The sequence below is a fragment of the Anser anser genome (genome assembly GCF_964211835.1).
Source record: "Anser anser genome assembly, chromosome: 9".
Lineage (NCBI taxonomy): Eukaryota > Metazoa > Chordata > Aves > Anseriformes > Anatidae > Anser > Anser anser.
In genome coordinates, this window is record NC_139729.1 from 13,520,241 (window position 1) to 13,659,176 (window position 138,936).

The 138,936-nt window shown below is 49.5% G+C and overlaps 8 protein-coding genes across 12 annotated transcripts; 2 read left to right on the top strand and 6 right to left on the bottom strand.

The window, feature by feature from the left end:
* Positions 1-7,813: 7,813 nt before the first annotated feature.
* Positions 7,814-15,565, bottom strand: SRPRB (SRP receptor subunit beta). Its single transcript, XM_083848110.1, has 7 exons — positions 15,417-15,565; positions 15,213-15,307; positions 15,017-15,094; positions 13,344-13,426; positions 12,789-12,925; positions 12,117-12,171; positions 7,814-10,264 (listed from the first exon to the last, which is right to left on the bottom strand). Exons 1-7 carry the CDS (start codon positions 15,526-15,528, stop codon positions 10,048-10,050), a joined length of 777 nt encoding a protein of 258 aa, XP_083704236.1. The 5' UTR covers positions 15,529-15,565; the 3' UTR covers positions 7,814-10,047.
* A 2,651-nt stretch (positions 15,566-18,216) lies between these two features.
* Positions 18,217-32,573, bottom strand: TF (transferrin). Of its 2 annotated transcripts, none has more exons than XM_083848109.1 (17): positions 32,414-32,573; positions 30,123-30,286; positions 29,813-29,921; positions 28,445-28,636; positions 28,097-28,232; positions 27,639-27,694; positions 26,140-26,309; positions 25,829-26,015; positions 25,013-25,167; positions 23,745-23,838; positions 23,300-23,329; positions 22,405-22,563; positions 21,267-21,411; positions 20,256-20,320; positions 19,806-19,990; positions 18,904-19,090; positions 18,217-18,457 (listed from the first exon to the last, which is right to left on the bottom strand). In XM_083848109.1, the coding sequence occupies exons 1-17, from the start codon at positions 32,454-32,456 to the stop codon at positions 18,420-18,422; spliced, it is 2,115 nt and encodes a 704-aa protein (XP_083704235.1). In that variant the 5' UTR covers positions 32,457-32,573; the 3' UTR covers positions 18,217-18,419. The 2 variants fall into 2 exon arrangements, with proteins under 2 accessions (XP_083704235.1, XP_083704234.1); XM_083848108.1 differs by having other exon boundaries at positions 23,300-23,332; positions 32,414-32,572.
* Positions 32,574-51,475: 18,902 nt separating this feature from the next.
* Positions 51,476-59,425, top strand: LOC310903980 (uncharacterized protein). The gene is made up of 4 exons (XM_083848097.1): positions 51,476-52,858; positions 55,384-55,494; positions 56,330-57,338; positions 57,465-59,425. Exons 1-4 carry the CDS (start codon positions 52,830-52,832, stop codon positions 58,755-58,757), a joined length of 2,442 nt encoding a protein of 813 aa, XP_083704223.1. The 5' UTR covers positions 51,476-52,829; the 3' UTR covers positions 58,758-59,425.
* Positions 59,426-60,491: 1,066 nt separating this feature from the next.
* Positions 60,492-66,793, bottom strand: LOC310904048 (aquaporin-12-like). Its single transcript, XM_083848207.1, has 3 exons — positions 62,210-66,793; positions 61,709-61,825; positions 60,492-61,328 (listed from the first exon to the last, which is right to left on the bottom strand). Exons 1-3 carry the CDS (start codon positions 63,009-63,011, stop codon positions 61,150-61,152), a joined length of 1,098 nt encoding a protein of 365 aa, XP_083704333.1. The 5' UTR covers positions 63,012-66,793; the 3' UTR covers positions 60,492-61,149.
* A 153-nt stretch (positions 66,794-66,946) lies between these two features.
* PAK2 (p21 (RAC1) activated kinase 2) lies at positions 66,947-113,353 on the bottom strand. 2 transcript variants are annotated; one of them, XM_083848205.1, is made up of 15 exons: positions 113,170-113,353; positions 91,608-91,818; positions 85,916-86,016; positions 85,173-85,323; positions 84,317-84,348; positions 83,867-83,974; positions 82,424-82,556; positions 81,554-81,617; positions 80,725-80,773; positions 78,250-78,362; positions 77,587-77,704; positions 75,992-76,091; positions 73,107-73,303; positions 72,383-72,520; positions 66,947-71,856 (listed from the first exon to the last, which is right to left on the bottom strand). In XM_083848205.1, the coding sequence occupies exons 2-15, from the start codon at positions 91,792-91,794 to the stop codon at positions 71,770-71,772; spliced, it is 1,578 nt and encodes a 525-aa protein (XP_083704331.1). In that variant the 5' UTR covers positions 91,795-91,818; positions 113,170-113,353; the 3' UTR covers positions 66,947-71,769. The 2 variants fall into 2 exon arrangements, with proteins under 2 accessions (XP_083704331.1, XP_083704332.1); XM_083848206.1 differs by lacking the exon at positions 113,170-113,353 and adding an exon at positions 112,518-112,915.
* A 3,777-nt stretch (positions 113,354-117,130) lies between these two features.
* On the bottom strand, positions 117,131-121,754 carry PIGX (phosphatidylinositol glycan anchor biosynthesis class X). The gene is made up of 6 exons (XM_083848208.1): positions 121,662-121,754; positions 121,507-121,570; positions 121,123-121,264; positions 119,580-119,793; positions 118,396-118,496; positions 117,131-117,328 (listed from the first exon to the last, which is right to left on the bottom strand). The coding sequence occupies exons 1-6, from the start codon at positions 121,705-121,707 to the stop codon at positions 117,167-117,169; spliced, it is 729 nt and encodes a 242-aa protein (XP_083704334.1). The 5' UTR covers positions 121,708-121,754; the 3' UTR covers positions 117,131-117,166.
* A 78-nt stretch (positions 121,755-121,832) lies between these two features.
* On the top strand, positions 121,833-125,555 carry CEP19 (centrosomal protein 19). Of its 2 annotated transcripts, XM_083848209.1 has the most exons (4): positions 121,833-122,356; positions 122,445-122,520; positions 123,735-123,933; positions 124,233-125,555. In XM_083848209.1, exons 3-4 carry the CDS (start codon positions 123,804-123,806, stop codon positions 124,592-124,594), a joined length of 492 nt encoding a protein of 163 aa, XP_083704335.1. In that variant the 5' UTR covers positions 121,833-122,356; positions 122,445-122,520; positions 123,735-123,803; the 3' UTR covers positions 124,595-125,555. The 2 variants fall into 2 exon arrangements, with proteins under 2 accessions (XP_083704335.1, XP_083704336.1); XM_083848210.1 differs by having other exon boundaries at positions 121,833-122,520.
* A 132-nt stretch (positions 125,556-125,687) lies between these two features.
* On the bottom strand, positions 125,688-134,838 carry NRROS (negative regulator of reactive oxygen species). Of its 2 annotated transcripts, none has more exons than XM_083848204.1 (3): positions 133,971-134,838; positions 131,585-131,708; positions 125,688-131,333 (listed from the first exon to the last, which is right to left on the bottom strand). In XM_083848204.1, exons 2-3 carry the CDS (start codon positions 131,690-131,692, stop codon positions 129,372-129,374), a joined length of 2,070 nt encoding a protein of 689 aa, XP_083704330.1. In that variant the 5' UTR covers positions 131,693-131,708; positions 133,971-134,838; the 3' UTR covers positions 125,688-129,371. The 2 variants fall into 2 exon arrangements, with proteins under 2 accessions (XP_083704330.1, XP_083704329.1); XM_083848203.1 differs by lacking the exon at positions 133,971-134,838 and adding an exon at positions 132,690-133,927.
* Between the last annotated feature and the right edge of the window lie 4,098 nt (positions 134,839-138,936).

Here is a 138,936-nt window from a genome sequence, read left to right on the forward strand (position 1 = left end):
TGCATAAAGATCTACTGGTTTGAGATGAAGGGAAGACATGGGTTGGGAAGGAAATCTTCCCAAACTGCTCTCCAGGCACGACAGGGTGGTTCCTGCTGCTCCCAACATGGTGGAGGCATGAGGGATGGCTTTGACTTTGGAACTCTCCTGCCTTGGGGACAGCTGCAGCTGGGGAAGATACCCCCAAACTTGCTGGCTGTCTCTGGATCCTGTGAGCCAGCAAAGCTGTTGCTTGATCCAACGTATAGGGCTGAGCGCTCGTTCTGCTGCAGTGGGTCACTTTGTTAGCACCGCTGGGAGAAGAATCGCTCCTTATTTCTGGAGGCTCCCACCCCGCTTTCACTAGGGTGGAAAAAACAATAGTAGTTCTTGTCTCCATTTTCTGAACGGGGCGTTTCAGTACCCTGATTGGAGATAGGCTTTCTAGCCTTCAGTTAAGCCAGGGGGAAGGTGGTGTGTTCCATAAAGCTTGAAGAAGAAAGATCTTGGCAGGTCAGAGGGCAGTGCTTTGTGTACCACCCTGCTGGTAGAGCACACAGTGCACAGTGCTTTCGGGGCGGTCACCTCCAACTCACAGAGATGCCGGGTGGTTTGGAGCCACACTTGCCCGTTCAGATGGGTCAGTGTAAAATCTCCTGCATCCCTGCCCCGGATCCCTCTCACCCCCTGTTTCCTCCGTACCCACAGAAGCAAAGACCCAGCAGGATGCTCAATGTAGAGCTGTGGGACCCCTTTTGACTCACGGAGCCGCAGGCGCTTGCAGTAATGGGGACGTTGCTGGGGCTGGGTCACCGCTGGAGGCCTGCTTGGGGTTGTTGGGGGGAGGACATCAAGGTTCCTGCTCGGCATTTCTGTGGTTCTTCCTGCAGATTCGGGACACAGCAGGGCAGGAGGGCTTCTGCAGAATCATCTCCAGCTGCATCTGCGACTCCACCATGGCCATGTACAATACCAGGAGTGAGTGGGGTAGGTCCACTGGCAGACTTGGCAGATTTCAGTGAACTATGGAGATAATAATCCATTGTTTCCAGCAGGTATCTCTTGGTCCTGTCATGGTAATTCACATTCCCAGGCTAGAAACTATGTAATTCCTCCTGCAGCCTGGTAGACAGGACATGGCATCATTCACACTCAGGCTTACAACCAGGGCTCTGGTAATCAGACATCTTAAATGACTGCTGATCCACTTAAACACTTCCACCGTTGACAGACAAGCAGAAAACATGGGTTCTCAATAACAGGACAGAGGCTTTGAGCACCTCCCGCAGAGAAATTGCCTGTTTGTTAGCATGGGCACATAGAGAGGGCCTCTCAGGCTGTTGATGGTAACACTCCCCTTGCTGCATGACGGAAGGAAAGGCAAGGTCCTAAACAGAGGCCACCACTGCCGGGGCACGTTGGGCAGCCAGGCCCAGTGACAGCTGGTAGGCAAGTCTTCCAGCTTGACCCTCCGCCTCCCTTCAGGCCAGTTGGTCCTCTTGGCAAGAGGAAGAGCCCTTGTGTCTCAGCCTCATCTCCCTGCCTCACATCACAAGCTCATGTCCCATTCCCATGCCACAACATCAAGTTCCAACCTCACCTCACAGCCTCAAATTCCAGCCTCGCGTAAGAGCATCATGTCAAAGCATAATGTTGCAGCTTCGAATCGTGGCCTCACTTCAAGGCATAACATCACAGACTCAAGTCCCAGCCTCACCTCACTGCCTCACATCCCAGGCCCGTGTCCCAGCCTCATGTTACAACCTCAAGTCCCACATTGTGACATCTCACAGCCGTATCTCTTCGTGTCCCAGAGTTCCCACAGCCGCTTCACTCCCACTCTCACAGCTCCCAGGCCATATTATATATATATTTATTTATTTATATTTATATACCCAGTACCTATCACAATAGTGATAAACACTCTTGGGAACCACCCTGATGACAGGGAGTTGGCCTGTCAGAACCTCAGCACTTCTGTTTCCAACCAACTTAAAAACAAACAAAAAAACCTGACTAACTAACATACAAAAAAACAAACAAACAAACAAAAAAAAAAACACCACAGGACTTTGCTGCCAGCCTGGCTGGCTGGCTGGTGTTTAGTACTGCTACTCTCTTAGGGTTAGAGGCGGGTCTACTGTGACTGGCAAGTTTGCACTGTGACTCCTCCAACTGTGACTCCTCCAACTGTGCTGCAGAACATATGCAGCTCTCATATCCCGGAGATCCAACAGCCACATCGCTCCATATCCCCCTGCCTTATCCCTCCCTCCCTGTGCTCCCAGTTCACCCAGTCCTATCACCCTCTCCTCCCCAGCTCCCAAAGAGCCCTGATTATTCCCAGGTCACAGGACCATATCCTTCCCGCTCCCCCTAGTGACCACAGCCATCTCAGATGATCTCCTTTCTCTGGAGGGGATGGACGACACCAGAGTGATGGCTCCCCTGCCCTGAATGTCGTCACTGCTCTTCTGCCTTCCTCAGACAGCTTAATTCAGGAGGAGCTCATCCCACCACTCGCCCCAGGGAGATTTGTGCCAGCCCTCCCTTGTCACTTCTGTCCTCCCACCGTTGATGCCCACCTGCAGCAGACTGTGGTTTCCCCCTACAGACAAGAGACTTTTCTCCAAGCTGGAGGTGCTCGCAGCATTTTCTAGAGCACATGGGTGGCCACAGGGTGCTGCTCCCCACCAGCCCCCTGGGGACTGGGGCTGGGGACTGGGACTGGGGCCAGCCCACTGCAACATCCTGCCCTGTACCTACAGGCTTGGCTGAGTCCCTGTCTAGGGACAAAACAGCCCGCACCAGAAACGCGCGGCGTCAGAAGAGAGATTTCGTGCAACGGATCTGTATGTGCCTGTCTGACTGCAAAGCAGCTCTGGCCACCACCGCTTCCCTGTGCCATGGGAACAGCTCCTGCCACCGCTCCCCGCATCTCCCGTGGGCGCCTGCCACCTGCAGCCGTTCCTGTCCATCCGTCCTCTCCCTTCCACAATGGGCATTCCCAAACAATTTGTGGGGTGGGCACATGAATTGAGAGCAGGCTGTGTTAAACCCCCCATTTGCTGCACGAATGACTGCAGGCAGTTGCCTTGTAACGGGAACACCAAACAGTTAATCACGTAATAATTGTGGCTGCCGCCACCAGTCCGTCCCCAGGAGAGGCCTGGCCGCACTGCCCAGCAGCGGTGCCTGGCACAGCAGCGTGCGTGGTCTGTACACCTGGGGACCCTGCCATCCCCCGGTGGCATGGTGACAGCAGCCAGGAGCTCGTCCAGCCTCAGACACAGACCACAGGCTGGCCAAGCCCATCTGGCAGCCTCCTTCACAGCTGCCCCGGTGCTCGGGCCTGGCCGAATGGCCGCGCTTTGGTTCAGGTCCCTGCAAAACCACCAGACACACAGTGGGCTTGGGGTTGGAAGGGACCTCTGCAGGTCACCTGCTCCAACCCCCCTGCTCAAGCAGGGCCACCTGCAGCCAGGTGGACACTGGGCACCACTGAGAAGAGCCTGGCTCCATCTCCTTTGCACCCTCTCTTCACATATTTATATACTTCAACGAGATCCCCACAGGCCTTTTCCACAATGAGTAGTCATGGCTCTCTCTAGCAGTCCTCAGAGGACAGATGCTCCAGTCCTTCCACAAGCTTGGCTGCCATTCACTACGCTCCCTCCGGTAGGCCCATGGCTGTCTTGTACTGGGGAAGCCCAGAACTGGACCCAGTTCTCCGGCTGTGGGAACTCCAGCAAGCCTTGGGGTCTCCAGGTTTCCTCCCCAGGGCCTCAGCTTCAAGCTTCCTTGTCTTGAACTCCGGGAGGTTCCTGTCAGGCCATGTCTCCGGCCTGCCCAGGGCCTTCTGGAGGGCAGCACCACCCTCTGGTGCATCCATATCGCCTCCCAGCTTGGGATCAGCAGCAGACTTGCTGAGGGCATGATCTGCTCCGTCATGCAGATCATTCATGAAGAGGCTGGGCAGGACTGGACCCGGGCTTGACATTGCTGCTAGTTTGTGTCCCAGCCTTACATCTGTAGCGGGTTTACATGGCAAGGTTTTGGTAGCAGGGGGCCATAGGGGTGGCTTCTGTGAGAAGAATCTAGAAGCTGCCCCATGTTAGATAAGGGCCCTGCTGCTGGCCAGAGCCAAGCCAATAAGCGATGTTTGTGCCTCTGTGAGAGCACATTTAAGAAAGGAAAAAATATAAAATAAAACAAAATAAAATAAAACAAAATAAAATAAAATAAATAAATAAAATAATAAAATAAAATAAAATAAAATAAAATAAAATAAAATAAAATAAAATATAAAATAAAATAAAATAAAATAAAATAAAATAAAATAAAATAAAATAAAATAAAATAAAATAAAATAAAAAATAGTGGTCACACAGCAGCTGGGAGAGTGAAAGAAGTGAGAAACAGCCTTGCAGGCACCAAGATCAGAGAAGAAGGAGGGGGAGAGGTGCTCCAGGCACGCAGCAGAAGTCCTCTGCGGCATGTGGTGAGGACCATGGTGAAGCAGGCTGTCCCCCTGCAGCCCATGGAGTACCACGGTGGAGCAGGGTTCCACACTGCAGCCCGTGGAGGAGACCATGGTGGAGCAGGTAGACCTGCACTGACGGAGGCTGCGGGCTGTGGAGGACCCCTGCTGGAGCAGATTCCGGGCCGGAGCTGCAGCCCGTGGAGAGGAGCCCACGCAGGAGCAGGGGGTCTGGCAGGAGCTGCTGCCCGTGGGGGACCCAGGCTGGAGCAGTGTGCTCCTGAGGGATGGACCCCGTGGTACGGACCCATACTGGAGCAGTTCTTGAAGAGCTGCTGCCTATGGAAAACCCACGCCGGATCAGTTTGGGAAGGATGGCATCCCGTGAGAGGGACCCCATGTGGAGCAGGGGACAAGAGTGACCGAGAAGGAGCGGTGGACACGAAGTGCTATAGACTGACCGCAGCCACCATTCCCCCGTTCCCCTGTGCCGCTCAGGGGGAGGAGGTGGAAGAGGATGGGTGGGGGGAAGGTGGTTTTTTTTGTTTTATTTTGTTTCTTTCCTTTGCTTCTCATTTCTCTAGCTTATTAGTAATAGGCAATAAATCTTACTGTCTCCCTATTCTGAGTCTGTTTTGCCTGTCACAATAATTGTTGAGCGATCTCCCCATCCTTATCTCAACCTTTGAGCCCTTTGCATTGTATTTTCTCCCCCTTTCCCTTTGAGGAGGGGGAGCGAGAGAGTGGCTGAGGTGGAACTCAGCTGCCCACCTGAGTAAAACCACCACAACATCTCATTCTCACAGCTGAGACTCACCTCCCAGCCTCATGTTCCAGCGGCACATCCCAGCAGCTTTACTGACTTTATGTGGTTACCAAGGCTTTGGTAGATGGGGTGAGGCTTCAGGGGTGGCCTCTGTGAGAAGAGTCCAGCTGCTGCCCCATGCGAAAGATGAACCAGTCCTCACCAGCTCCAAAGGGACTCACTGCTGGCCAGAGCTGAGCCACCAAGCACAAGTGGCTGCGCTTCTAGGAGAGCGAGTTTAAGAAAGGCTGAGAAAGTGCTGGGTGACAGAGCTGAGAGAGAGGGCTGAGATCATGGGGGAGAAACAACTCCCATTCCCCGATGCCCTGCAATGCACAGGGGAGGAGACCAAAGAATAGAGGTGGCGAAAAGGTGTTTTTAGGTTGCTTTTAATTCACACTGCTTTACACTCTGATCAATTGGAAGTCCATCAAATAAGTCTTCCCCAAACCAAGATGGTTTTGTCTTTGACAGCAGCCCGTGAGCCATCTCCCTGTGCCCTCATCACAACCCATGAGGGTTTCTCCCTTGTATTTTCTCTCCTCGTCACGCTGAGGAGGGAACAAGAGAGCAGCTGGGTGGGCACCTGGCAGCCAGCCTAGGCCAAACCACCACAGCCATTCACAGGGATGAAGAGGCTGCACCATGGGCTTGGAAGCCCAGGGCACTTCTATGAGGCTGGGGGAGCTCCTGGGCACTGCCACATCCACCATTTGATGGCATCATAGTGACAGGTCACTGAGGGGACACAATGACACCGGTGACAGAGGCGAGTCTGTGAGGGACTTTGGGTCTCTAGTGAGTGCCAGGCATGGAGGCAGCAGCTCCTGGCAGCTCAGCGAGACAAGAAGGTGTTGCTGCGCAGCATGGCTGCCATAGAGGAGAAGACCCCCGAGCCACAGGAGGACGGTGAGAGCAGATGCCCCAGCAGCTCCCTGGAGGTGGAGGGCCCTGAGGACCCCCTGGGGCTGTGCAGAGCTGCTATGGCTGGGGACACCCAGGGATGCCCTGCCAGGAGCCTCCGACCAGGCCCTTGCGGGCATCCCTCGGGGAGACCTGCCAGGTCCTCAGGAGGTGCTCAGTGGGGGGACGCTCGCACCCATGGCTGCCGCCCTGCCTCCCCCAGAGCGCATGCTGTGCCGCCGCTCGGACTCCCACATGGATGGCTGCGGGCCGATGGAGCAGGTGGATGGGGTCTGCGCCCATGTGTTCTGCCTGGTGAGCTCCCCGCAGCTGCCAGCGCCTTTCCCCGACCCCTTAACTGGCACCTGGAGCCCACAGGACTGTGTCATCCCCACCGCAGTGCTCGCTGGCTGTCACCTCCTCCTGCTGCGCTCCCAGCACAGCCTCCCCACCATGGTCCCTATCTCCTTGCCCTGAGCAGCTCCGGGGCTTTTCTGTCTTCCAGTATCCAGCCCAGGGGCTGTCCCAGCGAGACGCTGACAGGGCGGGACTCTGCAGATTCCTCCCCGCAGATATTAGGCGGGTGGCGAAGACCAGCTACGCCGTCATGTGTTTCAGGGCAAAACAGCGTTGGTAACACACCGAGGGCTCGGAGGGTGCTGAGCAGGGCTTGCTTGCAGCTCAGCTGCACCTCCCAGCCCCACAGCACCTGCCCATTGGCCGAGAGCACGCAGTCCTCTCAGCACAGAAGGCCATCGGGCTGGTGAATCATGTTTTTATATTAATAAAGGTCTTATTTCCAACTGCTGTGGTCTGTTCGTAGCCTTCACCCTGCCCAAAGCCATCCCCAAGGGCAGGTGAGGGATGGCACTGAGCTCCTGCCAAGATGAGGGGATGGAGCTGAGACAGGGCAAAGGAGCTGGGACTTGCTGAAGAGGAGGACTGATGGAGCCAGGATAGGAGATGGAGGTGAGACTAAGTATGGAACTGGATGGGGAGATGGAGCTGGGTCTTAGGGACAGAAATGGGCCTGGGTAACGGAGCCAGGACAGAGAGATGGAATTGGGATGGAGGGATAGAGTCATGCTGGTAGGGATAGAGCTTGGGCAGGAAATGATCCCTCCCGAGCTGGAAGGGACCCACCACTGTTCTCCTATGTTTGTAAACTGTCCCTACAGAGCAGAGGCAGGTGGTTGGCCTAACCCCCAGCCTGGGAACAATGTTTACTGGTAAGAACAAAAACACAGTGCACAAAGCTGACAAAAATGAGAAAACAACTCAGTTGTTTCCCATTCTGCTCTCTTCCTCAGCCACTCAGCACACAGTGTGCTGCAGCTGGCTTGCATTTTCCTGTACATTTGTACAAATAAAGTGTTTTTTTTGTCTACTTGATTATCGCTTCTTGAACACTCAGACTAAGAAATAAATACACAAAACACCCACCCACCAAAAAAAACAACAAACAAACAACTGTTATTTATCAAAACAGACCTGACCACCAAGCAGGAAGGCTGATCTCCAGTGCTGTGCTGAGCAGAAGCAAAGCCTCAGCACGTGTGCACTTGAACAACTCTGAGAAGAGTCAGGGCAGAGGCCAATACAGACCAACCAAATCAGGACTGGAGAACAAACATTTAGCCAAACACTTTTTATTTAAGGAATATATTTATTAAAGAATAACTTAAAACTAGTTGTGGCCTCGTACTACCTTATCCTTCCAGAAGCTGGTGCTCAGCCTCTGCTCTGGAAGAAGTGTCTATGCAGAGTTACCACCCAACGACAGCAATATTCTTGTTTCAGCATTATGGACTGAAATAACGTGTCCTGTGAAAGGGCTCCAGCAAAGAGAGTTCAAGCAAAACAAGTTGCAGCAATGGTCTAGCTGCAAATAGAAGCATATAAGGTACTTCATAAATATAACCCTCCCCACCTCCCATACGGACCCGACACCTCCTGGCTTGATCTGGAGATCAGCCTCACCTCAGCTCTCCCTTGCAGTCACCAGCCAGCCTGGAGGTTTCCCTACACAGAAGGGCACAGCCCCTTGCTCAGGGCCGCTCCCAAGCACTCCCAGCTGCAGAGGAAAGGGCCAGGTGCCCATGAAGACACACCGGGTTCACAAGACTAGAAATGCCAGGCCCAGCTCCATCGCAAGCACAGGTCTTCACAGAAAAGGCTGTTCTTGCTCTTCCCATCGCTACTAACACTTGATAATGCTACAGGGAGGCAAAGGATGCCCAGAAAGAAGGGAGAAGAACACAACAGATCAGTTGAGGAAGCATCAAACCAGAGATGTCTGCAGAGGCCAGAAAAGGTCTATCAGGAACCATTCAGTCCCTCCTTACCTAAAACAAAAGAGGAAACAAGAAAAATGGAGGAAAAGCTTCAGTGCTATAGGACCTTGCAAATCCAGTAGGGCATCCTGGAGAGCAATCATCCTCACAGAAGAGCCATGTTGAGCTAGCACCCCAACAGAGCACAAAGCTGCTGGGCAGGGTGACTGCCTGGGTTTTAAGGCTGTTGTTCAGGAAAGGGAAGCTGAATAGCCAGCGTGACACCAGGGTCTCATCTCCCACCTGGCCAGCACTAATGCTGCTGCAAAGTTTCCCTTTTGATAACCAACACTCCTGGCAAGAGCAAGGAAGAAGAGCAAAGGTCCTTTGGAAAGTTCAGGTCTAACACATGCTGAATTAAGATACCACCACCATCACTTCCAGCCTCCAAATAGCCAGCCGAGCCGCTGCAAGAGCCAGAGCAACAAGCGCTCTCTGAATGAGAGCACACATACAGCAGCACCTTTGGCATCAACCACAACAAGCACTGGAAAAAAATCACATTTCCTTCTGCACCAAGCATCTTTTTGCAGGGAGGAATCGCGCTCACACACGAGTGTGCTATCAGCCCAACGTTCTCTCTCACTTCGCTGCAACTGCTGATTACAAACACAAAAAAGTCTCTTTATTGCAGTCACTAGGGAGGAGACGGGCAGGGGATTGCACAACAAACAAGCTGGCATGACAGATCTCACCAACAATGTAGGCATCTATCTAAAAATGCATCTTCCTTATTGCTTGAAGCTAAGACCCTTCTGAAACTGTCATATGGAAAGCGTGCATACATGTCTGTCAGAGGAGAGTGAAACAAGCTTTCAGGACGTAGCCCTCATTTAAAAGAAAAACTCCCAAGAACCATCCAACAGAAGAAATCACCCAAAGACAAAGGCACCGCAGCCGGACACCAGCAGTGCACAGTGACAGAGGTAAATGAGCCAGCCTGCTTTTGGGATTTATTAAGTCGCTCCAGTGCCACAGAAACTGGACTGCACCAGTCTGGAAGAATGGGGAAGTAGTAGATAGAGGAAAACAGCTTTTTTTACTCGCCTCAGCAACTGCCCAACAGAGAGTCTGTGCACTTTGCCAGGGCAGCAGGTAAGTAAGCAGAAGTAACAGGGATGCGACGCTAAACCAAGACAGAAAAGGACAAGGATTCCAGTCTCTAGAAGACTCACCTGGCAGTGCTCTCGTCCCTAATTTGCCTGGCAGCTGCCAAATGAAAAGACCAAACATTTCAAGGAAACACAGAAGCCCATAGGGTAAGCATCCCAGAGAAAGATGAAGGAAGAAGGGAGAGGAAAAAAAGGTTGCAGTGTGATGGACACAGTCAGAGAAATCACACCAGATATTACGTTACTCCCAAGGCCATAAGCAGCAGAGGAAGACACCGCAATGCTCGTTTCCAGCTTTTTCTAGAAGAAACTTCCAGAATTATCTTCTACAAGATGAGATTTAAGTGCCTCAAACCATCTCTTTCCTTTCACTCTCCAAGTGTCCCACCCACCCAGCCTCCCCACATCTCTCCCTCCCGCCCTGCCCTTCTCTGTTCAAGCGATCTTGGCCAGCCACTTCTCAAGGCCCTCGAAGTCGGCATCCCCCTCCTCTCCCTTGCTGCCACGGGCGCTGCACTCCACAAACTCCACCCTCATTGGCAGCTGGGAGAAGTCAAAGTCCTTGCCCTTCTTCCCCAGCTGAGCGGGGCCCCCTACGGCGGAACCGTCCAGACTGGTGGGGGCTGCAGAGCGGGTCACTCGTAAGGTGTTGCTGCAGAGAAAGAAAGGACAGGATCAAGAACCATGAACCAGAACAGATTACCTATGTCACAGCTGCTGAGATGCTCGGGATTCAGCTGCCAGCAGGACACCAGGAACACCAAGGACAGAAGGTCCCAGAGGCACACCCATGACTCTGCCCCATGAGACACAGGAACTTCAGCCACTTGAAAACAGCTGCCGGAAGACACAACTGAGAGGCTCAAGAGATCAAGACAAACGACAGAAGGCCCCTCTACGAGAGGGTGCTTAAACTGGTTTTGTTCTACAATAAACAACAGCAACAGTTGGACATCAATGTCCTCGTCTGAATTTCCCCAATATCCCCATGGCAGACACCAGGAGTCATGCACGGCGGCAAGTGATGGATGCTGTTGTACAGAGTGGGAGGTCAGAAAACACTAAGTAACCTAGACATGCTTGCACGCACACTTCCTGGGAGTTTTATGCTTTCTCCTCCATGCTGTGAGCCAGTGCAGGCTCCCCAGAATCTCCTGTTGAGAGAGAAAGCAGCATTCCAACAGTCTCCCTCCTCCTTCCAACAGGAACAGAATCTCTTAACAGCCCCAACTCTTTCTCTGCACAAAGCGAATCTTACCCATCAATGTGATCAGCCTGCCAAGAGCACAGACTGATACAAACTAAGCACATTAGAGGGAGTAGGATTATTGAGCTGTGCATTAGTAAATTCATTCATTCCCAGGTCTGACCCCTCCTCAGCAAAAACATGCGAATCTGATGCAAACATGAACCTGGAGGCATTGCAGACTGTACTAGACTTAATTTAGGATGCTGAGGGGGAAAAAAAAAGTCAAAAACTCTTGAGTTGCAATGGGTGGGGGCATTGCAGGGACCCAAGACCACGCTCACACCAGGAGAAGAGACACCTCCCTGCACGACAACCCCATCAGAACGACATCCTGGAACTGGAGACTTGCCCTCAAAGGACAGATGCGGCTGGACACCAGCTACCACAGCCTGCACAGTCCTGGGGTTTTCCATTCTCTGCCCTCCAGGCTGGACAGCAGCTGTCACAGGGCACGCGTCCCCTGCAAAACAGTGCTCTTGGTGGGAAGGGCTAACGCATGGAAGTGCTGCTGCTCAATTCCTCAGCGAGGCATGACTTCCAACCACGAGCGTCAATTTGGAGAGGGAAGCAGAACTTCTGAAGAGGCAAAAACCTGTTCTCGTGCTAGGGAATGAAGCCGGACTGTGAGAGCTGCTTGTCTGACTGCAAGTGCCTGAAGTTAAAAGGCACACAGTGCTCAAGACCTTCACTAGTTCAACAGGTCATCTGGGCAGAGGGAGGCACCGTGATATCAGGGATCACGCACTGTGATTTGACTGCCTCTAAGTTCCCAAAAGCCAGGCTAGGGAAGTCAAGAGGCTGCATCAGGCACAGATACAAACAGCAATCTCTCCGCAGGATTTCAACTGCCTTACAGAAGGGAGGTTAGGCACTCAGCAGTGAAGAGGAAGCGGTACAAATCACCCTGCTGCCATCTACTGGCCAAAGAGGGGGGCAACGAGACAACTGCATTCCAGGAACATGCATTTGTTTGGAGACTTTTAGGTAAGGACTGGGATGTTCTCCACACTACAGTTTCTAGCAAGGAACACACTGCCTTTTTTTTTTTTTTTTTGTCAAGACTGCAGCAGTCCTAGATCTTAGTGCCTTAGCAAGGAGCAATCTTCTCTCATCCTGATTACACCTACACAGACAAAACAGAATGTTCTTTATCTTCAAAGAACAGATGTGGCTCAAGGGCCTCGCTGAGCATTGGCAGAAGAGACAGAAAGGAGGAGAAAAGCTCAGAGGGTTTAAGATCCAATTTCACACTTACAGCTCTTTCTCCAGCTGCTGTTGAATAAGTTTTGCTGATTTTGCCATTGTGACATCTAGACAGAGAAAAGAAAAGGAAATTAGCTCTTTGGTTTTGTCAGAGATCAGAACCTGCCTCAGGCTCCTAAAGTTACGGCAAGGCCTGCTTATACCGTGCTGTGGTTAGACCTAATGGCACAACAACAACAGTGTCTGTGCTAGGATAATGGAGACAGGAGCTTTGTGTCTGTGGGCAAGTCGAGTGCCTGATATAAGGCAGAGAATTTGTTTTTTCTCATTACCTGAAAGCACCAAACCTGATTCTGGCAAAAAGCTTCTGATTAACCTGTGAGGATCCACACCTCAATGGGGAAAGCTGTAGAGATCTGAAAATCTAGCAGCCTTCCGCACAAGCAAAAAGCTACGTGCCTTACTTAAACCTGTCTGAAGAGCTGTAGCTCTCCAGTCGGTGCCTCTCTGAAAAGCTATTTGACATACCTGACCTAAGAGTTCTTCCAGAGGCGGCTAGAAATGTCCTTGCTGAGTAGCCCAGGTCTACAACTAATTTCCAGCCTTCATTTTGCTGAAATTATGACTCCTAAGCCGTGATTTCACAACCACGTATGGCGTTAACCCCAACCATCACTCAGGGACTGAATAACCACCATTCCCACCTTCAGGGCTCACACAATACCTTGCTTATTGCAAGCTATCAGCAGCGCCGGCGCATTTTTGAGCACTGTGCTGTCGACCAGGACCTGGTACAGGAACTCCGCCACATCCTTCACCTCCCGCTGGAAAGCTACGCTGTCCACCACAAACACAATGGCTCTGGAGGAGAGAGAAGGGAACAGGTGCTGGGCATGAACCTCTGCAACCACCCTCCCCTGCAGATATTGCAGCCTAGGCCAAGACAGCTGTTTCCACACCCAACCTCATTCAACCTAAAAGCGGGTCAGGACATGGGGGCTGATATACACCCCGTGTTCACACCCAGCAGGAAACCTGTCCCTCTCTGTCCCAAAGACATACCGCATCCCCAAACCCTCCCTGCTGCGTTTGCTTTGCTTCCTGATGCACTGCAAAGGCAGGCAAGTGGGGGAAGCAGAACCCCCAGTGCCCCAAAGCAGAGCTGACTCTCAGGACACACACACACACAACCCAGCTCACGGCACCCTCACCTGGCTCATCCCTGGCAATAAAGAACATCCCCCACTTCCTCCTCCCCTGCCAACTGCCTGCACCTTACCTGGCTGCAGCCTTGAACCTCTCCAAGAACTGAAGCCGCAGGCTCTCGTGGCCTGGGAGGTCGATTAAAGTCACATTAGCGCTCTGGGAACAGAAGGGAGAGGGTGTTAGCAACCCCTGCACCTGGGGGACCGGCGATCACAGCCTGGGGAAAACCAGTCTGGTGGCGGGCTCCAGCTGAGGCAGGAGTGGGGAGTGACCCCCTACAGGACAGAAGCACATAACTCTCCCCTGGGTGCAGTCTCTCCATTGGCCCAAACAATTATGACAGGCTGAGGTGCTGTCTTAGAACTGCTGAGAAACAACACTCATGGCCATGACTCGGTAAGGAGAGAGCGACACCAGCAAACCGCCTGGCAGAGCTGCGAGGACGGAGCACAGCCGTGCAGAAACGAGCACGCTCCACCCTCTCCTCCTTCAGAGCACCCTCCCTGCGAGCACCACGCGTACAGTGCAAGTGGCAGAGCTTTAGGAAGGCTGCCTCACTCAGTACACCGGCAGATTTACACCGCCTCTGTTGGCAAGTATACCTCTGCACAGCAAAACCACAGCCTCCCGCTCTGCCAGTCCCTGGCACGGAATCAGCCACAATCTCTGAATTGAGACATCTATTCAGGCACACAAACTACCCAACTGCAAGCCAACCTAAATACACACAGCTTTCTTAGGAAATAAGGCAAAAGCAGCCTTGCAAGATACTTCTTGAATTAAAAGCAGCAATCATTTCTCTTTCCACAGGCAGCCAGCCAGCCAAAGCAGTGACATTAAAGAGAACGAATGCCTCTCGCAGGCTCCTGACAGATGTGACCACAGAGGGCCACGTCACTGTTCTCAGCATAACACGTGCTGTTCCTGAGAGGGGAAAGAACGCTACACAAGACCCTGTCTACTCACTGCTTTCGTATTTTAATGGAAACCTTTGATCAGAAAAACAGCAGCCTGTCTTACAGCATTCCATCACCCCAAATATCTGACTGCTCAATCTTAAAGAGACATTTAAAAAACTAAAAAGCCCTGCAATTCTTTTTACTAAGTTTTTAACCCCTTATTATTACCACTGTTAACACAGATTGCCACAGAAAAGGCAGAAAAACATCTACCTTTAAAATTCACCAGCAGATAACATGCTGTCAGCTCATGCTTTCGCTGCCACGTCTGCACCCAGCAAGAAAAAGAAACACTTCTGAAACTGAAGAGATCATCATAAATGGAAAATAACTGCAGCAGCCTAGCATCTGGAAATAACCAACCCCTTCTGGGGGCCAGATGAAGTTCAGCTGAAGGCCATTTTTAAGCCTGCAAACCTTCTAAGGGCAGATTTTCTTGGGAGTGAAATTAAGGCCAAGCAAATAAACTCAACACAACCGAACAACGCTTCCTCACAAATCTTCCTGCTCCGTGCCAGAGCCCTCTCTCCACAGTGCTGCATGTTTTACTCAGCTTTAAAAGCTGCTCCTTTTTCCTCTTGTAAAAAAAAAAAAAAAAGAAAAAAACCACCTCTGCAGACAAGGAGCCCCTAATACCTGCCAATATTTTCCTGGCTGCACACTGCCTAAAGGAATCCTTGCCTACTCAGGCCAAGCACCGGACTGCTTCCAAGCTGGAGGCCTGCAAAGCCCAGCAAGCACCAGGCCGGGTTCGGGCAGACCGCGGCATCGACCGGAGCCGGCTCACCTTGTCGCTGCTGACCCTGTAGACGGCAGAGCTGTCGGTTATAGACGTCTGAGTGTCCCGGTACCTGCCTGTCAGCAGCTGCGAGGAGAAAAAAAAAAAAAAAAAAAAAACAGAAAAAACAACCGAACGAGGAGAGGAAGTTAAAGGCGGGCAAAGCGAGCGCGGAGGACGCGTGGCCGCCCCGGCCCGCACTCACCCTGGCGAACAGCAGCGTCTTCCCCGCGTCGCAGAGCCCCAGCAGCAGCACGGCCCTGCGGCCGCTCCTCCCGGCCTGCGCGAGCCTCCAGAGCACTGCGGGACACAGCACGGCCGGACTCAGCCCGCGGGGACCGCGCTGCGCCCCGCGCCGCCCCCCGGCCCGGCCCGGCCCGGCCTGGCCCGCCCCCGCCCCGCGACTCACGGAGCGTGATGGCGACGAGGAGCAGCGCCAGCAGCACGGAGAGCGCGGCGGGGCCGGGCGCCTGCAGCTCCCGCCGCAGCGAGTCCAGGTACGGCTCCAGCGCCCCCGCCATGGCCGCCCGCCTCGCGCCGCTTCCGCGCCGCCGCTCCCGGTGCTGAGCCGCCGCGCTGCCGCGGGGGCTCCTGGGAGTTGTAGTCTTGGGACCGTAGAATGGCCTGGGGTTGGGAAGGACCTTGGAGATCACCTAGTGTCACCCCCCTGCTCTGGGCAGGGTTGCCACCCGCTAGATCAGGTTGCCCAGGGCCTTGTCCAACCTAGTCTTGACTATCTCCATCAGGAGTTGGACTCGATGATCCTTATGGGTCCCTTCCAACTCAGGATATTCTATGATTCTATGATATCCAGGGATGGGGCATCCACAACCGCTCCGGGCAAACCATTCCAGTGCCTCGCCACCCTCTGAGTGAAAAACTTCCTCCTAATATCTAACCTAAATCTCCCCTGTCTTTGTTTAAAACCATTCCCCCTTGTCCTGTCACTATCAACACATGTAAACAGGCGTTCCCCTTCCTGTTTACACGCTCCCTTCAAGTACTGGAAGGCCACAATGAGGGGCGGGGATGCCCAGAGGGGGAAAGGGACATAGGTGGGGAAGCAGAGGGAAGAGGCTGCCATGGGGAGATGGCAAAAAGCATCCCAAATTGGTTAAAACTGAAGGAGCGTCATCCCCCGGCTCTGCCGGAGGTCTGGAGGGTGGCTGCAGGCAGAGCCGCTCCTGGCAGAGCTGCTGCTGGCACCCTGAAGGCTCTCCCCGCTCCCAGGTTGTCACCAGAAGGTGATGGAGCGGTGGTGGGCATGGGTAGGGCTGAGGCACACGAGGCATGCAGCCATCTTCCAGTCCTGTGCCCAGCTTTTGGGAGAAGGACCTGAAAAAAGTGGGGATTAGACTAGATGATCTTTCAAGGTCCCTTCCAATCCCTAACATTCTGTGATTCTGTGAAAATAATTAGAACAGAATAGGACACGAGGCTGACTAGATGATGAGGCTCAGCAGGTCGTTTGTGGTGGGGTCACACTCTGCCCGGAGAAAGGTCACAGGTGGAGACAACGGGGCTCGATCCTGGGAGCTGTTGTCTCTAACAGCTGTATCAGTGACCTGAAGGACAAGATGGAGTGCTGGCTTAGAAAGTTTGAAAGTTACCCCAAACTGGGAACATGCTGAAGTGCTGCCATGCTGGGGGACTAGGGTGGGCTGGAGGAACAGACCAACAGGAACCCCACGAGATGCAGCGAGGATGAAGGCCTGGTCCTGCCCCAGGAGGGATGAGCCCCAGCACAATGCAGGCTGGGGAGCAGCTCTGCTGGAAACGCTGCAAGGCTCTGGGCAGGGAGAGGCTGAGCAGGAGCCGGCATCTGCCCAGGCAGCAGAGATGTCAACAGCATCCCTGGAGCACAGCCGGGTTGGGGTGGTGATTGCTGGCCTCTACCCAGCACTTGTTAGACCACACCTAGCTGCTGTGGCCAGGTTTGGGACCCTAATTCAATAAGACCTCGATGAACAAAAGCAAATTCAGCAGAGAGCCAGCAGGATGATCCCAGGGGCTGAGGGACCAGGGTTTGTTGTGGCTGGAGAAGAGATGGCTTCAGGGCAGACCTGGCACCAGCTGCCACATTTCTTCCAGGTGGCAGGAAGATGGATCCAGGCTCTTCACAGTGGTGCAGAACAAGAAGCAAGGGAAGCATATTGAAACAAGAGAGGTTCAGACTGGATATGAGATAAACCTCTTCCCCTCAGGACAGGCAAGCAGTGGGACAGACTGCCCAGGAAGGTTGTGGAGTTTTGTTCTCGGGGAAAGCTTTCCACCTGTAGCAGGAGTTAGTTGTAGAAACAGGCTCTTTTAGGGACACTGTCTCTCTTTGCTGGTTCTTAAGAACAGATTAAACTAACCATCTGTCCAATATACTTGAACCTACAAAAGTGTGAGGGACTGAATACCATTGCTTCCACTTTAACTTTCTGTCTTCAAAAGTGATCTTTAGTTAGGCTAGTGGATGTCTTGCAATACATGTAATACACATTCAAATATCATCTCTGCAAGTCCATCAAAATATTAATTTCTGCAAAGATGGGAATTCAGCATTTTTTTTCCTCAGCAGTTCTTCTATGCCTGCCTTGACAAGAGGGTTACTACCTGCTGGCCTTTTTTTTTTTTTTTTTTTTTGTAGCTCAGCAGAAGCTCAGCAAAATGCAGCTTTCTAAATAGGTCCTACTTTTTTTTTTTCAGAAAGGAAGTCTAAGCCTGGGCTCTCCACAGCGATATACTGCATTTTAAGTGTACTGCCTGGTGGAAATAACTCTGCTTCTGCACTATTCATATCCACCCAGCCGAGATATGAGATGGAATGGTTTCTATTCACACCTTCCGTCTTACAACCACTATATTTTTGTATTTTGTTGTTGTTGTTGTTGTTTTTTACACTCTCTATCCTTCAGCTTCCCTCACATAAACACTCTCTCTCTTCCTATATCCCAAACACAATGGGCAGCTGTTGTCTCCTGGGGAGATAATGGGATAATCTGGGTGAAGTGGAAGCACAGATAATAAAAGATGTCTGTTAATAAGACTCTAGGACACCTTTAATCCATTTAGCCTTAGAAAATACTGAAAAGATTTTCTCTGTTGGGCAGCAATAGCCTTGAATGGCAATAGCCAGATTGGAGTCTGCCACTGGCCTGCAGCAAGAGATGCCAGGGAAGGAGTGGGCATAATAACTACTTTGATAAATCTCAGGAAACCTGTTTAGACTTCGAGATTTTATTCCTTGCTGTGACAGCAGCAGAGAACCGTGAAATTTCAAATAGCCACTTTCAGAGTGATGAAGAAGGGCAGAGGAAGCAGCGAAGGCAGAGGGCCCTCTGTGGGTCGGTGTTGGAGCTGAGGGCACGAAAGGAGTCACGGCACTAGGTTTCCTCCCCCTTCAACGAGGACCCTTCCCGTCCTGTTACTTGTCCTCAAGGAAGGTGCACACCTGGAGGAGATCTGAAAAGGGAAAGGACAGGGAGGAATTCAGACCTTGCATTTAAACAGAAAACGCAACATCGCTCCCATCCTACCAGTGCACAGCCAACCATGCCAACATTGTCGTACCATGGAAAACATATCCACCATACCACCAGAAGTGTGCATTAACCACAGATCACACTGAACACAGGCTGACAGGACAGGGTGGGTTCTTTTTACCACTTCTCAAACTCCATGTTTTCTAAAGGTAATTAAAAATCGTTCATTCCCATTGGTGCCAGAACAAGTTTCCAATCTGGCAGAAGTTAGCTCAGGAAACTCTGGGAGAAGTATACTGGCAGCTTTATGAGTTATCCTCATTTTTCTTTAAAAAATTTAAATGGACAGCAACAGAAATAACTGTCCATATGGCTGATGCTAAGAACTGCGATTCACTGACTTTGTCCTGAGGCTGTTACGTTTACCTGATGGGTTGCAGGTATTGAGGCTAGCAACTGAAGCATAGTATTCATCTCCAAGGAACTCCTTGTGTGTTATTCCTTGCTGGAGTTTAACCAGGCACTTGGTCATGTCTTTAAACAGAAGATCCTTGGTTTGAGACTGAAACATCTTGAATTTCTCTGTCTCGGTTCCACGTGCTCCAAACAGTTTCTGAAATAAAGGCATGAAGAGGTAAGTGTATGTAAAAAGTAGAAAGAAAGCAAGATTCAGCTCGTACAAGCCTCGCTTTTAGTACTACTTCTTCACCACAAACTCCTTGTCCTGGGGAGCCCCCAGTCAAGCTCCAAAAGTTTAGGACTGAATCTTCTGTCCATGTGACTAGGTGGCAGGGCTCTCAGTGGTAAGCAGCACACTTGTGGCATGACCGGCAAAACAAAAAATTTTTCTTTTTTAGTATTTCACTATATGCAGATCCCGTTGGCAGGAGCTGCCAGCAGGTTCTGTGCCTTCACCAAGAGCTGAAAGCAAAAGGAGCTGACTTCCAAAGTGTCTCTTAACAGATCCAGATGGTGGAGAAAATCTCAGCATTGTCCGTGTGAAATCAAAAAGAGCTGACATAAACTGATTATGCTGACAGCAGTAGCTGGAGGACTGTGTGTGTTCCGGGGGGGCTGGATGGCCTGCTGCCTACTTTGTGCCTGGGTCAGAGATCAGGCACCCCAGAGGCGTCTCCAAAACACAGCTGTAAGAGCAGTTCAGAAGGGACGGAGGGAGGGGGAAGCTGAGGGTCAAGGCTCTGACCCCATATCAGTAAGTCAAAATCTTCCACATTTCAGTGACTTGGAGAGCATCATTGCTCTAAAAACGCAAACATGTTGTGTAAAAACCACCCCAGAACATTCCTCCCACTGTCAGTACCACTAACCTCTTGTGTCTCCAGCAGCTCACGGATTTTGCTTGCTTTCTCAGGGCGTGCAACCACAGCATGGGTAGGAACTTTGGCCAGGTGGCAGGTCTTGTAACCCTCGACATTTGCCCGTCGCCCATCAGTGCACAGCAACTCAAAGTCCTCCGTTTTCAGATCTTTGGCCCACTCATCTTTATTTTTGCCTATGAAGAGAATTGGTTTGGAGATTCAGAGATATTGTATAGTAGAGGCATAATCACCCTCTCAACACCCAAGCAAAGCATTTGTCCCTGCACTTGTGTGCACTGACACTTAGATACTTTGCATGTACAAAAGAGGCCATATGGAGTTTGTAGTTAATAGGCCACCAGAATAATTGTGCAGCTGAAGTTAATGTTTTGGAAATGAAAATAACACAGATGGGGGAAGCAGTCCTGCCAAGTCCCATGCAAGAGGATAACCACATACCATCAGTGTTTTCGCCAACAGTTGAATGCTTAATAAAGGCCACATCACCCTGCTCGACCAGACACCTGTGAAGTACAAAGAAAGGCAAGTGATGTGGGTGCCGGAGTCCTGGTCCTTTCCCACAGGTTGGATTCTGACCTGTATCTTACTTTGTGAAATTAGTCTCTAAACACAGTCAGGTCTAGGAGCCCTGCCATGAATATTTTAAGGATATCTGAAACATAGTCTTTTAACACATCCTGGAAAAACACATGCATCCTTTTAGCATACTAAGTAACTGATGTATTTTGTTGTCAGAAAGTAGTTCAGCCAAGTTCAGAATTTGCGTTGCTTTCTGCAGTGCCTAGCTGCACCTTTCAATAGACATGTAAAAAGTCAAACTTGCACCAAAATGACTGCAAATCCTGCAGCAGGGTCTCTTTGCTATTAGATGTAACTGAAAAAAAGATTTATTCTCTTTTTAAGTTTGTGCCCAATACAAATTACTTAGACTTGATCTGCTACTGGTTGGTTCAGAGGAGATGGCACTGGGGTTGACCTCTGGTCCCTTCTCTTTTTAGGGAATTGTTCATTTTAACTAAGGTAAGCAGCATTTTTAACGGGGAGCATCCAGTGGCAACATTGTTTCTGGGTTCCCATCTTTTAACATTCTTTATTTTACATAATTTGCTATGTAATTAAGCGTAGCACCATTGTTGTTGTAGGAGGTCTGGCCAAAACACTCATGTCTCTCTCAGTTTGCCTGGAAGGACCAGGACATTAATTTTTACAGAATGGGAACATTTTGCACCTACACTGAAGAAAAGGAGAATAGACAGTGGGAAGACAGCTGCATATAGAAAAATCATATGGAGTACGTAAGTAATATTACAGGCTTATATACCTGCAGCAGTGTCATGGAGAAAAAGAGAAGGTCAGTGGACTAGTGTCAGCATGAGGCTATATCCCATGCACGATCTACCCATCACCTCTCTGATCAGCCCCAGGTACCTGAGCGTTTTCCCCACCTACCGGAAAGCTCCAGTATATCCATAGTATTTCTCGTGGCTACTGGCGACGCACTTCTCCAGCAGGTTTTCCCCTGAACCTTGGCACAGCTGGCAGAGGCGGGAGTTGGTAGGAGAACCAGGAGCACAGCCCGCACTGAAGTAATCATCTGAGGGCAGGAATACAAGAAATTTACTTTTCCTGCACTGGAAAACTGGGGTTTCTTTTCATAATTACATTCTTGAGGTGATCTTATATGAGCAGTCAGCGGGGACTGGGAACAGGCTGCGATGCGAGGAGGAGTGTGCCTCAGCAGACAGCACATTACACGCATCATGCATTGACTAGGAACCTCATCCCTTGGTGTGACTGATGATCTTGGCATTGAAAGAAGAATGTGTTTTGTGCAAACCATTCCCAGCTCACGTGGAGCCAGCCTTTCTGGGTAGGCACGACTGGAGTTGGCAGCAATATGAGAACTCAGGGAGAAGAAGGGACATTAGGAAAGGCAGGTAGGAGGATGGAGAGGCGGAGTGTAAATCTTAATAACAATAGTATGTTCTTGAGATTAGATTTGCTGTTAATAATTATATGCTTAATTTGCCTTGGTCCATAATATCTCCATATTATTTTTGTTGGACTGTAATTCTCACTGACTGAAAGTTGGATATAGAGGCTGATCTTCTGAGCAATGCAGACTTTTTACCCACTATTCTCAAGGGAGTCAGATCAGTCCCTTAAAGTTTCTTGAAATGAGAGCAGCCTCTATCCCCTATTCTCAGCCCTTCTGGGATTCAGAAATCCATCCTTTACTCCTGCACAGTGTCCTGCACAAGGAGCAGCCCCCCTGTACCTGGGGCAGCCTATGTTCCCATTTTGGGAATGTCTTTTGGGCTGCTGAAAGGGGAAGGGGAGAAAGGTGAAAAGAAAACGAAGCCCCCCCCCTGCTAAAGCAGCTGATGTGCCATATCCTAGTCAGAATCAGTCACCAACAGCCTGAAACTTTGCTCACTGAAACCTTAAATAACAGACTCATCCTCATTTCCTTCTCCAAGTGAGAGTTTTCGAGGCACAAGAAGCTTTGTAGATCAGAGGAGGCATGGCAAAACTTTTTTGCTTGCAGGTTTCTAGCTCAGACAAATGGATGTACGTCTTGACTCACCAAAATTGCAGCTCCCAGTTTTGTTGTGAATCAAGCCCATGGGTATGTTCCAGCCAGCAGTTCTCCCAACAGCAGTGTGGCACGACTTCTTGCCTTGCAGATTGTTCCATGTGATGGTACTGTCGGCTTTCTTCACGACAGCCACAGCAAAGTATGATGCTTTTGGAAGGAAAATAGAGGAGAATTAAGGACTGACCCAAGGATCCCACTGTGCTTCCTTACCAGAGTGTCAGCTACACTTAGGAGAGGGCAGCTATGCACAGCGTAGCAGAAATATTTTGCCCTTATGAAGGACTGGCCACACAGCAACAGGAGAACAGTTTGTAGACGTGATGCATCTATTCCCACCATGCTCCTGGGAAATTATTACCCCTGACATTTGTCCCCCACAAAACTGGTACTCAGGTATGCAAGGAGGCTGTGGTAAGATGTACAGAATGCGTGCCTCCGGATTTCATATCCTCTTCAGCAAAGGACAAAACCTTCCCTCCTCTCTCTATTTGTATTTCTATAAAAATTATATCAAATTTATTTGATTTAAAAAAATTATTTGATAAAAAAATATATCAAATTTCTATTTCTATAAAAAACAATCCCCCAATGCTACAGCCCAGTCCCTCTTTCTCTGTTAGCAGCCCTGGCAATGTCACAGTGAGACCTGCACAAATCTCTGCTGCTGCCATATGCTTTGCCTTGGTATCTGCTTGCAGACCCAGAGTTTCCATTTAAGTGTTAATTTCTCACCCAAATTTTTCACATCTGTTTTGTACACAGTGGCTCTTACAAAACTCTTTGTGTGGAGAGTGGCCATTAATTCTCAGCTCATGATTGTATATGTATTTTTCTTCTTATATCTGAATGGACAATTGTCTATCCCTCTGTTGATAGTAATTACCTGGTTGTCCTGCTTTGCTGCACTGGTCGTCTTCTCAGGGAGGGAAAAAGAAGAAGATATTAGATAAAACATATGGCAAATCCAAAAATGAATCAAGCTCACTATCTGCTGGAGAAAGTTCATTCTAGAAGTGGCTATTTAAGGTCGCATTGAGCAAATTGACAGAACAAAGAACAGCCTCTGTCCATTCCTTCTGTGCTAAGACAACTAGTTTCACCAAGACCAGTGCTAAAGGACAGGAGCATCGTGATTAAAATGAAGAACATAGGAGATGGAGCACAATCCAAATCACAATCCTGATTTTTCAGGCATGTAGCATCAAGCAGAGCTGCCCTGCACACCACGTGTTTTCTGCGGGATGCAGCACTGAGGCTGCTTTCTGGGTTTCAGAATAAACCCAATGCTTTTGCACCTACCCCTTCCCCAGCACCAGGACTGCACTTACCCTCATAGCTTTCTCCCGCCACTGGCACCAACCCACACACGCCAGCAGTGTAGACAAAACCTCCATCTAGGCTGATGGCATCCGCTTCACCTTTCTGCAATGAAAACCGCATGGTGATGAAATGACACCGTATTTCCCCTGAGCAGCTCTTTTTGGAAACTGGATCTTAAAAGAAGCAGTAAATGAGAGGAGACAGGCTGGGGGCAAAGGGGCCTGAGAGGGTAGCACACGGCCAGACAAGTTCTTGCTGATGCAAAGAGAGGGTGCTCTGAAATTACCTCTCACGTGTGCTGTAACCACCTCCTGCAGCAGCTCTCACCTCCAGGCACTCGCAGGCTCACATGGGTGCATCTCCCAGCCTGTTTCCTTATCCCACCTGTCCTTTGGAGTTTACATTTTGTGCTGTTTCCACAGTACTGACCCAACTTTCTGAACTAACATCATCTACACCACGGAACCCATCCTCTCCTGAGCAGGCAATGGCCTTTCTCTGTGTGACCCCAAAATGGCAAGAAGAACTGCTCTTTGTAGGCTGGGACAGTCAGCTCGAAGGTGAGAGCGCTTGCATTGCAGGCTGGATCAGCAAGCAGGGCACGCTCTAAGTCTGAGGGAAAACTGGTTGTTAGAGGTGAAGAATTTCAGAGGATTTGCCAGATCCAATGGCAGGAGACTAAGCAAGACATTACAGCTACTCTGGGTTGCATCAGAGAACAAGACCTCTTGACTGCAGAAGATTTCCCTGTTTGGATCCCAGAAACTTGTTTGTTTTTCAGTACAGAGGAAAATAAGGGGATTGACTGATGCAAGCAAGTCAGTCTAAAAAACCTTTCTCAACAAATTATGTTTTTGTTTGTTTGTTTGTTTGTTTGTTTGTTTTTTAAGGCTTCTGGCCAGTACAACCATTTCATTTTATTTGAACTTAAAATCTATTTCTCACTTTCTTCTTTTTATATTTTACTATAGTCACCTTCCTTTTCTAAATAAAAAGTTACTTCACACCAGAAAATTATTTCTTTTTTAGGAAACATCAAAGAAGAACTCTGTCTAATAACGTTTTTCAAAGATGTTAATCTTTGAGATGTTAATCTTAAGAGCTAGTTGAGCCTTTTCCCTGTGATAAGGTTGGTTTCTGCCTGCTGTTATTTCTCAGAAAGCCCCCAGCATTTTAGGGTAAAATCCCACCCCTAGATCTCTTAGCAGGCTGAAAGAGGCAATGCCTCTCTCCAGCTGAAAGAATCCCGGGGAGAAGAAAAGGAAAAAAGCCCTACCATGATCTTAATAATGCAGTCCTCCGTGTTGTCTGCCACGGTGCACTCCACCTCCCCGTTGCTCACCACGCTCCAGCGGTCACACTTGCTCTTCTCATCCTTGCCTACTGCACACCACTGAATCTTGTTTTCTCTAGGGCTGACAGTCAACTGATCTGCAAAAACCGGCCAGAGAAGAAAGAATAAGCCCAGAGCTCTGCTGAACCACAGGGCCATGGGCAGGCGGCTTTCTGGGTGAGGGGGACTCTGCCACGAAGCCATCTGCGCACAGCCAGCCTCGGGACTGGGACCAGAGGGAGGTGGAGAAGCACCACCTGGTCATGGCTTTGTGAGGCAGCATTTGAATAACATGTTTTGAAGCTATGTGAAGTCGATGTGCCTCCTTCCATAAATGCCATGGTGGCTGAGCCTACCACAGAGACCTCTGCCCAACTGTGGATGTTAAATGGCTTTCAGAGGTCGTTTGTTGGACATCTGACTCAGAAAGCCAGCTAGGACATCAGTAAATGCTTGATGAGTCCGGATGAAAGTAAAGGACCCTGTTTCCTGCAAATGGCCAATGCTGGGCCTGATGTCCTGGGATGTTCCTCCTGATCCTGTACTCTTACATCCCAGAAACAGCTATTCTGAGCAGCAGTTTTGACCATGCCGATTCCCTACCAACCACACAAGCCAATACCTTTCACAGGAAATATTTTATGGAGAATACTGTCTATACTTGGAAAGTCATCTTCCTTTCCCCAGACGTGTTTTATGATCATGTCCCTTCAATGCATTTCCCACTGACAATACATCCATATCTCACATCCTGCCCACCTTTCCGGAGGCTCTGGATGGCACTGTAATACTCAAAGCCCAGATAGAGCTGGGAATCCATCAGTGCTGGGACACGCTTCAGCATTATAGCAGAGTCTTTGAAAAGCAAGTCCTTGAGGACTGGGTCCTTCTTGCCAGGTGGCCCGAAGAGGTGGAAGTCGCTGGTTGTGCCCACGCCAAAGTTGCTCTGCCACAGGGAGAAAATAATCAGCCAATAACTACACCAAAACATTCGGAAAGCTGGAGAGAGCAAACAAAGCCATGGGACAGAAGAGGGATGGCAGGGGAAGGAAAGCAGAGCTTGCAGGTACCTGTGCTTTTGAGAGAAAGCTCCAGATGTCATCAACCTTGCTATCGTCCCGAGCCACAACAGCGTGAGCAGCCACTCTGGCCCAGTGACAGGTTTTGTAGCTGTCCACAGGCTGACGGGTGCCATCCAGACACAGCAGCTCATACTCGTCCTTCTCCTCTGGGGCATTTTCTAGAGGAAGAGGGGAACCATGAGTTGCATCTCCACAAAAATAGACAACGGCCCAGCATGGGGCAACTTTGTCGTTGATTTATTCCAGCTGAATATCAGGAAAGAATTCTTCACTGCAGACAAGTTGCACAAACCTCTTTGCAATAATGCAAAGGTGTTAGGAGAGATGGGATCACTGTGGTCATACGAAGGCAGCGCGGAAAGAATCCGCATGCACATGAGATGATCTCTGCTGCTGCCATAACTAGCCCATCAGTATTTATTTATGTGGCAGTAGTGCCTGGACATCCAGGCACGTGCATATAGATATGAATACAAATAAATTTACAAACACCTTACAAGTAGATTTCACAGGTCAGGCCCCGCACATGGTCTGTGAAGGCCAGCAGATAGCCAGTATCAAGGCTGAAAACAGAGACCAGGTCAGAGAGCACAGGATTACAGGAGAATTCAGGTGGGAAGGGACCTCTGAATATCTCTGGTCCAAACCCCTGCTCAAAGCAGGGCAGACCAGGTTGCTCCAGTTGGATCTTGAAAACCTCCAAGGATGGAGACTGCACGGCTGTCCCGGGCAGCCTGTCCCATTGCCCGACTGTCCTTACAGGGAAACAATTTCTCCTTGCGTCTGGTCCGAACCTCTCTTTTCAATTGGTTCACAAACCCTGCTTTATGACCATGGTTTCTCATCTTTCCATAGTCCAACTCTAACAATTTTGGCTCCACCTCCTTGCTAATCTCCATGTAGGTACAGACGGGCTGCTCTGAGGTCCCCCAAAGCTTTTTCTTCTCCGGGCTGACCAAGCCCACCTCCCCGAGCCTCTCCTCGCAAGACAAGCATTCCTGCCACGTGGCCCTGTTGGTGGCCCTCCGCCGAGCTCGCTGCCGGTCCTGGCAGTGCCAGGCCACGTTCCCTCTCCGAGAGGTGCAAGTAGTAATTTCTTGCTGTGGACCAAAGCTCCCAGAGGAATGGGTGAGCTCCTCTACCCACCTCATGCTCACCCTGCATTTGCTGTCATAACGCTACGGCTGCCCCTGCAATATGGCACCAATGGTAATGCTTTTGAACTTAAGCAGGTTTTCCTTCCTCAAAGAAAAATCCCAACGGAGAAGTAGACCCCACAATGCTCACAATCATATTTTTCAGTAACAAGGATAAGTTAGTCCTGTAATTAATCCAGTGTGCAAAACGTATTTCCGGAGTTTAAAAGATCTGAAGTATGAAGTAAGCTAGGAGAGAAACAAAAGTTTGCACAGTGTAGACTAATCCCAGGACAGAGTGGAAGCAAGAGGTTGGAATGCAAAGGAGAAACAAGTGGTTTGCAGGCCTACCTTGAACAGTTGTGTGTTTTACAAAAGCCACATCTCCTTTTCCATCTTTCAGACACCTGTAGGTGAGAGGAGACAGAAGAAATGTTAAAACAAACAAAAAACAACAGACATCACGGCTCCCTGTCTCCTGTTTCAGCAAATTACTTTGGCATAAACTGCAACCGCAGAGCAGCAGTCTTCCCAAAAAAGCTGTGCTGGCAGGGAAGTAAATATAATGGCAAAGAAGTAATGCTCAAGAGACCCAGTTAGACTTACCACAATGCTAATGCTACATATCCTCAGGTCTGTGCAAAATCAGACAGCTGAGCTCCTTCTTTCAGCTCCTGCTAACTGCCTGCCAGTTATTGCTAATCGGATCTTTAATTACCAGTAGTCCCAGTTCTATAAATTCCACCTCATCAGGACCCCTGATTACAGCACAGCGGTCCCTGGTATAATGAAAAATAACTTTCACTCACTGAAAAGCTCCAGAATATCCAGAATAAGGCGCTGTGCGGAGGCATTTGGTTTTGGGGTCCCCCTTGCACTGACGGCACAGCTTTTGTTCAGTGGTGGCACCAGGCACACAGCTGGCAGAGAAAAACTTGGCCACCGCTGCAGGGGAGAAACATGCAATGGTTATTCTAAAACTCCCTTTTACAAGGACCTGGAAGGGTTGGGGGGGGGAACATGGAAAGAAAGTAAATGCTTCGGTTGCTCTCCAAGTTGCCTCTGAACCTCTGCAGAAGATCAGGCAACGCCGCCTTCACCTCGCCACCACCCCTGGCTTAACATCAGCCCATTTCTCGTGCTGTTCCCCACGTCACCTTGCTCGACTGAGCCTGAGTCTATGCCTTCCCACTCGATGTCTCCCCGGTGGATGAGCGTCCCGATGGGGATGTTCCAGCCAGCGGATCTGCCCAGGCCCGTGTGGCAGGAGGTCTTGCCTCGCAAGTCACTTACTGTGAAGTCTGTTCCTTTCTTAACAACAGCCACAGCGTAGTAGTTGGTTGTGGAGCCTGCAGTGCAAGAAGGAGGGAGGTAATTAATAGCTTTGCTTGAACAAGCCTGGTCTTCCCATTTTCTCAGGGTTGAGCTACACTGCCGATATTGAACCAGCGGTGCACATTACAGCAAGTAGCCGTAAGCATCCTGAAAACACTATCACATGCAAAATGCTCTGTCACTGGACATATGTTATGGACATATACATATAAGGTTGCCTAAACAAGTCTTTTCTCAAACACCATTGCCCACTGGAGCATTCATGTAAGTGTTACAAGTCTGAAATTCCATGTCTAGTCTTTAAAATTATACCAGCTCCATCACCTTACATATGAATAAAGTGACCGAGTTTTAGACATGGTCAGGAATGACCCACCCGTGTTGCTTTGATCCTGAATATTGCGTACAAGCAGACTGACCTCCTGGGCAGAGGGGGAGAAAAGAGATTGGTCAAAAGAGATTGGGAGTTTTGGATGTGTGGGATTGCTCGAGGTGATAAAGACAAAACAGAGAAACAGTGTCTGTTTGGCTCCCCGGAGGAGCAAGGGAAAGAGGGAGAACAGCACAGGGAGTTGGCAGAGATGGAGCGCCAGAGCAAACTCTTATCAGACAGGACTGCTGCAGAATTTCTTTATGCTCCTCTACATTTTTCTGTGCACTGCCTGCACCTCTTGCCTTGGTTATCTCAACAAGGCAGTCCTCCACGACCACTAATGGCAGTGCTGCTGCGGCTGTAAGCTGGTCTGGTCGATGGCTGCACAGCAAGCTGCGGGGACTGCTGTGTTTTACCTGCGCTGTTCAAGGTCTCTGACAGCAGAATATCTCTGGGATCTCTTCCGAACAACTTTCATGCCACGTTTTGGGAGGGTTGGGATTTCTGCTGACGGTGATCTCCATCCATGGCCACTGCATCACTGCGCCACTGGTGACTTTCAGCACAGCTACCAGCACTAGCAGGGCACTGGTTCTGTCCCCTTCCATTGCAGTGACCCAGTGGTCATGGGCAGCAACAGATGATTCACATTTTGGCATAACTGGCTCCCTCCCTTCCCCTAGGGGATCTGGAAGCCAGGGGCAAGAGCTCAGACACCCAGCAGAGACAACATGGGAGCACTAGGTGGAAAGGAAGGCCTTTGCACCACCAGTTTGCTACCACCACTTGGCTTAAAAATGCTACATGAAAACGTTACCTCCACTTCGTTCGTAGACCTCAGCTGCAATGGGCTTCAGCTTATAGGGGGCAAGGCCTGCCTCGAAAACTTGACCACCGTCCAAGCTAATGGCATCTGCTTCGTTATTCTAAAGAGCAAGAGATTTCAATCAATAAACAAAATGAGGGGAAAACACATCCGGGCAGTCTCTCCTGGATCCTTGTGGGTGAGTCCTTCTCCACAGTAGGATCACAGGTTTACCAGTGACTTGAAGGAAGCCCTTTCTTCAGGTGGAAGGTGCTGCTGCAACCTCCTCAGTGCCCAGCACAGCTGTTTGCTGCCCACTCACCGAGATGGCTTTGATGCAGTCCAGGTACGTTGCTTTCTGCACACAGCTCAATGTAACTCTCTCCTGTTGCATGTGGTCCTTTAGGCTGTTGCATTTCTTCTCTTCTGCTGAGGATATTGTGCACCATCTGATGGTTGTCTTGGGGGGAGCAGCAAAACACAGAGCTGTGGAAAAAATAAATAATAATAATAATAAAAGTCATCTCAGAGAGGTAGAAAGGCACCAATGGGGGAGAAACACCATCTCTGGTTCCTTGCAGCCATGGCCTCGGGGGAGCAGCAGGATCTCCTTTGCTTATCTCCTAAGTCACACAGGAGAGGAGTTTCCTTCTCACCTGACAGGTGGACCTTCAGGAGCAACTGGAAGGACTGTCCCCGGCCCTGGGTAATGGAAGTCCCTGCTCAGAATGGTGATTCCAGCAGCCTGAGCTCACGGCAACACCCACAGGGGCAGGAGAACAAATCCAATAGAAACCAAACTCCAAACAAAAAGAAAAGACTGTCCCCTGAAGCAGTCTCTTTGCAAATAACCCCAGAGGGAGAGCAGCTCTCATCTGGTCGGACTATGTTCAGTATGCTGCCACACACAGCTTCCCTGGTGGCCAGCAGATCAGATATATTTACCTCTCTACTCCCCATCTCCTCCAGCACAGGCAGCAACCAAGGTGCCGTACCACCTGCACGCAGCCACAGACCCCTCTTCTAAGGGTGCCCCACCAGTAAATGCAGCTGCCTGGCTGTGCTGGGAGGCTGATCAAGCAAAGACCGCAGGTCAACGCAGACTCTTGCCTCTTTCAGCAACCTAAGCACCAGAGATGTTGGAAACTTGCAGTTAAATTGCACGACTGGCCCCGTACTGCCGTTCTGGCCAGCTCCTGCTGCACATTGCACCTTAGCTCTGCCCCTTCCTGGCAGGATCGTACAGACCAAGACATGCACACTTCCCTTTCTCCAGGCACATTTTGTTCACATGCATCTTCCAATTAACCCATGCTGTTTCCATTTTCTTTTTCACCTATGAAATATTCTCTCTTTTTGACTTTTTGAGCCATAACTCCACCAGCAGACACCGCCTGCTCCTCCTGGTGGAAATTCTGACTTTGGCCACACAGGGAATTCGTAGCCCTAATTCTCTCTGCCTAAATCTACATTTTTCACCTTTTGGCTGAAAAAAAGCCATGGCCAGCTTAATGTGGGGCTGGCAACCATCCCGCCTTGGGCAGGGGCTGGTCTGGGTCCTCCTGAGGGCCCCTCCACCGGTGCTGGCCAATGGCCGTGGCATGAGCAGTGGTGGCAGCCAGCACACCACTGCTTTGCTTCATGGCACTGCTCAGCCTGGCAGCACTGGTGAGCACTGGGAAGGCGAGGGGAGCCCCAGTACCGCAGCCCCTGTGGCAGAGCGTTCAGGCAACCTCCGTGCAGCGGGGAGGAGGGATGTCCCCAAGGGGACATCAGTCATTGTCGCGCTTTATGGGAGGTCAGAAGGGAGCTGCTGCTCCCTCCTTCCCGTGTTGGGTGTAGGCAGCAGCAGTATCCTTACCATGGCTCGCTGCCGCTTGCCTGACCGAATCGAGAGAGGAGAGGAATCCGTGCTTCAAGCAGTGCCAGCTCTGCAGCGGCACGCTCCGCGTGTGAAATGCATGAGAAAAAGCACAGCGGCGGCAGCATGACAGCGCTCCGCTTATTGAAAGCGGTCCAGGAGCTTCCCAAGCCCAGCGGAGAAGGGCTGGGAACAGGGCAAGCTGTTGGGGGACACCAGCCTCCCCCCTGGCCGCAGGAAGCTTCGGAGGCCCCCGAGGGGAGCAGCACCCCGGGAGCGAGCAGAGAGATGAGGAACGGCGGCGCCACTTTGCAGTCCCTATGCAAACTTCTGGGGGAGTAGCGGAGGGAGACTGTGGAGGCTCCTCCCAGGGGTCTTTTCATTATTTAAGCTGTTTTATTGCAGCTGCCCCAGGTTTAACCCAACGCACGGGCAGGCTGGCGCTGGTTTAACCCCACGCATGGGGATGCTCCTCTCCTGGCACAGCAGCTGCCGGGGGGGAGAGGGGGGCTTTTCCCCTCACCCTGCACTGAGCTGCTGTCGTCAGTGTTCAGAATAGGCATCCTCATTTACAGGTATCCATAGCTGCCAAAACGGGCAGGTTTTAATTACTCAGCTGCCAGGTTTTACTTAGGAGCTGCCTGGTCTGGCACACGCTGCAGGTGACTCTGTAAAACAACCTGGGCTAGGGCGAAAGCCTGTGGTCCTGTGGTCCTCCGTTCCCCCCCAGCCTGCTTTCAGCACACACTTACCAGCTATCCCTAGGGACAGCACAGCGGAGAGCACAAGTTTCATGCTGGAGTGGGAAGTCGGGTGCCGAGGAGGGGCTGCGGTGGTCGTGGTCACAGACCGTCCCCTCCGGGTCTGTGATGGCTCTGGAGCTGCTTTCTCCCCTTTTTATAGAGGAGCAGCCCTGGCTGTGTTTGCAGAAGCAATGACCTAACACTGTTTGTCCTTCCTTGTTTCTCAATAGCTGCTAAATCGCCCCCCTCCCTGGATCAGCCCATTTTTAGGACGCCTTTCACTCTTTGGCACTGAACCCCTTCGCAGGCAGGAGTCGGAGCAAGCAAGGTGCTTTTTGTTTTACAAGGGGCTCCAAATGGAAAATTCCCAAGTCGTGACATATGAATTCCCGTGCAGGCTGAAATGCCACAGGAGGGACTGTTTTCTCTGTGGTGGCTACCCCCTGCCTTGCACAGCCTAATCTCAGAAAGTCCCTGCTGGATCCAGCCCTCAGTTTCACGTGTTTGCCAGTAACTTACTGTTGTGCCCAACACCCTTTGGCTTGATTTCTCCTTTGCACTCCCTTGGCAGTGGCAGCAGGGCTCGAAGGCAGTAAATGTTCCTCCCAGATGGTCTGGCAAGCTCCTTGCACAGGCAGAGAAAGCCAGTGGCCGCAACCGGATAGCTCGATAGCACCCTGCAGCCAGCAGGAAACACCACACCTCATCTTCCATAAGCTGTTGTTGTGATGATCCTGGGAAGAAATGCTGAGCTCAGGGGTCCCCTTCCTCTGCAAACCCTCTCTACCTGATTGCACCACTCCCTGTTTCCCTCTCTGCAGCCAGGATCAGGGGGCACAGCTAGGTTTATGAATGTCTGGCTTCGTGATGCTGCTACAAGCTCCATGTCTCCATCTTTGGTACAGACTACAAGACCAGCTGCAGGATGACTTCCACAGATGCACACGAAATGGGAGCCCTAGTACCACACCAGCTGGCCCACGTGCCCCAGCAGCATCCCTGGCCATGGCTGGTCCTGCTGCTGTGTCCACCAGACACCAGCTACGCAAGTGCTGTCGTGGTGGGGTCCGGCTCTGGGGTTTGATCTCCAGAGCACCAGTCTCCCTTTGTAGTCTCCTGGATGCCCCTGCATGGGTCCAGCCTAGGGATATTGCAGCAGCATCTGCAGTGGTTCCCTCAGCTTTGCTAGTTCCCATTTCTCATCCCTTCATCCCCTGCTTTCCCAGAAGGGCAGCACTTCTTGTGTCCAGAGCTTCTCCAACATGCCATATATGAGGGGCGAAAGGATATGCTCCCATGACAAGGCAGTTTCACTCTTAAACAGCCTCCCTCCCTGTTAAAAAACTGTGCTCTCCCATCTGTATTTACTCCAGCAAGCTCGAGATCTTGACTCCACAAACTAAGTGGTTACAGCAATAGGCAGAGCGTTTGCCACCTGAGAGATAAAGTGGAAAGATGCAGAAGAAAGCTTAGAAATCCTAAAGGATCGATTCAAGCAGCAGAGGAGCAGTTGCTGGAAAAGGCTGTATTCCCTTGCTTTCTGCTCATGCTCAGATAGCTCCGTGCTCAGTGGAGCAGTTCCCAGCATTTTTTTGTACCCGGACACCCCATTACTCCCCCCCTGCCTCGCACAACCCACCTCCATCCCCAAAGGATCCCTGTACCTGCCCAGGGGACGGCAGTGCTGCCGGGGTGGTTTTCACTCCACACCTCCTTCCCTTGTCATACGAGAGTGGCAGCAGGTCACATCCAGGAGAAAGGCTCGGACTGCAACAGATTTTACTGCTTACCTCTTGTACTCCTTTACTGCTTAGCCAGTAACCTCCTGGATTTCCAGACATCCAGCCTCCAGTCACTCCAAACGTCACTGGCCGTGTACAGAGCAGCTTCTACGCCTCTTTTGGATGCTACCTTTCTCCATGTTGCGTTTCCACTCTCCATCTTGTGGCTGCTGCCTGGGTGGCCTTGCCTTCCACGGCCAAGATCTGCTGCCCCAGCCTGCCCCAGGGCGGCTCAGGGGAGAAGAAACTCACCTTAGGGTGCCCTATGACAGAGGCACAGCAGGCTGGTGCTCTGTCCTCCAGGCCACCTGGGCTTGAAGGCCCAGACCTGGGTCCCCAAAGGTCCCAGCAGGCCTCTAAGATGCCCTTTTCTGGAGCGTGCCTCCCACCAAGGGAAGCCTTGGGTGCAAAGAGCAAAATACTCTGGGTGGCCTCCAGCTGCAATGACATCCCTTTGGAGCCCAGAAGGGGCAAACGTCTTGGTGCAACCAACCTCTTCCCTTGACAGTCTATCAGACCCCTGCCTTTCCAAATTTTGTGTTAGAAAATGCACACTTATTGACACAGAGAGTCCTCTCTCTTGTACAGAGATACACACACACCTTTCAACAAATTCTAGTTAGATGCATACCTCACTGCCTGGTTGCATGGTTTTGTGCAAAAAGAGAACTTTTGCCTTGTTGCCTTGCCTAAATGCATGAAAGGCCAATTAAGCTGAGATTAAACAGTGAGGGCCAATTCTTACTAATGATGGAAATTCTTTTTGTCTTTCAAGGTCAAGGCTCAGGCTCGTGCAAGCAGGAGCAGCTTTATCAGAAAGAAGAGAGCTCAGCCAGTGCACCTCGGGCTTTAGCTTTGTTATTCAGGAAGCATCAAGTCTTCTACAGTATGTCTTCATGAGACAAGCTGAGTTATTATTACGCATCACAAGTTCGTTGTGTTGCAACTCTACAGATCCCGACTGTTCTGTTTTCAGAAAGAGGATGCTGCTAAAAATTACATGAATGATGAAGAAATACCAACTTACACAGCCTCTGACCAACTGCAGGCAATTGGTGATGCATAAACACATCTGACCTCCAGGAGAAGAAGTGAGCTTGGCCCCAAGTTAGGTAAAATTGAAGATAAAATTATAACACTTATTTCTACATCCCTTCATGGAAAAAATTATTACTCTAAGTCCACATGGATATGCTGTGGTTTGTGGTTGAGATGAGGCCAGGCTGGAGTTTTGGCTGTGTCCTGAGGAGAGAACGTTTGTTGTGATTGGGCTGGGATAAAGATAGAGCTGGCACAACTGGCTGGGAGAGGGCTCAGCATCCCCGCGGTGCTGGCCCTTCCCCACAGCACAGCTCGCCCTGCAGCCAACACAGCTGGACGCGAGCTCGGGTTGTGCAGCTATGTGGGGAAAACATTAACCAGGCAGGGGAACCACACCGATACAGCCAGCCCACCCGACTCTTTGGAGCAGCTATTTCCATAGGGATGTTCCTCCCCAGCAGTGGGGGCCTTCAGAGCTAATGCTGCCATTCCCAGGGGTCACCAGACTGGCATTTGCATGAAGACCTGTCTCACCTTGAAAGATTAAGAAGAAAAAGCATAGAAAATGAGGGGGGAAAAAAAAGGGAATCAATCCAGACCCTGAGGTGGATCAGCTGAGGGCAGAGGGTAATATACACCAGGACTTCAGGCTTATCTGGAGGGCTTGGCTTGTTTCCCTCTAGAAATGGGTTACCTAGTTTGTGGCTTAGGCAAGGCTGGAGCCTGCCCATAACAAAGATACCAACACGGTCAACCATGAAAGCTGGGCTCGGATTCTCATCTGCCTTCTCCCACAGCTCATGTCACAGCAGGTGAAGGTGAGCAGAGTAGCCTGATGGGAAACCATTCTTCCAGACCTTCTTTCCCTGTTCCTCTGTCGGTTTCCAGGGTAGGACACGAGACCGAGACAGGCACTGGGCTGGCAAAGGCGCCCACCTCAGGAGGTGGGGACAATGTGCAGGTACCAGGAATGGGAAGGGAGAAATCTTCCCCAGGGCCGGCATACCTGGTCAGCACAGGCATGTGGGGGACAGCCCAGCCCTCCTGCCCAGCGCCACAGCACCTCCTGGAAGAGGGGTCACCCGCTTGTCCCCCTGGTCTTGCAGGAGCTGGAGTCCACAACACGTGAGCATCAGCCCTGCAAGCCTCTCTGTGGCCAGCAGTGGACTGGGACCGGCCTGGAGCTCCCTGTGGCTCCCAAAGCCTCAAGAGAATCCTTTGGCCTTTCCAGAAACATGCTTTCAGCCCCTCTCTGGACCTAGGGGCCACTTTTGAGGCTGTGCTCCAGCTCCAGAGTCATTGTGGTTAGTTTATTTTCAAGAAACACCACAAACCAGTTTCCCCACTGGTTAGGAGAAATATTTGGTGTCAGGTTTGGACTGTGTTGCAATATGCTGTTTTCTACCTGGGATGAGCTCAACTGGCCAGTGGAGAGTGGGAGCTGATGTTCTTTGAATCAATATTTGCTTCTAAATGTTGCTTAATTTCTAAACTGCACACAGCAAACAAAGAGCTCTCTGTCGATTTTAAGCAGCTCTTTCCGGCTCAGAGCATTAAACCCAGCTATGGGCTGTAGCCTCTTTTCCAGAGCAGCTTACCATGTCATACCATTACAGGCTGGCATTTTTGGCTAGCTGCTAACACCAGCCCAGCTGGCAGGTACCAGCACTTCAACCCTTTCTGCCTTGCACAGCAGCTCCGCAGGACAGTGCCTCCAGCCTCTCCGTGCACAGCTCCTCTCCAGCAAATGCCAGCCGGGCCAGCATCAGGAGGAACAAGGTTTTCTCGGTGGAGAAGCTGCCTCCTCTCTCAAACACACCACCAGCAACTCCTGCCGCTAAAGTCAGCAGTGGTTTAAGCTCTGGCAGCCAGAGGTCGATGCAAAACTCTCTTAGCCTCTCAGATGCGTAATTAGTGACATTCGTCCTAATGAAAGATTCCAGTTTGCTTGATTAACCCAAGGGTTAAAGGGGTTACAGCAACTCCGGGCAACCTTGGGAACTGCGATATTCTTGGAGGGCTTTTGGAAGGGAGCAGAGAAAAGTGCAGTGGGTTAATCGTTCCTGCTGAAGACCTGCTTGCAAAAAACGCTGCTGGAGCCTGACAACATTCACCCCTGTTTCCTGAGTAGTTTCCAAAGATCTCTGGGAACAAACCAGCAAATACTGATAATCGGGAAAGACTACCATATCAGGAAAGTCTACCGCTATCAGGAAAGGCCACCTTTGGCTCTGCTCCTGCAGCCCATGTGCCCAGGCTCTGCCCTGGGGCATGAACCAGGTGGTGGCACAACTCTCACGGCCACAAAGCAGGGCACCAGCCTGTTTCCATGGGGGCAGGTACCCATGAGGAGATGCTGGGCCATCACGGAGGGTGCAACCAGGGAAGAGCATGAGGGAGAGCGGCTTCTTTCACAAACTCACCAAATGGCTGAGGCTGGAGGCACCTTTGGGTCCATCTGGCCCGATCCCTGCTCAAGCAGAGCGGCTTGCCTAGGACCACGCTGTTCCCAGGGGAAATCCGGCCAGCACAAGGGGACACCCTGCCGGCTCCCATGGTTTGGAGCTCCCTTGGTTGCCAAAGGAGCAGGGGGACATCCCAGGGCTGGCAGCACTCAATGGCTGCTGGAGCAGCTCTCGCTGCTGGAAGCAGCCCAAGGAGCAAGGACCGAACCTCTTATCACCCTCTGCAGCCCATGGGCAGCCCGGCTGGGCTGGCCGAGCCAGGCCCAGGCATTGTGCTCAGCCACGGGATAGCCGCTCTGGCCAGAAACAAGGTTTGGGCATCCAATGAATGGGAAAAGGGTCAGGTCACCAATGGGTCAAGATGAACTCTACCATTTGCTGTTCAAGCCCTTTCCAGTTAGCTAATTTACGGTAATCATTAATACCAAACGCCCGCCTGTACGCGAAGCCTCACAATAGCCCATTTTTAACCTGCCACCGCCACTACATGCTGTTACGCGTGTCCTGGTTGAAGCCACCTTCCCTGGCTGCATGTAAAGACTCTTGCGGCCGCTCCATTTTCTTGTTGATTAGTAGTGGTGGTTTTGAAACCAACAAAAAATAGGTTGGCCAGCATTCCCTTCCATTTTGTCATCTTGAATCAGCATTGAACGGAATTAATGGAAATTTGGCTTCAGAATAACAGCAAGGCTTAGCCTTTATTGGCAACCTTCTGAACTCTAGTTAAATTAATTTTTCTTCTGTGCTTGAGATTCTCAAACATGGTTAGAGCAGTTCAACAGCCACGAGCTGTGCAAACACCTGACCCTTTGCCTAGTCAAAATGTGGCACCAGTGATTAAATACTTGCCCCTGAAAACCTAGCAGCACTTTTCTTCTGGAAAAACTGACGCAAAGGAGAAAGTGAGGAATGGTCTTCATTATTTCATTAACTGCTGGGAGTTATTTTACAGATTGGCTAGATACAAAGTAGAAAGAGGTTTCGTGGAAACGCTCCATTTGATGGAATGTGAAGCCACAAGAGGCAAGCAAGGAATCCTGGCTTGGGATGCTCAGACCCCACGGTGGAGACCAGACCATCAGCGCTGCTTTGGGAGACCAGACTCCTTGAAGAGGCGTCACAAGATTAACCATGCTTCCAGGAACGTGTGCTTTCCTTGTTCAGACCTACGTATTAAATAGCTTCTCCTGGCAGACTGTCACCATTGGTTAGACCTGCTCACGGGCAGGTTTGACCCTTCAATCCCCCCTTTTCTTCCCAACGGCACAGACATTAGTTTCCTGGTCATCGTTCAAGATGTTCTCAAGATAAAACCCTGGCACAGGCAGGCAAGGGGAACGGCTCCTCCTGTCCTTACCATGACGCTCCCAGGTCATGTAATCACAGAATGGCTTGGCTTGGAAGGGACCTTGAAAGATCATTTAGTTCCAAACCCTGGCTCTCAAACCATCCCGTCCCTTCCAGAAAATGCTGTTTTGCAATATGGTAAATAATAAAACTCTTGGGAATATTAAGAGCCCTGGGAGGAGCAGGGAGTAGGGAGCGGAAGGCCAAGCTAAGCAGATTTCAAATCCCCTCCTGAAGGCTTTTAGACCCCCTTGGCATTTTAATCCTCTTGGCATTTCCAGCTGTGGGAGTAAAGGAGCAGAAATCCTACAGAGAGGTACAGGGGCTTGAGGGCACATGTCTGGCTGGGGCTGGCACCAGGGAGAGAGTTCTGGGGTAGGATGGTGAAGCAGAAAAGAGGAGACTTGGGGTCAGAGTCAGAGGTGGTTTGGGGTAGGATTGCCCCAGAGGTAGAGCTGGGGCTAGCAGGGGGCACCTCCATGCATACTTTTGCCCGAATCTCTGATCTGAATCAAGACAATAATTTCTCTTCTTTTTTTCTGCACCATGTGCATTTTCTCCTGCTTCCTCATATCCCTCATCCCTGCTCTTATGAGGGGCATCACTTCACAACTGACTCATTGTTTATTTTCATTCAAACCCAGCTGTCCCTCCCTCCCCCCCCCCCAAAAAAAAAAAAAATCAGAAAAAAAAATGTTCAGACAGAAAACAACTTGGCAATTGATTTTGTCTTACAAGGAAAGCTTCCCTGGCTTGGGCTGATTTGAGTAGGACGCAGCAGCCCTCCTGCAGAGCCCCCACAGCATCATTCATCGGTCCCCTTCCCAGCTGGGACGTGCCCTGCTGATGTGGGTGGCTCAGCAGTGGGGAAAGCGATGGCAAAGCCCAGCTGAAGTGCGACGTGGCCCTAACAGCTCCCCAAAACTGTTGCAAGAATAAGGAAGGAACCAGAAGAATTTCCTACTTCGGATGCTTTACTGGAAGTTGCATAAGGTGGGGGCAACATGGTTTTGCTCCATAGGATAATGATCGGTTTTGTTATAGACAAAGGTCACTGCATGGAGAGAAATGGCTTTATGCCACTAATCTTCTAATCACAGAGGAAAAGAGAAATTAAATCCATTTGGGGAGCTGGCAGTGAATAAGTTTTGTGCCCATAGCCTTGCCATACCCAAGCCGAGATTGTTCTCCCCTCCACCAGTCCTTCAGCACATGTTCCTCTGGTCACCAGCACCCTCTCCCACCATCTGCACCCACCAGTGGTGTCCACTGCAGGCAGAAAGCCCTGGCACTGTCCTACCATTGAAAACCTGGTCAGACACCATGGCCACAGTGCACCAGGACCACATCCCAGGGGCAGAAAAATGCAGAAAGCCTTGGAGAAACACCAGTGTGCAGTCATCTGTGCAAGACCCTGACTCTCCTGTAGGGCACTGAGACCATGCCTCAGTCCCTTTATGGCCCACTTTATTCTGGGTGGTTATTTTTGGGGTGCAGAAGTAATGATTTGCTCACCAAACCAAATGTTTCTGCTGAGTGTTGGCTCTTGAAGGCGTTCCACAGCTCTGAGCTGACATCACCACCGTCTTCTATAAACAAGCCTTGGAGAAATAACATGAACAAACAGCAAGAAAGGTTTTGCAAAGATCCTATTGCAAACAACATACTTGTTCCTCTTGCACATTCCCCTTGAGGTGGGAAATCCCCATGAAAGGGCCGGGCTGGCCTTTCATCAAGGACATCACACTTGTGTAATGACAGTGGGTGCCAGGGAAGCTGGAACCACCAGCCCACATCTCCTTTCCTGTCTCCCATGAGGGATAACAACAGACATGTAAGTGCAGTGCACACCAAGCAAACATTGCAGTGGAGCATTTTACATCAGAAGAGCAATCATTTTTGTTTTTATTTTACTTACTAGTGTAGTATTTTGATTAGGAGAACTTCAATGTGTTGTGACAGAGGAAGTAATAAACTGGAGAAGCAAAAAGAAGGGATCCTTTCACTTGGTTCGAGCCCTCCAAAGTTAAATCTGCCCTTCCTCTGGCACCCAGGTGGGCAGAAGGGGGTGGACATCTCCTGAGGACAACCCACCTCGCTTCAGCAGAGGCAGCACGACGTACCCTGCGGCAGCGGACACACGTGGTGCCTCAGGGCACCCACTTGCCTGATGACAGTGGTGATAGTGGGTTGTTCCCAATATCTGCGGTCTGAATTGAAGAATTAACTGATTACAAGTCAAGCTGTCCAGATTTTATGGAGAGACTTAGGCACCAGGAGCAGTTCAGCCCAGACCCAGCAGAGGTTAATTTATCGCAGTGCAAATTGGGGTTGAATCCACCGTACCCGTGAGCACCAAAGTACAGGTCGCTCATTTATCCAGCAGCCACAGTGCAGTTTCTTCTGGTCACAGGTGACCGCTTAAAAATAAAAGAGGGGAGGCGGAAAGGCAGGGGAGGAGAACGCAGGGGATGTGCCCCAGGTGGGCAGTGCCCCCAGGCTGGGGCACCCTGATGGGGAGACAGGTCAGGGCTGTGGCCAGCTCTTGCTCAAGGGGACAGGCAGGGAGCAATGTCCCAACCCACGCCTTGGGTATAACCATCCCCTGAAGGCTTTCAGCAGGGTGCTGAGCCTGCCAAAGTCACTTTCCTGTGGCTGATCTCCTGAGAGGGAAGAGGTAGCTTGAGCCCATTTCTCCACCTCACCAGCTGGCCGTCAGGGTGCCCTGCTCTCTCCCAGTTTGCAAACTGCTTCCCGCAGTCCTGTTTTGCAGAGAATTAGCTGTTTTCCTAAATATCGGCTTTCACTGGGAATTTTTGGGGAAAAGAAAAACCAACCAACTGACCTCAGAGACTTGCAGCTATGAAACCAGACCCCGAATTGTCCCCATCACCCCAGCTTCCTCTCAGCCTCGGTTTACATCCTTGTCTTTGGATCTGAGCTGGGGTACGAGAGGGGGGATCCTGCCTGAGGCAGGTAAATTTGGGCTGACCCCCTGATGCGCCAGGCAGGGAAGGGGAGGGAAGCCCTTCGCTGCACCCCAGCCAGGCAACGGCTGATGGGCCAAGTCCTCTTCTCCCTCTCCCCCACTGCTCATCCCTGCCTGTGGCCTACTGCGCTGTGCAGAGCTGCTGAGACCCACGCAGACCAAACGCACTGACGCTATACCCACATTTATGTTACAGCTCCTCCAAGGCACCCTGCCGACTGCCCCGAGGCAGCATATTGCAGAAGATGTCGAGGAATAGCAGTAGAGAGAGAAATAAACGGCCCAGAGGAAGGTCATATCAGAGAAAGGGGTCCAAAGGCTTGGCAGCGGATCAGAGGAGGGGGTGCGGGTTGTAATACACGATCCCTGGAACAAAGGTCAACCAAACTGCAGCCTAATGAGCCCCCTGTGTGCAAACAGCGGTGCTTGCTCAGCAAATACACTTGCCCCAGCCCCGGCCAGCCTTTCTGAACTGCCTGTTTCTGGAGGAGGGGGAGGAGGGGATGTTTTAACAGCTGCAAAGAGCAATTGTGGCCCTGCAGGGTGCCTCCATGTGCACCCACCCCACTCCCCACGCAGAACCAGCAGCTGCAGAGATGCAAACAGAAGTGCCCTCACCCTGCCGGAGGGAAAACCCCGGTGTCCAGACCACAAGGGACTCCATCCCCACCCTCCTCGGCTTTCTGCAGGACTCTGTGGCACAGCAAGCGCATGGTGATTACACCCTTGGTCCCTCAGACCCCGCCAGAAGTAAAAGAGCTCTCCAGGCCCAGGAGCAAGGTAAGAAAGGACATCAGAGACGTCAGGAGAGGCAGAAGGAAAAAAAGCAACCACAGAAATGGTGTGGGCGCAGAGCACCTGTGCATGGGTGTGCGGGAGGGAAATGAGCACATTGCGCTCCTCTTCCTCACCACGTCCCTAGGGCTGCTGCAAGCACCTCATCCTTCTCTTCTCCTCCTGCCCCACCGGCCTGCCCCTGAGCACCCACTCTGCCTCCTTCACTCGAGACCACAGCTCGCAGCGCCCCGACCCTCTCCTGTATCCGTCGGGTTAGGGCTCTCCTCACACATAGACTCTGGACCTGAAGCTGTCCCTCTGGACGGCAGCCTTGGCCCGGCACGTAGCGCTGTTTGCACAGCCCTTGCTCAAACACGATGGCCACGACCTCGCTCTGCCGCAGCCCACCGCCGCCTTAGCACCACCACAACGCACGCGTCCAGGCCCCGGCGCCTGTGGAGGCCTGAGGGTGGGCGCCCACAGTGGTGCTGCAGAGGCCGAAGGCTCACCCGCCTTCTGTGACTTGGCTCATCATCCTACAACCACAGCCCACGGTGTCTCGGAGGGCACCGGCATCTGAATTAGGTTAATTATTGCAGTCGTACGTGGTAATCAAGGATAAGCCTCAGACGGTGTTGTACAGTAAGGTTTTGTTGGTCTTGGAGAAGCCAATAGCAGCTTGGCCAGTGTTCAAGCCCTGGATGTGTTCTGTGTCAACACCGTGCTGAAGGATGGGTTTATCTGCAGCCCCAGCTGCAGCAGAACCAAGCAGAGCGCTTGGGAGCCCCAGCAGGAGCCTGACCTACAGCCGGGGCTCTAATCAAATGTTCCCCATTTGCACCATGACACCCCCACACACCCCAAAGAAGCATCTTTCCATGCAAAATCAGAAAAATAAAATAAAATAAAATAAAATAAAATAAAATAAAATAAAATAAAATAAAATAAAATAAAATAAAATAAAATAAAATAAAAATACTTCTGCAAACACCACATCTCCAAAAGGAGCAATTGCTTTCATAGGAAAATATCAAGTCCACATTCCTGGCCCTGGGGAGAAGCAGCAGACCCCTACATTTTGGGCACGCTGTAAGTGCACCAGAGTGGGTTGTAGGAACAGAGCATCAGCTCATCATACATAGTTTGAGGTGCCACAGACTCCCTGGTGGAAGCTCCGAGGACCAGACCAAGAAGCTGGTGGGACCTGCACAGCCCAGACACTCCTTCAACCAGAACACTGCGGCAACATCTGATGGATTTGGGGAGATTTGGGGTTTATACCTTTTAAATCCCAGAGCTGTCTGAACCGGAGAGTTTGGCTTTGGGTTGATCTGAGCTGGGTAAGCAGGAGGTGCGTAGTGCCCAGCCATCGCGGCTGAGCAGCACAGCTCCCCAGACAGCCCCGGGCTCAGGTCCGAGCACCCTGATCCTCTGGGGATTTGACTCCAGAAGTCCTTGGTCTCAGGGGGAAGAGGTTGGTGGCAAAGGAGCCAGACCAGCATCTGCTAGAGGAAAAGCAGAGGGGTGAAGTGAGGCTTCCTGTGAACGTCTTGCAGGCTTCCAAGGCCCTCAGATTATTTGTCTTGCCCAGAAAATATTTCGGACATGTCAAATAATACCTCCATCACAGCCAGGGATGGGAAATGCAAATCTCAGGGGCTTTTCTCCTACAGCTCTGAACTGGAGATACTGTGTTGAGCCACTGAAGAACTTTGATGATATTTTCCTTTCCATTTTTATAATGTTACCTACCTAAGGTTTGTTATTGTTGCTGTCATTGTTTTTTACATTTAAAAAAACCTGAATGATAAAGCCCCTCATTTTGAAAAAGAAAAAAGAAAGAAAAAAGAAAAAAAAAAGGTAGATGACTTTCAAACTTTTAAATTTGTAAGTGTTGCCCAAAGGAAGAACTCCTCCCTCTGAAAGGCTGAAGTATCAAAGGAAGCAGCCACTCTGAAGACAAACATAGTCTGTGAAAACCCCACCAGACACCCGCGTGGGGGCAAGGTGTGGCAAAGGGCACAGGCAGAAACAGCAGTGGGGTTATCTTGAGCATGGCACCAGGGCGTGGAGCTTTGGGGCAGTCCCCAGAGGCACCTACCTGTGATTTCCGTGCTGCTTTGATGACCCCTACAGGGACAAGCAGCAAAAAGTCCCGAGTTTTTAATCTCCACTGCTTTTTAATCGCCACTGCTGTAGGGACGGCTGTGAAAGCAGCCAGCTCCTCCTCGCTGCTGGGAGCGGAGACCGGAGACGTGATGCCTGCTGGAAGCCCTCTGAGGTCTCTGCTCGGGGAAGGAGCCGCAGTGAGCTGCGGCCAGCTGTGGCTGCATATGAAAGAGGAACAAGATGCAGTGCCTGCCGCATGGAAATTGCTGCAGAAGAGCCAAAATATGAGTTTATGCACACTGCTAGCAGCACGGAGGCGTGCTGGTCGTGTCCAATGACAGCTCCTGATGTTTTCCATCTTTCCCTTGCCTTTCACATAGGGAGGTCCTCTATCCCTCCTGAAACTCTTGGCTTTCAGGATAGGTTTTTCATGTTCATCCTTCTACCTACCCACTGCTTTTTCCCTTTTCCTGTAGTGCTTTCCTTGTTCGCCAAGTCCTTGAAAGGCACTGGCACCAGCCCTCTTGTTCTCCTTGCTCATGGGACTCCCTAATCAAATTCACAATATCTCCTACAGAGCCTCACACAAGAACTGACACTCTCAGTGTATGAGAAGAAGGCATCTCTGCTGTCATGATCTATGGCACAAAACAACTGCAAAACCGTGACACCGGAGTCCTTTTTGTTACTGAACTGACGTTTGTTAGTGCACAACAGGGACTTGGAGAGAGCAGAGCAAGCTTTCACGCCCCACAACTTGGAACACATGAAGAGGAGATGGAAAGGTCTGATTTAACCACAGACACTTCCAGCACTGTCTGACAGTGACCCACACAATAATTAAATTTCACAATGGCTGCAAGTATCCCTAATGCAAACTGAACCAATGTTTTAAGAGGTCTCAGCCAGCGGGCTGTGAAACAAATATCAAGGAAGCCTTCTTGCAGTGAACACACTACTGGGCTCTACTAGCCAAACTGAGACTTGTTTCAAGCATGTTTCTGACATCCTGCATCCATTCTACTCCCCACACCCAGGGTTCAGACTGGGATTATCTGCTCCCCGGTGGTGCAGAATCCCGACTCAACACTTCAGTTTCCTTCCTGACGCCCCCCCTCTGCTCCCAGCCCTCCTTGCTGCCTGCTCCCAAGCACACATCCTGGTGCGATGCCCTCCTTGCAGGGTGCTCACAGGGGTGTGCTGCAGACATTCCCCGTTCACCCTCCATCACTGCCGACGCTTTTCTTCCGCCCGTCTCGGCAAATCAAGATGCCAGCTGCAGCATCACCCTGCAAAGCCATCTCCGTCGGCAGGGCAGGTGTGCAAGGGGTGCTCCCCGGGGAGACCCAGCAGACCAGCGCTCCTCTTTTGCCCACCACTGCCCTGCTTTGACACGGGGGCGCTTCAAGGACACCACAAGAGCAGACATTTCCCAGGGCTGCCCCCAAACACCCGCTGAGATAAGGAGCCAGTCTGCGCTACTGAGAAAACCTGCTTCCCCTTGCCACCTTGGGGTGCCAGAGGCAAGCTGCTTGCAATTCCTGACACAATTGGCTGCAAGAAACCTCTCCCACCCTGTGTTTTTGAGACCCACATTCCCGATTCGTGCCTTACTGCTCCCCTGGGAAGGTGTGGTCAGGGGGAGCCACTTAAGGGAGCGGAGTGGGCAGCATGTCCCCAGCACTCTGTGTGCCAGACCACCCGTGCCCTCCCAAACCTTTGGGGCAGCACTCACATACCAACACTGCAGCTTTCCTAGAAACCATACAATCTCTCCTAGATTTCAGGGTGTTGTTTGTTTTTCTTTTCCCAGGTGAGACACCGACATTTATCTGGGCTCCTTGTCACGCTTTCCATAAATAGAAGGTGGCATCAGAGCACGAGGCCCCCGCCCTGTTTGCACGCTGAGCTCCTTCAAAAGGCATTTGCTCCGTAAATGCCTGTTCCACCTGGTTTCCCTTGGTCAACACAGCTCCTCTAGCTGGGTTTCATCTGAGAACCGTTTCCACTATTTTGTTGTGTGCACCAGGCACTGGCTGGGGCAGGGCCAGGGCTGGACCCAGCTCTGCCCAAGTCCTGCTGACCATGGAGAGTCCGAAAGACACCAAAGAGCTCCTGGAAGCAGATCCAAAAAAAAAAAACCAAAAAAAAACAAGCTGTTTGCACCAGAGCCCCTTGGGGAAGGAGCTCCGACTAAAAGAACCCTACTTTTCCTGCACCACCACTCTCTCCTCTGTCCCTCTTTCTTTGCCATGCTGTGTTTAGTCCTTCCCTTACCCATTTTTCTCTCCCTGTTCATCTTTGGCCTTTCCCAGGTTATACGCAGATCCTCCAAGGCTCTGGTTGATCTGGTTGAAGCCACCAGTGGAGCAATGCTCCGTTTCTGGTGTTTTTGTTTTTTTTTTCCATACTACGCAGGGCAGGACACTGGGTGTAACCCGCAGGGTGAACCCACGCCACGGCCCTGCGAGGTGGGATGCTGCCGAATGCCATGGGGATGAAGAGCAGGGCTGAGGAGGGCGAGCTCGTCCCAGGCATCTCTGCCTGCTCCTGGCTTCAAGGGCTTCCAGAGAAGAGTCCAGGTCTGGGAGGGGTCTCACCAATTTCTGAGGTCCCTGGCCAGGAAATTGAGCCAAGCAAAGAGAAACAGCTTTGCCTGTTCACAAGGTGCGTGGAGATGTATTTCGTTGTTCAAAGGCTTTGATAAGGTGACCAAGATTAAAGAACAAATAAGAGAACTGTTTGGGCCAAAGTCCTAACGCAAGCCGAAGAACGTAAAGCCAGAAGCAGCAGCGTGCTTCTCACCGCGACCTGAGCACATCCAGCTGCTGGGCAGCCTTTGCACCAAAGAGAAGTTCTGGCTGACGGCTGCCCAGGCCCTGCTTTATCCCCTCTGCTTGGCCCTTCACACCAGCAGGTTGGGAAGATGCTCACAAGAGCATAACCTGTTCCTATCCCACCCCACACAGCCCAGTGTCCACTTCCCAGTCTGGCATGTTGGCTCCCTTTGGCCCTCAGCACCCTTTCGGAGGGAAGGAGTATCGATGGGCACTTCACCGCAGCGTGGACTGACTTTATTTTCCCAAGAGAGCTGCTGAAGTTAATACAAACCAATTAAAATAGGACACCTCACTCACTCCAAAGAGTGCAGATTCGAATAAATACACTTTTTGAGTAGGCACTAATGAAATGGTGGCTGCCCAGGAATGGACAGGGAGGCCCCACGGGTGATAGATTTCAGAATGATTCGGAAAGCAAACTTGCACGCTGCTGATAACACAGTGTGCTGGGTCCCCTGGGGAAAGTCATGTAGAAATTATCACGAGCCGTTTCATGAATAGGTCTGTCTGGAAACTGGCCTGAAAAGCAAACAAAGCTGCACAAAGAGTTTGTTGTTGGGGGAAATCTCGTCTCCCTCTCTCTCTCTCTGAAGTTTCTCCCCATTAGGGGTTTTGCAGGAAGGACTGCAGTCCTAGAGGGGATGTCCTAGACCCTGATGTCCTCACCGATAGGGCCCTGGGGGCCGATTTGTCCCATGCCACTGCTGGGGAACCACACATGCACCTCTCCATCTTTTCAGTCCCCCCGGGCAAGCAAGCTCCAGGCCACTAGGGCACAAATGACTTGTTCAAGCTGACCACGTGTAGGCAGAATATGATGCAGAAAAGTCATTGCTTAAGCAAAGCATGCAAAAATAGCAAAGAAATAAAGACAGGGGGAAAAATGCCCCAAATGATACAAGCAGGGGCAGCCTTAGCAACGTGCAGGACTCAGCCACGCTCCTTTCTCTTGCCAGATTCAGGACAACAAAGGCCTTGTGGCATTGCTCAAAGGTATCGGTGTATGCACCAGCTCAGTCGTGCTTTCATGCCTGAAAACGGCAGGTGTCTGTACTGCAGGTCCCCAGCCTCAGCCACAGCCCAGCCCCTTCTCACAGGGCGGGAGGAGGCAGGGGGACAAGGGAAAACCGTGGGACTAGAAACCCAAACCGGGAGGCAGAGGCGCGTTCAAGGCTGTCCTGGTGGGAGCGTGCAGTGACAGGGAGTTGGCAGGAGTTGGACTCGGTGATCCTGATGGGTCCCTTCCAACTTGGGACATTCTGTGGTTCTATGGCACTGCCAGGAGGGCTTCCAGGCTCCTCCAGCATGAGACCATAAATATTTTTTACTCCTGGCCCTTCCTAGGAGAATTTTAACCCTGGGTATGGCTGCCCTGTGGCACTCTGGTGTCGCTTTTCCCTCCTCAGGGAATCCAAGGAGCACTGACTGCTTCTTTTAGACACAAAGAGGTTTTCATTTATTTTGCAGATCTTCTGCTTTGACTTTAAAATAAGGAGCCATTTCCACCAGGAGCTCCATCACTCCCCATCCCCTGCTAAGGAAATCTCTGTGGTCCACTTCCATCCCAGGAAACCCCCAGGGCTGCCCCAACCTCCGCTAGCAAAGTTCTTATCCCAACTCTTTCTGACCAACCTGGGATGTTCCAAACATCTGCCTGACAAGGTTGGTCATGGTTTGCAGCACTACTCATGCTTTTTTCCTTGGGAACCATCCCACCACTGGTACTGCTATTGCTTCATTAGCAGCTAGACACTCCCCTCTGGTTCAGAAGGTAAAAACACAACGCAGGTGAGACCTGTGTTAGGCAACCAACAGCGCTTGTTTGCAAGGAACCATCACAAAGTCTCTACAGAGACTCTCTACAGACACCTCCCTCGCTGCCGCTACTCGCCGGGCTGCAGCTGCATCCCTCCTGCCAGCACATGCCAGGGCGTCCATCCTGTCTGTGTTAGCCAAGGAAAACACCGTCTCACAGAGCAGTGGTGGCCTTTTCCTCTCCCTGCTTGCTTTCAGGGCCCCACCTCAGCATCCAGCTCTCATGGGAAGCTAGCTGGCATTGCGGTGAGCCTCACGCCCCCGCAAAGCCCCGTGCCCTCCCTCACACCATGCATTGCACCGGCCCCACGCTTCTGCACCCTGCTGTGAAGGCCAACAGGGAAACCACGCCAGCAAACCCTGGTGCTGCAGAGGTTTTTCATTCTGGACAAGGATCGCTGGGGCCAGGCAAGCAGAAGGGAGATGGAGGCAGGAGGAGCGGTGCCAGCTGCTAGCTGGGCTTCGCCGTATCGCGAAACCGCACCCTTCCTAACACGCTGGCCTCATTGTGAAGGGGAAGGAGAGCGAGATTGGTGATTGGCACATGATAAAACCCAGGCCTGAAGAAAATCAAAAGGTCCTTTCAGAGCTCAGCTGTTTGTTTGAAGAGGATGCGGGTAGTGCCTTGTTATGTATTAATGACGCACCGCAGACCTTTATGCAACATCAGGAGGCTTGTGGGGTGCCCTCGCTGAGGGTCCCGCGGTCCTTGCTGGGTGGAAATCCCAGCTGTGGGACCCCTCTCCTCCTCACCAGAGCAGGGGGCACCTTCCCACGTGTTGCTGCTCACCCCAGCCCTGGGAGCAGGCCAGCAAACGGCCCAGAGATGCCGGCTTTCCGAGCACAGGTGCAGCCTGCTCCGCAGCCCGGGGAGAAGCCCAGCAGCCATCACCTGAGCGTGGCGAGGCCCTGGGCAGCTTCAAACCCCCTTCAGGGGTCTCTCTGCTCATGCCAGTGTGGGAGTACAAGCCCGATCCCTCCTCCAAAGGCACCTTTCACTTCCCAAGAGATGCAACCCCAAGGCTCATTTGCCCGTGCTCAGAGCACCTGGAAGCCCTTTGACGATGTTTTCATCATCACCCTCCTGACACCACCCACAGCCAGCTCCTCTCTCCTCCAGCCTCCTCATCCATATCCTGACCCCTACTCCAGCACCTGTGGGAGAGGGGTTGGGAGAGGATTGCTAGCGTAACCTCAGAGGGCAGCTATCTCCATCAAGGCCTTCAGATGCTGGTCTGCAAGCTGAGCCCCCATCCTGCCCAGGGCCATGATCCAAGCAGCCTGAATGGGGTCCCTCTGGGGTCCCATCCCAAGGCAGCAGGAGCAGCCCAGAACCATCCCTGAGAGCAGCTGAGGCCCCATAGATGTGGCCTCCAACCCAAAAAGTGTGGGGGCAGGTGAGAACATGCTGTGCTCCATGCCATCAGACCCCAGCACGAGCAGACACCTTTGCCTTTTGAGTTTCTCTTCCCCAGACACATGAAGCCATGACCAGGAGAGGGGCTGCGCAGCAGCAGAGAGGTTCTGACCAGGATCACAGACCAAAACCAGAGCTCCCAGGAGGTCCCCATGGACAAATAGGTTTGTCCGTAGGGAAACAACTGAGCTGAGCAAATCCCACAAGTGACAATCCAGGAAGAAGAAAACCCACCAGGAACAGGATCAAACCTGGACACCCCCATGTCTCCACGTGCCCCTCATTGCCAGCCTGCCTGCGTGGATGCTCCTGGGAAAGGGCACCCTGTGCCCTGCGGCAATGGGATCTCTCCCAGGGTCCTGCCTGGGGTTGCTTGCACAGCCCTGTCCATCTCAAAGTGCATGAGGCATGGCTGGGCAGAGCGCAGGAACAGGGAGAACTATCCCTCCATCGAGACCTCCCGACAGCAGAAAGGGGGCTGATTCACGCAACTGCTGAGCTAGCTAGCCCGCGGCTCTCACCCAGCCCCAGGCTCCGAGATAAGCTGCCGGCCTCGGCCGATAGCGGGAGCACAGGATGGGTGGGGAACACAGCAGCCCTATGGTAAACTTGTGGTTTCGATGAGGTGGACAGGGAGAGGCAGCGCCTGCCTGTGCCAGGGAGAGGCGAGCGGCTGCCTCCCTGCCCGCGAGGGGGGAAGGAGGAAGCTGGGCCCTGCTGTCCCTAAAGAACGAGGTCTTGGCTGGAAGGGACCTCAGACAGGCGTAGCTGCCTCCTACCCATTCCCTGAGACACATGGGCACAGGCGAAGGGAAAACACACAGCGCCTGCGTCCTCCCCACCAGCAGCAGGAGGCACCCGGGGAGCCTGGTCCTGCCAAGCGGCGTCATGCAGCCCGGACCAGCGGCCCTCATGGTGCACCTCACAGCCACCTTCTCCACCCCCACCACTGCCCCAGGTGCCTTCAGTGGCCAAACAGGAGAAGCACATGGTCCTGCCGCCCAGGCTCAGGTTCCCCTGCTCACACAAGGGGGCTGTGGCCTTGGTGATGGTGTGCGGGATGCCGGGGTGAGCTTGAAGGGGAAGGATGGGGAGGAAAAGCTGCTGAAGAGGGACGAGACCCTGAGGGAAGGACGGCCTGTGGACCTCCACCATGGGGGGACAGCCTCCCAAGCTCTCCTTTGCCTTGTGCTGTCCCCCAGCCACTGGGGAGGTGACCCAGCGACACTTTTTCCACCGGTTCTGGGAAGGACAACGGGCTTCCAAGCAGGGATGCCCTGGTCAGCTCGGCACAGCGCAGTCCCAGCGCGGTGGGGCCAGGGCTCACTGGCTTGGGAGAACGCGGGAGCCAGCCTGAAGCAGGGCTGAGCAGGATGAGCTCCACGCCACGCAGACACAACCTGCTCTGCACGGCTCTCCCCACGGCACAGACCCGAAGACCATGGCACTACAGGGGTCCAGCACTCATGGCCAAACCACCGACTTCACTGATAAATAAGACAAGCGTGCAAGACGGGAAAAGAAGGGCCAAAGATTGACCCCAAAAGAGGCTGGAAGCAGCACAGGATGGGCCAGAACAGAGCATCGGCAGCCAGGGGCAAGACCAAGGAGAGCAGCGGGGCTGCGAGCATGGGTTCCAGGCTGGCTGCGTAAACTCGCTGCTCACGGAGCCCGGTCGCTCCCTGGGGGCAGGCGCTGGAGAGCAGGGCACCAGGGGGAAGGCGCCCAGGGAGGGGCCACCGGACGCAGGCACACAAGCCAGGCCCCGCGTGTTTGCTCTCCCAGTCTCCGTGCTGACCCGACAGCGAGCACCCGCTGTTCCTCAGCCAAGGATCCAGCTCACCATGCTGAAGTTCAGAAGGTACCTGACCATGTAAGTGGAATTTTATCTTCTAATCACAGTGCTGTTTCCTTAAGTACGAGTTGCACTCTACCCAGCGGTCGTGTCCTTGCAGATCCCTCTGTGGAGGTTGAAGTGATGATGGGAATGTGCAGAGCAGTGCTTCTGCTCTGCATAAATGCAGGGAGGTTTGGGGCAGTGGAGCTCTTTCTTCCTGAGGCTCTGAGCACAGCATTTCTCCCGCGTGGAGAACAGCATCTTCTGTTAGGCCTGATGCTGCAAAGGAAGAGCAGCAGCAGCAACCTCAGTGAGGCAAGAAGGATGCTGATCCCTCCTGCTTTGTCCTGGGCAAGGGCTCAGCACTCTCAGCTCTGCACACTCACCCGTGGAGTAGACGTGGAGCAGAAACGTGGCTCTGTGCCAGCCTTGTACGCGGCAAAACCAAAGAATGCAGCCGGTGCCAGGTGCACTCTTCCAGAGGCTCTGTTTTGGAGAGGATGGATGAGGGGCAGCAAAGGACAAGGCTGGACCTGGCCACAGTACCCACGGGTCATTCTTGTGCTGGGGGAGAGCATTTCGGGGCAGAACAGCCCTACCCCATGTGTCTACAGAACCTGGGGCATTGCAGCCCTGCTTCTGCACGCCGAGCTGCGGCAGGGGGCTTGGGGAGGGCTTTCCCCTCTTTTGATGGTAGTATGGGCACCGGCACAGGCAGGCAGTAGGTGAAGGAGGGGGCTCCACACACTGCTCAGAGGGCCTGGGCTATCACTCATGTGTATTGATTCTCTGTGCAACACTACCCGCTACCCAGAGCATATCTGACCGCAGCAAATCAATGAAGCCGCTTTCCGCCGGTGAGCTCACCCGAGACTTGTCTGCGGCACCGCTTCCAAGCACCCATCCCCAGCCAGGAAACACAACTAGGGGGCTCTCCCCCAACAAATAAATAACCTACAGACCATTTTTTGATGAAATCCGTTGCACCAGCGTGGTAGGATTCAGCTGCTGTGGCTCTGCCACTGAGAACTGAACCCAGCTGCATCCAGCTTTGCACCCTGCTGAATCATTTCTGGAGAGGGCACCATGCGGTCCCTGAACCATGAGGGTTGCACATCCAGCCCCCAGCTTCCCAGGCCTTGGTCACAAGTATTTAACATGGTCCCAAGGCACTGGCACCCCTGATCTCATCCTGTCACATTGAACCAAGAAGAGAGAAGGCTGTGAAGGATGTACCCATGGAAAGCAGAGGAGCCTTTTGAAGGTCCAACCGCGAATGGTCCAACTGCTGCAGCCCTCAAAGGCTTCTCACTCTGTGTGGGCTATTTTGTCCTAGTTTTGCTGCCACCAGTGCAACTTCTGGCATTCTTCAGCGCCAACTTCAGTGCCGCCACAGCTCCTCCTTCTTCCCTGCATGCTCCTCGATCCGTGTGTGTCCCACCAGAGCCAGCCTGGAGGATGGGCTCTGGCTTTGTGCAAGTGTGATCAGAGCCAACCAGCTTGTACATGGAGGACCAGCTGCCCAGCCAACACACGGTCCTCTCCCAGGAGGCAGCAGGCTCAGAGCAAAGGGACCCAGATCTTCCAGGGACCAGCAGACAACCACCAAAAGTACTGTTGTAACAATCAAACTACAGTTAGTCATAACACTGCATTTTTCTGGAATGAATCCAGTTTTCAACAGCAAGCCCAAATTCCTCACCAGCACCAACGGATGCACGTGACCACTACAAATACCATGCGTCCATGCCATTACCAGCTCCTCGAGTAGGAACGATGCCCAGCATACTTCTTCCAGGTGGCAGGACTGCCCAAAGCAAGGGATTTCTTCCCAATATCCCCTGCCCACCCCTCCCTGGGAGGCTGCAAGCAGGTGCCTAGGGCTTGCAGGCCAGGTTCCCCCCACAGAGGGGTCCGCAATGGAGGATTTAACCAGATTCCTGGTAAGAACCAGTCCCCATTACGCAGCAATGTGTGCCCAGCTAGTAATCACCAGAAGCCAAAGGCAAGCTAAACCCTTTTCCAGCCAGCATAGCCCCCAACTGCTCCACTCTGTGGGACAGCTGGTTCCTGCAACAGGGTCCCTTCATTTTTTTAGCAAGGCTGACTTAAGAAGCCAGGGTTTCTTGTCTTTGCTTATAGAGAGAGCACCCAGATATCTTCCAGACATGTGGGGCAGGATGAACACAAGTGGTGCCCACTCCTGCTGCCGAAGCCGGTGGCAGGGCCGTGCCACAAGGCGTCCCCGAACAGCCGGGCGACTCTGCAGTTATCGCTGTTTATCTTTGGGTGCGATATCTGGGTCCCGACTGGAAATTTCCACCAGGCTCCACTGCTCAAGCACAGCTGCTGAGGTTCATTGGTTATCGCTCCTCCAGCACCTCTTCCACCCACAGAAAAGTGACCTTGCCTTAAAAAAGATAAAAGACAAGACTAATTTCTGGTGGGAGTCATGCTCGTTGTGGAAGTCTCAAGGCCTCTTCCCTCTCTGCCTTGTGCCCCGCGCATTTCTTTTACCCACGCACTGCAGTGAACGGTCTGAAATGTCTTCTTCCTTGCAGGAAACTGAAGGCAATATACAGGTGCCAGCCAGGTCGGCTCTGGGTCTCCTTCAGCCTCCTCATCCTTCTCCTGGTCTCATTTCAAGTCGTGGAGAAGCTGCAGCCTTCCAGGTATGTCCCCGGCAGGATGGCAAACCTGCACCTCATCCTCTGGGCCTTCACTGGCAGTCGATACAGGCCCAAAGCTGCCCTCCTCAACACCACCCACCAGCGTCCTCCTCAGAAACTCGGGAAATTTGGGAGGGAGATGTCCCCACTGGGGCTACCCCATCCAACCCCTGCACCCTGCTCAGATCTCCGTCAAACCAGGCTGCTCTAAGCTCTGACCAGGCTGGCCTCAAACCCCTCCCAGGATGGAGATGGCAGAGGCCAGCAATCACCACCCCAACCCGGCTGTGCTCCAGGGGTGCTGTTGCCCAGGCAGACGCCGGCTCCTGCTCAGCCTCTCCCTGCCCAGAGCCTTGCAGCCTTTCCAGCAGAGCTGCTCCCCAGCCTGCATTGTGCTGGGGCTCATCCCTCCTGGGGCAGGACCAGGCCTTCGTCCTCGCTGCATCTCATGGGGTTCCTGTTGGTCTGTTCCTCCAGCCCACCCTGGTTCCCCAGCAGCCCTTCAGCATCTTCCCAGTCTGGGGACACCCACCAGCTCCTCTTCATCTCCTCTTCATCTCCTCCAGGCCCCATGCCCTACTCTCTTCTCGCCTTCCCTTGCTTTGCTCCTTTCCTTCAGCAGCGCAGGGGCATTATTGCACTGCCATTATCCTACACCCACCCTGACCTGGCAGTGTGGCAGCGCCAAGCGGCCAAGACCTGCACCCAGCAGCAGTGCCACCTCCCAAATAAGACAGAGCAGCAGGTTGTTTTCCCCAGCTGGGCACAGGAGCACACACTGTGCCCCCAACACGGGCCCTGCACCTCTCGCTGCCAGCTCACCTCCTCCCTCTTACAGAAACTGCCCGTGCGAGCTGGAGCGCGCCCTGCAGCAGACCACAGACCACGGCCAGGAGGGCCCCAGGAGGGCCCTCCACGCCCCTGGCATGCCGAGGAAGGAGGATCGCCCTCACAGGCAGAGGAAGGCCATGCTGGAACCCACTTCCACTAAGAACGTGCAAGACGTTTTCCAGATGCACTTGTACTTGGGGCAGGTGACGCCGCAGGAGAGCACTCTGGACAGACAAGAAGGGCACTGGACGTGGCAGCCTGCAGAGAGCAGCAAGAAGATGAAAGCCTACTTCTCACCCGCAAGGCTGAAAACGCACCTCCCCAGCCCCAGAAAAGCAGCCAGAGGGGGAACATCCCCAGGTCTTTCTGGGAGTCCCTCAACAGCTCCAGGAGATGCTGTTGATGGTGATGGCAGCAGCAAAGGAGTTATCTTTGCCAATGGCGTCATCGCAGAGGAGCACGAGGGAACAACGTCACCCCAGACATCGCAAGTGACATTGCAGAGCCAGCCTCAGCCTCAGTCCTTGGGTTTCCCTGGCCAACTGTGGGAAAGCGCACTTAAGCACACCGTGCTAAGTTCATCTCAAGTCCCGCAGGCAGATGACTTTTACAGGACAGACCTGGAGAGAGGATTGCTCCCCAGCTGGACAGAAGTCTCCACAGATAATGAGATAGCCCTCGGGGGCATCCCACAGGTGGATGGAGTCTTCTCTCAGGAGGAGATGTGCGAACCCAAGACCAACATCGTCTTCCTGAAAGTCCACAAGAGTGCCAGCAGCACTGTCATGAACATCCTCTTCCGCTTCGGTGAGATGCACAACCTCTCCTTCGCCTTCCCCCTGAAGGGTGGCCACCAGCTCTTCTACCCGCAGCACTTCATGGCGAGGTTCGTGCAGGGCTTCTCCCCGGGGAAGCCTCCCCACTTCAACATCCTCTGCCACCACATGCGCTTCCTGCAGCCAGAGGTAAGGGGCAGAGCCTCCGTGCCTTGGGAGAGGGAGCGGGGTGGGACACCAGTATAGCACAAAAGTGTTCAGAGACGAAGATAAAGAGAGAGGGGAGATTGCCCCCTGGGGCCCTGCATGTTACGTGCATCTCCTGGAAGCTTCTGTATACAGGTTTGGTGAATCATTGTGCTGTGAACTGGGTCCAAGCCAGGGGACAGCGCCTGCAGCAGACAACTGTCCTCTCATTCTTGTCTGGTGGGTCCCCAGAGGACATCTTGCTCCCTGGCCAGGACCACCCGCAGGAGGACAACAGCTCAGGCCAGCCATGCCCAGCATCCTCCCTCCTGGATGCCAGGTGTGGATGCAGGGGAAAGGCAAGGAGACAGGATCACGATGTACCTCGGCCCCAGCCAGACGGACCAGCAGCTGCGTGGGCACTCATGTACCTTTCCTGGGGCTCCCCACAGGGCTGATGGAGGAGCTGCACCGAGACCTCCCTCAGTGCCCCCTCAGCTCTATCCTGAGCGAGTGTTCCTGCTTTTCCCGCACAGGACTGTGAACAAGCAGGTCCCTTCGCTCTGCCCCACTTTTAAACCTCCTTTCCCCCCTCTGCAGGTGCAGAAAGTGGTGCCCAGCACGGCCGTCTACTTCTCCATCCTGAGGAACCCTGTGCAGCTCATGGAGTCTTCCTTCGTGTACTACAAGGGCACATCGGCGTTCTCCCGCGCCCGCAGCCTGGAGGAGTTCCTCAGCCAGCCCTACCGCTACTACAACCCCACAGCCAGCGACAGCCACTACGCCAGGAACCTCATGACCTTCGACTTCGGCTTCAACCCTGATGGAGAGGTCTCAGCCAAGCGGGTGCACCTCATGCTGAAGGCCATCGAGGCGTCCTTCGACTTGCTCCTCATCTCCGAGTACTTTGACGAGTCCATGGTGCTGCTGAAGGAGACACTGTGCTGGGACCTGGACAGCGTTGTGTCCTTCCCGCTCAACAGCAGGGACAGCAGCACCAGGTCCCCGCTCTCGGGAGCCATTGTGGAGAAGATAAAGGACTGGAACAAGCTGGACTGGGAAATCTACATCCACTTCAACAGGACCTTCTGGGAAAGGATCGACCGAGACATTGGAAGGGAGCGCATGCAGCGGGAGGTGAAGGTGCTTCGGGAAAGGCAGGCGGAGCTGGCGAAGACCTGCCTGCAAGGGATGGGCAGCGTGGGCCCTAAGGACATCAAGGACTCTTCCCTGCGGCCGCTGCAGCATGGCAATGCCAAAATCCTGGGCTATAACCTCAAGCAGGGCTTGGACAAGGAGACAGAAGCCATGTGCCGGCGGCTGGTGACCCCGGAGCTTCAGTACAGCAGCGCTCTCTACAAGAAGCAGTTTCCCCAGAAGCCCTCCCAGAAGCCCCCCCAGCTCGTCCCCTCTCAGCGGGGCATGCAGCAGGGCAGCATCCTGCGGCACAGGCTGGAGGGCACCCGAAACTGAGCCACCTTGCCCCCTTTCCAGGACTTGTTCTCCAGTTCCCTTCACTGAGGACGGCTGGGTGCTCGCGCCCTGGGCCTCTGGGACTGCTCCTGCCCCGTGGTCAGCCTAGGTGGGATGAGACCTGCTGGAGGCCCTGGCCACCTCCATGCAGGCAGGACCATGCAAAAACCTGCTGCTGTGGAGCAGAACCCACGGCAGTGGGTCCCAGGGCCTGTCCCCGACTCTCCTGGGGTTGGTCCTGGAGGTGGCAGTGCAGGGGACGGAGGAGGATGCCCAGAGGCTGCAGCTCAGCTCAGCACTGGGCTGACGCAGCCCAGCTCCCTGTCCCGTGATGCTTGGCCCAGCAGGTGAAGCCACAGCTCCCGGCCACAGGGTGGGTGCCAGGGGCACTCGTCCCGTCTCACCAGTGCTGCTCGGCAGGAATTCGATGCCAGCATCCGTGTGAAAGCACCACGAGGAGCCCCGTCGCCGCCCCGCAGAGCGGGGAGGCAAAACGTGGGCTGCAGCCGGAGCTGGTGCGGGGCCAAGCTGTAAATCAGTGCTGCCGAGCTTGATTTACAGCTCGGGAACGCTTCTGTCTGTCCAGCTGCAGCTCTCCTCCATTACGCCTCAATGCTACTGTGCTGGAAAAAGAGCCTCTTAATTAAAAACAACAATGTTCACCGCCACTCCTGTTAAATTCACCTTAATTACATCACTCTGCCCAGTCACTGATCTCCCCCAGCAGCCCAACAAATAGACACCTCCTTGGGAAAAAACAAAACAAAAAACAAACCAAAGCAGCTTTTTTTTTTCCCCTCCGACCCTGTGGTTACACATCCCCATCGGATGCTGCACTTGCTCAGTGCCTTTATAGGGTTGGCACCCTGCCCTGGGGCTCGCACTGGTACCGCGGTGCCAGGCTGCGGGTGCACGAGCATCTCTGCTCCAGACATCCCAGCCCACTGCTTTGAGTGGCTGTGGGAATGCTCCGTGCACTGCCTGGGGGGAGGAAGTATAGGAATTAGTTGTGGGGTAGTCAGCCTTATATTTCATACCCTACATTTAGCCTCAAATCAAGAGCAGAGCCAGAGAATCAATTTGGGTAAACAGAGATCACCCTCACCCCTCAGATCCTCCTCCGAGCCTTGGTGGCTTTGCTCTGGGCTCTGAAATAACCCCAGAGTCAAATGGTATTTCTCGTCTTGGCCAAAACAGAGAAACTTTGCAAATTAAACAAGGAGGCCCCATTTCCAGCATGATTTCCAAACCAAAAGAGGTTGAGAAAAAAAGAAAAAAAAACTGGCCAAGGATCTGAGCTTCCCAAACCCAATTGGCCAGGGACACGGAGCCTTGAAGGTTTTGGTTCCCATCAGGAGGGGAGGGGACACCACACGTCCGGGTACCAAACTGGCATCTGTCACTGTCACTGCAGTCGGGCACCGCTTCCTTACTCACCATTTGCATCTCAGACAAATTAGGCAGGATCCAGGCAGGCTCTGAAAAGCCACAGTGCTCAGCTCGGAGCAGGTCAGGAGCGTCGTGCCCACAGAGTCCCAGCACAGCTGACCGTTTGCTGCAAGACGCAGGGATTGATAGCACCAACTTTGGGGACGGGGTGGGATGGTCTCAGCCCCCAGCAGTCACATCCAGCCCAGCACAGAAGGAAATTCCCCCCAGAACACACACAGACAAGCAGATTTCTTTCATTTCCACTCAGTCAGCTGCGCTCTGGCAGGAAGGACAGCACTCACCTCAACGCCAATCACGTTTATTTTATGTCACAACGCCTCATTTCCTTAGGGGTATTTCACATAGCCACGGAGAGCGGCCCAGGGCTGGGTCCGGTGGGGGGGTCCGCATGCACCCCCCCACCCCAGCGCGTAGCGGTGCCACGTCTGCTAACCGCGGGCACCCTGTGCGCCCCTATTGCCACCCTACGGCTCCCCAGTGGTGCACGCAGCACTGGCCAAGCAGAGCGGCTGGGGGCAGCAGCGTGCCCTGCGCCCGGCAGCGCTGTGAACTTCAGAGCTTGGAACCGTTTTAAACCCTTCTCCCTGAACCGTGCAACCTGGGGACCTCCGTTTAACTCAAAGGATGACGAGCTTTACCGATACCTTCCTCCTCATCCCAAGTTTCCAAGGCTTGAAACATGGTTACTGGTTTACACTGTTTTTATGGCTGTGGGAGACATAGATGGATTATTTCAAGTGATGCATGATGCAACAACCTGGAAGCTGCTCAAGCACGCCCGCGTAATGGTCCCTAGTTTCCGTAAGCTTCCTGTGTACACAAGACAACCAGCAATTTACACAGATACATGAGTTTCCCCCCCGGGGACAGCACTGCAGGCTTGGGTGTGCAAAATCCTCGGTGCTAGGAGTCCGCCTCCCAGCAGCGGGGCTGCACGGGCTCAGGCACGAGGCGCAGGGTCGCTCTTCTCGCCTTTCCCCTTCCGCCGCTCTTCTCCACCCTCCGTGTGTGCCAGCCTTGCCTTGGGTACCTTGTATTTGCTCTTCTGGCCGTAAAGCAGGTTTCTTTGGAAGAGTCTTGGGATGTTGCCTTGGTGCAGCAAGAGGGCAGCGAGCATCCCTGAAACGAGAGCACACACCTGCTCGGTGTGCCCCATACGGGGAGGCTCCGAACTCTGCCCAGCGCTGAGCAGTGGTTTTCAGGCCCTCGCCACAACTTTTCCCATCACCAAAAGGCAGCTCAGTGCCAAAGTCCCCAGTGACAGCACCCAGAAAGCCCTGGCTTTACTACTTTAAGGAGAACTTAACCGTTGCATCCTCACCGCATGCACGTCCTCGCCATGCGAGGCTTGTTTTGACCCGAAAGGGTGGTAAGCCAAGCCAGCGGTCATCTGTCCCACTTGAACTTCAGCCCTTTGCCGGGAGGAGTTGGGGTTGCACCCAGCATTGCTGCCTTTCGGGGGATGCAGAGAAATGCCCACTGCCCCCAGCACATCTCACCTGCGAGGGGCCCCAGCCAGTACACCTGGACGTAGTCCTGCAGGCTGCTCCCTGCGCAAGCGAAGGTGGTGGCCACGGCCAGGGCAGGGTTGAAGAAAGCCCCTGTGGTCATCACGGCTGCATGGGGAGGAAAGCAGGGCCATCATCAGCCTCAGTCATCTCCTAGGGACAGGAACCTACGCCTGCAGCCTCATCCCTCAAAATCAGGGCACCCTGCTAAGTCCCGCACGCATCGCCCCAGGCTTTGCAAGAAGAGCTCGGTGAAAGACCAAAGGGACACTCGAGGACCACGCTGCTGCTCCCCACACAAACATCAACATTTCACCCACTGCTTAGGTGCCCTAAACTGCTGTCCTCACACCAAAATGAACCCCTCCCCAAAATAAGTAGAAAACAAGCCTTCTGCCAGTCGTCCTCTCTCAACTCAAGCCCTAGAGGAGGGAAAAGGGATTGTTCTTCCCTCTCAAAGGGTGTTGTAGAGAAACCAGGGGTGCTGCTCACCTGCATAGGTCAGGAAGGTGACGGTGGCTGCCAGGGCAGGCGCCCGGTACGCTGCGCGGCTCCGCCGCAACCTGAGAAGCACAAGGTGGAAGAGGAAAGAGCAGGCACCCTCCACGAAGGCCCCGTGGTAGAGCGAGGTGCGGATGGAGGAGCTGCACTCGGATGCGATCAGGTTCTGGATGAGGTGGAGCTGGGTCAGCTCCCAGGACCAGTAGAGCTTGGTGATGGCCCAGCCTGTCCCCACGCCCACACCCTGGGCCAGCAGCTTGGCAGCAGTGGCTTTGGGGCCGGATTCGAGGAGCAGGAACTCCTGGAGAGAGACAGTGGGGTTGGCAGACGCTCCATCCAAGGAGGCGGCGTGAACCATGAAGAGGAGAAAGAGCAGTGTGAAGACCACATCAGGGCCAAAGCCGCCACCCCACGGGCCAATCTCTAGCAGCATCCTCAGCTCCAGGCAGCTCGAGCAGAGCTGCAGCGACCCAGTCAGCTCTCCAGCAAGGCAGCAGTATGCCCCAGGAGACAGCAGCCTCTTGGAAAGCCGCCTGAGCATCTCGCACGTGCTGACAACCAGGAGGAAAAAGGCGATGGAAACATTCAGGCCAGCCATAGTGACAGCCCCCCGAGGGAGAAACTGAGCCACGCGGCTTTTGGCCTCCAGGAAGGAGCGGGGAAAGCTTCTGCACCTCCGTTTTATAACGCCGTGCGAAAGCAAACGTGGCACAGCCCAACAGGCACCTGCCCGGTGGCCAGGGAGTCCTTGGGAAACACCACACGTGCAGCCCCTGGGAGCTGCAGGAAGCATGGGAACTGGCTCTTCCAAGAGGAAGAAAAAGCCCTCGTTGCCTTCCTACCGCGAGACCTGCACACACGAGCTGCCCCCCTCACATTTCGCCCACCTCCCTGCAACGCCACTGCGCGAAGATCGCTTCAAAGCCCTGCCTCTCGCTCCGGCACCCGGCTCTGCCACGCGTTCACCCAGCGCCTGGGACGCTGCCCCGCACCGTGGCCCAGGACTACAGGGCCTTGAGGGCAGTCTGGGGGTGCTGTACACCCCCCGCTCCTGCCTCAGTCCTTCTTCCAGGCTATTTTTTAGGGTTGCTTCTGAAAATGAGAAAACAGAATAAAACCTTATTTATTCCCCGACTCCCTACTTTTAGCTGAGAACTGGAGCGCAGCTGACTCCATCGTTTCCCTGCACCTCTTTCTAAGGGAGGCTTTACCCTTTCCCAGCACTTTGCCCACGCTCAGAAATAACCCAGAGGCACAGCAAAATCAATCTTTAGCCAGCACAAAAGCCTGGCTTGCACACACTTCCCCATCGTTGTCCCCAGCAACACCTCTCCTTGCTCGCTGCCGGCACTAACCGCGCACTTGCCTGCAGGTGGCATTTCACTGACGGTGACATTTCATCCCCTCCTGCTGGTCACACACACAGGAGGGACTGAACCTCTCCCACCTCCACTGGCAGTGACAGAATTGCCGTCACCCTACAGAGGGAACAGCAGCTCTGTGAGACAGGAGCGTGCACTTCCAAGGCATCGGAGCTGCCCCTTAGAGCCCCCACCGCAGCAGAAAGTTTTGGGAAAGGCACAGCAGGGCATTTTGGAGATGTTGGAGGTGGTCATGGGCAAACTCAGCCTCTCCTCCCATAGCAGGGCTCTTTGGTCTGCGTTCCCCTCGTCGTTTCCTTCCCCAGGTGCCCACCCAAGGGGGGTTTAGGAGGGCAGCACAGGGCACTTGCTTTGGAAACCTTGGAAAGCACGAGAAGGGAGAGACCCTGCTGCGAACAGCCTGTCCAAGCCGTTCCCAACAAAACTGCCCTGATTTGGCTGGCCTGCCTCAAAACACATTTTACATTTTTTAACCCATTTCAGAAAACAAGACAAGTGTGCACCTTTATCCTCAAAATGAGCAAACCACCTTGCCCAAATACAGGAAGATGAAACATGCTTTACGACTCAAACTTCCTATTTTTGGCTCAGTGAAAAGTCAGCACAGACAGCGGCAGAGAACTCACCCAGATCAACAAAAAACCCTCTCATCCTAAAACATTTCTAGCTGCTGTTACAAGAGAAAGCTGCCACACATTGAGGCCTAAAAAGCAAGCACATTCTTGCCCCCTTCCTCCAGAAAGCTCTGGCATGGAAAACATTGCAACAGCCGTGGTAAAACTGGAAAATATCCAAACATCTCTTCCTTCCTTCCTGCAGGAAGGATTTTCCCCTTCTCCTTTTCAAGCATTTAAAGAGTTGTGCTTAGAAGCGACAGCTCAGAGGTCTTCCAAACCTATTTCCCATCCGCTGCCTGCAATTACGGCCACGGCATATCCTGCAATTGTGTGACACACAACCCGGGCTTGAGAAAGGGGCTGGAGGCAGTTGCTTATGAATCTGATTAGCGGGTCAAGTGATGACAATGACAGATACGCAAGCAGCTGGCTTCCTATCTCGTGCTAGTGCTGACAGCAGAACGGGGCGTGCTGCAAGCACTGGAGGGTGTCCAGTTCACTGCGAAGGAATAGAAGCCCCTTCAAGAGTTCATGCAGCTTGTGCAGCTTATTTTCCAGAAATACTACAAGAAGTCAGCTGCTACTGAAATTTCTGCCGGCTTTGCTAGGGATTTGAATGAGAAGAGCACATCAGAGGATTCAATACTGCAAGAGCCCACAGGCCGGGAAAAGCCCGTTAGCCTCCTTCTTCATTTCCCCAGGATGTTCCCCCCCAAAAAACAGCCCATGAGACGAGCAGAAGCTGTTTTCTTCCAAGCCTTGTCCAAATACATTTCCACCCACATTCCCTTTTTCCCCCACTTTACAAAAGCCACGTTTCCATGGCTGTGACATCAGCGTCTTTTCTAAACCAGATTTGTTGTCAGGGCAGTCAAGAACTACATCGCTCAAACACAGGTATTTTAAATCCTTATTTTAGACACGCAATCAGAAGCAGCCAGCATTTCCACAGTGAAGTAAAATAAACTCTCCTAACACGATGAAGAGTAGCAAAAAAAGCAAAGAGAAGGAGGCTGCTCCCCCCACCACCCCCAAACAGGTAGCAGCTACAGCTGCATACAGCTTCCTCAGGGTTATTTAAGGCAAGTTCACTGGGCAGGAAAGCCATTATCCAAACCCCATGAGCAGCCACCCCGTACCAGCTGCTGGGGCCAGGCAGCGCAAACCCACCGCTGGGCTCCCCACTCCTGCAGGCAGCCAGCCAAACGGGCTCAGGGAGAGCCAGGAATAATTTCACAAGAAGACCTGAATCCATGGAACATCCACTGGGAGGAAAAAAATAAATAAATAAAAAGATGGATCACCCTCAGCTGTAGGAAACCTGACTTCAAGGGAGAAGTCGGTCCCTATAAGGCCCGTGCCCAGCACGGAGAAGAGCACCTGGAAAAGGGCCTCCGGGATGTGCCCTGCCACATCAGCACCCGCTCCTTTGATCCAGTTATACCAAGCCCGAGCCGTTACTTACAACCCATTCAGAAAGCACCAGAAACTTGAGTCTGTGCACCGAGACCTACCGTCTCTGTTCTTCCAGTCCCGTCTTCCTTTCTACTGACTCATCTCCAAGTCGCTTGGTAGTGCCAGAGGAATGTTTGAGGAAGCAGAAGCCTGGTGGCTTTTCAGCATCAAGCAATTTAACTTCCTAGTGGGCAAATCCCATTTATTTATATAGATCACCAGTCCCTCCAGGCTGTTTCAACGATCAGATCAATAGGTAAACGGGTTTTGAAATGACATTATGATGTGCTGGAAGACATCCTCCCTGCAAGACGCTGGCTGGTGGACAGGAGAGGGGAAAAGCAATACCACCACTGTGGAAAGGGAAAGCTGCATCACCGCTGCTCTCCCCCCTCACAACAGACTGCAGACAGAAAAATTACAGTCAGAAATTCACTGCGCTCACTTGTCTGCATTTTCCCTCAAAAAAAAAAAGTTTCCATTAATCTGGACTTCAAAGCAGGGGAAAAGAAAAAGATCTGAGAAAAACCTGCTTCCTCTGCACATCTGAGAGCAATGTCAAGAATTTAGTTGAGCTTAACACAGTCTCACGTACCTCTCTCCTACACGAGGGAGGAACGTAAGATACTGACAGGGCTGACCAATACAGCTATTTTTACTAAAAACAATCCTCACAGCAAAACACAAGCTTAAAAGAAAGGAAAAAACGCAGCTGTCCAAGTCACTGGGAGCAGGCATCTGCAGGCAACTGCTGTGCTTGTACACGAGCCACAAGAATCGCACTGAAACCTTTTCTTCACGTACTACAGCAAAAACTAATTCAGTGACCCTTTTCAGCCACTCTTCATTTAACCAGTATGTTGCTGGCACAGTCCAAATAACTGTGCTCAGCACTGCAATTTAATTCACTGCAACCGATCTGCAGCCCTGAAAGTGAGAAGTCATTTCCCCCAACTTCGCAGCAAGACTGTGTGGCTTTAACTTGATGCACAATATTTAAAAGTACCTGATCTTTAACAAACTGATCAAAAAAAGATGGGGGTGGGTTTTTTTTGGCGTAGGCCACCTATAAGCAAGTGCACAGCAAGTTCACACAAGACCTACTTGTGTTTACCAAGCAAGGACAAGCAACTCCCAACTTATACAAACCATACCTAAGCCAAAATCCTGCTCACCTTGAAGCAACACAAGTACCAGTATCCAGGTTCCCCTAAACACCTTCTCCCTCCTCTGGACAGCTTTTTTCCCCATAAATGAAATGCAAACATCACTTAAAAGCAGTGCTAGAGAACATCAGTTTAAATGCATAAAGGGTCAGTTATATATAAGACAAAGATGCTTCAACAAGTTAATTAACCTGAAGAGAGAGTGCTTTGTGCAAAGTGACATTCTTACATCTGGTTGAAAAGGCTTTTGAAGAGTGGATTCTTCATTTCTTTTTGTCAGCAGTATGAGCAAGGCTTGTACAACATGCAAAAAAAGGGGAGATGATTTTCCGGTAACACACGGGAAAGGCACAACCTGAGTCTTTGACATTCACAACCAAGCCAGAAAATTCATCTGGATTTCACCTGAACCAACCTTAACCCCAAGGTAAATTCATTTTGGTGTCCTTTCCTTTAACCGGACTGCAATGCTAACACGTCATGGCATTTTTGTAGTTCCGATGAAAAGCACGGGCAAGTCTCCACAGCCTGCCAATGGCCACCATCCATCTCACCCCAAATCCAAGGTGAGCTGCTGACACCCAGCTCCTGCGCTTGGCTTGATCAGTCAAAAGCTGATCAGCGGGGACGGTGCTGAAGCTGGAGTCACCTCTTCCCAACAGGCAGGACAGCTCGCTACCCACACCGCCATGTCTATACATGCAGGATTCTGGACGATATTCACAGTCAAACAGTCCTGTTTGGAAAGGTTACTGCACCATCACATTGCCATGAGCGCAGCTTACTGGTCCACCAATCCCTCCCTCCCTAACAAAATGCTACCTTAAGGCGAGTGGATGGTGAAAGACACAACTGAGATGAACGAGGCTGGTCTTTGAGAGGCTGCTGCTTTGCTCCCTTCACAAAATAGCACAGGATCTCTCTATGATGATGGGTAAAAAGAGGGTGCTCCAGACGTGCTCTCCCCCATCGGTGCTCTGGAGTAACTGACTGTCAGCAGCATGCGGTGGCAAGGAAAGCTTGTGGTTATCACATGAGGTCGGTACAGAGACTGATGAGTAATCAAACTTGAAAAGAAACAGGATGGGCTAGTGCAGCATAAAATGATATCCATCGTAAAGCATTCACAAGAAGCTTAATGACAAAAATACATTTTGCTAATCTCATTAAGACATCTAAACATTTACTCTTGTCTCAGAAGGCATAAACTCATGACGGGGAAGGGGATGAAAAAAATGTTTTTTAGAAGTTTATTTCTAGCCCTGAAAGAACAGTTATTAAACAAAGTCAACAAATACAGTAGTTAATATTGCAGTAACAATTAAATAACATAATGGGATTAAATTACACAAAAGGCAACATTAAAATCTGAAGACAGTTAAAAAAAATAAAAAGAAAGCTTGCACCCACTTCCATTTCCACCGACAGTGTGAGGGACAGAGGGAAAACAGACCAAAGACACTTATTCAATGCCAGCTGAAAAGACCTTTAACAGTTTTTTTTTTACTGCCCCCAGCCACCCCCACCCCCCTCTGACAAGGGAGCCCAGCATCTTGCAACTGCTCTGCCCACACCTCCTGGGCCTCTCCGCGCCTGAGAGCAGGGGGAAGCCCACAGCGCACCTTGCTAACGCCCGGGCAGGTCAAAGTGCACATTCCCAGTGCCACGGTTGCTTTCAATGAGAAATCCAATTTATTCCATGATAACAAAAATCCCAGGAGTCAAACATTCCCTGCACACATGCATACCAACCACGAGCTACCCAGCCCCGTACACCCAACCAGTCACACCACAGGACATTACACTCCATATGTATTGCCTGCAGGCTGGATTAAAATCCAGTTCAGGATCTTATGCTGGCACCTAGGCGAGTGAGACACACGGGAATCCCAGCACTTTCAGAAGCAATCCCTTCCTTTTCAGCATCTGCTCAAACTCCGGCTATTCGCTATTTGTCTACCCTAGACAAATCGAGCAGCAGCAAGTCTTAAAAATGCTTGTCTGCTCCCTCCAGGGAAAAAAATCTGTTTTTTTTTTTTTTTTTTTAATTTTGCAGACACACAGCTGACATCGTTAGAGAAGCGATGCCCAACTCACTAAGACACAGAAGTACGGCATGGCAACCTCCTTGAAGCTTTCCTTCTCTGCCAGCTCAGCCGCTATCCAGCTCATCTCTGACCCCAGCTGCTGGCAGCAGGTGGCAAGAAACATCACCCTTTAACGACACCACTGCTGCGTGGGGCTGGGGAGATGTACACTTCGCAACTGCAGAGCTGAACACCGTTCTGGGTCACACAGCAAGCACTGAGATATGTTTTGTAAAACTCCTGGATCGGGCTAAGTCCTGTTTGCTAGGATGACTGTAAGCTTGGAAACCGTCTCCTAAGTACACTAAATGGGACAAATTTCATAATATAAGTTTAAGACCATTCTCATTCATCAATAAAAGTGAACTAATAAGTTAAAATTACTTATGATTTCATGTTTTTCTATTTAAAAAATTCTAAATTTATCACAAGTTATACTTATCTTACTGCCTAGTCTGTGCCATCAAAAAAAAAAGAAAGAAAAAAAAGAAAAGCTCCCACCTTAACTCTAGCACAAGGAGTTTCACAAAGTCCATTGCCAGCAATGGACCGAGGGAATCATCAGTAAGACAGTTTTCTTTTCCTCAGCCAAGCCTCCTTGCTACTTCGTTTGATCAGGAAGCCAGACGCATTCAAACCAGGGGCACTATCATTACAGTGTTACAGCGTCTGTGGCTTGCAAGACCTTTTGCCCGGGAAATGCATCTAGATTTATTTATTTGCCTGAAATGAGACACTATCTTGAATTTTAAACTGTAGCTATTCTCACACTTACAGCTAGAGGGATTTTGTCCTCTGATGTCGTAGCTAGCGTCATTTACTTGGGTGCCTACCACACAAGAGCAGAACACAAATTGAACCGTGCGTGGCACTGCAGTTCCCTGCACAGTAAGGCATCTTGTTGGTACAAAGCCACTTCCTAGAAGCTGATGAGTTACACCAGGCATTTTGGGACCCTAGCCCTGCTTCCCCTCTCCCCTCAAAAGCACAGACAGGCTCAGCAGTTCTGGCTGGCTGCTCTCAGCTGGAAGTTAGTTTTGTCATACCTTGGCTACCAGTCCCCAACGCAGTTATTTCTATCATTATACGAACACTGACATTATCTGAAAACGACTTCTATCTTTTGCCAGCAACGTTTGTAAAAGTGTGCGTAAATTTTATTTAGGGTCCTCTGTCAATACCCAGCAAGCCTGTCTATCCCAGGTCCTGCCCACTGGGAAAGTGATAAAATCCCAGTAAAGTAATGGGTTATTCTTTCACAGAATCATTTGGCACATTGTAACTACAGTTAGTTCTTCATTAAACTGTTTGGGAAGTTGAAATGCATAGACTGCAGCGCCGAAAGTAGCCAGGGGGCACAGACTCTTTTACACTTGCCCCATTAACACTCCAAGAAATCAACCACTGAAGTCACTCACTGTCCCTCAGAAGGAGGCACTTTTTCTTGCATTGGATGTTCGACTTCAGCCACTCTGGCTGGCGTGTTTTCAGTGAGGAAGGATCAGTGTGACACATCAAGTCTCTTCAGCCTCCAACCAGCCAGCCAAATGAGCCCCATCGATGTCTGAAGGCACTGTTCTCCCTTCTCAGCCTCCGTCTTCTCAGAACAGTGCTTTGGCATTTCCAAGTGTTCATACTCTTCTGTTCGAACTATATTAAAAAAACATCCTGCGTCTTCAGTGTCCTCATATCTGATTACTTGTTTTGATTTCATTAATACAAATAGAGCACATACAAAACTGGAAAAAATAGCTCTAATACTTAAATTCTGACAACACCATAGGTTGATGCATTATTTGCTTGGGGAAAAAATTACAACATATACAAAAATGTATTTGATACAAAGAAGGGAAATGTAAAATAAAAAAGTCAAAGGCACCAGCATAACTTCCAAAGCTAAAGTCAGAGAACAGATACATGTTTTTGAACCACCCACCACACCAAGCAAAATATCCCTTAAGCGTCTGGCCAGCAAGTCTAATGGGAAAAAAAGAGCACACAGGAAGACAGCTGGAACTGTTTTGTTGCCCTGACTATAGTTGATCATTTGATCATAAATAAAGAATCTGACCCTTACCTACATATCCAAAAACTGACATCCAAAGACTTGACCAATCATGAGGTTTCTACAAAGAGGCCACATCTTTGATTAAAAGTCCACAGAGCACAGGCATACAAAAAACAGTTGAATACTTCTCTTCCCCCTCTCTCCATACTCGTCTTAAAAAGCAAAATACATCTCAACATATTATGATTTCTTAAGTAGACAAGTTGTTAATTCTACAGTACAGTGACAGCTAATCTGTAAAGGGAAGGAGGGGCAAGATGTACCTTCACATTTGTCACATTTGCCATGAATCTAGTTATATGGGAGCTTACTAGAGAGATTTAAAAGTAAACAGGTAGAGGGGAGGAAGAGGAGAATGCAAGAGATCAGCAGGTAAAATTAGTGCTGCTCTCTGAAAGCTTGAATCGGTCATTCAAGTATTGAAAGTACCCAGAAGGGTACAATGAACGGGAGCTGTTACAGCAAAGTCATTAAAACCCTTAAAACCCTGGGCACAGAAAGTGGCATTTCTGGGCTGTCTGGAGAAGAAGAAAAAAAAAAAGAAAAAACAGAAGGGCCAGTAATTCAGTCCTCAATTCCTTCTGAACCCCAGAAAGGGATCACTAGAGTCACCACAATTTATTCTGGGTGTCTTCTGGATGAGAGTTTCTTCCCTTTTGCAGATGTTTCCCACCCCCCCAGCAAATCTCCTCCCTCCCCCCAGAAGTGTAACAATTTCATATATTATAAAGATTTGTAAAAAAACAAACAAAAAGATGGAGGCCGTGACAATAATGTTAGCGGTTACTCTTCATTGCTTCTTTGGCTGCCAGGATCAGTGGCGTCAAGCTAGACAGAGGTTTGGCCAGTTTCAAAAAGGGATGCTGCCAGGAAGAGAGAAACAGTAAATTAGTAAAAGACCATTTAAAAAGCCTGTATAAGCCACACAGCACTTTTCCATAAAAATATAGCAGCATAAACACCATCAATGCACAGCTCCTGAAGGGACAGATCCAAAGAATGCAACAGTTCATAGCACCCTTAGCCTGCTAATCATTCCTTCTCTTCCCAAAAGAGCCTCAGCCTTTCTTTTTCCAGTAATTCACCACAAAGAGGTTCCCCGGTCAAATGCCTTCCCTCAGTCCTATTGTGCTCACGTCAATGGCTCTCTTACAGTAAATTCAAAAATTACTGGATAATTTAGCAGTGGCAGAATAATGGCACAGACTACTGTCAAAAAGACTAAGTACAATCTTTGATGACTGTGGTTCCTCCCATATTACTTTCCCCTGGAGTCCTCAGGGGAAAACACAAAACAGAAGAGGGTGTCAAGTCTACCTTACCATTTATCAGAGGCTTACCTTACAAGTGGCCTCTGTGTATCAGGCTGTGATAGAAGCTGACTCTTACCTGTAACAATTCTTTGGCTGATCCTCTTTTCTCAACATCCATCTCCAAACATCGGTTTAAGAAATCCCGGAATATTGGGGATAGTTTCTCGGGGTTCTGCAGCTCTGGTGTGCCATTAGTTGCTATCAAATACAAAGCCTGCAAAACGAGGAATATCGTATAATCAAGCCAAGTCTTTAAAAGATGTCATACTGACTCGCCTAGAGGCGATTACTTAGTCTAGACGAGAAAAGGTTCTGCAGTCTACTTTGCCTCCCCCTGATGAGATGAAGAATTTTAAGAATGCCAGTTATAGGTAGTTGCGACCTATTCTTGCTAGTAGCAAAATAACATTCAAAATCTTTTGGCAACAGATACTTAAGAGATACATCTACATACCTTGGCAAAGAAAATATTAGACTGACACAAACAGCATTTTTCAGAACCTAATGGATTTACCTTCCCTAAACTAGCACAGAAGACTGAATGCAAAGTCTACTGTTTCAGTTTACAAGCTGGTACAATTGCTGTGCTTCACTTGTCTTCTGAACAGAAGAACTGCTGAGTGCACATTTAAGACAGCTGTCATTCTTCTGGGAGGAATTTTCTTGCACCACTGAAGCCTGTCATCTTTTGGGGTTGTTTTCTTTTTAACGTAAATGCTATCAAGAATCACACTGAGTCCATTAAAATATTCACATGGTAAACACCCACAAACAGTTCTAGCCATGTCTGGACTTCTTACCCTCAGGGGGTTTTCATTGAGGTACGGGGGTTCTCCTTCTACCATCTCAATAGCCATGATGCCCAGAGACCAGATATCCACTTTAGGGCCGTAGGCTTTCCGTGTGACCACTTCAGGAGCCATCCAGTAAGGAGTTCCAACCATAGTGCTGCGTTTGCTCTGCTCTGGGGTGATCTGAGCACAGAAACCAAAGTCGGCTGTAGGATAATAGAATTTGAAAAGAAGTTAAATCAGTGGATCCCACGTAAGCGGACTTCCTAGAAGACTTCTCTATTACTACACATATATTATACTCCTCCACACTTGAGGGGCTTGGGAGGGAGAGGGGACTTTTCTTTCTTCCCCACCACATTCTCCATATTACGAACTTGAGTGTGCAAAATGGGTATAAAACCTTAAGGTGTTTAAGCAGGGCAGACTTTTGTTGAATGAAGGTAAAGCTTTTTGTCCACTGGAGTAGGGACATAAGTATTATCCTGCAGAAGAATGGTATTTTGCCCAGTCCTTCCTTCAATATTCCTAGACTGGTAGCAGCCAAAACAAGAAATCAAGCAGAACACCAAAGGCAACTCTTCTGTGCACAGCAAATATGTTATACAGCCTGAACGAAGAAACATGAATCTACAAACCATAGCTTCTGCCCTGCTAAACAGATTTTAATTCTGCAGCTATTGAGTTCAGCATTTCACAGCAATTTGGCCATCAAATACAGGTACTACAGCTGACAGAGACATAGAAACAAGGCTACCCCACTCAGCAGAAGGAACCTAGACAAACAAACCTTTCCACAAGGTAACTACTGAAGAGAACAACCACACTCAAGAAAACAAGAAAAGTCACCTATTCCTATAGCCTTCAGGTGCAGCAGCAATGCATGTTCCATCATGTTACTTTATCCAGCTGCAGCACTCCCACTTCCCAGGCATGTAAAGCATCAATAAGAACACAGTTAAGGCAGGAACCAGATTTTACCTTATTATTGACACTAAGTTTGAGAGAGAGAGAGAGAAAGAGAGATAATTTTAAATTTTGAATCAATTTTGAAAGTGTTATGCCAAGCAGTACCGACAAAAGAGCCACAGTTCTGGAAATGCTAAGTTGTACCAAGAGGACACTGTAACAAAGAACTACCCCCACCCCAACTGTTAAAACGCTGCCTGGAAAAAAAGCAAACCTACAGAAGCTGCAAAGTTTCTCACCAGCGTTTCTTCCTGTCAGGCCTTTTGGGAGGTGTCAGACCCAACTCAAAGCACAGCCTATTTCAACAAACACACTAGAGAAGCAGCAGCAGTGTGTATCCCGTGACCTACCAACAGGGCCTTCAGCACCATCCCACCACGAAAGAAAACACAGACAAGATGTAGATCCCAGTTTAGCCAGTAGTATAGGTAGGGAACTAGTGGTGAGGGCAGGACACGTGCGTTACAGCCTCCACTAGATGCTGTCTCCTTCTAGGAGACATTACCACATCATCCATCTAAATTCTAGACAGCCCTAGAAAGTGCTCAGGTAACAGGCAGGTTGGCCTCTCTTCCTGCTCCTGTTGCCAGAAGCCAGAAAAAAAAAAAGAGCTTGAAGAAAGCACAACTTTTACCATCCACCTCACCAACTCGTAGAAGCTCCATAACCACACAGCCAAAGAAGGGCTAGCCTCAACACAAAACAATTACAATACCTCCCCTTCACATAGCACATTTTATAGCTAACTCCTGGTTTTGCTGGTCTCTCCCTCCTTGTCTTCCCCCACTCTCCTGGGGCCAGTGCTTCTTTACACAGGTTGCTACCCTGTCCATTCACAATGCTCTTCTTTGCATTGACAGCTCTTTGCTTTTTGAGCCTTTCCCAGCTAACTCATCCCTGCCACACCCTCTATTTTAACTATTCACTTATCAGCATCTGAACCCATTCAGCTTGTGCATGAACACATAACACCTTTAGAACAAACGAACCAACCCCTACGCAAGCAAGCAGCGCATCCAACAGCGCATCCAACGATGCTGCTAAGCAAGCCAGGTTGCTCATAATCTTTCCTCACGCTCCTTCTCATAACTGACATGAGACTGCAAACCACCTGAGTACGAAATACTGCTGGGATGCATTTTCATGGCCTTTCAAGCTCCTAACCAACTGTAAAAACACCATGCCTTAACTCTTTGGTCATTTGATGCTTTGTACGTTCCTATATACCAGAAAGTCACGTAATGCCCCTCTCTCTCAACAATCCTGACCACTACTTCACATGCTTTCAATATATTTATATTGCCACACATGTTTACACACACCAGAAACTGACTTACTGTACACAAGTTCATGCATGCATGACAGTTACCTGAAAAGCAAGTAGTTTCTTTTGTCATTTCATGATTTTATTAATGAAAGCGTATTACACTTTCAGTCCCAGAAAAGGAGACCCAGGACAGGCGCAGCATAAGACTAAACTGCAATATAAATGGTTAATAATATACAGTTTTCTCATTAGTGACCTTCTAATGAAAAGGGCAAAACATGAAAGGCAAGTCATGGCAATCTGAAAAGATGAGCAAAGCAGCTGCAGTTAGCTGCAGCTCTTCTCTTGCAATCATTTGCATCTTTGCTTCACTGTATTGCCAGTTACTTCATATTTACCAATACATTCATGTGGCAACAGGCTTGCTTCAACATCCTTCCTGAGTAACACACTCAGCCCTAGTCTGAGGGCCCTCGGAGTTTCAATGCTGGCTACCTGCGAGTTATACACTTTATAACACGGAATGAACTTCTGTTACTCATATCCAATAAAAACGCACCTCAATTTCTGTCAGCTCTCCTCCTACCGATGTACACTCTCTTAAGCAAAGTTTACTAGGAAAAGGAAAACAGAACACAAACAATTTTCTGGTACTCACTTAGTTTAACTGATCCATCCATTCCTAGCAGCACGTTGTCACTCTTAATGTCTCTGTGGATGACCTGGTTGGCATGTAAGAACTCAAGCGCTTGCAAGCACTGGATGAGGGGGAAAAAAAAAATCAGCATACAGAAGTACAATTTCTCTATGTGAATACAAATTCAAAGCAATGCTTAACCCTCAGCCAGTGTTGAGGAAAAAATGTAACAGGTGTTATTTAAAATAACCAGCAGAGGAAGCTCTTGTGCTAAAAAAACCACCCTCCAGATCTCATGAGGTCAAAGATGATTTAACCTGAGAAATTCTCTGCTATCTTAACAAACCCAGAAATTCTTCTCCTCATTACCCAGCCATCATCCAAGATGTTCCAGAAAAATCACAGATGTTAATTTTGGTACATGCCATTTCCACAAGTTCATGCTACAGAGGAACTGTAAGGGACTAAATGGGAGCCTTTTAGCCTGAGGTTTCACCAACAGGAATGCTTCATTCTCAACCTGCAAGCAACCTTTACCGCAGCAAAGGCTGTAGAACATCTTCGTTATGAACATCATTAATATTGCTTTTGCTTGTTTCTAGATTAAAATCTTTCTGCCTAAAGTCACAATGAAATTTATTTTTGCTATCTGAAAATAAAAGGCAAACATACATATAAGATATTCTCTTTTACTATAAGCAGACCATATACCATTTGCAACTTGGCACAGGTGTGATCCCCAGCAAGTGTTTTGTGCCTTCATTAGCTTCAGCAAAGTGGTACGGATTTGCAGAATGAAGGGTATGTAACATTCTGGGCAGCAGAGTTCTCATGAAATACCGTAGCTCAATATTAGACTTTTTTCCTCAGAAAAAGTAACTATTGTTACTGTAAATAGTTACTTTCATTTCTCTGCTTCCAGCTCTGGTTTCACAGGAAATCATTACCTGTCCGTACATGTTAATGTACAAGTTTGCTTTCCATCCCCTCCCTTTGGGTGAATCATCAAAAGCAGATGTCATGCCAATGTAGCCAAATGAGGCTTTAAATGTCTACGCTTCTCCTGCACAGCAGATAATACAATTACTTTCCCCTCTGCCGTAATAAATCAAGCCTGAACTGGATGCTGACACACTGACTCAGGTCAGAATTAACTGATGGCTTGTGACATCAGCTATTTTTAACTCTGAGACCATACTGAAATCTTAAAATTACTCCAGCTATAGTTTTCTGGAGAATTATTTTCTTGAGAAATCCATAAAGAAAGTTTAACCATTGCAGAGCTACAGATTTCACATACTATGAAAATAGCTTCTAAAACAAGACGGACAGTCTGCATCAAGTTCATCTTTATTTGCTCCATCGTTTAATATTCTCAAACATCCAGCTCAAAATTTGTATCATTCTTCTGTGTTGTAAACACAATTTTCCAAGTTAGACTCATTTTGTTATTTTCTGTGCATATTTCTAATTTCAGTATTGATTTCTGCTCTCAGTGTCGTGCATTCTTCCTAACTGAATGCAACTGTTGCAATTAGTCTTAATGTACATGCACCATAAAACCTCGGTGAACAGAATGCACATTCATTCCTCTACTCATCAAATACAATTCTTACCTCTCTGCAAACAGCAGCAATCTGTGCTTCATCCATGCATGTTTCTGTGACCACATCTGTTAGTGAGCCTCCAGCTAGATACTCCATCACCACAAAGAGTTCATCTCCTACTAGGTAACTACAAACAAAAAATGAAAAGCACGCCTGTTTGCCATCATGACAGATCGAAAAGTGAAAAATGACTGATAAGAACACTGACTTCTGGTCAAGGAAATGATTCACAAGGACTACAAGGCAAATGTAAAGAAAGTTGATTTCTGGTAGGTAGCTTGAAATGTAAATGCTGACAACAAAACCCCTCTGCTTCTTACTACCTCACTGGGCAGGATAACATAGAATCATTTAGGTTGGAAAAGACCTTTATGATCATCAGGTCCAACATCCTACTTCTCATGCAGAATACAGTATCTTCCAGCTGTACTCTCATCCACCACTGATCCGCAACTACATGCAGCGTTGCATTCATGACAGAAGGCTTCTTACTGAATCATTAAGGCCATTTCCCCATAAGAGATTACTTTGGAAAAAAAAAGACACTCTAAATACAGTCATTTGTTTTTAAGACCCTGAGATACAGAAAGGTTGAGTCTGTAACCAGAATATCAAGTTAAAACCTCTGAAACCCCCTAAGAACAAAGGAATCTGCCAGCTGTCTTCATTTACCTGTCCAGGAAGTTGACTATGTTGGGGTTCTTTAGCTCCTTCATTACCAAGATCTCATTAATAATCAACTCCTTCTTGGGCTGTTTCTGCAGGTTTATCTGTTTGATAGCAACCTGGCGAGGACAAAATGAAACAGCCATCACTCAAACCTGAGTATCAAAATCTCGCAGTCATTCTAAATACAATAGAAGCATAGGAGAGGTGAGAGATTCTGTAACAGAATTAGGGAGTTTGGAACAGCTGGCAGGCTGTATATTTATTAGGGTACAGCTCTCTCTTACAGCAAACATCATACTCCAGCAGCTGAAAAGATCCACAAACTTAGCAAATGAAACTTTCAGGAGATAAAAAGATAGTTGCCCACATTTATATCAACAGGCCTAAAGCAGAACAGATTCTCGTAGCAACTAAGAGTTGCCTTCCAATGCAAGGAAAGCAATTTGTTTTTCCATCTTCTTCTGACTAGATTAGTGTTTGGGCATGAAAATGCTGGGAGGCAGAAGGAGCTGCAAAAAACAGCGTGAACAGAAAAGACTGAAAGAACAATTCTACAGAAGAAGCACTGAAAATGCAGCAAACTATCAAACAAGGAAGTGGGAACGTTCAAATCTACAGCAAAATAAGGAGAGAATTGTTATCACGGTACAAGCAACAGAATTAGCCAAAGTTTGAGAGAGAATTCAGGAACAGAGAACTGAAATGTTCTGTCAGCAAGATGTAAGAAGGCATTGTGGTAGTCAAGGTAGGTAAAGAAGAAACATCAATTGCTTGTAGTGACTGTCATAGGGAAAATGTTGTGAGACATAATGCTCTTGGGGGAAAAGAAAGACCGGAAAACTCTCCCAAAGCAATTAAGACAATAAACTATCCCAGAGGGAGAAGGGAAGATAAAGAACCATCTTGTCCAAGAAATAATCTAACTAGGGTATGTGTTCCAAGCTCTGAAATAGAGAAGAAATGTTCCAAGTCTGTTCAGTTAGCTGCAACACTTTAAGGATGCAGTTTGAAGCTTTACAAGATAACTTATCCATGAGACCAAAACTGGAGTGTTAACACAAGGACTGATGCGATCTCGTAGAAACAAATCACTAACACACTGGCAAAGGCATTAAAAAATAAGAGAACTTGTGGCACAGAATCACAAAATAACTAAGATTCGTTATTTAGGATTAATTAGTTATTTAGGATTAGTTATTAGGACCTCAGGGCAACCCCTTGCCCAAAGTAGGGCCAACTTAGAGCTGAGGACCTTGCCCAACTAAGTTCTGAATGGAGATGTCAAGGAGCAGGGACATTCCACAACCCCTCTGGGGTGCCGTCCTACATTGGATTAAAATGACTGTGAGAAAAACAGACTTCTAATATCCAACCAGAAAGCCCCTTATGGCATTTTGTGTGTTACCTCTTGTCCTGTCACGTGTAGCTCCATATTCTCTACACCTTCCCCTGCTAAGGAGCTGAAAACAGCAATGAAATCCTCCTTTGGCCTTCTTTTCTTACCAATGGACAAACCCAATTGTTCCCCTAAAGCTTCCTCAGAGAGAGAGCATTGAGGAAGCCAGACTATGACATCAGTTTAATGCACGAAGGAAGAGTCCACAAGCAATCAACTGTCAGACCACCTGCCTGACAAGAAGCAGAGAAGGTCTAAGAATGGAACTAAGACAAAAAATCCACTCTGCAGTGAGAGGACATGAAGTACTGCACTGTGTAGAAGGCAAATTAAGAGAGAACGTACTGAGACAACTGAAAGGCTTATGTTTATTATGATGTGGTATCCCACTCCAGTACTGGTAGATGTGGTTACTGATGAAAGGGTAATTACTTATCAGTGACCTAACAAATGGCTACTTTCAGGCTTTTCAAGGAAAATTAGAGAAAAACTGAATTTAAAGAGAAGCATTTAACTCCTAAATTTTTAGTCCTGGGGAATCAGAGATGATCCCTGGATGACACGCACACAGAATTTTGCTGATGCCATCATCTTTACCAGACAGGTTTGGAAGCATCAAGTAGAAAGAACAGAGCAGAATGTGAAGAAGGCGTTTTAATTAAAACAAAGGAAAATACAGGCACAAGTTATTTCCAGATAAGGTACAGATAATGTGTATCAATCACCTCTACTAAAACAGGACTACAGAAGAAGTGTTGAAAGACTAAAAGTTTTATTTCTGAAAATCCAGGGAACCATTGCCCACAATACTTGAAGGATAAACTGTTTTCAAAACCCGCATCTGGAACATCTCACTCCCTCTGCTTTTCACTGGAGAGAAAAAACTCTATTTTTAGCTTTCCATCATCTGATTACTACAAAACAAGGCACACACTGTTGCAAATGACCATGACAAACATTCTTCTGGGAGGTAACAGCAGAGATTGGAGCCACAGAACGAAACCTAGTCAGATTATTTCAGCCACCTACAGAAGATATTTATGGAAAAAGTATTTCCATTGCAATGAGCACAGCAATCTTACCTCCTGTCCTGTTGCCACATCAATAGCTGTGAAAACTGTACCTGAAGCCCTGTGAAGAAAAAAAAAAAAAAAAACACGTTACAGCCAGCTGAGTCTCTGTGTAAAATGTGCACGTGAACAGACAAATCACAAACACAAAATTGTGTTAGCTTTCAATGTCGCAAGAGCTTTATCAAAAAGTTCTTAAAAATTAGCAATATCATAGAAATGCCAGTCAGTTGAGGCAAATTAATCAGAAGTACACTTGCTTCTGAGACAAACCGCACTGAAGATGCCTAAACCCCTAGAACTTGTGCTGATCCCTATGATCAGAAAAGCTGGGAAGCCCTTTCTGTAGAAGGCACTCCTTTTCATCTTCCTCCAGGGGAAGCCCTCCCACAAACAAAGACATATTTGGAAAGTATAGAGTATGAGTCAGCTACATACAATCAAAGGTGGAGAAGCTAGAGTTGAATATACTTTTGGCTCAAAAGAATCCATAGGAACACTAGAGCAATAAATTAGTCAAGGCAGTATTGTTAGTTTAGAAGACAGAAAGCTTTCCGATATACCCCCAAGCTATTCAGTAGTCACGTTACAAAACAGATGAATGCATCTTACTGGGAAAGCAGAGGACTAAATACACCCAGAGAGAAGTCACAGTGCTCTGCTTTTGCACTAAGAGACAATTTAGAAGTTCTACCACTGTAAAGCCTTCACCGTCTGCCTATTACTGCTTAATACAGCCGACATTTCTGCTTGCTTCAGGAAGTGGTGGCTACCTGAACGTATCAGAGATATCGCCTTTAGCACTGGCTCACCAGGAATAAAAGTAGGGACGAACACTTACCCCTGCCCAATTTTTTCATATCTGGTGTACTTTTTCTTGGGATCACCTATGCTCACAATAGTGCCTAAAAAAGGAAAAAAAAAAGAAAAAAGAAAAGAGAAAGAAAAACATTTTCTTATAGAATCTTAGAAGAGTCATGGATTTTGGAAATATTCTTTGCTATTGTAGCACAGCATTGACTGTTTGTCAGCTCGTGTTAAAAAATGCATAAATCCCACTGCTCCCCTTTAGTGGGAATGGCACGAGCAAGATACCTCCAAAATTGGGTCAGCTCAAGTAGTAAAGTCTGATGCATGAACTGCCAATGGTTCCTGATTCAGTTCCAGTTACAAAAGGCCCAGTCTCAGACAGTCATTATACTTGTTTAGAGTAAAACAAGACAGATCATGCTATTTCCCACTAGTATTTCATGTTAATGATAGTCTTCCATACAGCAAAACCCCGCATGAGATTATGATGAATCTATTAGGTTAGCCTGCTCCAGAAACCAGTCAGTTCCTGACTTAAGCACAGGAACATTAATGTGGTGAAAAATTATCTTCAAGAAGATTATGGAACAAGCTACAACAGAAACTGGAATATTTTACATTATGATGGATATACTGCACATGTGGATAACATTATCGCAACTGAACTTCAATCAAAAAAATAATAAAAAATCCAACAACTACAATGTTTTTTACCCTTTAAGGCTCCAAGGCATTGATATTAGCAAAACGTCTGAATGCAGCTCCTCTCAGCTACTGTCTGACACAAAACTAATCAAGCACAGTATTCACAAACCCTTACATAGAAATAAGGGCATAAGCTTAATTCCCACTGCCCCAGCAGTTCTAAAGCCTCCGTTTATCTGAAAGAAAAGACACCTACGTAGTTTTTCCATGATCTCTTCATCTGACATTTTAGTCTTCTTTTTCTGCTTGTCACCTGATTTCGTCCCAGTGTCAACAGAAGTGTCACCAGCTGAGGCAGGGATGGGATCAATTACAGACCGTGTATAAATCTGTTGTTAAGATAGAACATTTACTCATTTAATTGAGCATTTTCTTTATGATCACTGACTTTCAGTTGAAAACGATCACCTTTCTTCAAAGATCACTAAGCAACATTTTACGTAACAGCCTGCAGGCAGAAATGAGACCTGAAAAACATTACATTCCAGGAAGTCGAGATGCTGGCAACGTTACTGGCCTCTAAATGAAAGACACAGAGGCTTCCTGTACAGAGTGGATGCTAGCAGACTAACTTCCACAGACAGACTTTTTCTGGGTTTTCTATTTGCTTGCTCTTTGTAACCCACGCTAGTTAAAAGGAGGGGCTCTTTCATCTATTTATTACATTCCTGCAATTTCCAAGTCTCACAGAACAAATCACTATTTAACGACAAGACCAACTACTCCTAAGATTTAAAGGAAAAACACTCATGCTTCACCATGAAAAGACACACAAAATGTCTGGGAATTTCCCAGTTGTCCCTGGTTCAGGGGAATTTTCTTGGAGCTTTATTCCATTTCCTCTGGAGTAGACCTGCATCTGAAAAACTATGCAAGTTTACAGCCACACACAGCTGCCCCAGCAATACCAAACCATAGACCTGTCACACCGTATACGTTCACATAGCCCAAACCGGCAATTCTAAAGCTGTATGACTTGACAAATACACACAAATCACACTTCTGTGCTCCTGGAGTGAAAAGAAGTGGGCAACAGAGCAGCAGTGTGTACATTTGCCTTGGTCAAAAAATTAGATGTGCTAGCCAGGATTCCTGGGACTCTGCTAGCCAGGTGTGCAGTTCAGGATAATCACAATAAAACTTAAACAACTTCTTAAGCATTTTGCTTTTCACATAATACTGATGACCTTGGGGGTGAAATAAGCATTCAAATCCTAAATTTGAATTTCTGTGGGCTTAGATAGTACATTAGGTGAGGCTATCACTCTGTAATCAAATAAAAAGAATAAACGCAGTACACTCATACCACTGTACTGTGCAAAGATACAGAAACTAGACTTTGTTTTTTAGGACTAAAAAGCCTCCTCCTTGCATCTTGGGTTGAAGGACAAGCATAACTGACCCACTGCAACATAAGCCAACAAACTAATCAGCATTAACTTCAAGATTTCTGATCCAAGTTGTATCCGCAAATTACGCATTTTCTTGGCAAGCGCATGTGAATAAGGACCCAATTTCTCCATAAAAGCGTACAACAGGTCACTTCACAAACAAAACACTTTGCTACAACAAAGAAGTAGAAAAAGTTCCGCAATATTGTGAAATGCAAGTCTGCACTGTAAATTTTACAGCCACTCACCGATTTGGTGTGATCTGGCCGCGGAGCAATAACAGGAGGAGGTGCTTCTTCATCATCGTCATCGTCATCTGCCACAGCTGTTGATGGCTCTGAACCTTTGGCATTGGTCTACATTTTTTCCAAAGTTAAAAAATTATAAATATAAACAAAATCATCTCCCCCATAGTGTTAAATACTTGTGGGTTTTTTATTATTATTTTTATATGAAGATAAAAAAAATTCTGACTGATATCAAAAGAAAAGGATAGGTTGAGCGGTCAAGGTGCACTATTACATTTCATCACAAGACTCAAATACTTTTAATCCAGTGAAATATGCTTTGTTGACCCCCTTTTATTGTGGAATAAGAACATAAATCTCATTTTGTTTTATATTACAAGATTAGTTATATAATAAATACAGAAAGTGTGACATTGTACGTGCTTGAGAAGAAACAAAGAGTAAACTCACCGTTGGTGTTCCTGAAGGGAAACCATCTTTTTCTAAATAGCAAAAATAGAAAAAGACAAAATCATTACAAAAATAATAAGAAGTGTACAGAGTAAAGCACATGGACCACTTTAGAGATTTCCTCATCTCTCAGAAAGCACAATTTGATGGTTTCCCAACTTGCTCTTCACCTCACTTGAGCACCCACAAAGAGGTTTCCAAACTCAGCATCGCACATCACACTCACGTGCCCTGTCTTATTGAGATGTGAAAGCAGAATCAAATGGATATTTCTGTTCCCTTAAGCTGTATTTTGAGTCAAGGCTGAGGACATTACAAAGCTTTATTATTAATCTATTTTCAGAATGCAAATGATTTGGAAGAGAACTAGATAAAAGGAACTGCGTGCATTTGTAGGACAGTCATCCTCTCAGCCCCCCTCCATACAGCTCCTGACCTAGGAACAATAACGTGCTCTGCATCTTTGATGTCATTGCACGGGAGACAGAAAAATGCAAGTTCACAGACAGCAAGCATCTAGATACATGTTCCAGTCTCAGACTGGAAGAGCAAGGTCTCCAGTACAAAACCAATTAATCACAGTCACAGAGCCCCAGCTTCGTAAACACAGCCCATTAATTTGGGTTGCTGTTTTAAATACCCAGTTCCATTTCTTCCCCTCTCCGCTTAAAACAGGAAATAAACTGGACAAAGCCAATTTCCAGTAAGTTTTAGATCCATCTTCAAATGTTTGTTCCTCATTGAAAAGTAGCTTGCTCTTTCAGCATTTGAATCTGATTTATTACCCCCAGAGAGGAAGATGGATCCAAACACCCAACTCCCCCTTCAGTATGCCTTGTGCATACTTGCATCTCACCTGGAGCAGAAAAACTCAGATACTTCTGTTTTGCTGTGTCTTTGGAGTCGTAGAATTTCAGCACATCTAGTACTGCCTGCGGGTTTTTCTTCTGTTCTAGCTTCGTGATATTTGAGGTCTGTAGCAACCGAGCCCATTGCTCTGGCATTCCCTGAAATAACAGACGATTTAAGCCTTTTTTGCAGCATTTTGAAGAGATTTAAAAAGGAGAACAAAATTATTTCCTCCATACAACGTATAGCAGGTACAGCCAAACACACCAGCAGGTAGGATGGGGTTTTAATGGGAATGTAGGTAAGTGATAAAATACAAATTGAGCTACAGCTGAAATACCTCCTGACTGCTCAGTGTCTCAAATGTTCAGGGGCTCCAGCCCGCTGTCTCATCACGACAGAACACCTTCCAGGTGTAATAAGTCAGTCACAAGGAACAGGACTACAAAAGCACTCAGGGGAAGCACAGTGTTACAAACTACTGAAAACGAACTGAAGAGGGTACTCCTCTTCCCCACAGCGTTTCTCAAAGAAGGCCGCCCCACATGACACAAAGCTTTAGACGGTACATACACACTGCTGAAGCGCTAACAGGTCAGTCTTGTTACTCCGCAGGCCATACAAATACACAGTAAACTTATTTATTTGATAAGAGACTAACTGACACTTCATTCTAAAATACCACAATGGCTTCACTACTGCGCTGACCCACAGCTGTTTTCTCAGCACCTCCAAGCCAGGTGTACTTACAGTGAACTCGCCCGTAACAGCATCAAAGCCGACATGGATAGTATGCTCGAAATCTGACGGTGGGGAGATTTCTGGACGTTCCTTTTCCTTTTTCTTGCTTCCTGTAAAGAGATTAGAAGATCACTTGAGTAAAGATTTAAAGTCCTATTGAATCAATATAGCATAACAAATCCAAACATAACAGCTGGGATGAACGTAACCTTTATTCTTTTTACAGGTTGGAGGTTTTTAAATATGCAACACGGTGACTTGATACCTTCAAGTTGGTATAGACTTCACACAAGAATCACCAAGTTCTTTCATTCAAATCATTTACACCATGGCAGCAATCAAATAAGAGATCAAGAGCCCCAGAGTGCAAGGAGCTCTGGAACACCTATGAAATGTTTACAATTCAAAAAAGGACATTTTAATATGTATTAAAACACTGAAGACAACTTCAGTTCACCCTCAAGTTCACCCTAAAGACAGTTAAAACTCAGCTGCCTCGCTGCTTCAATTCAAGGTAATTAATGCAAATCAGGACTTCCCGCGATGAAGATAAGAGTTTGTAACCTCAGACCAATTATCTAATTTAAAAGTGGAAAAAAAAAGGCAAAAAGTAAGCATAATAAGAACCAGAAGCAGGAACAGATAATGAGAAAGACCATGTGCACGATTCAACCTAAAATCAATTAAATTTAGAAGATGTTTTATAACTTATGGCGCTTGGTTTGGGGATTTATTTATTTCTAAGAAAGACAGAATAACTGCAAATTGTCCTCCATTTCCATTTAAACCTAAATATAACATGCAGTTATGCACCACTAGGTTCCCTTTCCTCAGAAAAGGTTTAGAATTAAGTTGGAAGGTTTCGAGACCCTGTTCTCTTGTCCTTGTAAAAAAGCCCGAGCCCTGCTCGCTTCCCCTGGGAGCACAGCAGAGCAGACTCGCTGCTTGCTCTCTGGGCAGAGATCCGATGCTCGAGGCTTCACCTCCCTGCCCTCTGCGGAAAGGCAGAGCCCTGGCAGCGAGCTGCAGAGCATGTCTCGCTTGATACCAAGAAAACTGAGTGTTTATTCCTGGCAATGCCTGAGGGCTCACAGAGCAGATAGCTGAATCAGCAGCATTTATTACAGCACGCATGAAGCCAGCAAGAATGCCGTAGTCCTTATAGCAACAAAGGAAAGCAGCGCACTGTTTTAAAATCTACCCTGACTACCGTTTTATGATTGCCTGGCAAAAAAAATAATTTTGATTTGTTTTAAATACAAAAAGTCAAGAAGATTCAGCACAGAAGAAGAGCAGGTAAAACAGCACCTCTTAGTAACTGCATGGTTAAAAGTTCTTGGGGCAAGCACACATTACGTCGCTCAGAGCCAGGGAATCTGTCTGAAATTCCCTCATGCTGGCGGGAAAGGAAGGACAGGGAACCGAGGACAATACTTACAAATGAAAAGCCATGTGGGCTGCCTCGAGCTGAACAATGCAGTGGAAAGACGTGGCTATTATAAACAGGATATCTTTAATATGGCTGCACAAATCAGAGCCAAAAAGCAAATGGACTGTCAAATGTTCTCATTTAACATCTTTAAGGGAAGTACTGTTTCTTCCCAACCTCTTGCAGTTGTTTATGTGAAAGCAAGAAGGAAAAAAAAAATAAGGAATTTATATTCCTCAGGAAGATTCCTGTTCTGAAGCACTTGACAGTTAGGGAATGGTAGCTGGTGCTCAAATCGTCCAGCATGTGCTGCACAAATAAACCCAACCCTTGCAAAAATACACATCGTATTAGTGTGCTGGACAAAGAGACTAAAACACTCCTCTCCCCACAGGAACAGCAGATCAGAGACACTTTAAACAAACGCAAGCAGCAAACTTCAGTCAAGAGGCAAGTCCAGTGAGTCATGTTTTGGCAAGATGCACTTGAGGCTCTGTTAACAAGGCCACTGGGAGGCCACACTATTTTTGAACCTCTGATTATGTTTGCATCACAGATCTGTATTTAAATGGGAATCCCTTTAATACAGGGCAACGTTCGTTTCAAGCCACAAGTGAATCTATGGTACAGTCCCTTGGCTCTGCAGCCAGCTGGGCACCAGCGCGGCTCACAGGCCCTGACACAATGGGGAAAAACAAAGGCTCCTTCAGAAAGATTTACACTTTAAATTTAAAAAGGAGAACTGCTCTGATTAAGAAATCACCTCAAAGATGGTCTAGTTTCTAGTTTTAGGGGACTGCTTTCAGGCTCTCCAAAAACACACACGGGTTCACTTGACTTCAGAAGTCTGGCCAAGGAAATTCACAGCAATTAAGTACTCTAGTAAAAAGATGACTATCTCCTCACCTCTCCTGAACAATGGAACTGGGGAAAAAACCTCCTGGACTAAGTCATTAAATAACCTCTTCTCTGATTATTTCGGTGCAGAACTAGCTCAGACTTGGGCAGGAGCTCTGCATTTGCTAAGCCTCGCTGCCTGCAGCGACCGCCCCGGATCACGCCGTCCCCCCAAGCCAGCCCGCTAAAAGAGGAGCGGGGGCAGAGCTGTGGGGAAATGCATACCGTGAAGGCAGCCGGAGAGACCTTGCCAAATCACAGGGGCAGAAAGCTGCAGAAGAAAGCCAAACCACTTTATCCAGCTATCCCTGCACCTAATCACTTGCAGTAGCCTTGTACATCTCTGCGAAGGCATTCTTTCATCTTCTGAACAGGAGAAGTTAACATTTGTTGCAGCAGTTTGTTAACCTCTGCACTGGCTGGAGACATTTCACCCTTGAAAAAAGTCTACCTCAAATCCAACGTCAGCTTAAGGGACCATTTTCCATATAGTCCGAACATATTTCAAGCAGCAAGCAAGAAGCCAGTATTTCTGTACAGCCTAGCAGCAGCAGAATAAAGAATAAAAAAACACAACTATTTAATTAGCCATGCTAATGAACAAAACAACTAACATCTGACCATTGTTTTAGTGCCAGAAAGTCACTGTGTCCATTTATATTTGACAGCCAGCTTTGCAGTCTTGAGGGCTGAAAACATTTCTTTGGATGTTTACATTATCCTCGCTGTGGGTCAGACCATCAACAAGCTTTTTCCGTATTAAAAAAATACAACTTTCAGAAACTTTCTTTAAGCTGGATCATTCAATTACCATTTTTCACAACCACATTATTTTGCCATGCTGTAAACCCTTCCACTTTTTTTTTTTCCCAGGACATTATTTTAAATATTTCTTTAACATCTAGAAAAGATAAAGAGGCACAATTTTCTCCAAAACATACTTTTCTCAGCAGAAATTATTTCTCCCATTTTTAGTTTGTGTCACTAAATATCAGTAGATACACACACACTAAACAAGTATGCACATTCATGTCCACAATTTTGGTATGTGTCAGTATTTACAGTGGTCTGAACAAGTCCGAGTATTCAGCTTCTAAAGCAGTTTCAGGTGAGTCAATGCAGCTGTAGACAAGTCTTCAACCACCTTTCCAGCCACTTCGGCAAGAACAAACCCACGAGCAAGGTGGAAAGAGGAAACGTCCAAGGAGAAGGAAAGGCACTATCAGGTGCCACAAAGCTCTCCAGCTGCGCCGTGCCCACTCGCATTAGTAACTCACTTCACAACACAAGTCTTATTCAGTATTACTTCTTTGGAGCAAGGAAAACCTCCTTTTACGTGGTGCTTGCGTTCTACTTCGCAATTCCCCTGTCCGAACAACAAGGGCCACAAATGCTCTGAAGATCACCTATGCAACAGCAGAATTGTGTTACCCCAGCTCCAAAGCCATTCTCCCAGCCAGAAGATGGACTGGGAGGTTTGATTCTTCCACCAGCTTTTCTTCAGCACTCACCACAACAGTTTCTAGGAATTTCCCATGATCAAAATACACTAATAAATACCAGCAGCTGCAGGCTAAGCTAGAACCTGCTCCTGACACGTGGGGTTTACCGCTGTCACAGAGCTAAATGGCCTGCAGCCTTTCTCTCGGGCTCTCACTTCCAACCTGCAGCAGCTTCTCACATTTTCCGTACAGACTCGCCTCTTTAGGGCTTTTACCCATGCCACCTCTGTTGCTGTAATCCAGCCACGGTCAGTTATTGCACAATAAGTGACCTTGTGAAATAACTATTCAGCTTCCAAAAGCTACGCTGGCCAAATCTTTCCATCCTCTGGAAAGGAAAACACACCCACCGTGCGCAGCACAAAGGCTGCCAGACAGTGGAAAGCTATCTTCCGAGTGCAGAGAAGCCTGCCTCTAGCGTCTGTTCTGCGCTGAGGCACGGCTGCACGGGGACTGCTCGCACAGCTGAGCAAGAATAAAAACCAGCCCTGGGGAAAATGGTTAGCAAAGTGAATAAATAACCGGGGAAGCAAAGTCTCTTGAAGCAGTCAAACCTGTGGCGACAGGACTGAACCAGCCCTACCTCGCACATCATCAACAGCTCGGCGCAGGAAGCCAGGAGCGGAACTAGAGATCGCTGAGAGCAGCAAGGTCTTCCCCAGGACAAGCTGGTAACGTGCAACCTCTTTCCTAACACTGATACTAGGATACATAAAAATACATATTTTCCTGCCTGGATGTTTGCTCTTCCCTGGAGATTATATGCCATACTTCTGTAATCAATTCCCCAGCATTTGTAACTAGATATACAGCCCGAGCCATCTCCAAACCCGGGGGCAGGGTGCAAGCCACAGTTACGTTTGCAACAGCTTCAGAGCTAATCCAAAACGTAACTCGTGTTGATGTGCATTAACATTTGGTATCAATTTCTGTTCGGAATAAATCCTAATATTAAAAAATGCTAAATGTTATAGAGCAACAAAACACATTGCAGCTTCAGGTCAGGCTAATAACTCCCTGCACAGTTTAACCGTAACAGATGTTAGGAGGGATTTCTGTGCGCTATTTTGTTTCACGTGGATACAGACATCCTGGAAAACCAGCTCCAGTGCCGTACATACATCCATCATAAGGAAGACAGGACAGCAACAAAGCCCAGGTACAGCCTAGTTTCCTTAAAGCCTTTTTTTCCCCTCAGAAATAATCCTTGTTTATAGCAAAGGAGATTTTTTTGCCCATTGGTGATTAACCTGAGCGGTGCAGCTACACGGATCTGACCGCAATGGAAGAACTTCATTTTTCTCAGTTCTCCTTCAAACCTAGTGCACTCTCCCACTTCTTGTTCACTACCTTTTTTCTCAAAGGTACCACCTAAATAGTCATCAACACGAAGTAACTTCCAAAACAGCTGGATGCTCAGTTTCAACTAGAAATCTGCATTTAGCATAGCCAAATGCTAAGTAACACGACACGCAGAAATCACAAACGTTTATTAGGTTTGTTTGGAAATGCATTGCTCTAAATTGGGCAGCAAACATGAGAGGCACCAGGTAGAGGTTTTCCTCAATGAGTTAGTTAATTTTTCTTCCTTAGCACTTCATCTGGACTAGCTGACTTACAGGTCTTTTCCAACCTGATTGATTCTATAATTCTATCTTCAAACTGCCAGTGCGAATGGAAAGAATGGCTCACAGAACACACATACCAACCTGTCAGCATTTCCTCTACTCCCCTACACCTGGGCAGGCTGTAATAAAGAAATTCCACACATCTCACGTGCAGGTTATGGACTCCAATGTCCAATGCACAACCAAAGCTTACACAAAGAGTAAAGGAACAGAGATAACAACCTTGGAAAATGGAGGCATCTTACCTTTTTCAGTGCCAGAGAATATGGAGATGATTTTATTTCTAGGTTTTCTCTCTTCTGGTACAGAGGGCAGGGGTTTCAAGCTGTGGTTCGCAGACAACTGGTCCTTCCCTCCTGAACTGAAAATAGTGCTGCTCATCCGGACAGGAGGAGCTGGTGGCTTGTCTTCCAGTTCTCCGTTGTCAGACATGGTTCTCAACAGCTAGTGGAAACACTGAAACAGAAATTTGTGTTTAAAAATTGGAAGAGAGAATGGAAGACAAATCTAGCATTTCTTCTGTTGGCTAACAGGGGAAGGAGGTGTGAACTCAGCTCAGGAGCTTAGCGAGCGCTGTGCTGGTAGACACCAACATTTCTGCCAAAGGAAGCGCTCCCTTCCTCCTACCCTCTGGCTCCTCACTCCCACTTCTGGGCCACCCGTTCGTTTGGGCCGGCAGCAGCACACGTGGGATGAAGTGACAGACTTTTCCAGTGCTGAAACCAACTGAGTCAAAAAGAACCGTCAGTTATAATGAGCACCAATTCCCTGACCCAGTTCACTATCCGTTCGTGTAAAGGTTAGGTACATGAAAGGGATACTACACATAAGGACACCAGCACAACTTCTTTTGAGGGTGGTTCTTGCTCAGAGCTTCGTGCTATGGAGTCAAACGCCCTTAAAAGCTTCACATGTCATCCTTGTCATCTTTCAGACAAGGTCTTGGGGAGAGCAGAATAGCCTATGTTTAAAGTCATAATCCAACACATCATCCCTATTAACTAATATTAAGAATATCTCTACCCGATTTACATAGCCTGAATAAAGATTATGGAGCTAGGATCTACTAGACGTATTCCACTTCCGAATAAGGACTCGCATGGCTTTACCACTTTGTGCCACACTCTCTCCACTTGCAATATGAGATACACATACACACACACTACCACCACAACCCTCTTGAAGTACTTAAAAAAAAAAAACAAACACGCGGGAGATCACGAACAAATAGCTACTAATGCTAAAAACACAGCACAAAGCATCTACATGTCACGTTCCACATTCAAGATAATCAATGCTGGCCTCTCCTCCCTCCCCATAATATACTGGTTATTTTTCTTGCTAATCACCAAGAAACAGGCAGCCTCTCTGCTGCAAATAGCAGAGAAAGACTTACAGAAATTACCTCTTGGTGACAGCTGAATAATAAATAAGCCCCTCGCTATGCTATGCCCAAAGGATGAGCTCTCCCCTTGGAGCACAAGTCAACACGCCTCCTCTGTTTCTCACGACAGTTTGGGAAATGAGTGGCCTGCTGGCACTCGAGAGAGCCAGGCGAGGACCGTGAGTGCAAGCTGCTACCACTACCCACACCTCGTTCACAAAGGATAAATACTGTGCTGCACGATGTCTCTGCGCAACACGCGCATCTCGCAGGCCCTGGTTTAGCAGAAGGACTGCAAACAGGTGGGCTGCCGTTCCCTGCCAATTCACTGAGCAGGGGAACACTGCCAAATCCCAGCTAAGCAAAAACAAAGGAGGCTAGCAGCCCAAATTCGAGCAGCACAAGAGCACACTGTTTAAGGTCGTGAAGCTCAGAAGAGATTAAAATGAATTACCACCATAAACGCCCGCGAAAGCACATCATTTCTGTACAAATACCTTCGGAGGCATAAACAGCACGAATCAAAGTTCTGGCAGCTTAAGTGAGAACGGGCCCTGTGCTGCTTGCCCCATCGACTTAGAGATTGATGGGAAACAGCTGCCAAAGCTGGGCAACATCCACCTAGATGAGTCTGCCTTCGAGCCCTTTTCCTGATGACGGAGTGATAAATAGGCCTGCAACACTCGAACAAGTCAGTAGGGATGCAGTTGCAGATCAGGCCGTGATCCCTAGCTTTCCAATTTTGCTTACTGATTGCTCTTTCAGATGTTGCAAGTTATCTACAGGATCTTCTCTGTTTTCCAGTACCTACCCTGCAATATGGGAAAAAAGTTAAGAACCCTGGAATTTAACAGCAGGTTTGAGCAGTCTACCCGCAGGGATTTTAATTCCAACCTCTTTCCTAACAATGAACGTTGTTTTCACAAAGCGTGTGACCAATTCAAGACGTACTTTCGTTTTTTTTCTTGTCGAAGCCACCAAGCACAGTGTTCACGAGTCCTGTTTGTTAGAACTGGCTTTTAAGAGTACCTAGGTAGAAGAGTACAGCCGGGAGGGTCTGGGGCAGCTGCTACACAGCTCTGAAGTCAGACCTGGAGCACAGGGGACTGTAACCCATTTTGCTTACATCCATGAAATCTCAGAAAAGAATAGGATATGGGGTCCTCAGCTAACCAAATGGGAATAGATATTTAAGAGAAAACATCCCCCCTTTCAAACAAAGAAATATGATCAGATAGCTAAATAAACCAGAGAAGGTAAAGAAGCACATCACAGAACTTTAATACCATAATAACGCACTATGTGAAGAAAGCAACAGCAAGAACAGCTTTTTGTATTATTTTTTTTTAAACCAAACATCATTTCATCTATCTGTGAACTTATTTGTGCTGCTTGATATTAGCAACAGCTGCATGTAAAGATAGCCAACTAGCCTGTGTCTGAGACTGGCCAAGAACAGACTGGTCCTCCAAGGCCATGCAAATTCCCCATACCCTTTCTTGGAGAGCCCAGTCAGCTAATTAATAATGCCGTAACATGGGATTAAGGCTGCTAGCTTTACAAAACCTTTGGTACACTCGGACTTACATGTTTTCAAAATAAAATTCTCACTATAGCAAAGAACCTGATTTTTCAGTGATACACAGTGCATGCAGATCAGCTCTTCACATATTCGCTGTTACAGGTTCTTGATCTGACGAAAACTATTCCTTAGCTCTCTGCATGTTCAAGGGAAGAAGACGTTAAGCAACAGGATGGAAGCAAGTGTCCCCAAATCCATCTATTCCACAAGAAAATAAGGCACTTCAGAAAACTGGCATAACTGCACCTGCGCAGAACCCTCAGGTCCGCGTCCATCACTTGCAGTTAAACAAAATCCTTCAAGCTCATTAAATCTTTGGCTTAGTAAAACCTCAACTTCTGGAAAATCCTCAGAAATAACAGGAAGAATTATAATTTCTGGGTAATTGTTTCAAAGGCTGTTGTTAAAACAAACTGCTAGATCCAAAACTGTTTTGCACAAAGGTCCGTTTCAACACAGAGAAGCTTTAAGTTCATGGTTTAAGGAATGACAGCTCCACTCACAACAGATCACTTCACGAAACAAGAGTCGGATCCTTTGGTCATCACTGGAAGTGAGAAAACAAAACAAAAAAACAGTCATCTTGTTTGGGTTCAAATCCAAAGAGCTAGCCTCTTTCCAACAGCTGAATGGAGAAGAAAGGAGCAGCTCCCCCCTCCTTTATCCTTACCCTGTCTTCATTATGCAGGGAAAGTCTCCGCAGTGCCAGGAAGTACTTTTGAAATTGCTGCGGAGGTTTGGCCTTACGTGCCATGACCGCAGGAAGAAAGAAAGACAGATGTAAAATCAAAAAGAGGAGTGCAAGTACATCCCGAAGCTCCTTTTCTTCTCCCTCACTCCCCTGAAGAAGAAAAGGCGCCTGTCTCATTCAGCACCAGCTCGATGTAATTGCTCTTGCCCCAGCACCGAACACGTGGCCGCCCTGCTGAATCATCGCTTGCGCAGGGAATTGCAAGGCCCAAGAGGATTTCATTTTTTCTAGTAAAGAGCCTGTATACTGGCAAAAGGGATGTCAGGTTTTTTTAAACCTCGGTTGAAAGACATTTACTAAATTGGCTTGACTAAGTTTGTGCAACCTCAGAGAAGTTACATCTGGCTACATCTGCCAGAAAGACGGCAGAAGAAACAGATGGAAAAGGATGTAATCAGTGGCAATGGATTCGTCAGTGAAAATAGTGCCAGGAATAACAATGGGTTCACGAGCTCCCCACAGTTACTGGTGGCACTGCTTTTAACTGCAAGAACTAGAAAGCAGTGGAATGGACCACAACAGCAAGCAGTGAAGCTGCAAACGATACTTAACTGCAGATTTCAGACAGATTCATTCCCACCACAGAATGGTGCTGCAACCCAGGACATTCACAAAAAAAAAAAAAAAAAGACACAAAAAGAGCTAAAATCTTTCCTCCCAACAGTTCTGCTACTCGCTCTGCAGAACATAATCACAGGGGCCAGAGCTGGCGACCACAAGGCTCTGATTCTCAGTTCTTATCTCTCGTACACGACACTACGAACTGAAGAAGCTGAAAAGCAAAAGGACTCTCCCTCCTGCTGGAGAGGCAGCAGCAATTGGCCAGCTGGGGGCTGCAAGGTCCTAAATCAGTCTCATGGACAGCGGGAGACCTGAAGCCAGGCTCCTCAGAAGCACAACCCTCCCCTTCCCACCTTTGAAGGAAGAAAAGTGCAGGGAAGCTGCTTGTGGAGCTTAAACCATCCTCTTCCTCCCAGCCCAGAAGAGCCCTGCAGTAACCAACCAGCACGTGCATTCGCAGTTTCATTTTTACAGCGATGTCCCAGGAGCCAGTTCTGCTGCTCGCTAGCTTTCTTCCTTTTGGGGAAGAGAGGGGCCCGATAACCCTCGGTGTACCCAGGCCACAAAAGAGAGGCAGCAGTTCCTGTTGCTGGTGGGAAAACACCCAGAAACGTAACCCTGACAGTGAGTAAAAGCTGGAAAGCAAAGCGAGACTCGGGCAGCGTTTGCAGAAAGCTGATAAACACACGCTGTTGCAGCGCATTCATCTGAATGCTCTGGCGTTGACTCGAGGGGGGTGTTTGCATTTGTTTTCCCCCAACTCCCCCTTGTGAGAGCACAAAGCGGGGCTGCTTCCTGAAGAACTTCCTAAGCACGGCTCTTGCGGCAGCCCTGGCTCTCCCAGCCTCCCTCGTGACCGGCCCCGAGGCCGACACGCACTCACTGCCTTGCAGCTGAAGCGCAGCCCTCGCTCGGCAGCCGGCTCCACCACGGAGGCCCCTCTCTGCCCCAGCGCTGCTCTTTGGCTCCTCCGTCTTCTAAAAAAGGACAAGCGTTTTTTCCTCTCTGACTTGTCTGCCGAACGACCAAAGGGAAATAAAACGAGATTGAAGGCAAGCATTTTCCTATCTGCTCCAGCGTACGGTCACGTTTCTCCTGGAGCACCTGTGCTTGAGCAGATCGAGTGTGCAACGCACGGTATGGGCGCGCACACCTCGCTCCGACTGTGCCGCGTGGCATCGCGAGGCCCTGAGCAGGGCTATCTGTATTTCACCGCCTAGGATCTGATGCAAAAGTGAACTGGACTGCCGCTTGGAAAAGATGATATCAAGCTCAGAGCCATCTGATAACACGCACATAACTTCCCCCTCCTGCCACGACAGCGCTGCTTTAGGCTGCCCCTCTCGCAGCTCTCTGGAGCCCGAACAAAATCCAACCCACTGCACACACCCTGACAGGAGGGTCCCGGAGCAGCAGCTCAACTCACCTCTGTTTAGCACGGGTAAAAATTACTCAACTTATTTACTACCAGCACCGAAACACTGAAGGAGCAACACAAAGGTCGAATGTAAGCCTTTTTTGCAGGGCCGCCCAAAAAGCAGAAGTAACCGACTTCAGGGTAGCGTTGCATTAAGAAACGTAACCGCTTTGCTTTTGAAAGCGGGGCCCTCAATGCAGCACGGCAGCTGCAGGACCTTATCGTGACCGCTGCCACCTGAGCAGCCGCAAGAAGCGCGGGACACTTGGGCCATGGGGACAGCCAGCGGGCACGGCGCTCGAGAGCAACGCAGCGGAACCACGGGCTGCCCGACGGGGAACAGCAGGAGAAAAGAGAGCAGAGGAAGGGTGAAAAAAGCCCTGCCCCTAAGTGCGTTTCCCTGGCCCTGCTCTAGCAGAGGGCGCAAGGTTTGAGAAAAGCAAGTTATCCTTACAGCAAGCTGCGCGGCGGCAGCTGTCAGCGCTGCCTTCCTGTAGAGCCTTATAGGGTGCTACTGGCAACGGCTGTCACGCACAAAGGGCAGCATCCGGGACGGCCAGGTCCAGGGCAGAGGAAAACAGCAAAATAGACGGCTTGCAAACAGGTCTCCAAGGCAGAGGATGTCGGGTGAAAAAAGGCAGAGTGATTGAAAAAAAGAAAAATGCAATAAAAGAGCTTGCTTGCGACTCCTCGAAAACACTGGTGTAACACAACAGATTTATGTCATATTCCACTCTTGGTTTCCATCTCATAAATCCTCACTGAAAATCGTCACTCCCAGTGCACTGACCCAAGCTGCTAACTTATCTTCAGGCTCCCCAGCACCACCATTGCTGGGGGAAAAAAAAAAAAAAAAGAAAAAAAAAAAGGTGAGATGAGCCTGGACGCTTCTTTATTCCAGCAAAGAGGGAAAACAGACCTTTCCAAAACACAGATATACACATTGTGCAGCTCTTCAACGGACTTTAGAGGGCTGGTCCCTTCATCAGATGCTCCATTTTCCTTGGGCCAAGTAGATTTTGGAGCACAAAAGCAGAATGAAATGTCTGTATGTATTTTTCTAACACCCTCCCACACTTTTTTTTTTTAAAGGCTCCTGTTGAGCAATAGATTTCCTGTGATTAGCTCACATAGTACTGATTATAGCTCACTTCCTCCCAGGGATTAGCAGAAAGCAGCTTTCTGACAAGCTTTTCTTCAGACGGTGCTACCTAGCCACAGCTCACTTCCTGCCCCATCACTAGCAGCGCGCTAGTTCAGCGGCTCATCCATTTGAAACGATTTCACCGCTGCAGAAAAAATCCACAGAAGCAGCAGATCTCAGACCGTCTCCTCCACGAAAAGCAAAACAAACCTTTTTGGGTGCTTTGCTTTCCAACCGAAAGCTTTTGGTTCCGTGGGATTTGTTCTACCTGATCCAAAAAAGGAGTTTTCTAAAGCAATAGAAGACAACTATCAGAGGCTGACATACTTCTCTCTTTATTTCAACTCAGAGAAGCTGTGTTAAAAAAAAAAATAGTGGCAGACAAAGAATTACTTTCTTGCAGACCTGGCAAATGCAGCCTCGGATCTTCTGCCTGCCAAGAGGACTTGGGCAAAGGCAAGACCAAGAGTAACCTTGATAATGGCCAGCGAGAGCCAGCGGCGTGATCCGTCCCACCTACGCTCAGGAAAAACACGTGCAGATGCTCCAGCACAACACGCAGCTCTCGAGCCTTGCGCCTCTGCAGAGGCAGGCACCAGGCTCCACGGGACGTGCAGAAACAGCTCTTTTCCCTTTAGGGGTCTCGGATAAAATAAGTGTTCGGTCTATGCCAAACCACGGACCCATGAAAGCTAATGGTTATTTTTATTTAACTTTCCTTTATGGAGAGGGAAGAGGAAACTAGACTAATCTGAAATATTCCAGCCACGCAGAGACTCTAATTTACGAGCATAAGCGAGCAAGATACCCCTTCAAATGATGCAACTGAGAAAACAGCTTAAAAAAAAATAAAAATCTGAGCATGCCAGGCATTAATTCTTCACTCGGATTGATGCAAGGACACACACTAGCCAAGCTGACTGCTCGGCAAGGCCAACTGACTGATGGTGCCAATAAATTGCCAGCATCATTTTTGCAAAATTAACCGCCATGAGCACCGGTTCGCCCGCTTCAACCGCCAAGGAGGCGGCCACGAATTGTACGAGCAGGTCCTGCCTTGCCAACTTCCCCTTACTGCTACATGCGACAGAGGCAATGCAACGCTTCCACTCTACCAATAGCACTGGAGAATGTCAGCCTTCCGCAAAATTGCACGAGGTGACACCCATGAGAACACACCCAGCTAAATCCTTGCCGTTTTATCTTCTTCATACTCCTCGATTTCCCTCTGATTTCTGCAGAATCACTCAAATATAGAAGGGAAAACGCAGCATGGGGGAAACAGCTGGCACGTAACTGCCAAGCAAGGTAGTTGGGGGGAAAAAAAGGATGATCGAACAGAAGCAACAAAAGCAGAAGAAAAGGAAGCTATCTTTTGTGAATGAGGAACAATCACCTCCAAAAGCACAAAGAGATGCTTACTGTGGACCAAGCTGCAGAAGACAAATATCCTGTTACTGGAGTATTTGAAAGAGTCACTGAGCTCTTTCTAAAGAAGAATTTTCGTCTAACCCTTTGCCAAAGTACCTCACAACCCAAAGCAACTCAACTATTTACTCCTTAAGGAACTCTGCAGATGTGCATAGCCTTGCACTGAAAATGTGCTAGGGTATCATTCAGAAATAAACGCAGATCCCAGCCCTCTGATGAGCGACCACTGGTAGACTTCCTGGCCTTCAAACGGCCCTCTTACAGCCAGCGCTTCTCCCCACGCAGTGCTTACAGCCAGGCCATCTCCACCCCTCGGCGCAGGCACAATAAAGTGCAACTTTCGTAGAGTCATTAATAAAGATAAGCAAAACACCGCCGAGATTCTGGCAGCCTCCCAAACTGACGGACCAGGTTCACAACGTCTGCCTATCGAGCCGAAGACACGGGGCGATAAGCAGAAACCTCGGTAAGGACAAATGTTTTCTCCCAAGGTTTCACTTTCTGCCTTTCTGAACTGGGAAGAAGGGTTGTTGCAGAATTATCAGCTACGATTTGTGATGGAAAACAATATCAATGGGGAAAAATCAGAAGAGGCACCAATTAGAGACAGGATGTGCAACAGCAAGAGTCCATCAGTGCACGGAAAATTTAAGCAAATGAGCGATACTTCATTTCACAGCATACTGCAGCCATCTGCTAGCCTTGTGATACATCTCTGCCTTCTCCCTTTAAGTCACGAGTGGCAATCGACTCCCACCTGAATTCTCGTTTCTGCTTCATAAAATAATCACAGCACTATTGAACTGTGGAGGCATATTTCACCACAAAACAAATTAGAAACTGCTTCTCTGCTTTCTTGCCTCTGAACTCTCGACACAGCTCAAACGCCACAGATGACAGGACCAGAGGGGCCTCCGAGGCAGCTGCCGAGTTGCTTCTGTTCCCCATTTCCCCTAAGCCCGGCAGGGAAACTCACGAGGTGAGGCTGCAACACCGTCATTGCCAGCGGAGAAGAGAACCGAGGCAGATTTGCAGGTACCCACATCCACCCTACATGCAAAGCGGCCCTCGCAGGCCTGCAGGGCATGGAGGAGGAGGAGCAATTGAAGCAAGAAGGATGGATTTCAGCGCCCTGCCGCGGGGCTGGGGAGCTGCCGCCTACCAGCTGAACTGAGGCCACGCTTCATTTTATACAGCCCACAGCCACACTCTGCCTTCAACGAACCATTGTGCAACACTGCATAATGATAAGATGAGCTCAAAGGTGTTTGAAAAGCCTCTTCAGCCCTCAACGAGGAAATTACTTACCCCTGCTCTACCAACTTGAGAACCTGAGTCAACTGAAGAAAGGAAAGACAGCCTGCAGCGCACAGCACATGCAAATCCAGGATTCGAGTTGTTCGTGCTTACTCACATTTCTTTAACTAGAAGACTCTTCTGAGCCTTTATTTTCACGAGCTGAGATCTCCTGAAGATCAAAGGAGAATGGGGAAAAAGGCAAGTAGGGAAAGTTTACAAGGAAAAAAAAATTGGAGGCTGTATCTCATCCTTGAGACTCTCTCTTAATTAAACCCGGCATTTACAGGCAGGGAGGGATCACACATTCCAGAGCAAAAGTTATTTGAATAAAGGGTAGGCTACCTGCAGGAGGCACCTACGCATCTCCAACAGCATGCACAGCTGCTGTAACCCAGACAATCACCACTCACAGTGGCGCTGACACTTCCCTAAAAGTGGCAGGCTACTGGTGCGGTGTAGAGAGAGCACCAGTAACTCTGGGAGAAAGCAGAATGGTTTTTAATCCAGGACGATGGTTTACAAGACCACAGCCCACCCATCCAAACTGGAGGCCTGGGACGAACCGGAAAGGGAGCAGGAAACGCAGCGTGTATCAGCAAGGCAAGGAAGGAAAAAAGATCCGGCCTTTAGGGATCCATCACTTTCCCACCACACCAACAGAGCTGTCAAGGGGAAAAGAAATCAGGGAAAAAGATAAAGGGAAGAGAGAAGTAGCTCCCTGCATACGTGAAGAATGGAGCTTTTGTTTCACTCTAGTGGTCTGCCAAGGCTTGCTTTAACTGCAGTTCCCGACAGCAGAAACCCCCAGGCACCAGTCTGGCGACTCCAGTGGTGCGGTGCGGGGCTGGCACAGACGCTGCTCACGCTCCGAGCACGTCCCACAGCACGGAGGGGTCCGTCGACTTCTTCAGCAACTGAATTCCTACAGGAGAAGCGTTCCCTGAAGCATCCCCACCTCTGCGCTGGGGAAGTTCACTCACCACCAGCTGGGAAGGCCATTAGCAGCACGGAGCTCTGAGCCCTCGCAGCAACGCAGCTCCTAGACCTGACCGCTGCCAGAAGGACCTGCAAACGCCAACGGGCGCCGTCACACCGAGCCCGCAGCGAGCACCGCGGCCACCAGCGCTCTCGCCGCCTCAGCTGCCCTGCTCGCAGCTGGTGATACCCACACAGAGATCTCGAGGCAGCAAGCGAGGCTGTGAGTTTAGCAGAAAAAAAATCCGTGAGAAAGCAAAACATTCAGGAAGGGTCACCCCAACCTTCTCCTAGTGGCAGCGGCTCAGGACTGCAGGATGGCATCAGTAAAACCCCCAGGCTTCGGCTACAAAACCTCACTAGCACTATTTCCACCCACAGGTAGCTTGCTGTGCGTTTCGAGCTTGTCCCGTTAAGGAAGAACTTCACTACACTTTTGAAGCGTAAAGTTTCACAAGTTTTATATGAGTGATTAGCAGATTTATCCTACTATATTTAACCTTACTAGCAAAAGCAAAGGTCATCCAGATGGGGCATACAAGGAAATTCTGCAGTCGCTGGCCCAACATCATCGCCCACCCTTCCCCGTTAATTCAAACGGCGATAGGACAAAAAGCACAAACTGTAGCTGTCACATCTCAAATCAACAAGGATTTCGAAGCTGCGCATGCACACACCTCTTCCTACCTGTAATTTTGTGTTCAACAGAGTAGCAGTGAACTGTTGCCACCTAAAACACAAGAAGGGAGCTGAGCAAACTTGCTGGGTTTGCCTTGCATGCTCTGGTACATTTTCTGGTTTGTAGCTACTTTTAAAGAACACACACTTACAGAAGTGCCAGGTTATTCCACGGTTTAATGCAGCAAGTCCCTAAAATTTAGGCAAATGTTCTCGTGTGTGTTTCAGGGAGCTAAGGCACTCGTTTTGAACCTGGAAAGAACATCATGTTCATCAATTTACACTCCAAAGAATGGATATCAGAAATGAGTCTTGCTTTTTTTTTTTTGTTTTTTTAAACTAATTTTCTAACTTCTTCTGTGTTTATTATCACTAGATAGGCATCTTTCAGCTCACAATCAAACATAATAAAAATATACGTATATATGTATGGAAATCATAGAAATCACAGAATATCCCAAGTTGGAAGGGACCCATAAGGATCACCGAGTCCAACTCCTGATACGCTAGCGGTGATTTAAATACCAATCGTGAGCGGTCCAACAAATTTTCAAAGTGTTGTAACACAACTTTTTTTTTTTTTTTACATTAGCACTCTTCTCGGACATTTCTACTTTATCCCTGGTTTTCTGGTGGAGCACTAGACACGCGTTATCTCTAACCATCTCCAGCTGTTCCTATAGGATGCTGCAGCACCACAACCATAAAAATAGATTTTACAGCTCAAGAATGAAACACTTTTTAGAAATAAAAGTACAAAGCGAGGAACACGGTCACCAACTGAATAGACAAAATACTGTGCAAGCTATAGTTAAACAGGATAACCAGCACGCTGTGAAGCAGCAGAGCTTCCAAGGGAAGCTGCCAAGTTAAAATAATATTGAAACAGTTGACAGAATATTGAACTTAGGAAGCTGCAAAGGCCTTTGAAAAATTGCTCCTATTGATGTCACCATACTAATTACGACAAGAATTTAACACAGAAGCAGTGTATTTGAAACCAAGGCAAAATAGTTTTTAAAAGAAAGAGTAAACATCTTTGTGCGAGGTGTCTACTACTGGTGACAGATCGTCTTTGGGCACCTCTCTTACGGGTTGCTTAACTTACCTAAAATGTTAAGCAACCATAAATGCAATCCTATCAAACTCAATATTCAGAGTGGTTTCTTGGGGTGTTTTACACGATTAACATTTCAGGTATCAGCTGAGCTCCAGGGCCTGGGATAGCTGGGCAAGGAAGCTCAGTGCTGTGCAGCAAACTCATAAGGGCTTTGAGATTGTTTTTTGTTTGGTTGTTTTGCCTTTTTTTTTTCCCCCTCTGAAGGCAGAGGGAGAAAAACAAATCTGAACAAACAAAAAATGTTTTAAGAAAAACTCACCAGATGCTCAAGAACCAACAAATCCTTATCTGTCTCTCAGAGCTAGTAGCCTCTTCTAAAAGGGGCTTGAAAAGATAATAGCCAAAGGCAGGCGAACAATAGAAACCAATGTCAGGCCAACTCACACTAAAAAAATAAATAAAAGGACAGCACTTGGATAAGGTTAAAATGAAGTAGCCCTACCAGCTCTGTATACTAGAACCGTATACGTGCTCAGTAAAGAAGGAATTAACTTCTTACAAGCAGAATGATAAAGTTCCACCAAAATGTTAACAGAGAAGGAGTAAAGCTTCTGAAAATGCCTTTTTGAGAGGCTCGGGGATTTATGTACGAAAAGGATCCAGTTCTCAGCTCTCATTTTGCCTCATTAGCTCGGCTCCAGCAACAGCTGGGCAATCGCAATGCAGCTGAAGATGTCCGTGAGGATGAGACTGAACTCGCATAAAACAGACTTGGAACACTAACAACCAACAGCTACAAAACACAAAACTTCGTCCACGAAACAGAAGCATCCTTCCATACACACATACCACCCCAATTAAAGAAATTAAAGCCATTTACTCCAATAGAAATAAGAGAAGTCAGTGCACCAGGCGACACGCCCACGGCCTGACCCAGCACAACAACCTCTGGGCCTTCCAAACCCTGCCTCTGATTTTCATTTGTAACACTACTAGATGCTACTAGTCAGTCTGCACACAGGAACTAGGGCATGAAATATTTCTTCTGCGACAAGTCAGCATAGAAGGCTTACAAATCTGCAACTATAAAAATTCAAACACTTTTTTAAAAACAGTTTTTATTTTTCTTAGATCTCCTCTCATAGAATGTATGGTAACCATGAAAAAAAAGTTAGCCCTAATATAATACCTCTAGAAATGATCAACTTCCCAAGGGCTTGTCACCTAAGGGAAAATTTTCTCAGGTCCTTTCAATTCTGTTAAGAAAACAGGAAGCGAACTTCAGCAAGCAATTGCTAAAGAGTAAAACAGAGATAAAGATCTCTATTAAACTCGTGAGTAAAGAGAAAGCCCACAAGGTATCAGTCCGAGCAGTCACTCGCCACCAGTCCGTCCCCGCACTGGTCACTGGAAAATGCACCTCGGCCCCTGCCCCGCAGGTGTGCATGAGCACAGCGGTGCGAAGCCTGCTGATGCCTGCACCTGGTTAAATAAAACAGCATGAGCAAGAGAAAGGGACAACTAAAACCCCCGGTTTTGAGGATTACTGGCAAGGGACTGCCAAAAGGACAACAAAGTTAGGGGTTACAAAGAGAAAGCCGTTTCAGCAGCATAGGAAACAGTCACTCCCATTAATCAGAGCAAGATGGAACAAGAGTTGCACCTACTTTCAGTCTTGAGCAAGACTCTTGAAACAAAATGCTTTCTCCAGTTAGCACACCATTTTTAATTTAGAAAGTTAGCGTCTTACTTTGGCCTGCTGGCTTTGGAAGTGATAAAGTAAAGCCCAGCCATCGGCAGTCCCTTTGCTAAGTAAGCCCTGGTAGCAAAGCGCTGCCGCAGACCTCCTCCCAAAGATCTTCCCTTCCAGGGCAGAGTGAATCTCCCACCAAGGCGGGCTCAGTCTGACAAGACAAAAGTCAATGTCAAGAAAACGTCTGACAATTACTGCTTAGCAGCAATGAGAGAATGAGGAAAAATCATATAAATCCATTAGTTAATGCAAATTTTGTGCTGCTGGAGTAATAAACTCAGCACATGCATGAACTAAAATATATTAAAAGATCATTTCATTTTGATATTTTCTCTTATCCTCCATTCTTTTAGTTTCTTGCCACCTTTCTTACCTTCTTATCTTCTTAAAAGACACTAAAATTTCATTACACTGGATGCTCCAAGCTCTAGCAATATTGCTGTGATGTGCTATCACAGAGGTTTCCCAGATGTCTCAACTTCTTCCACAAGGGTAACGCTCAGCCCCGTTTTACCCAGCAGAGGCACATTCACCAGTGCTGCAGGGAAAACATAGGACTTTCCAGCACACGCCCAACCCACCAAGGAGAACGAGAATTATTCCTCACAAAAGATGAAGTATTTCGCAGGGGAATAACTTCTAAATAAATAAGAAAATAAAAGACAGCACAACCGCAGACCAAAATGCGCAGTCGTGCTTATGAAAAAAGCCCCCAAACCGTGCTGGACTGGTCTGAAGGTTTTGCTTCCATTTCCACCAGCTACGTGGAAGAAGAGACTGGGATCTAAAAATCTCAGCACTGTTAGAAAAGAGAAGCCAGACCAAACCACTACTGCTCCACACACATAAGACCCCAGCAAGTAAGACAAGGCTCCCTGCCCCAAAAAACTGCCTCCGCTCCTCAGTGCTCAGCTTGGACGGGAGTATCAGAAAGCCTCAGCACGCTAGCACCAGGTTAAAATTAACTGCTAAATCACTGAAAATCCTGAGCTTACTTGCACCCCAGAGTGGGAAAAAAGCTAGGGGGCAGCAGAAAAGATTTCACCAAGCGTACTTACACTCAGTGATTACATCCCAACTCTAAAAAAGCTTGCTTCTGTAACTGTGCTAGCATTTCGCACCTTGAAAAGGCCTCTCCCAAAGCAGCCCGTCATTTTACTATCAGAAACTTACCTTCTGTGCCGTAGAAAAAAAATGGTAACATTTTGTAAAGAACTCTACAACTAAAAACCAGTTTGTTCATTGCTCCACACGCAACTTTCCTCCTATTATAAATGGGACCGTTAGTGTCAGATCAAGGAGCAAACCTTTCAAGCCAAGTTTAAGATCAGCGCTTCCTTCTGCAGAAATTTAGTTCCCTGACACAGATCGCTGCAGGCAGGGAAGCCACAGCACTAGCCTGGGGGAGTGGGTAGAAACAGCTGGTTTGGGGCCAGGGAAGAGCAAGACTCTCCCCTTCCCCCCTCCAACCCAAAGAGCTAGCTCTTGTATTGACCTAGTGTAATACTGAACAGCACCCTTGCACCTCAGACACAGCACATTGAATACCAGTATAGAACATCAAGCATTTCACCACTGCAATCACCGCGTCAGCTCAAAAGCAGCAAACCCAGTATCAGCCATCCTAAATCATTCAGGGCCTCGGGTTCAGAAGAGGACCAAGCTCAGATACAAACGTTTTGAAGCTGCCCAAGCTGACAACTAACCCTAGTGCTATGTTCTCTATTCCCAAAGCACGTGAGCTGCAGAAAAACTAAAACTCCACACATCTGCCATGGCACCGTGACTTGTTGAACTAAGCGGTCTCCCTGCACACTCCCAGCTCACCAACACAGTGGTGAGAAAACTGCCTGGCCATGTGTGCTCGCAGCAATGGTGCGTGTGAAGCAGCCTGAAGGGGCTTACGGACACGTAGCTGGCACTTTTTAAGGGTGATCACCCTCACTCTTCGGTCCTTTCTCCCCCAGCACCCTCAAAGAGCAGTCGAGGCCGGCATTTCAGGCAGACACGGGCACCTCCGGGCTGCGGGACGGATGCGACCTGCCCGTGCCAAAAGAGGCAGCTCCTCGCCATGACCTCCGACAGGCCAGAGGCCTTTTTCTGCAGCACCTGGAATTCGGTCAAAAATCGCTTTTCCCTCAATTCTGATATCCTGAAAAGTAACAATTTTTAATTTGTCTAATTCTTCATTGGTCAAAGAGTTTAGCTGAGAAACAGAAGAAAAAGATGAAAAACTCTTACATTTCTTCCCTTTTAACCTTTTTTTGTAATGTTTTGAAATTTTCAAGGTCACTTCCTTTAAAATATTGGTTTTTTGTTGGTTTTTTTGTTTGTTTGTTTGTTTGTTTTAACAAGCAGATAATACACAATACACTCAGCCCCTTCCAATGAACCATTTCCACGAGGAGCTGCCCAGCCTCAGCATAACGAGGCCCCAAACCCCAGAAGAACTCTTTCCAAGAGGGTGGCATTTTGCAGGAGACAGGCTGAGGAGAGAGCGATTTTCACTTTTGTTCCTCCAGGCTCCCACTTCATCAAAGACCTTTCCAAGAGGGAAGAGCTTATTAAACATTTAAAGGTGATTTAAAGCATCTCCTGGAAACAGTCTTTTCTCTCTCGTCCAAGAGATAACCGTGGTAGCAGAAACACTTCTGGACAGACTGTAAATGAAGAACGGATACAACTTCAAGTATTACATTCATTTCCAAACCAAACCCCACAGCACTGGATAAAGCTCTAACTTCACTGGTGAAAGAAGCTAAGGGAAAGCCTCTGTGTGCTGACAGTTGTAAATTCTTGTGGGTACACAATGAGTCAAACATCCAGGACCAGCAACTAAAGCAGCAGCAGGAAACTGCAGAAAAAAGCAGAGGCTGAATTGGAAAGCCTTGTTAGTGCATTCCCAGCCCTTAGCACACCTGCCAGCTGCCCTTACTCTGGTTCACGTTACGCTAAATCCCTTTCTTTATGCAGCATACTGCTTGTAAAGCACGGTTGCCCTAACACGTTGACTCCTTCCTACAGCTGCTTTTCCTTGAAACGAAACTCCAGCATTAGAAAGAATTAAACCTGTCTCATCAAAGTAACTCCTTTAAAGATAGGAAACAATTCTTGCTAATTAGCATAGAGCTAGAGAACAAAGATTCAAACACCAGTGTTGGCAGCAGGTAACCACGTATCCTCCAGGACAACGTTCAGGATTTCAGTAGCAAATTCATGCATACAGCTTTGGACAAACTCGCTGTTACAAGGGAACGACCAGTTTTATACTGGTCAACTACAGGACCAGAAGAAACTTGTGTATTTGAGCAGACAAACTGTGTTGATCCAGGACTAAACGACAACTGAAATTTTTGACAGGAACAGTGATGGAAATCTGCCACGACAATGTATCATCTTTATCCAAAACCCATCTTTGCACAGCTGTGGCAGGGATGTCTTTTTTCAAAGCTTAATACCTGCAGATGCTCGTGCATAAATAACCAAACACTGCTGCTTTTCTCGGAGCCTGTTTTCTTCTTTACTCACCATCCACAGTCAACACACCCACACCAATGCTGGGCTTACATCTTTTGGGAAAAGATAACCTATCTACTGCACAAAGCTTTCTAGGAGTAATGTTACATTCCCCTAGCAAGGGGTGTTCATTAAAACACATTCTAAGCACCAGTACCTCATTAGAAGAGGAAGCAAAAATTTTTAGAAGCATTTTAAAATTCATAAACAGAAATTAGACACACTGAGAATTTCAAAATCCACTTGTCTTGACTGGAAAAAAAAATAAGAAGCCTCACCAACTTCTGCAGCATTTCAATATCTCATCACCTTCAAACACATAAGGAATGCCTTTTGTTAATTCACAGGGAGTGACTCCAATCACCTCAAATTCATACAAACAACAACAAAATGTTAATTTTAAAGGTGCATTCCTAACCTCACGGATAGCAGAACTGCCCTGCATGTGCCAGACCCTCGTACAATTTCAGCGCTGTAGCAGCTCGGAGCAGGGCGCTAAGATTCAGCTGCCTGGGGAAAGGACCCGAGCTTCCTCCCATGCCAGCCTCTGGAGGAGGATGCCAGAAGCAGAAGAGTTTAGCAAAAGGCAGGACTCCGCCGATGCAGTTCCAAGATGGGAAGTTTCTCCCTCAAGAGCGATAAAAGGTGAAGTTTCACATCAAGTAACTGTTTGCCAGAAGCTAGTTTAAAAAAAAAAAAAAGTTTCCATCCAAGACCCACAAAGAAAAGTCCAGCAGGCTGTCCAGTAAGCTGGTCCTCCCCAGCAGCTCAGGAAGGCAGGCAAAGTGCCACCAGCACTGGGCTGGGAGCTAAGGCATGCTCATGGTTACCTCTCAGCAAGGAGAAGCATCTTCAAAGCCTGTTTAATTCCAGTTCCCAGCTGGGAAAACAGAGAAAGAACAATCAACATAAAAAACCTACTGAGTCAGATACAGACTGAGGCCCAAACCAGGGGTTTCCACCTGTTTCAGGCACTCCACTAATTGGTTAAAACACAAGCACTGAAGTGCACATTTTCCAGCTAAACCAAAGCACGACTTCACACGAAACCACTCTTGGAGACCTCACAGGCCATGAGCAGCACAGCAAGGCCTACATAAAAATGATGAGCTCTACTTACCCTTAGCAATGTCAAGTCCTGCAAACACTCAGAGCTTGCCCGAGATGCCTCCCCACTCAAACCGACCTTGCTGGGACGCAGAATCAATCCAGCACTGGGCCAAGTGCTGCATTTATCGTTTCTGAGACTCAGCCGAGTAGCTCAGCCTGGCATTCACGCACTTGGGCTGATTAGTTATCTGTAACAGTGCTACACTTCGCAGGGCAAGGAGCAGTAAGTAACCTCAGTGTTTGCAACGTAAAACTTACTGGAAACGTTTGTTCAGCTACCACAGCAGGTACAGAAACCTGTCCAAGACAACACTGTGCAACCACAAAACTCCTGAAGTTTTGGGCCAAACTTGATTTATACTGAGGAAGGAGGTGTCTCCTTGGAAAAATGAAAATTGAGCAGGCTGCAGTCTTTCTGAATCTCTCCTCCACTCCAGGACAGCGCCTCTGCTTTGATGAGAAAAGACAAGAACTGGCCCCAGTAATCAAGTTTCTAGAAAAAAGGAGAGAAAGTTCTACAACCGCCTTCTTTTGGCAACTCGCTTGCACCTTTTCCCAAGTGCCGGCAGCGCTGTCATTCAGGAGTACGTTAGCTCTGTGTCTCTGCAATCAGCCCACTGCTGCTGCTCCAGAGACAAGTCCTAGCACTGGTATTATTACATCGCTATTAATCCAGCTTGATAGGAATCCATTTGATCAGCTCAAATCTGGTCCAGGCCCATTATTCTCATGGAACCATCTCAATTACAGCAAGCAAACTCATCCGATCACCATAATCGAAATGCAGAACTCACTTTATTTTTCACAAAACATCACCAGCAGAAGCTGTTTTACATTAAACACGGGTGCTTGAAGAGCTTGAAAATGCAGTTTCTCGAACGTCTCGTGGCTGAGCTGAGCAGGCAGCGGCCCTGCACACGTTTTTTCTGGCTGCTGAGGAACTCACCCTCCTCCTGCTCTCCCCACCTCTGCACCTCCACTATCTTTTCCCCCTGGTTTCTTCAGGGAGTCAACTCACTTTCAATGCCTTCTTCTCGAGTCCCAGTTTCTGACCCCAGAAACTGATCTTTGCTCTGGTAGCACTGCGCCCAGCCATTTAGAGCGGTGTCCCTGTAACTACAATTTGTTTTCAAAACAAGTCACTTTTTCTTTGTTGTGGCTATGCACAGGCATGTCAATAAGTGTGACTGAATATACTGGCACAAAACTCTCAGGGAAGCTCTCAGTGCCTCAGAAACCTCCTAACACAGAAAACAGATAAAAGGTTAAACTAAAACAAGACTGATACAAGAACTCTAAAGCAGAAGTAGCTCTTATTAGTGAAACACACAGACCTACACTCACATCCCTACAGCCTTTATACCGGCACAAGGACAAAATCAGAAGCATCAATACCCTTACCACCTTTCCTAAAGTTATTTAGAAAACAAAGGTGCTTGAATTTTTCCTTTTAAATGCAACTGAAAGGCTGACTTAAACAATGCAAGCATGCATGAGTTTTTAAAAGGACACATTTTAAAATAAGCACAAGATGAGACCTGCCATACATGGTCAAAGCATTCACCCATCCACTCCAGCATCCATCCCGGAGAGGAAATGAGAGCAGGTGCCTCCGGAACAAATCTCCCCACGTTGGCCAACCGGGCGAGTTGTAACCGGGCCCAAATTTCATCCCAGTAAATCAGCCCCTGACAAGCTGCCCCAGAGCAGCTCAGAGCGTGCGTGCCTCCAGCTCACCGAAACATGTTGCACTCTGTTAAAACTTCAAAATACATACAACAGACGCTGGCAGACGTTTCTGTCGTTGCCCATTTAGTCGCCCAACATTTTTAATTATGACATCTGCACAAAGCAGACACTAATCCCACATGCAAGGTAGCTCAGAGACTCTATGTTACTGTTTCTCTAGCATTTTTGTTCTAGCCTCAAAAACTGAAGTATCCAACCAGTAGACTTCAGAGGACGGCTTCTCCTTCCTCTAAAACATCGCTTGGTGGATTCTGACTTAAACCATTCCAATTCCTTTAGAGATTCTACTAAAAAACTCATAAGGCAAAGGCTTTACGTTTTCAGCTTCTGTGCAGCTTCTATTTCAGTCTATTAGTCTGTAATAATAAAAGACCTAATCCCTCCACTCTCCGGTAACATAAATCTGGAATAGCGCATTTGGTTACACGTGGATGTTTTGTAGCCTGCTTCCACAGTACCTCTGCGAGTTAAATCACCTCCATCTCCTAAAGGAAGAAAGTGAACCACGAAGTAGCCAGTTCCCTTTTTTTTGGGGGGGAGGCACCGCTCCGGGATGCACACCCTGAAGTCAGTCCACACCGAAAAGTACAGCCTAGACTTTTAAAAGAGAAAGCCCGCTTTGTCAAGCATAAAATACATCCAAAAAAAAAGAAAAAAGAAAAAAGGCAAACCCGGAAAAACACAGAAATAAGAGGATAAAAAAAAAAAAAAAAACACTGTATGCCGTGCCGGAATGACACCTTACCGTGCTGGTTACCGTGATACCTCCAAAAAGGACTGTTAAGCAGCCGCAGCCCCCCCTCACCGTCAGAGGCACAGCACCGACGGATGACGACGATGCTGCTGCTGCCTGTGGCCTGAAGGCCAGCTGATGGCCTCCGGGCTCCCCAACAAACCTCCGGGAGGTTGCTCACAGGCACCAGGCCCCCAGCTCGGGCTAGAGCCGCCCTCATCGCCCCCCTCGGGCCCTGCCGGCGGCTGGTGACAGAGCGGCGGCCCCGGGGGCAGGATCGTGCCCCCTGCCCGGCCACAAAGGACGCGGCTCCCAACCTGCGCGGCACCTGGCCTGCGGAAACCGCTCCGAGCGGGGTTTTTCCAGCCTTTGTACCACAAATATCCCGCTGCTGCCCCCCACATCCCCCCCGCCCCCGCGGCAAGCACGGGCTCCCCGCGGGGCAGCGAGGGCCCCTCACGGCGCGGCGCCGCCGCCCCGAGCCCCCCTCACGGCCGGGCCGGGCCGGGCCGATCCCGCTCCCTCCCGGGCCCCAGGAGGCGACGCCGCGGCCCCTTCCCGCAGCGCCCCGCAAACGGGGCCGGCGCCGCCGCCGCCCCGCCGCAGGCCCGGGAGGGCCCCACAAAGGGGCGGCGGGGCCGGCAGGTGGGAGCCGGGCACTCACCGGGCTGAGGCGGCGCCGGCCGCCTCGGGGAAGGGCGAGCGGGGCAGCGGGGCGCGGCCGCCACACGGCGCCTCTGCAATGGCGGCGGCGGCACCCACCGAGGCGGCGGCGACGGCAGGAGCCGGAGGGGGAAGCGGAACCGCCGCGCGTGGCCACAGCCCGCGAAGGAGGGGCGCCGCCGCCGGGACTACAATTCCCGGCAGCCCCCGCCACAGCGGGGAGCCGGCGGTGGCGCGCGGGGGGTGACGGGAAATGTAGTCCGCGCCGCTGAGGGCAGTCGCGTGGGCGGGAAGGGGACCCCCGGGAGCCTCCCCGCTGCCTCCTCACGGCGCAGCGGTGTCCCCCTGGGGAATGAGAGGCCAACTGGGTGCACCCCCTGGCCGCTCTGAAAATAAAAACAGGAAAACGCCAAAGGGTAGATAGACCTTGTCCAAGCCAGCTCTCACCCACCCCTCGCTTCCATCTTTTTCTTTCAGATGTGTTTCCTTAGTACTTCGTTGATGAAAAACAGTTCGCCCCCTGCTGCCTCTCCCTCAGGCCCACCCTGGCTCTCTCGAGCCTCAGGTGCAGCTGCAGCCAACGCTCCCAGCAGCCAGGAGGCCACAAATGGGTGCCTGGGAGCACCAAGCAGGTTAGGCTTCCTTATCCGCACCATGTGCCACCCTTCCTCGTGCCCTGAAGGTACTGGAAGGGGCTCATTTTTGTACCACAACAAATTAACACTACTCCCACTAAGTTTCCAGGTCGATCAGGAGTCCACGAGCTTGGTGCTCAGCATAACTTCTGATGTTGCCACTTCCGACCGCCAGTGAGCTGAGCCATCTCTCGGGTAACTACTCACATATCCAGGTACCGAGAGATGCAGCAGTAACACAGCTGAGAAAGCAGCATATGTGCCCTCGAGTCTTCTCCCCTAGAATTCCTGACACACCTAATCTTCCAGATTAGACTTCCCCAGACATCCACCTGTCCTGCAGCTTGGATCTCACCTCTTCTGTCAGTCCAGGCTTGAAGCAACATCTGATTTTTCCTTCAGAAGGACACGCATCAGGTAGCCCCTCTTGATAAACATCTTACAAGAAAGCTTCCCCCACAGCCTCACACCAGCACACAAGTCCAAACAGTGCTTATCAGCCTTTCCAGTTTCAGTTTGCTTTCAGCTACTTTAGGTCATCATTTTCTGTTATTCTCCACAGAGTTACTGCAGTGGTTGCTCACAGAAACCTTGCCCCTAAAGACCCATGATATTTTGGCCACTTTCTTTCTTTATCACTTCTCCTTTCATATTGCTTTGTCCCTCTCCAATTCTGTTCCATATTTGACTCTCCTTTTTGCTGAAGCTAATTCATCTATCATGTACCATCATGTACCTCTCAAGAAACTACAGATTTTATACTTCACGGCTCCCTAAGCTCTACTTTCCTTCCCTATAAAACCTTGCTTCTCCTTGCTGCTTCAGCCTCATACCCCTGAACCCGCCCTATTTCTGCTCCAAACCCTTTTCAGAATTCTTAACCCCCTCCCATTCTTTCGTCTCGCCAGGCACATCTTTTTAAAAGAAACCAGGAGTACTTTGTTGCTGTTATACATTCATTGGTGATTCAGAAAGTCTTTAACTCCCAACTTGGCCTTTAATGCCCCCTTTTCTTTCATTGCTGTAGTTCCTTTAATTCAGTCCTTATACCCATTAATGATGGATAAGTTGTATCCAACCCATGTATCTATGTCCTTTTGCTAACAACTCAAACTACCAGGCAGTCACCTCATTTCTGTTTCCACAGCTGCCAGATTTTTTTCAAAGAATTTTTTCACTGCCTCACAGCTCCTCTGCACTTAAAAGCAATTCCTGCAGGACTGGTACCTACATTCTGCTACCTGGCACGCACCAGGGCATGCCTGTTAAATGCAGAGATTGCTTAATGACTGTAGTTTCTGGTATGGGAGAGAAAGTTTAACTTGGAGATCAATTCCCTCATGCTTAACTCTACAATATTTATTATACTTATTTACAACTTTTAAAAATCTACTGTACTTTAATTCAAATGCTATGCATTTAAAAAGAACAAATACTTGCTATTTGCCATAGCAAAAGCATCCACTGAAATTTCTGCAACTTCTCTAATATTTTACATTAATCAGAATCAATGTTACTCCAGCTCACCTGAAAACCTCATCAGTGGGATCTTGATGAATTTTCAGTATACTTAGTAAACCAGGAGCCACACAAGCTGATTAGTGCACTGAAAACCCTCCCTCTCACCCTCCAGCAGCTACACTCTGTTCTAAAGTCAACAATCTGTTTCATACTAACAGTGCTAAGCCCCCTATAATTCAAGCCCCTCCTGCCACAGTTGCTCATAGAACATCCTACCGCTAATGCACACTTACATTCTCGCATCATCACTTGCATGCATTTCCAAATCATCTACTCATCATGTTTAATATCTTGCAATATTTTCCTCATTTGTCACAAGGAAATTAGTTTCCTTTCATTGCACTACACTGTCAGGCAGCTTGTTTTGGCATACTTGTGATTTTCAACTAGTCTTATCTGATGAATTGTGAGCTTTCAGGAGATAAAGACCTGCCAAGCCGAGTGGCAATCTGGGACACTGCCATTCCACAAGTGAAACTGCAACACAAAATGACGTACCTGCACCGGAGAGAAAGCACAAGGACAAACTCAACTCTGGGAGTTAAAAATGCCACTCAGAGGCAAGTGTTACAGCCTCTCTCCTCAGTCCTACTGCAAGAGCCACCAAATCTCCCTGCAATTGTCCTCTTTAATTTCTCCCTTCCCCCAAACAGATGCAGTGCATGACGCCTCTGAGGTAGTGCATGAAGTACTGGCGCAGCCATCATCATTCAGCACAGCCAGGGGAAAACAAGAGCCCAGTGTCAGAGCACTCGCCAACCTGTCGCGGGCAAAGTCACAAGACGAGCTCTCTATTGAATTCCAGCAGAAGCAGAGGAAGGATGCCCAGGGGATCCTGAAGCTACAGCTGGACAGTGATGAAAGGCTGATTCTACTGTGAAACAGTCATGGCTGCATATAAAGGAGGACAGAATTTAAGAACCAGCATTTTCATTGATCTCCCCCACACTCCCTCAAAAATCACCTGCTCTTAATTCCATGAGGTATAACGTTTTCTCCAACCGCCCCTGTGAGTAAGGTCACAATGCCACCTACTGACGATTAAAAATAACAACCAACTTCTGTCAATCCAGAGCAACTCATTTTTTCCATTAAGTAATCCTTCCATTTCCATGTATTTATTAACTGCTCTGATGGCTGAACGCAAGTCTTCTAAATGTTTGCTTCTAGTTTGTATCTTTTCATCAGCTTTAATCTCCCAAGGGAGATTCTTTTAGCTTCTGATACAGGGTGAAATTCCTTTCAAATTTTCTAAGCTCTTTCAACTCTGAATGATTTGACCAAGAGCAGCTAATCCCTCCCAGTCCTTAGCAGAGTACAAATTGTTTAAGCCTTCTACGGTCCCAAGTAAAGAATGCCTCTTTGCAAAGTCACGCATAACCCATGTGGACAGTTTAAACAAGCTTCAAATTCAGAAACATTTATGACTAGATAATGTTTTTCATACCCTTAACAACCACTCCCCAATCGGGTGGTTTGAATTCAAGAAATTACAAACACCTCTGCAAGGGGTAGCACTATAGTTGGAGCAGGCCCTGGCCTGGGGCAGGGAATCAGAGACTGAGACTGCTCCTGACTATTGCCGCACTGCCTGTGGCAGTCCTTTCAGCTTTCTGCAGCTCTGTTGCTATCCTCCATCTGCTTCGTCTATTCACAATGTACCAAAGTGGTCTTCTGTGCATGAAAGGTGTTTGTAAGAATTAGGCCGAGAGAACTATAATCTGTTATGGGACCTGCATGAATTACCAAGATATAAATAACAGTAGAGAAGGATTCACTTAGGAACCCAATGTAACACTGAGTTAGTTTTTGCTGCACAGAGCTCAGTCGCTCCTTGTTTCTTTATTCTGAGCAGGTGACTAGGGAGAAGAAGTGTCCGTGCTTGCATACAGCAGCAAGAATCAGACTGGAACAGAACACCGTGGCAAGAAGAGTCACGACGCACACTAAGGCACTATGTTGCTTGAGCCCCACTGGAACCTGAAGAATCAATTCTTCATATGCCTACAAAGAAAAATACATGGATTATACACATTTAACAAGCTGTTTCTTTCTGACTGCAACTTAGAGGACTAGTAAGTAACCAGACCACTATTTAACTAGCCCTTTGCTAAGGCCTGATTTTTTAATCCCAGAAAAAACTGAGATGGAACTTAACGTTTTGATTTACTGCCCTTAGAGAGAGAGCCAGTTACTCTTATTATACAAAGCTCAAAAAGTTTCTGCTACATTTTGAATAGCAGCCATTTATATCCTCCACGGCTTTGTTCTTACTCTAAGCTTGCCAGTGAGGACATGTACATAATACAGCACTGAACAGAGACACTCTCTGAATGAGCATTTTGCAGATCACTGAGAAGCCAGTTTTCTCCATGGGAAACAACTATTTGGCTTCTCTGTGATGCAGAAAGCTCCAAAACATGTAACAGACATCTGCAGATATCTTAAATGTAGGAAAACATGCATGTTACACAACCAACAGATTTGTTATTACACATATTAGTCTTATTTCTGAATCTCTACACTAGCACAACCTTTTTGAGTTTGTAAAGCAGTTGTTGACCACACTAAAGATACAACTTCCCTTAGTTTTGAACACAGAATAAAGAAAACTTCATCTAGACACTTAGCCAATCCAATAAAACAGAAGTGGCCTTTTTTAAAGATCTTACTCCTTCAACTTTTGGTGGTTTACTCCTTCTTCTATTAGATAGGAACAGGGTTCTCCCACTTTGCTAGTCATCTGAAATACCTATACTGCAGAGACTTTTCTTAATTTAGTGCCAATTATATCGTAGGATTACAAGTAAAGTATTAAGGAAAAAAAAAGAAAATGAGGAGAGCAGCCACTGTCAAGAGCATCGAAGAGCACCAAGTGATTGCAGGCATGTCAGAATGGCAGGATGACACCCATTAAAACCAGGTCAGAAAGGAAGAAGGGAGCCTCTGTAAGAATTCACACAACAAGGCTTTTATCAGTTAGGTCCTGTGCTCTGGAAGTTGCTCATCGCAGAAAGAGGCAGCAACTGTCAAACAAGAACCAAGAATTTCCTTCAGAAATATGAACTCACAGGTTTGTGTGTTGTGCTGTACCACTGACAGGGGTAGTCCCTTTTCCCTGAGCAGGGAGCTTCCACTTCAGCAGGCTTCCAACTCTCCGTTGACAGGTGATCTACATAAGACAGATACAGCGGATACCTATGGAAGAATCTCACCCCATGTGATATCTTGGGCCTTCTGTCCTTAATGGGGAAAAGAATTCACCTTTGGCCTGCGCACCCCTCAACTCTAGCCACGCAGTTACGATTTCTCTTCCCCAAAACCATGGAAGACATTCTTCCTTTTCTCCCAGCTGACCTCCTGTTGACGCATGCAAGAACTCCCCTCCAATACTTTAAATGCTTTTATATTAATAATAAATATTTTTCCTGCTTATCAATATTAAACATGGCAGAAAAATTAGAAATATTTCACACTCCTTTTATCTGACCAGGCAGTCTTTCCTGCCCCTAAGTTTATCCCAGAAAATCATTGCTCAAATAACACCTAGAATAAGATAAAGGAGCTGAGAATCAGTGGCACATTTGATGTGGGGGCTAGCAAGAACAATTTCATGAGAAATTAGTACAATTTTTAGCAAAAACACAGAATGCCAATGTTCACATAAAATATTCACTGTCAGTGGACACCAGGTTCTTGTTTTAGAGGAATGTGGGAACCACAACCATCAGGAAAAGTGTTTGCTATCTTTTCTCCCCTATTTAAACACAGGAAGAAAAGCTTGGAAACCTTTAGAATACTTTGGTCGCTCTAAGTACCTGACAGCGAATAATTTTAAATACACACTGCACAGCCCCAGCTGCCACAAGAACGCTGTGAAAACGTGGTCTGAGCAGCTGATCTTTAACAAACCAGGGCCTGCAGGGGATGTGACAAATAGACCAACTGCCAGCGCTTACAGGCAAGAGAGCCCATCCCTACAGTACAAGGGTTTGATGGCAGTAGCACAACTCCAAGCAGTCTGTTAACAATCAGTCTGCCTTTGGTCAGGCAGCAGTGTCCATCCTAATGCACAGCACATGCTAAGAGGAAGACAACGTGGCCTTTATCAGGGCTGCTATCCTCCCCTCGTGTTCATGTGACTCCTCCACTCCAGGCGGAGGAAATTCCACCTCCAGAAGACAGGTATAGATCCAGATTCTGTACTGCTCACAGCTCCTCTCTCCCCAAAAAGGGTACACAAAGAGCATCTCACCATCGCAGCAACAAACCAGTACTTCTGGACTCTTCAGAGCAACCAGTGCTTCCTCCCCGTCCCCTGCTGGCCGGTGGTACCGCACATGCACGGGCAAAGCACCTCTGAAACAGCGCAAACAGCGAGGGTCGCGTTCCAGGTACAGGAGAACCACAAGGCCTGTGGCCAAGTACTCAGGAGCCTCCACATCAACGACGTCAGGAATTAACACCGCCTGCAAGTAAACAAAGATCCAGATGTGGTCGCAACCAGAATCAGCACAGGAGAGAGAGACGGGGAAAAAAAAAGGTATGAATATTTCATGCATGATTATGGGACTTAAGTGCTCACAGTCTGCTGCGGTAACCTAACGAAGCATCAGAAGGGGAAAAAAAAGTTTAACTCCTGCTGCATTAACATGCTGGTCTTCAGAGCACCAAGGAAACTCTACTGTTGGAGTTTATTCTGTGTGTAGGGAAGGGTTTCACATTTGCTTACTTTGGACCCCCACAGCTGTCTATAATAGCTACTCAGAAAATCTTTAAGTATCTCTCTGATACTTACCTTCAGCTGTAAAACTTAGGTACCCTCCCAGAAGATGCCCAGCACCAAGATGGCATTGGAAAGTGATTGTCTCCTCCTATTAGACATGGCAGATTACTACAATGCAATTCTAGTGGAAACCTTTTTCCTTTTCCTATTTTCTAACACTGGGCCCAACTTCTTGGTTAGTAGGATCAGGTTGGAAGTTCTGTCCTTAAGCTGTTCCAAAACAGCTTTTCAACTCACTCTCCAATAAGTCATTCTTACCCATGGAAAGTTTGCAACACAACCTTTCTGATAGCCTGATAGTAACTGAAGAGGCGCTAATTAGTAACACCAATTAGCAAGGCTGTTATTGCGCTTGCAAGCATTCCAACAGAAGCTGCTCAGTGGCGTTGCCTCTGTTTTAACTGAATTAAGCACCTAAGGAGATTACTATAAAGCCACAGCCTTAGTACATGTCTCTCTATCCAATACGTGAAGCTTGTTTTGGAAGGTAAGAAGGAAAGCTGTGATGAAACGAAGCGGTGAGACTCCTCAGTCCGGATCCACTTGAAGCACGCCGGGGAAGCCATTGCTTTGCACTTTTTAAGACCTCGACACAGAGTCTTGGCAGGAAGACCAAACAGCCCAGTAGAACATGCTCCCTGCCTGTTCCCACCCTGCTCCTGTATTGCTGGGGTTAATCTTCCTTCTTTTCAGTCTGAATAGCGTTTACCCCAGTTACTTATCTGAGGCTAAGCAGAGCTGACAGGCATGCCTACGTGTAGAAACATCAGCAGCACGTTACACAAAACGTGCCCTGTGCCAGGTGGTGCTGGTAAGACAGCGATGCAATGAGAAGTCACAAACATCACTGTGCAGCAGCTTTCAGGAAAGGGAACGAATCACCTTGGTCCAAGGAGCCAGATGACGACCAGAGTGTGCAGCTTCCTGAGCAAGGCATCCTTCAGCTGCCGGCAAAGCACGTGAACGTCCTTACCTGAGAGGCTGCAAGCGGCCAGACCTTCTGGGTCGTTACCTTCGTTAAGTTGTGCTGCTGTAGCGATGCCAGCTCGTAGGGATCCACGTAGATTCCTGGCGGCAGATGAGTTCTAGCAACCACCGAGCATCCTGCAGCCCACTCTCCGGTCTCCCCAAGGTCTACCTTCACCAGCAGGTCCCTTAAACCAAGGCACAGAAGCAACACGCTTACACTCACGTTTCACCAGGCGGCACACCCACCGGGAGACACGCAGGGAGGCAAGGTGCGGCTCTTGCGTGTTCCGCACCACAAACTCCGGTTCGCCCAGAGCCATCCCGTCCTCACCAGCCAGGAGCCTGCGGTTCCGGTAGCTCACCCTAACCGCGTCCCCAGACCCCAAACCCGAGCACCGCGCCCCCCAGACCCCAAACCCGGCCCCACCTGTGGAACCCCTCCTGCTGCAGCTCCTGCGTGACGGCGGCTCCCCGGCCGGCAGCCTGCACCTCTGGGGAACACCACAGCGCGGGTGAGCGCCGGCACAGCGCCGCCCGTCCCTACCGCGGGGACGCGCCGCGCCCGGTGACCGAGGCACTCACGGAGGGCGCAGAGCAGCGCCGCCAGCCCGGGGCTCAGCCCCGCCATGCCGAGCCTTCTCCTCACGGCCCCGCCGCCCCGCCCCGCGGCCGGGCCCCAGCGCCGCACTGCGCCCCCCCGCGCGGCGGAGGCCGCGGCGGCCATTTTGTGGCGCGGGGCGCCTGCGGCCGGCAGGGCCTGGGCACGGGCACCCGGCCCTGAGGTGTTGCCACGGCAACGCGGGGGGCCCGGGCCGCCGGCTGCGGGAGGGACCGGGACCGGGACCGGGGCCGGGAGCGGCGAAACCGGGCCCAGCGCTGGCCGGGGAAGGCCGGGCCTCCGTAAGGGGCTCGGTTCGGGCCTCCTGCGGGCGCCGGGAGCGCTGCCGCGGTCCCTGTAGGCAGGGAATGCCGTGTCCCTCCTCACCGCACCCCGGTGGCTTGTGCTCCTGTTTGTCGTTCTCCCCTAGGGATGTCTCTGCCGTGATTGCTGCTTATACTTTACAAAGGAATTTCGGTTGCTGGAGGCGTCGCTTCTCGTTTTAAGATACGGAAAGGGACTCTTAACTGAATTCTGCCTTTTTTTTTTTTTTTTAGCTATTTTTGTTTTAAAGTAGAGCCACCGTTGTTAATTTTCAGTATTGAGGAATATTACTGCGAATTTGAACTGTTTACTCTGTGTTTTTAACAAAGAAGATTTCTTTCACCTCAACTTCAATGTAACTTTTAAAGATTACTACTTTTTCTTGATTTGGAGGCATATTTTTAGTTTTGTTTTTTATAATTCCATGCTTTGCCTTCCTGCAGGCTGTAGCGCAGTCAGAGACAGAGACAACCTGGATGTTTGGCATGTTTTCACTTAAAACCAAAAGGAAAGCAATGCGTAAGTGTACTGAGCTGGGAAGGAGATCTGCAGCAGCATTCCGGGGTCTTTCGGTTTCCTCTCATATTCCATCGAACTTGAAAGAGCGGGGTCAGAGCTAAAGGAGAAGCAGACACCAAGGAGTTCTCGAGCATTTTGTGTGTGGACAAATATTATCAGGCAGAAAAAGAGAAGTTGTCACTATTAGCCAGGTTAACGTTCCTTTCCCCAGTTGCCAGACAAAATGCTTCAGAGAAGAGCAAGAAGGATAATTATGGATGAGCTTTCTAACCTCGTTCATTTCATAGCTGACCTATGCGCTGAGATACTTGAGGGTTTCACAGTCCTTACTTAAAAATGAGCTTCTAGCACATACAGTCTGGCCTTGCCACCTATATAAATACAGCTATAGATTTAGCGAGTCAGTCAGCTCTTCCACCCCATCCACCTCCTTCTCTACCTTTTATGTATGGCAAAAGTTCCCTGTTCCTCCCCACACAACAGCTTAGTATTTTCAAACCTTAATAAATCGTTGACCTTCATGATCATTACATAGCTTAAACTCTACCAACCATAATGCCCTACATCCAAAGCATTTCTGCTTGTCACTCTTCTCAGTTTCCTTAGTGGTCTACTTTAGCTAAACAAGCGGATGTCATCTCTCTTTAAAAGCAATGTCAAATTTTCATTGATTCCTAAAAAGGAATCTAATCATAGTTGTTCATTTTGAATCTCCTCTCTCCTTATCCCATCCATCATTAGTCATAGATATGCTGCTGTACTGAGATCACTCTGAAACCATAAGAAACCTTCACAAAAAAACAGACTTGCTGCCCCTCTTCTTATAATGTTTTTTTTTTTTAAAGGAATTCCAGTGTTAGATACGTCAACTGTATGCGTGCAGGCTTCTCCCTTACCTTACGAAATGTGCTTTAGGTATCATTTGACTGTGCAGTTCTTTACTTAGCTGTGGACAAAGAATTTAACTTGTGTGTGATACATAATCCAGATTCAAAAGCCAAGAGGTGACAAAGGTGTAAATGAACCCTCGAGAGTCATTCTGCTCCCCATGCCCAGCTCAAATTGTACATAGGGATGTGTTCAAGTCCCCACAGAGTTAGGGAGACTTGCACTGTGGTGCACATTGTTACTGAATGTGGGTTACTCTAATCCTGATAAAAGACAACGACCAAGAGCCACTCACGCTTTCTTTCCCTTTTGTTCCTGTTTTTCAGTGAGCGCTGAAGTTGCTGAGGACTCTTCCAATAAAACCGAGCACACTTCAGCTGTCAGCAAGAACTGCAATGGCTTGCGTTGCGAAGAAGTGCGGCATTCGCTTTAAGCCTCCGTCCGTTATCCTGATCTATGAAGAAAAGGACAAGGAAAAGACTCGCCAGCGCATCATGCCTGTCAGGAATTTCTCCAAGTTCTCAGGTGCGGTGTGTTTGCTTGCAGCATCCCCCCAGTCCCCTCCACACACAGAGGAGGAGCAGCTGGTCAGTAACACCATTTTTAGTCACTGCTGGGTAGCTGTGCACCAGCAGGCAGGGAGTGCACAGTGGGCAGGTTTGGGGTAATGCTCCCTCTCCTGGGAAGCCCAGGGCAGCATCTTAATCTGAGTAGTGGAGCTGCTTAACCTGGAGGTCTCACTTGTGAGGGCTCGGGGTGGAGGATCTCTTTGTATGAGGAGATTTGTTTGCCCCTGTAATTCTTCAGGGTGGTTTTCTCTTCAGACTGCAGCATAGCTGCAGAGCAGCTGAAGAATAACCCTCGGCACAAGGCTTACCTAGAAGGAGTCTCGCTACGTCAGCTGGAGAAGTTACACAGCTTGCTGAAAGGTCATCTGAGAGGAGAGAGTCTGGCTGAGAGCCTGGAAAAGGTTCAGCGGGAAGAGACCATCGACCCAGAAGAGGATATGAACAAACTGGATGACAAGGAGCTAGCCAAAAGGAAGAGCATCATGGATGAGCTCTTTGAGAAGAATAGGAAGAAGAAGGATGACCCAGATTTTGTCTACGATGTGGAGGTTGAGTTTCCACAGGATGAGCAGCTGGAGTCCTGTGGCTGGGATGTGGAGTCAGGGGAAGAAGTCTGATTCCAGACAAAGATGACCTGGGTGGGCAGAGACAAATCCCATATGCCTGGCAGAGAGAACGGTGTCATCCTAATTACTCTGCTGCATCCTCTTCAGTTCATCTAGTTGATGAACTGAATTACATTGGCCATGGAGGATCGGAGGCCTAAGGTATTGCAGCGGTTTCAGGTTTAAATAAGCTTTAAGAAATGGAAATGGGACAGCTGAACTTGTTGGGTGTTTTTAATCTTTTCCTATGTAAGAGTGCCTACAATAATTTAAAATTATTTCTCTCTCATGTGTTTACATTTCAGTCAGCTTTGGCTGAGAACCTCACCAACTTGCCTTGCTGTGATTTCTGTTCAGCTTCATTTGAAAATGAAGTGTTAAATATTTATATCTTGGAAGCAACGTTAAAGCCTTATTGTATGCATATGGTATTTATTGCTACTTGTTGTAATGTTAAATGTGTACTGGTCTATTTGCTGGATGAATCACCGCTGCAATGAGCATATTACTCTAATGTTCCCTAAGCAATGCTTAAATTTGCAGCTTCAGGTTACACAACTATAAATCCTTATTTTTAAGAAATGGTATATTTAGAGAATAAGTTGTTCTTGAAAGTACTCTGAAAAGGCAGTGGTTTCAAACTGATGAAGTGGGGCCTTTTCCTTCCTTATGCTGCTAGAGATAATGCTCTTTCAGTAAATGCTCAGTTCTAGGAAAGTGTGCTTACACTATTTGAAAAAAAGTAGTATGGTAGAAAGTCATAGAGTCTAGGGGTGGTGTTAGAGTAAAACAAAACTTTTACCACCGCTGCATCATCAGACTACAGTTCCCAGCTTGCTTTAAATAGCACCAGGGAAGAAACTGACGTGGCAAGTAAGCAAAACTACAGCAAAAACTCCTCCAAGTAGCATTTCAGTGATCACTGAGAAGTTTCTCTCTGCAAATAAATAAATATTCTAACTATCCCACTGAAGTTCTAGTCCTGTTGCCTACCTCACTGGTTTGTACTCTTCAAGACACGCTCTCTTGTAAGAACTATGTTTAGGATTCTTCAGAAAATGATGAAATGATACACGCTGAAATGATAGAGTCAGTTCTGTGAAAAATCTTGCCTTCAGCAAGTCCTCTTCTGCACACCGGGCGTCCTGCTGCAGGCGAGCAGCTGGAGAGGAGAGCAAACTGACTTCTGTCCTACGTGCTGAGAAGAAGCCTGGGTCCTGGTTGATACTTCCATTGCTCACAGGCACTCGCGGTGCCAGCCGTGGTTTCCCAAGCATTGCACAAACCTTCTCCTGGCTCCTTACCTCATTGTTAGTCATCATTCCCTGTCTGCTGCCTTGTCCAAGGCACCCCTCCGGTAGAGCCTCTTCCTGCGCAGCTCCTGGGACTCCAGTGGCAAAGCCAAGGCTTTTAACACTTCTGTTTGCTCCAGAAAGCCCCCACAGAGCCAGAGCAGGAGCCCTTGCTCTCCTGCAGCAGCAAAATCAGCCAGAGAACCCCAAATCAACCACATGTGAGCAAAGCTGCAGAAGCTAGCGATTACGGCAACCATTAATCAGCGCAGCCTGCAAAGTGACTTTTTTCTTGGTGATGATGCAAGAGGAGGAACAAGCCCTGCTTGCCCCAGGCTAATTGCAAAGGTCTGGCAGCTCGAAAAGCCCCATGCTTCTGCTGCCAGCTGACGCTGTCGGATCTGGAAGTGGTTCGGGGGCACAGGGCCTCACCAGGGTGGCTCGCGGGATGGAGCAAGCCATGCAAAGCAGGAGGACACAGGCATCTCCTTCCCTCCAGAGACCACGTGGGTTCCACAGGTGATTTATTGCGCCCTGGGGGAAGGATGCTGAGTGCTGCTTGCTTTTTGCTCTCCAACAGCCTCCAGCCTCTTGCCATAACACTATATTATGCCCAGGTTTGGAGAAACTTATTAAGACTTGCAGATGGGTTTTGACAAAGAACCATTAATAATAACTGAAAACACAGAAATGAGGCTGCGAGAAAAAATACCTTGCTCCTTTTCTTGTGTTTTCCCTGTATGGGGCATCTGGAGCTTAACACTTCCAAAATCATAGCGCAGTCAAGCTTTGCCCAAGCTGAGCACTAAGCAATGGCTGAGGGATTCACGCCAGGAACCGCTCCATCTGCGGCATCGTGATGGTAGGAAGTGGGAGGCGACCAAGATCAGCAAGATCTCCCAGCAGGATGATGTACAGCTATGCAATTAGCTTTCAGTGCAATTAGCATCCAGGAAAATCCCGTGTAAGGCTTCTCATCGCAGCCAGCCCCTGCCCCAGCCAACCATGGCTTTCCCCACAGGGAGGAGACTGATCTTCTCCCACCCTGCATCCTCAAACTGCCCCAGCTTCGTGTCGCCAGCTGGATCAGGAGCTTTTTAAAAGACACAGGGGCAGGAGTGTCATTCAGCGTGGTTTACTCCGCAGAGCATCATACTACAGCCGCCTTCCTACTGAGCGCGGTGATAAGATGGTGGCTGTGCCGAGCAGCAGCCCCCGTTGTACATCAGATAAGGCTCCACGTGTTCTTTTCTGTTTTCAACTCTGCTCTCTCTGACTGCATGCCACTGGTGTAGCAGAGACAATGATCTCCTCTGTGGCCACAGAGCAAGCGGTTCCTTGCTGCAGAGAAAGCCCAGCAGCTTCGGTCTGCTCCTCGGGAAGATCCCAGCCGTCGCTCCCAGGGCACTGCGGATGCGTCACAGCCTCCGTGCTGGGCAGAAGGGCTGCCACAGCACACGGGGTGAAAGATCTGCCCCCGTCCCAAAGCACAGGTGGCACAGGGCATCACAGAAATATTTAAGCATGGTGTTAAGTCTCACCTGTTCTCACTGCAAACCTCCTGCTTTGAAGATTTTGGTAACGCTGTGGCATTAGCTCAGCAGAGGCCACCGTTGGAGGGGGCAGACAGCCTGGGTGCATTATCTCAGTGCTACTGGGGTGCCTGCCCCTGTTGAAACAACTTCCCTTGCTTCCCTCTAAAGAAAAAAAAATAATATATGATCCTCCCCGGATTAGAGCAGCAGAGCGAAATGACGTCTCAGCCTCGCCAAGAGTGCCTTGGAGTTTCCTCCAGGGGTGCGATGGGCCAGCAAAAATACCCGGGATGATGCAAGAACCCAGCTGCAGAGTCTGGCCTGGAGGCATGCTGATGTGACATTTTGTTTCACTGCCTTGTTGGGTCAAGGTGTATTTTTTTTGTTAAATGGGCTGTAGGTTTGCTCATCATTAAATCGCTCTCTTTTTCTCACACACCTCCCACAGCAAGCTCATTTATGTTAATTAAGGCTGCATGGACATTGTGCTTCCACTCCGAGTTTTGTATCTTGAGCAACACTGGCACCTCTCAATGCCTATTTATTAAAACCTCGTTCCTGCACCAGCTTTTCAGGTACATATCACCAAATCCCAGCTACCTCCATGCCTGCTCACCCAACCGATTTTACCTTCCTGCTTGCCCACCCACCCAGAGCACAACATCCTTGCTCAGCTCTGGGAACGCCGGCGGGGAGGCAGCGCCGAAAGCCTTGCTGCAGTTGAGCTGAAGGCACCCACCGCTCCTGTCGCCTACTGATCCGGCTGCTTCCCCTCGGCCAACCCACGCTGACTGCTCCCAATCCCAATGCACACACAACGGGCAGCAGCGGCCACCCAGCTGCCACCCCAGCACGGGGCCGTGCGCCCCGGCACCCTGCCAAAAGGAGAAGCAGCAGCTGCAGTGGAAGGACACATCCACATCCACATCCATCCACCAAGGCTGGAGCCCGTGGGGCTACAGCCGTGAGGGATTCCCCAGCTGGCACCTGATTCAGTTCTGGCTATTTCTGTCTGAAATAGGGCCAGAAAACAGCCGTTTCCTGAGGCGGATTTGACAGTCTTTCCCGAGTCTTTCCAGCATTAAGCTGGCTCCCCTCCTGCAGCATCCCTGCCCGTGGCTCCACGCTGGGGTTTCTGCACCCACGGGTTTTGCTTGCCCCATTTATCACAGGGCACGCCACGACTGGTGCCAGGAAAGATAAACATGATAAAAACAGTACTGGCAGTATAATTTATTCTTGTGTCTTTCGGTCAATATCTTACATCGTAGCAACTTGAGGTTCTTTCCAAGGGGCTCTTTTGACCAGGATCCAAGCAGCAGCACACCAAAATGCCCCGCTGACACCACCTTGTCTCACCGCCATGCTGGGCACTGCCAGCAGCAGTGCCACAACCAGGGCAGCGTGGGATGGGGTTGGGGACTGTTCTGCTTGGGGCACCATCACTGTTTCAATCCTTTTTTTCTTAGTGATATATCCCACAGAGACATGCAGGCTGAAGTTTCAGTGACAAATCCAGCAAGACAGAGCTCTCGCTCTTACTTCTTTCACCTTCTGCACATAGATTTCAACCCTTGCCCTCCAGAACCCACAAATGCAAAATGTTCGCCATGGAAGTTCCCAAGCACCGGGGCGGCTTTGGGGTTTCACAGCTCACACCAGGAGTCAACCAGAGGCTTCAGCAGGGCCAGTGCCATGCAGCCACGTGCCAGGGTGGTGCGTTGGCCCCTGGGCACCTCCTGTGGGCACACGTGGAGGGCAGCTGTGGCAGGGTGAATAAATAAAAGCAACCACCCTAGATGGAGGAAAGCACTTCCCCGCCGGGTGGCCCAGGGGCGAGGACGTGCCCAGAGCAGCAGCGCCAAAACGCTGCTTCTCAGCCTCTCTGTCTCATGGCCAAGGTCTCGCCTACGCTCACCATCCCGAGTGCCACTGGCCCTTTCTCCTCCTCATCCCCATCCATCAGTAAGGGCTGGATGCCCCGCACCGGCTCTTCAACATTTTTAGCAGCTTTTGCTTGAGCATGAGGAAGACCACAGCGAAAGCCACCAGGAGCGTCAGGCAGGTGGGCAGGGCGAGCACCAGGTAGAGGAGGGCCAGGTTGGCCACCTTCCAGCGGCAGGCCCGCAGGACAGTCTCGGGCAGCGCCCGGGCGCTCAGCGTCCTGGAGTCATAGCTGCAGGTCACCTCGCGCCCGTCGGGGACACGCAGCTGCTCCACGCGCTGCAGGGACTCCCACCAGCCCAGCGTGCAGCAGTTGTAGGGGTTGCGGCTGAGGTAGAGCTCCTGCAGGCTCCTCACCAGGGGCGTCCGTGCCACGTCCGTGGGCAGAGCCGGGAGGCAGTTGTCCCGGAGGTCGAGGCTGCGCAGCTTGACCGCACTCAGAGTCCCGGGAAGTGCGGTCAGTGAATTCCCTGACAGGTCCAAGGCCACGAGGCTCTGTAAGGCAGAGAAGTCCACCACAGAGGAGGAGAAGCTGGTGTTCCGGAGGGACAAAACCCGTAGCGTGGCAGCAAGGTCTTGAAGCCACCCCGGGTCCCCAGACAGGGCCTGATGGTTGTCAGAGAGGTCCAGGTGTGTCAGTGATGTCCCTCGGAAGGGCTGGCCGTCCAGTCCCCGCAAACCACAGCCAGCCAAGTAGAGGCGACTCAAGGTCTCGATTCCCCTGATGTCCACACAGGGAGGACTCTCCGCCTCGCTTGCAACAGCCTGCTGGGGACACAGGTCAAGCCGGTTGCGGCTGAGGTCAACTGTAGTGATCTTCCCGGTGTAGGTGAAGACTTCAGCAGGGAGCACCCGCAGCCTGTTGGTGCTGAGGTTGAAGAGCTGCAGGCTGGGCAGGATGGCCCCGGCACCCACCTGCAGCTCCACAAGCTGGTTCTGGCTGAGGTCAAGGTCCGTCAGCACGGCCAAGGGGTCCTCCTCTGACAGGTGGAACGTCTCCAGGCAGTTCTGGTTGAGCTTCAGGTGGGTCAGGGAGGGCATCTTGGCCAGGAAGCCCTCCGGCAGGTACCAGAACTGGTTCTGGCTCATGTCCAGGAGGCGCAGGGAGGAGAGGTTGCTGTAGCAGACCTCGTCCCAGAGGTTGACCGTGGTAATGTTGGTGGAGTTGCCATCAATGATCAGGAACTGCACGGTGACATCTGCGAGGGAAGTGCCGTTGGGGAGACGCTGATAAAAGCTCATCTCATTGTCCTTCAGCAGCAAGGAGTGCAGCTTACTCTGCCGGGGCAGCACAGGGAAAAATAGGAGCCGGTTGTGAGACAGGTCCAGCACCTCCAGTTCAAAGAGATCATCACTTTCAAAGGCCAGAAACCACTCGATAATGTTGTGGCTGACATTGAGCACCTTGAGCTGGGTCAGGCCGAAGTCCACTATGCATGGCATGTAGTTATAAGCTATGTTGAGCCTCTGCAGCTTCTGCAGCCCTTCAAAAGCTTGGTCAATCTCAAAGATGTAGTTTTTCTCCAGGTTCAGCTCCAAAAGCTGCGTCAAGTTGGTGAAGACAGAGGAGTCCAGCCTCATGATAATGTTCCTGGCCACTGACAAGGACTCCAAGGACGGCAGATTCAGGAGCAAAACCGATAACATGTCCTCAGTGAGGCAGTTTCCAGATAGATCAAGTGTCCGCAAGGCTGGCAAAGCAGAAAGAGCAGCTGCTGTCTGCGAGTAGTTGGTGAAGAGGAGGTTGTCTGCCAAGGAGAGCACGTGGAGGCCTTGGCTGCCCAGGAAGGCGCCAGGCTTGATGAGCTTCAGCCGGTTCTTGGACATGCTGAGATGCTTCAGCTGGGAGTACGGGAGCAGAGAGGCATGGCCCAGGACCTGGATAGTGTTGTCATTGAGCAACAGCTCTTCGATATCACCTTGAAGATTTCCTGGGACAGAGCTCAGCCATCTCCCAGTGCAGTCTGCGGTGCTCTGCACCTAAAGCAAGAAGCAGACATGTGACACCTCTTTGAGAAGGAGGAGACGCGGGGGAGATGAGAATTTTGGGGAACAAAGTAGGGATGGAGGTGGTGGCTCCACAGACAGAGCTTCGACATCCCAGTCCAAGCCTTAGCTCCAGTGCTAGGCCAGTATCTGGGAGGCCAGGTCTGGAGGTGCTGAGGTGCCTGGGGTTTGTAGGGCAGGATCAGGAGATCAGAAGGGCAACGATTGTGAGAGCGAGGACTTACATGCTTGCAGCTGCCAGGAGACACCGCCCAGGCTGCGCCCACCCCATTTCCCCATCCCGCTTCCAGCAGGACCAGAAGCAGGGAGAGACCGGGCAGCAGGGCCTCCATCTCAGCAGCGGCTCTCCTGTGGGGACAGAGGTGAGAGGGTCAGAAGCTCATCCCGAAAGGCCCGGCTTTCCCCAGGGGACCCACCGTGGCAGCAGTCGTGCACCCTCCTGCCCTCAGCACTCGCCTGCACTGCCCGGGATGCCCGGAGGTGATGGGCTCCTACCGCAGCAGCGAGCACCATGCCCTGCTCAAATGAGTTGCGTGCTCGGCTGCAACCCTCGAGGAGAGGCTTCCTTGCCTCACAGAGCTCACAGCCCCCCCCCGGTGCCCCAGTGCCCACCAGGGTCACCAACCCCACTGCTACCAGAGCGTGTCCCCTCCAGCACCCATTGCTGCTCGCTGCCACCCCAAGGTGCCTGGGTGCAGCCGGGGAAGCGGCTGCTTTTCAATACGAGGTCCACGGTTGCTAATTTTGTGGAACCGGAGCTGATGGTATTTGCATCTGGGGAAAAGCTGAACCTCAGGCAAATGAGCAGTGAGGTCTCGCCTGGGGCTCGGCGAGCAGCGTTTTCATAACTGCCGGTGTTTGAAGAAGAAATCGGAGGTTATTTTTGGCAGACTGAGAAGCTGGAGCCTCACACCCCAGAGGAAGCACAGGACGCATCCCAGCTCATCTCCTTCCACGGGACAGCCAAAAGCCAATGTGAAATCGGCATTTATTAATCCGGGGTGGGGGCGGGAAGACCCTTCTCTGGGTGAAGTGATTTCTCCAGCCCCTCCAAGCCCTCATCCCCAGCAGCGCCTTTTGCCAGAGCACAGCACAGAGGGACCCCGCGGTGTCCTCACCACAGCACTGCTCCCCAAAACCCCACGGGCTTGGGCTGCAGCTCGGCAGTGGCACCCAAACCCCTCTGAGCCGCTTCCCCCCACCCCAACTCACCCTTTCCCCCCACCGCCACCTCCCTGCAGCTCAGCTTTGGCCTCCCCCAGCATCAGCAGCTCCTTCCCCTCTGCGTCCCCCCGGCGGGGCCGTGGGGTACCAGGGGCAGGTACTCACCGCCTGGGGCGGCACGCGGGGCGTGCAGCAGCGCATCCTGTGCCCAGCGGCCCCTCCACCGCCACACTCGGGGGGCTCTCGGGGGGCCGAGGCTGGGGGTGAGCTGCTGGCTCCCTCTCCCACCCGCTCTCTGGCTCGGCGCTGAGTTAGCCTTTGCGGAAGGAGCTAACGGAAACTGCAGTCACATGGAGGCAGCGAGCGCGGCGAGGCACTTCGCTTACTTGATCTCGGCGCTCGCACCCCAGGTCATGCACTCACAAGCAGCCCGGCAGCAAGGAGGAACCACAGCGTGGGCAGGGAGGGGGGCGCGGGCAGGGCCCCGGGGCTCAGCACGGCCACAGCGCAGAGCCAGGGCCCTTTGGGGTTGGTTGGGTTTGGCTGCAGAGAACAGCCACCGGCTGGGCGGCGCTGCCACAGGCGCTCCCCACATTGTGTCCCTCCAACCCCCTGATAGCCCCGGGCTTCGACACGAGGGCAGGGATGCACTTCCCAGGGGGGAATTGATCCCTTCGGCACCCCTGGGACACCAGCGCCCGGCCTCTTGCAGCACCCAGGTGAGATTTTTGGATGTTGAGCGAACTCCGGGGACGTCCAGCAAAGCCAGCGCCCAGGGTGCAAGTCTGGCCCATCCCAAAGCAGGGGGCTCCCAAGCACCAACACTGATGCAAAAGTCAACGTGAAGGTGGCTCGAGCAGCTCAATCCCAGGGTCCTCACGCACCCCAATTCCCCGCTGAAGTGCGGCCAGTGATGGGGCAGCCTGCTTATGGCAGCACACCACGTATCCCCCCCGAGGGACCGCTGCCTGGCGCACCCCGACCCGCCGGACACCTGTGCCGAGGGGTCCTTAGGCTCCCACAGCCCGTGCGCGTGAGCGGGCAGATACGTTTATTTTTCTTTTTGCCTTCACTTTAAATTTCATTTCTTCTCTGGAAGGACACTCAGCGCTCCCACATCACTGAAAAAAAGCCCTGTGGTTTCATTTCCTGCATTTTCAAGGAAGTTTGAAGCATAAAAATCAAGAAGGAAAAGAGAGAAGCACTCGTGGGCCAAGCGAAGCAGAGCAGATGTCAGAAACTCCACAGCGGGGCAAGATTCCCAGGGTGTTGCTCGAGGTCACATGAAGCGCTGGGACCAGCCAATAACTACAGACCCACTCCTCGTCCCTAAAACCCTGCCACGAGCCCAGCCCACACCAAAAGCACTCACCTGACAGGCAGAAAGGCAGGAGCTGGAAGAGATTCCCCCCAGGGCTGGGAAACCTTAATACCGAGCATCCTCACCTGCGACCATACACCGTTCCCCATTGATCCAGAGGCTCCTGGGAGAACTTTCGATGACATCCACGTAGTGCCACCAGGTCAGGTGGTGCCCCAAGGGTCGAAGCAGCCTCTGCCAGCTCCTTGATGGCCCAGGGAGAGAAAACTGGGTTTTATCCCGCGCTTCATCCCATGTCAGTGAATTTGGCTGGCCGAAGCCGAGCCCCCCACACCTCCCTTTTCGGAAAGCAACCACACACCGGGGCCACTCCCCACAGCCCATCTCCACACACAGGCCCCTAGCAGCACCCTGCTTTTCACACTTTCCCCACATCCTGCAGCCGGGTGGTTCTGAAAATGCCCCAAAGCTGCAGCTTGCCCCCCTCCTCTTCCTCTCAAGCAGCATCACACGCCCCACTGCGAGCTCTCCCGGTAAAGACCAGCTGCACGTTTGGGGATTTTTTTTTTTCTTTTTTACTGGCACAGTAAAGGCACAGGGATTGAGCTGCCAGTCTGACTGACTCTTTATGAAGCTTCAATCCAGCTCAATGGCACGGCTGGGCTAAAATGAAGGAGATTCGGCTTGCAGAGGTGCCCAAGTGTGCCGCAGCAATTTCTGCAGCTGCAGAAAATGATCAGGATCCTCCATAAGGTTTTATACCCAGCCTCCTCCATCCCATCTCCCATCTTTTTCCCTTAACAGACCCTCAGGTTGTGGAGCTCAGATCCTGAGAAAAGGGGCAGCTCCGCCTGGTCGCCTGAGACCACTGCACCCAGTGCCTGGGGGAATGGAGAAACTGCGACAGAAACCAGCAACCCACTGCCTCTGATGCCCAGCAGACACCAGTGTGCCCTTCTTTTTTCCTGCAAGAAATGTGATTTTTTTCCACTGATTTCCTCTCCCCCCCCCCCCAGCAAGACCACAGCCCTGGCCATTGGGGCAAAGTGAAATGGAAACATTTCTCCCCGGGCTGCATCTGCTGCCACAGCAGTGGAGAACTGGAGGGAATTAAATGAGCAGCTCCGCAGGGGAGAATGCTCAGAATCACCGAATCATTTAGTTTGGAAGAGACCTCCAAGATCACCTCAGGATGGTGCAAAGCATCCCAGGAAAGCCTCCAGCCGTGCTCAGTCCCCAGCTTTTTGCCCACTGTGGGGAGGATGCAGCATGAAAATAGACGGGTGGAAGAAGCAGCTGCTTAGCGAGACATTAGATTGATACCTACAGAAACATGACAACGTCCACGCTCGTGGGAAACCACAAACAGCATTACAGAAAACGTTAGGAGGGCTCAAGACCTCAAAGCGGGTTGTGTCGGGGGTCTGTCACCAGCAGCATCCCATCTGAGGGGCCAGAGCAGCGGCAGCAGAAGCACCAGCATCTCCCCTGAGGGACAGGGGTGGGAGCAGCACCCAGTCCTCTGCCAGCCCTGCTGCCCCTCAGAGCAGGACCTGTCAGATGCTGGGGGGTTCAGGTCGTAAAAAAAGCCTTTTCGATGGGAAACTGTGTTTAAATACTGGCCGGGAAGGACTCAGAAAACTAAAGAAAATCCGCCTTTAAAACCCACATCAAATCTTTCAAACTGCCACGTGGCTGAAGCGTGCACAGTGAATGCAAAGGTATCAAGACAATGCAAGTGAAGAAGTCCCTTAATTTAATCACCTGCTCTGGATACAGCAGCACTACGTGCTGAAGCTCTGCCCTATCCCAGAAGCTGCCAGGTGCCTGGCAGTTTAAGATGAAGTATGAGCAGTGCAAACCAAGAAACAAATCAGCGATCTATAATCAGCTTCAAAATCTTTTTTCTTTTCTTCCACCCTAGCTGTCGCCAGAACAACGTGCTTGCTTATTTACCCAGCCACCCTCTGTCTTCTTCCAAGGAAACACGTGCCAGCGCTGATGTTAACAACCGAATTAAAACTTCAGGCTGCAAAGCCTTGGATTTTACAGCCGCTGCCGTGCCTGTGAACGCTGCCACCAGAACATCCTCGGCTGGGCCGGCTGCGGCTCCCGTGCTCCACTTTTACCCGCTCACTGCAGCAAAGCCCACCTTTGCTCCCCTATTTGCAGCCAGCAGGAGCCTCCCAGCTCACTCCGGGTTTATTGGTGAAAAGAGGGGATCCGAAGGGGTCTTTAACTCTGGGTATCGCTTTCCAAAGCTGCTCTGAAGGGAGCGCGGGGCTTCGCTTGCTCGCCTGCCTCTGCAGTGAGGCACCAGTTCTCACACCGACACCTGTGGGGAAGGAAACGACCCACCAGACCGGCACTGTGCCACGAGCCCGGCACTAGGGGCCCAGGCGAGCCGCCGGCATTTGGCCCGGGACCTGCACTCTAAGCAGGAGCCCGCGGCACCGCTGCCAGAGAGGAGCCTCCCTTCAGCCCCAGTGCCTGAAGGGAGCAAGCATCCCCCAAGGGGCCCAGAGGAAGGCCAAGAAGGTCTTAGTAGAAAGCAAAAGCGCGTTTCTGGAAGCACAGCGTGGGAAGAAAGGGAAGAGGGGAGTCGGTCAGTGGCTCGGCCACATCCTCTTCCCAGCGGGCAGCGCCGGCCCCGGGCCAGATCCAGCATGGGCGGCTCCGTCCCTGTGGTCTCCGCTCTCCCTGCTCCCACCTCTGCCAGCGCACACAACATAAATGAGGAGGAAGTGGGCCGGGGAGAGCCACAGAAGCGATCTCACTTCCCCCGGCCGCTGCCTCCCGCCGCCCTCGTCCACCCGCCATGCCCAGGCCGGGTTTGAGGCCTGCTGCCCACAGGGGGCGGCTTCGGCCGGCAGCGTGCGGCGGGGCTGCGGGCCTCCGGCGGGGACCCACGGGAGATGCACGCAGCTGAGGCCAGCGGTATAAGCAGCTGACCCATCCTAGTGCATTTACTGAAGGTTTTAGGGTAAAACTGCCAGGACTTGGAGGCTCTTTGATCACCAGAACGGGAAGGTATTGAAAGCTTCTGCCATTACATCACTCAGCGATGCAAGCTGGCATGAAAACCAGCTCCCCTCTGCAGTCACACATACTCCCTTCCTGCTGCTGTTCTGCTGAAGAGAAGTGAGAAATTGTGTCATTCATGCAAAGGGAAGCGAAACTATCTCAGCTCCCGACCAAGCCAAGCACGTCCCCACCCTGCTTGCCCTGCCGGTCGGGAGGGCCGAGGGCCCTGCCTCGCCACAGCACTCCCCAGGGCGCATTGCCATCAGCGCTGGGATCAAGCCGCCACGGTCACCCTCCCAAGTCATCTTCCTCCTCCCTTGGGCTCAGCATCTCACCTCTCTGGCGCTTTTGGGATGAGTGACAAAGCCTGCAGGGTTTCAGGACCAGAGTGCCCGCTTGCACTTTGGGCATAGTCCTTGAACTTGTGTAAGAAAAAAAAACACGCCAGGACATGAGTTTCTGCATTTTTTAAACAGTCTAAACTGAAGAGGCATTGTCAAATCTGAGACCTCATCCCTGCGGCTACATCTGGGAGATGCTCAGCATAGGCTTTCAGGTTTCAATTTGACATTGTCCTCTCGCCCCCATGTGCAAAGACTTAATACAGGAACACGAGACGGGGAAAGTTCAGGCAGATGCTACTAATGCAGCAGATCCTCCCCTCCTGTGCTCCTTTTTCTCACTGAGAAGAGCAGCTAAAAGTCTTCATTTAACAGCTGATTGTACGCTAAAAGTGAAATAAAAATATTTCAGCAGTTTACAAAGCATAAGATCCTACCCTCAAGCTCCGTAAGGGCTCAGGTGCCCATCTCAGATGGGAGGAAACTGTTCCATCACCTGAGCACAAAACCCAACCCAACCACACCACACAACAAAACACCCCAAAGAGGTGATTTCCCTGGAAATCCACTGCTTGTTGCTGCTGGTGGATACAGGGGCTGCAGAGCTTTAACCACTGCACTATTTGGGATACCATACAAAAAATATTTTAGTCAACATCCATTTCCTTATTGGCAGGTTCATCCAGCACTAAAAATACAAAGGTACATACCGATAGCCTTTTGGGAAGCTGGCAGAGCCCACTTGTTTAAGTTACCATTTAAAAACTGTTGGATATGGCTTACTTCTCCTGAGTGTAGGATGCCGAAGAAACACCACAACTTCATACCCTCAAGCGCAAGCTCTCAGCTTCCAACCACTGAAGTCTTTCTTGTAGCTGCTGTAGTCTTTCTTGTACCATGCAAACAGGTACCGGGGGATTTTGTGGATGGAGTAAAATCTACACTCCCTCCCAGATTTAATATGTTATTCAGCTGCAGGGGGTCTAGGGAGGGCTCAAGCACACAGCACACGCTCACCTACTTTGGTTGAAAACAGCTGAGTTTCCTATTATCGATCAGCTTTGTCTTGCCTCAGTTTTGAACTCACCTACTGCAAACCAAAGCTGGTGGACTGATTTAAGCAAAGAGAGCAGGACTTAAGGATACCAGTGTGTCTTGTTGCAGGTACATAACTGTGCTTGAAGGTGTGCAAGGGAATGACATTTTGTAGCTGTAGCATACATGCTGCTGTAAACCAGCTGTTTTCACATCTGTCACTGGCTTTATGTTTGCCTCTAAAGATGTGAAACCTGTGCTGTGCAAATGAGAGCAAGTTCACAGTCTGAATTCAGAAGTTCAAGAAAGGACAAAAAAATAAAATCACTTTGCAAAACACCTGGGGACATAGCGCAGGCCCTGAGCAATAAAACACCGTAGACCCACAAAGGTTGTGCGTCCCAGGACAGCCGTTCATTCGCATGCACTCAGTGCTCCTGCTGCTTCTGGATAAAATTACTGGAGGTTGAGCTGAAGAAACTGGGAGCTCACGAGAAGATCAGGCACTTCACACAGAAGGCAAGAACAGACAAGGCTGTACCTTCATACTGTTCTCCATTCAAACACTGCCTGCAGGTAAACATATAACCAAAGAGCTTTTAACAATAGTAGAGCAATCTGGATTAAAAAAATTAAAATAAATCAAGCAAACATGAAACAACTCCAGCCAGCTCACAACAAATCTGCGTGT

Excerpts from the sequence above, each read along its gene's own strand:
- SRPRB (XM_083848110.1), bottom strand. The coding sequence starts at position 15,528 with ATGGCGGGGGCGCTGGAGCCGTACCTGGACTCGCTGCGGCGGGAGCTG. Across the intron at positions 15,308-15,416 it reads CCTCGTCGCCATCACGCTCC|TGCTCTGGAGGCTCGCGCAG; the intron begins GTGAGTCGCGGG and ends TGTGTCCCGCAG. Across the intron at positions 12,172-12,788 it reads GATAGCTTGCAATAAGCAAG|ATGTCACAATGGCAAAATCA; the intron begins GTATTGTGTGAG and ends TTCTCTGTCTAG.
- TF (XM_083848108.1), bottom strand. The coding sequence starts at position 32,456 with ATGAAACTTGTGCTCTCCGCTGTGCTGTCCCTAGGGATAGCTG. Across the intron at positions 29,922-30,122 it reads ACTGCATCAAAGCCATCTCG|AATAACGAAGCAGATGCCAT; the intron begins GTGAGTGGGCAG and ends CTTGCTCTTTAG. Across the intron at positions 25,168-25,828 it reads CATCCAGAGCCTCCGGAAAG|ATCAGTTGACTGTCAGCCCT; the intron begins GTGGGCAGGATG and ends CGGTTTTTGCAG.
- LOC310903980 (XM_083848097.1), top strand. The coding sequence starts at position 52,830 with ATGCTGAAGTTCAGAAGGTACCTGACCAT. Across the intron at positions 55,495-56,329 it reads GAGAAGCTGCAGCCTTCCAG|AAACTGCCCGTGCGAGCTGG; the intron begins GTATGTCCCCGG and ends TCCCTCTTACAG. Across the intron at positions 57,339-57,464 it reads GGGAGCGGGGTGGGACACCA|ACTGGGTCCAAGCCAGGGGA; the intron begins GTATAGCACAAA and ends ATTGTGCTGTGA.
- LOC310904048 (XM_083848207.1), bottom strand. The coding sequence starts at position 63,011 with ATGCTTCCTGCAGCTCCCAGGGGCTGCACGTGTGGTGTTTCCCAAGGA. Across the intron at positions 61,826-62,209 it reads CACCTTCCTGACCTATGCAG|CCGTGATGACCACAGGGGCT; the intron begins GTGAGCAGCACC and ends CTCCCCATGCAG. Across the intron at positions 61,329-61,708 it reads CTGGCTGGGGCCCCTCGCAG|GGATGCTCGCTGCCCTCTTG; the intron begins GTGAGATGTGCT and ends CTCTCGTTTCAG.
- PAK2 (XM_083848205.1), bottom strand. The coding sequence starts at position 91,794 with ATGTCTGACAACGGAGAACTGGAAGACAAGCCACCAGCTCCTCCTGTC. Across the intron at positions 85,324-85,915 it reads CTGTTACGGGCGAGTTCACT|GGAATGCCAGAGCAATGGGC; the intron begins GTAAGTACACCT and ends CTGTTATTTCAG. Across the intron at positions 84,349-85,172 it reads TCTGAGTTTTTCTGCTCCAG|AAAAAGATGGTTTCCCTTCA; the intron begins GTGAGATGCAAG and ends TTTGCTATTTAG.
- PIGX (XM_083848208.1), bottom strand. The coding sequence starts at position 121,707 with ATGGCGGGGCTGAGCCCCGGGCTGGCGGCGCTGCTCTGCGCCCTCC. Across the intron at positions 118,497-119,579 it reads ACTGGTTTGTTGCTGCGATG|ATCACCTGTCAACGGAGAGT; the intron begins GTGAGATGCTCT and ends TGTCTTATGTAG. Across the intron at positions 117,329-118,395 it reads ACAGCACAACACACAAACCT|GCATATGAAGAATTGATTCT; the intron begins GTGAGTTCATAT and ends TTTTCTTTGTAG.
- CEP19 (XM_083848210.1), top strand. The coding sequence starts at position 123,804 with ATGGCTTGCGTTGCGAAGAAGTGCGGCATTCGCTTTAAGCCTCCGTCC. Across the intron at positions 123,934-124,232 it reads GAATTTCTCCAAGTTCTCAG|ACTGCAGCATAGCTGCAGAG; the intron begins GTGCGGTGTGTT and ends TTTTCTCTTCAG.
- NRROS (XM_083848204.1), bottom strand. The coding sequence starts at position 131,692 with ATGGAGGCCCTGCTGCCCGGTCTCTCCCTGCTTCTGGTCCTGCTGGAA. Across the intron at positions 131,334-131,584 it reads CTCCTGGCAGCTGCAAGCAT|GTGCAGAGCACCGCAGACTG; the intron begins GTAAGTCCTCGC and ends TTCTTGCTTTAG.